The 114,901-nt window shown below is 42.5% G+C and overlaps 5 protein-coding genes and 2 long non-coding RNA genes across 11 annotated transcripts; 5 read left to right on the plus strand and 2 right to left on the minus strand.

Annotated features, from left to right (window-relative positions):
* Window positions 1-13,130: 13,130 nt before the first annotated feature.
* NRIP3 (nuclear receptor interacting protein 3) lies at window positions 13,131-36,623 on the plus strand. Its single transcript, XM_036121392.2, has 7 exons — window positions 13,131-13,380; window positions 29,420-29,581; window positions 30,071-30,153; window positions 32,352-32,491; window positions 33,136-33,188; window positions 33,304-33,398; window positions 33,698-36,623. Exons 1-7 carry the CDS (start codon window positions 13,207-13,209, stop codon window positions 33,711-33,713), a joined length of 723 nt encoding a protein of 240 aa, XP_035977285.1. The 5' UTR covers window positions 13,131-13,206; the 3' UTR covers window positions 33,714-36,623.
* A 10,521-nt stretch (window positions 36,624-47,144) lies between these two features.
* LOC118554105 (uncharacterized) lies at window positions 47,145-48,915 on the minus strand. The gene is made up of 3 exons (XR_004926368.2): window positions 48,445-48,915; window positions 48,080-48,286; window positions 47,145-47,971 (listed from the first exon to the last, which is right to left on the minus strand). It is a non-coding gene; the product is annotated as an uncharacterized LOC118554105 (long non-coding RNA).
* Window positions 48,916-48,927: 12 nt separating this feature from the next.
* On the plus strand, window positions 48,928-63,639 carry TMEM9B (TMEM9 domain family member B). Of its 4 annotated transcripts, XM_078058420.1 has the most exons (6): window positions 49,041-49,179; window positions 50,827-50,913; window positions 51,301-51,392; window positions 55,137-55,245; window positions 57,110-57,244; window positions 62,443-63,639. In XM_078058420.1, the coding sequence occupies exons 4-6, from the start codon at window positions 55,162-55,164 to the stop codon at window positions 62,596-62,598; spliced, it is 375 nt and encodes a 124-aa protein (XP_077914546.1). In that variant the 5' UTR covers window positions 49,041-49,179; window positions 50,827-50,913; window positions 51,301-51,392; window positions 55,137-55,161; the 3' UTR covers window positions 62,599-63,639. The 4 variants fall into 4 exon arrangements, with proteins under 4 accessions (XP_035977305.1, XP_035977304.1, XP_035977306.1 ...); XM_036121412.2 differs by lacking the exons at window positions 50,827-50,913; window positions 51,301-51,392 and having other exon boundaries at window positions 48,928-49,179; window positions 62,443-62,616; window positions 63,170-63,639; XM_036121413.2 differs by lacking the exon at window positions 50,827-50,913 and having other exon boundaries at window positions 48,946-49,179.
* Window positions 63,640-71,273: 7,634 nt separating this feature from the next.
* ASCL3 (achaete-scute family bHLH transcription factor 3) lies at window positions 71,274-71,860 on the plus strand. Its single transcript, XM_078059169.1, has one exon. The coding sequence runs from the start codon at window positions 71,315-71,317 to the stop codon at window positions 71,858-71,860; it is 546 nt and encodes a 181-aa protein (XP_077915295.1). The 5' UTR covers window positions 71,274-71,314.
* A 3,100-nt stretch (window positions 71,861-74,960) lies between these two features.
* Window positions 74,961-83,802, plus strand: C11H11orf16 (chromosome 11 C11orf16 homolog). Its single transcript, XM_036121420.2, is given in 8 exon segments — window positions 74,961-75,061; window positions 75,695-75,864; window positions 77,340-77,496; window positions 79,128-79,362; window positions 79,985-80,155; window positions 80,158-80,208; window positions 80,211-80,615; window positions 83,516-83,802. Coding segments are annotated over 7 exon segments (1,473 nt in total). The 5' UTR covers window positions 74,961-75,061; window positions 75,695-75,697.
* On the minus strand, window positions 83,364-91,847 carry AKIP1 (A-kinase interacting protein 1). Of its 2 annotated transcripts, XM_036121415.2 has the most exons (6): window positions 91,745-91,847; window positions 91,300-91,527; window positions 90,776-90,856; window positions 88,503-88,607; window positions 84,494-85,221; window positions 83,364-84,388 (listed from the first exon to the last, which is right to left on the minus strand). In XM_036121415.2, the coding sequence occupies exons 2-5, from the start codon at window positions 91,519-91,521 to the stop codon at window positions 85,081-85,083; spliced, it is 549 nt and encodes a 182-aa protein (XP_035977308.1). In that variant the 5' UTR covers window positions 91,522-91,527; window positions 91,745-91,847; the 3' UTR covers window positions 83,364-84,388; window positions 84,494-85,080. The 2 variants fall into 2 exon arrangements, with proteins under 2 accessions (XP_035977308.1, XP_077914547.1); XM_078058421.1 differs by lacking the exons at window positions 83,364-84,388; window positions 91,745-91,847 and having other exon boundaries at window positions 85,005-85,221; window positions 88,503-88,647; window positions 91,300-91,738.
* A 124-nt stretch (window positions 91,848-91,971) lies between these two features.
* Window positions 91,972-110,598, plus strand: LOC144379523 (uncharacterized). Its single transcript, XR_013442685.1, has 4 exons — window positions 91,972-92,161; window positions 95,161-95,231; window positions 109,667-109,733; window positions 110,402-110,598. It is a non-coding gene; the product is annotated as an uncharacterized LOC144379523 (long non-coding RNA).
* Window positions 110,599-114,901: the final 4,303 nt, after the last annotated feature.

Here is a 114,901-nt window from a genome sequence, read left to right on the forward strand (position 1 = left end):
CCACACCAAGCCCAGCCTGATCCTCTCCTCGGTCCAGAAGGGATGCCCCTTACTAGGGCTTTCAGCATCTCTGCTTCCTTTCTCACAGCAGGATGGGTCCTGAGAGCCGTACCCAAGTCTTCATCACTCTTAGCCAGTATCTGGGAGGCAAATGGATTAGATGAAGAGTAAAGCAGTTCCTCACCAAGTTCAGGGAGGTTTGTTATCTATGGCCTTCTTGCTAGGCAAGCCATCCTTTGAATCCAGGTCTTAGACGTAGCCACGAGGGGCCCATCCATAGGAAATTAGAAGTTTTGGTGAAGCTTCCTTCTACTCCAGGGGACTGTGAACCCAGCTTGAGTTTCCTGAGTATTTGTGGTTCCCTTCTTCCTTCTCCCTTCAGGCAGTCCTGATCAGCCTGCAGGAGACCATCCTCAAGGCTCTGAGGCCCAGCAAGGCTGCTCCTGTGATAGACAGCCATAAAAACCTAACTACTCAACAGGGATCACTTTCCAGAGAACACAGTAGAATCGAAATAGCTTTAGAAAATGAAACCACTCTAATTCTCAGGCAGGTTGTGTTAGCTGAGTGAAAGGGACACACATTCACAATAACTTAGCACTGTTTGGTTTTCAGAGTATCTCATTAGGGGAATGCAACCACAGACCTTGGTTACTATTAGTTCCCTATATGTGTTCGCTCACTTAGTCATTTATCCAACATATTTCTTGAGGGCTTACTAAGTGCCAGGGACCGTAGGAGCAGGTGGTGCTGTAGTGAGCAAAATAAAGTCTTTGCTCTCGTACAGTTTAGATTCTTAGGAAGGGAGACAGAAAATAAGCAAGTAAACAGAAATTGTAAAGTCAAGCGTGATAACTGTTTAAAGAAAGTAAAGGGCAAAATGATAGAGGATGAGTAGGTGGTGAGAGGGAGTTGCTATTTTAGGTAGGGTGAGCTCACCGTTACAGTCATGAATCCAGGCCTCTCCCGGGGCACGGACTCCTCAAACCTACCCTGTAGCATTGGCCCTGGCAAGCTCCTCTACCCACCCAGCAAGCTCTTGACATTTCGTCTCCCGCCAGGCTGACCAGAGCTCCCAAGTTGTGAACAAGCCATTTTGCAATTCCTGGGACAGGCGCCACCTCGTGGTTGTAAGATGGAATAGACGCGTGTCTCCGTCATCCCCCTGCTTTGGAGCTTAAATGGCCACAATTCAAGGCGAAATGTTACCAGTGAGATTTGTGGACCAGGGCTGTGGTTTGACAACTGATTGATTGCATGTTGTTGAGTACAGCCCTCAGAATGTATCTGTTTAGATCTTTTCCTTCTCTCTGCCTGGCCTAATGACTAATGTCTAGGTGGGAAGTCCTTGATTTGGGTCTTTTCAAACTATTAACAGTGCTCTGAATCATGTCCAAACACCCCCCCCCACACACACACCCTGTACATTCATTCATTCATTGTAATGGTCTAGACACCATGCTAGGTTGGATCTATATTGCTGAGACAGGAGGGAAAAGGAGTTGTAAGAATGAGGGGGGCAGGGAGTCCCCAAACTGTAATCTTGTGAAATGTTTCAGCACATGTAGTTCCAAGAGCTACCACACATCCTGACTTGGACCATCCTCTGATCCTATAGTTTATCCTACAATTAAGGGATAATTTTGAGGCACAGTTTGGAGTTTTCTGTCTTTTCCCTACACAGTGCAAAGAGAAATACAAACCTACCTCAGATCTGAGCTTTGGGGGTGCCTGGGTGGCTCAGTCGGTTAAGCATCTGCCTTCAGCTCAGGTCATGATCCCAGGGTCCTGGGATCGAGCCCCACATCAGGATCCTTGCTCAGTGGGGGGTCTGCTTCTCCCTCTCCCTCTGCTGCTCCCCCCTGCTTGTGTGCTCTCTCTCTCTCTGTCAAATAAATAAATAAAGTCTTTTTTTTTAATTTTTAAAGGATTTATTTATTTGTCAGGGAGAGAGAGAGAGAGCACAAGAAGGGGAGTGGCAGGCAGAGAGAGAAGGAGGCTCCTCACTGAGCAAGGAGCCCGACTCGGGACTCGATCCCAGGACCCTGGGATCATGACCTGAGCTGAAGGCAGACGCTTAACCGACTGAGCCACCCAGGCGCCCCAATAAATAAAATCTTTTAAAAAAATCTGAGCTTTGGTGCTGGCTTTGCCTTATTATGCAAACTTTGTGGTTGAAGAACAATTAACAGCTGCTGAGCAGGAAACGGAACTGATGCCACAGGCAGGACGGAGCCCAGCGTGTGTAACTGATGTGACCGTGGCCGGCAGGACAGTGTGGCAGTTGGAATGTGAGCTTGTGGTGAACCCTGGCCGGGCCTACTGTGCTCAGCCCTCTGCAGCCTTGTGGCCAGCTCGCTGTGTGACCACAAACTGGTCATTGGCGCACACCTGCCAGTGCGTGTGCCTGGCACCTGTCCATCATACACAACTGTGGATGATACGGCAAGATGGTAACGGAAGCAAGAACGTGTGCTCGGAACCCTGATGTTAGGTCTAGGTGACTTGGCTTGAGGAAGCCAGGCTTCAGCAGCCACACAGGTACTGAAGCTGGAGTTTGAGGGGATGTGGGTGCAAGTACCAGAGGCTTGGTAAACCCTCACTCAGGGCTTCCAAAGAGGAGCTGAGGCGACTCGAGCAGCATCAGTCATCCAGTATCCGCCTCCCAGAATTCCTAATGTACTTTTCTAAGAATGCATTCTCTCTGTTTATCTCAGTGAAAGATTTCTCTACGAGCATGTTTCATAATGCTCATCTTCTCCAAGATTCCCCTTATGTCCTCTGTGGTACCTGGATTTATATCCCAGCTCTGCCACATCATAGTGTGTGACCTTGCACAAGTCACTTTACCTCTCTGTGCTTCAGTTTCCTCATATGGTACATAAACTGACTGGATAGGGTTGTTGTGAGGATTAAATGAGTTCCTCATGGAAAACTCTTGGAACACTGCCTGGAATGTAGTAAGGGCTCAATAAATGTTAAAACTATATCACCATTGTTCTCTTCCACTTCTTCAGACTTGAGAAGTTAAATCCAAGATACATTTTTTTTTTTTTTTACATCTCTTGGGTTTATTTTCATATTCAGAAGATAAGGCAAGAAACACTGACAGGAAAGAGGATGGGATGCGACAGTCGGAGCTCAGGATGCCTCCCAGAGCCAGGAGACACTTAGCTCAGTGGGTGGGCTGAGGGAGCCGTGGCCCTGGAGCTCCAGCCATGCCGGTGCCAGGAGAAAGAGCACTTAGGTCGAGTCCGCAAGCAAATCTCTGGCTAAGGGCCGCACCCACCTCAGGAGACATGACGGGTGGGGATGTCTGCTGTTGGTCACGGGGCTGAGGTTGTCCTGGGCCTTGCAGCCACCCCAAGGGTCAGCCTAAATCCAAGATATATTTTTAAATGGGTTCACACTCTGCTGGTCTCTCCCATTTCACTGACACAGAAAGTCCTTTAGTCACAGGCTTTTTGGTGGGATGTATTCTAGGAACAGAAGAATTAGAGCTTGAAGCAGGAAAGAAAGGCCACAATGCCTGATTTGGGTTCTCACACAAGACCGCTGAAAACGCTTATCTCCCTGAGCAGGGAAAGTGAAATGCACTTTTCCAATCTCATAAGACTGTTTCAGGTCAGGAAAAGCACATACACACATACACATACATACACACACACACACACACACAGGCCCGTCAATCCATCTTTCCTTATACAGCCCCTGATGTGCGAGGACATCAGCACATCTTGCTGAGCCCAGAATAACACACTCTCCGGAAATGTTTATCTCAATTTTGATGTTTCCAACATGGCGAAGTCCAACTTCTGACTCCAGAGGAGCAGTACTCAAGGTTGTGGGAAAATAAAGCCTACAAAGAGACTCACTCAGCCAGGATGTGAACTTGGGGCCCAAAAGGAAACAGTGAGGAATCTGCGTAAGCCCTCATGGTCAGTGGGACAAAGTCCCTGATGAGACATGAGGACACAGGGTCTGACCGCCATGTAGCACATGCCTCGAGAGCACTGAACTCGAATGTGCTGATAGAGTGTAGATAGCCTAGAAAAGAGAGAATTTCATCTTTTGAAAAATCATGGATGGGGGAGAAAAAATCTAGTAATTATACAGAAGAGAAATCAGGCAATACCTTGATCAGATTATCAGAATTATCATCGCTAGTAAAGGACATAAGGACATGGCTCCACATACCCTGAAAAAACATAACATCTTCTATATAGTACTCAGGCCAAGAATGCAAAGCCTCAATCTCAATATAAGGAAACTTCAGATACAAACAAAGTGAGGAATATTTTACTTTTTAAAAGGGAGGGAAGTTGAAAAATAACTGGTAAACCAATGAAATTTAAAACTTTTGTATTTCAAAGAACACCATCAGGAAAGTGAAAAGGCAACCCATAGAATGGGAAAAAGTTTTTGCAAATCATATCTCTTATAAGGGACTTGTAGCTAGACTATTTAAAGAACTCTTATAGCTCAATAAGAAAAAGACAAATAACTTAAAAATGAGCAAAGGATATGAACAGATATTTTTCTGAAGAAGATAAACAAATGTCCAAGAAGCATATGAAAAGATGCTCACCATCCTCAGCCATCAGGGAAATTCAAATCAAAACCACAATGAGACACCATTTCACACCCACTAAGAGAGCTCTAGTTAGAGTCAGATAATAACCAGTGTTGGCCAGGATGTGGAGACAATGGAACCCTCACACACTGCTGGTAGGGATGGAAAATGGTGCAGCCACTTGGGAATAGTCTGTTCATTCTTCAAAAGGTTAAACATAGAGTTACCATATGACCCAGCAGTTCCACTCCGAGAGAAATGAAAACATATATCCTCACAAAAACTTGTTACACGAAAGCTCATAGCAGCAGTAATCATGATAGCCAAAAGTTAGAATGATTCCAAAGTCTATCGACTGATGAATGGGTAAACAAATTATGATAATATTGGAAATATTATTATTCCAAATAATGGAATATGATTTGGCCATGAATAGAAATGAAGTTCTACAACACAGATGAACCTTGAAAACATTATGCTAAGTGAAAGAAGCCAGTGGTGTACGATCCTGGTTATCTGAAATGGACAGAATAGGCCAATCCATAAAGACAGAACCTATGGATTACAGGCTGCCTGGGGTTGGAAAGTTTGGGAGGAAATGGGCAATGACTACTAAAGGGTACACAGTGTTTTTTGGGGGACGAAAATGTTCTAAAATTTGACATAGTGATGTTTTCACAGTTCTGTGAATATATTAAAAATCATTTAATTGTGCACTTTCAAGTAGGTGAATTGTATGGTATGTGAAATATGTCTCAATAAAACAGTTTTTTCTAAAATATGGAAGACTATATTCTTCAAAAAGTTTACGTCATATCAGATAAAGGGCTAGTATCCAAAATCTGTAAAGAACCCTCAAACTCAACACCCAAAGAACAAATAATCCAATCAAGAAATGGGCAGAAGACATGAACAGGCATTTCTCCAAAGAAGACATACAAATGGCCAACAGACACATGAAAAAATGCTCAACATCACTCGGCATCAGGGAAATACAAATCAAAACCTCAATGAGATACCACCTCACACCTGTCAGAATGGCTAAAATTTTTTTTTTTAAGATTTTATTTATTTATTTGACAGAGAGAGACATAGCGAGAGAGAGAGCACAAGCAGGGGGAGTGGGAGAGGGAGAAGCAGGCTTCCTGCAGAGCAGGGAGCCCAATGCGGGGCTCGATCCCAGGACCCTGGGATCATGATCTGAGCCGAAGGCAGACGCTTACCGGGCGCCCCAGAATGGCTAAAATTAACAAGTCAGGAAACGACAGATGTTAGCGAGGATGCGGAGAAAGGGGAACCCTCCTACACTGTTGGTGGGAATGCAAGCTGGTGCAGCCACTCTGGAAAACAGTATGGAGGTTCTTCAAAAAGTTGAAAATAGAGCTACCCTACGACCCAGCAATTGCACTACTGGGTATTTACCCCAAAAATACAAGTGTAGTGATTCGAAGGGGCATCTGCACCCCGATGTTTATAGCAGCAATGTCCACAATAGCCAAACTATGGAAAGGCCCAGATGTCCATCGACAGAGAAATGGATAAAGAAGATGTGGTATATATATATATATATATATATATATATATATATATATATATATATACATACAATGGAATACTACTTAGCTATCAGAAAAAAATGAAATCTTGCCATTTGCAATGATGTGGATGGAAATAGCGGGTATTATGCTAGTGAAATAAGTCAGTCAGAGAAAGACAATTATCATCTCACTCATATGTGGAATTTAAGAAACAAAACAGAGGATCATAGGGAAAGGGAAGGAAAAATAAAACAAGACAAAACCAGAGAGGGAGACAAACCATAAGAGACTCTTAATCATAGGAAACAAACAGAGGATTGCTGGAGGGAACGGGGGTCAGGGGAATGGGGTAAATAGGTGCTGGGCATTAAGGAAGGCACGTAATGTAATGAGCACTGGGTATTATATAAGACTGATGAATCACTGAACTCTACCTCTGACACTAATAATACACTATATGTTAATTAATTGAATTTAAATTAAAAAAATAAATAAACCAAGAACTAGAAAAAAAATGTCGATGTCATAAAAGACAAAGCTGGGGAAATGTTCCAGATGAAAGGAGGCTAAAGAAACACAACAACCAAATACAATACCTGACGCTAGCCTGAGTCCTACATTGGAGGAATACGTCACAAAGGACATTACTGGGTCAACTGACAAAACTGAAACGTAAACAGTAGTTAGATAAAAGTTTTGTATCAATGTAAATTTATGAAGTTTATACACTGGTTGTGTAAGAGAAAACTCCCTAGTTTTAGAACATACACAATGAAGTGTTAGTGGTAAAGTGTCGTAACATAGGTAACTCATCCTCAGATGGTTCAGAAAAAAATGTGTGTGTATGTGTTTGTGTTGGGGAAAAGCAAATGACACAGCAGATGGAATAAAATGTTAATAATCTGGTTAAAGGATCTGGATTGTTTTTGTCTTTGCAACTTTTTGTAAGTTTGAAATTGTTTCCAAATAAAAAGTTTGCAAATAATCACAAATGACTTTTCTCTCTGGGCGGTGCAAAGCTGTGTGAAAATAGGTCAGAGAGAATGTTGTGTGAGTGTGTGTGGTGTGTAGATGACTGCACACCCAAGTACCTACACACGTTCACCAGGGCGCTTCGCCTCTCCGCTGCTATTTGCCCCATTTGGCCTAAGGCTTGCCCAGCACGGGCCACTGACGTCCCATGGTCACCCCCAAGCAACATGCTTAGTTACCTTGGGGGAAGGCAGTGGAGCCCTCCATGTGCCTGAGGCAGACTAAGGTAACCAGTGTGAGCTGCCCTGCAGGCTTTCTCGCCTTTGGCTGGGAGCAGGAAGTTCGGGCCTGGTGCATTCTGAGAGGCTTGCCATCTTCAGAGGTCTGTTTCCAGACTGAAGAGCTCTCCACTGGCCTCTAGAGGGCTGGTCTTCCTCCAAGTTCTCTACTATCTTGGAGAGGAGGATGAGAGGGGGAGAGGACTCACATTTATTGAGGGCTCACTTTGTGCCCGGCCCTGTGCTTTACATTTTATTTTATTTAAACCACATAGAGCCCTGCCAGATGGGTAAACTGAGGCTCCGAGAACTGCAGTAATTTGGCCAAGGTCCCACAGCGAACAGGCGGCAGAGCCAGATTCAAAGCCAAGCCTGGACTCCCCGCTTTCCCCCAGGTACTCTTGCTTCAGGTACTGTGATTTTTTCCCTCTTTCTCTCCTCTTTGCTATCTGATTTGAGGTCACAGCCTGTCCTTATCCCAAGAAATGAAACAAAATCATTGCTAACAGGAATGAATCCAAAAGACCCAGCCAACTTTGGAAAACACCAGCAGGGCTGCCATCAGCCCTGTTTTATGAGGCTTCGGTGATGCTGGGAATCACTCCGAAGGAAGAAGACAGAAATACCTCGTCTTTGCTTTAACCTGCCAAAATAGACACAGTCTTCAGGGCTGGGTGCCAAGTCATGGGCTCTGTGTAGCCCGAGATCCCAGCGCACATATGGTACCTTCAGGGGACAGCTGTTTGAACAATCTTCCTGACAGAGGGAGATGAGGTGGTGGGGAGGGCACCAGAGAAGAAAGCAGACTCTGCAGCTATAAGGATGGGGGTGGTGAGCAAAGGGGGATCTGGGCAGGGCCATTACTTCCAAGGGTGCCCAAGGGCAAAGTCAGAGCAAAATGTGTGTGGGTGGAAAGGAGAAGAGGGGGATAAGAACTCCTTGGCAAGCTCTCTTCCCTTCTGCTCTTCTCATCTATTCTCCTGGCCTCCTGGCCCCAGCACTCATCCTGTATCCCATTCTCAAAGGTCTCCCTGTTAGCTAAAGACCCAAAGGAGGGGTGCTGGGAGAAGAGATTGTAAGCTGGGAGCTGCTGACTGCCGAGAGAGGAAGAGCCTGCCTACGGTGGCATCACCTCAGTGCCTTCAGTGATATTGTCATTTGAGCCCTTGGATCCAGCCATGCCTGAAGTACCTGCACTTTTAGATAGGAGGACCAAAAAGTTGACACTTCTGCTTAAGAAATTTTCAACAGGGCTCCTGTCACTTATCATACGAACAACACAAATAAAATCCTGATTGAAACAGCATCAGTTTGTCTAGAACAATTTTCAAGGACTGATCCTCTACAACAGACAAGGCAGGATGTAGAGAAGTTTAGTACAGAAACCACATGACATGGTAAATTCAGAATCCAGAGGCACCAGGGACAGGAAGAGAGCTGGCCAACCCCTGTCTTGGGAGGCCTTGGCTCCAGAGATGGCGTAAGATGCTCAGGTCTGACTCGCATTGCCTGGAATTTTGTAGAAAGGCTTGGAGCAGGGATAGGCCAGGGCCCACTCTGAGGCTCAGCAAACCACAGGTTCTCCCGAGTCTGTCTCAAGGGCTGATGACGGTAGCTACCTTCTGCTGAGCCCTTACTATGTGCCACCATGTGTTATGTGTATCATTTTATTTAATCCTCACAGCAGCCCTAAGAGGTAGATACGTTACTGGCATCATTTTCTAGATGAGGAACGAAAACACAGTGGTGAAGTAAACTTACTAGTCCCATAGCTGGTAAGTGGCAGAGCAGGGACTCAGGCCTAGTGTGTCCAACTCCAAAACCTGTACTTTTAACAACTATGTTATACTTCTTCCAAGATAGGTCAACAGGGCAGGGAAGGTTGGCTATGTGGAGAATTAATGATCTTTTCTGATGGTAAAGCCCTCCAGAGTTCACAAAGCCCAATTTTATATGCAACCTCACGGCATCCATTTTACAGATATGAAAGCTGAGGCTTAGAGGCAGGACTTTCTCATGTTATTTGGGCAAACTGGATAAACTGAGCAGAGGTGATGCTCCTCGAATGGAGCAGCCAGGCTGGGGTTTGCAGGAACTCATAGTGTAGGTGCGGGCTAGCCTCACCACATGGACCCATGCTTAAGAGCAGTGCTGTCAGTCTGGCTGACAAAGATCTCTAGGAGATAAGGGGACCAATTGTGATTTGGCCACAGATCCAATTGCAGAACACAAATCCCACGATAGCAAAGAGCTCTGCATTCACAAAAAGATCCCTAGCTCCAGTCAAAGCCCTGTTTACTTTTCAGCAACACTTGATATGGACAAATTCAGTTCCATCAGAGACATTCAGCTTTCTGGTGTTCCCAGAGGGAGGGGGGGACCTTGCTATAAAAAGAGCCCCTTTCTTCCATTGGGTCATCCTCAGGAAAAAGGCTGCAAGACTTAGCTGAATTGCCTTCCGAGTGGGGAGCTGGAATCTGCCTGCCTGGCTTCCTCCCAGAGGAAAGTAGCTGTTCCAGCGTAAGCCCCAGGGGCTCTGCTGTTGGGCCCGCCTTGATGTGTTGCCGAGCTCAGAGGTACCTGTCCTAGAGAGACAAGGCAAGGCTGTCTTTCACTGTTCCCTGGGCGACTCATGCCTGGAGGAGGGACCAGGCAGGAAGCCAGGCAACAGGACAGAAGGGGCCAGGGCAGCCACTGTTGTTCACTGCTGGAAGCGTGCCAAGGGACTGGAAGGTGAACTGCAATCCCACCTCCTTCTTGCCCCTCTCTCCAAGAGATCCTGCCCTCCATGAATGGGGCTGGGGGATGGGGGCTTCCTTGAAGCCAGGCGAGCAGCCTTCTGGCCTTCTGGATTTATTTTCCCACAAGCAGTCTGTGAGCTGTGAATCTAGGGCAAGCGTTGAAGACAGGAATGGAGGGCAAGGAGCAGGTTCATGAGGTGAAACCCAGTCCTTCCAGGTTTGGAAAGTCCAGCACAGGTTCTAGGGGCAGATAGTCTGGGTTTAAAATTCCAGCTGTACCACTTGCCTTCCTTGGGCAAGGCCTTAACTTCTTGCCATGCTTACACTAGTATTTACTGACCACCTTATATGTGCTGTGCTAAAGATTTAATGGTAAGCCAAAAATAAGACTCAGTTGCCTTCTTAGAGCTTACAATTAGTGAAGGAGATAAATATTAATCAAACAACCCATAACACCCCCACCATTACCACCAAAAAAAAGTGGAAAGTCCAGGAGAGTTGTAGAGCATATATTTAGGGAAAATTCACCCACTCTGGGAGGTCAGAGAAGGCTTTCCTAAGTAAATGATAATGGCACTGAGGTCTGTTTACTGAACAGGTTAGAAGGGACATTCCATGCGGAGAGAACAGGATATTCAGAGTAGGCCATTTGGCAAGAATGGCTCCCCTAAGGAACTGGAAGAAGGCTCATGAGGCTGAAGTACAGATTGGAGAGCCAAGCAGGGAGAGACCATGCAAGAATGTGGGTCTTAAGGGCAATACAAAGTTTTTTGTGGCACTCTAAACTGAGAGATGAGATGATCACACTTGTAGTTTGAAAAGGTTACTCTGGCCACAAAGAACAATGGATTGGAAAGGAACCAAGGAACATTCAGGAGACCAGCTAGGAGGTCTCAGGTATTCGCGGGTAAAATGGGGATATTGGATAATACTATCTCATGAGCTATTGCCAGGATTCAATGAAATACGGCATTTTAAGTGTTTATGCCAGTATGCGACACATAGTAAAGGCTCAGTAAATGTCGTTATTGCTAGTTTTGTTGGTTCTCTTCAGAGAGTGGATCTTTCTGCTTCCTATCTCCTCCTGTGAGACAGGGTGGGAGAGGGCAGTGGTGGTGGAAATGTGGTTTGTATTAAGTCACAACATAGAGGCCAGAAGCCAGGAAGCCTGAAGGACCCATTAGAATGGCTTAAATGCAAACTGGTACAGTCACTCTGGAAAACAGTATGGAGGTTCCTCAAAATGTTAAAAATAGAACTACCATGGACCCAGCAATTGCACTACTAGGTATTTATCCAAAGAATACAAAAATAGTAATTCAAAGGGGTACATGCACCCCAATATTTATAACAGCAATGTCCACAATAGTCAAAATATGGAAAGAGCCCAGCTGTCCATCCACAGATTAATGGATAAAGAGGATATGGCGTATATATACAATGAAATATTACTCAGCCGTTGAAAAGAATGAAATCTTGCCATTTGCAACCATGTTGATGGAACTAGAGAGTATTGTGCTAAGCAAAATTAGTCAGAGAAAGACAAATACCATATGATTTTACTCATGTGGAGCTTAAGAAATAAAAACAGATGAACACAGAGGAAGGAAGGAAAAATAAGATGATAACAGAGAGGGAGGCAAACCATAAGAGACTCTGAACTACAGGAAACAAACAGGGTTGCTGGAGGGGAAGTGGGTGGAGGAATGGGGTAATTGGGCGATCGGCATTAAGGAGGGCCCTTGATGTAATGAGCACTGGGTGTTATATACAACTGATGAATCACTAAATTCTACCCCTGAAACTAATACTATACCATATGTGAACTAAATTGAATTTAAATAGGGCGGCTGGGTGGCCCAGTGGGTTAAGTGGCTGCCTTCGGCTCAGACCATGATCTCAGGGTCCTGGCATCAAGTCCCACATCTGGCTCCCTGCTCAGTGGGGAGTGTGCTTCTCCCTCTCACTCTCCCTCTCTGCTCTCCCTCTCTCTCTCTAATAAATAAATAAAATCTTTAAAATTTTTTTAAAATTGAATTTAAATAAAAAATTAAAATAAAGTCTATTATTATTATTATTATTTTTTAAAGAATGGCTTGAGAGTGAGTAGGAAGGACTCAAAAGAAAACTGGATTCCCGTTGCTCCTGGAAACATGCCGGAGAGGAGAGTGAAAGACCCTCCCCAACGGTAACCCCGAATTTTTGGCTTTCAAAAAGGTGCTTTTCTGCCCGGTGTTCCGAAGAGCAGGTGTGGGGCACGCACCCCTGTGTAGTCACACGGAGGCGGGGACCATCGCCACTCCTCAGCCCTAGGCTGACCCGCAGGTTTCCAGCCGCCCCTGCGGCCCCGGTCGAAGGGCGGATGCAGGGCCTCCCGGACAGAGGGTGCCAAGAGCCAGGGCAGTGGTGGTGGTAGTGGTGGTGGGGTCCCCGGAAAGCCGGCTCCAGCCCGCCCTCAGGGGCTGCCCCCTCCCCAGTCACGTGGTCTGGTGGGTGGGGACCGACATGAAGTTGCAGAAATCCTGAGCCTTCCCAACTCTGAAGTGCGCTGTGGACGCTGGGGCTCCCGGAGGGGCGCGGAGGTGGAAGTTTGCGCAGCCGAGCAACTGCGCGGAGGGACGGATTTGGAGCATGGCGCAGCTGGCGGTGATCCCGGGGTCGGCCACGGCGTGGCCAGGTGAGCGTGAGTCGGGGGCGGCGGCTGGGGTGGGAGAGGCTGCTGCACCGTGGGGCCACCCACACCCTATCCCGGCTCAGGGGATGCAGGGCACCCACAACGGGAGAGGGCGGTTGGGTAAAGCGGTCCTGGTAGACTCTCGGCGCTCTGAGTCAGTCCAGCTAGCGTCACCCCTCCTCGCGGGTCCTTCTCTTCACGGAGGCGGCGCGGAGACCCACAGCGGCCGCGAACGCTGGGGAGCCGCGCGCTGGGTGGGGGCGCTGTGCTGGCCCCGCCCCTCCGCGCGCGCACTGGCTGCTCCCCGTGACGTCACGCTCGGCTATAAAATGCTCGGCGCGCGGCTCTCGCGGAGCTGGAGGAGCTCGAGGCTGAGGGCTGCCGGCGAGCGGGGAGCGGCCGGGGACGCTGGGCCGCGGGCGCTTCAGCGATGTTTTACTCAGGGCTCCTCAGCGAGGGCGGCCGCAAGGAGACGGACATGCGGGAGGCGGCGTCGCTGCGGCAGCAGCGCCGGATGAAACAGGCCGTGCAGTTCATTCATAAGGACTCCGCCGACCTGCTGCCCTTGGACGGCCTCAAGAAGCTGGGCTCGTCCAAGGACACGGTGAGCCCCCGCGGCCGCGCCCGCCTCGGGATGCCCGCGCGCGGCGGCCGGTCACCTTCGCGCCGTGCGGCTCCCGGGGCCGGCCCTTGGCCGCTTTCACTGAGTCACCGGCCAGGCCCCTGCTCCCGCCCCCTCCTGCCGCTGTCCGCTGTCTCGCTAGTGCTGTTTTGAATTCCTCTCCATCCAGCATCTCCCTGCTTCGCTTTCCCTGGGATTCCGTCGTAGCATTACCAGCTCGCGCTGTCTTCCGCTCTGCCTCTTCCCTCTGTGCCTCTGTCCTCTCAAGTAGGAGACCCTGCCCTGCCGTCTGGCCCTCTGATCGCCTTTCCTTCCCGTTATTCTTACTCGTAGTACCGAATTTGATTGCATGATTGAGCCTCGCCTGGCCAGGCTGCTTGGCCGGTCCAGTGACCCAGACAGAGGTGACTCCTAATGGGTGTGGGAAGGAGAGGAAGAAGTGGGAAGGGGAGGGGGGTGTTTCTGGCAGTCACCATACCCAGATGATTTTGTTAAATCCATTTACCCCTATGCAAAATCTACTTCTCCGTTTGATTTTGGGCTTGTCTGCCTTAACCTTCCCTCCTGAGGGGGGAGAGAGAGAAAGGGTCGAATGTGAAGGTTTCTTGAACCCCACACATCTGTTCATCAATCTCATCTCTCCCCCTACTCTACCCCCACTCGCAAAGAGTGGCTAGAGAGAGGGAGCCAGGCTGCTCCATCTCACTGACCAGCTAACGTCTGGAGCTGGAGCTGGCGCAGGCTTTTTTCTGGCAGGGTCGTTCTTCACCTTAAGAAGGAGAAACTCCAAGACTGGAGGTCTGGGTTCAAAGACCATGCTGTCCTCTACAGGAGGGGGATGGGTGGCTCAGGGTCACTAGTTTAAAGAACTGTATTTGACTAGTTTAAAGAACTGTCATCCTTCAGTCACTGTAGTGGTACTGGGTCAAATATATGTTTAGCTTTGTGGTTTTATCTGAAGTTTTTTTTTCTTTTTCTTTTTTTTTTTAAGATGTATTTATTTGAGAGAGAGAGAGAGACAGAGCACAAGAGCGGGGGGGGGGGGGAGGGACAGAGGGAGAGAGAGAGGATCCTCAAGCGAAGTCCCTGCTGAGCATGGAGCCCAACACAGGCTCCATTCTAGGACCTTGAGATCATGACCTGAGCTGAAATTAAGAGGCAGCTGCTTAACCACCTGAGCCACCCAGGTGCCCCTATCTGGAGTCTTCTTGTAGTTTTCTTGAATTTCACAATCACTTTATTCATCTGGGCAATGACTTGTGAAGCATTAGTTAAATGTCTTTTAAATGAGGTAGGTGCTCTGTACAATTTTTTCAGTATTTTTTTTGAGATTTTAGAATATTTAATTTGGCAGGGAAGGAAAGGTGTCACTTGGTTCACTGAAATTGCCATTCCAAGCCCCGGATGACTATGAAGAACTTCTGAATCCACTTCCTTTTTTTTAAACATCTCTAATGACACACAGATACTAATATCAGGTTTGTCCTCCTCCATTGTGATAAAAAATAATTTTAGTTATTTTTGAGCAGGGGATGGCTACCCAGTTATTTTGCTGTTTTGTTTTGTTTTGTTTTCCAAAGGTAGTCTTCCTGCAAAAGCCACAGGATAGTCAATCTAATTTATGCTCACTCAGAGTGGTGAGTGACTGAAGTACATTCCTAGAAAAGAGAACTCTCTTTCTTCCCTTCTTTCAATTTAAAGCAGTCTAGATTCATTTAGCAAACCAGGTCTAAGTTTTCTTACCTTCAGCCCAAAATAATCATAATTCCTAGAAGCCTCAGGAATGAATAAAGAGGGAGTATTTAGGAAAAGAAGTAAAATGTGGAATGTTTTTCTTCCCCATATGCTGGATTTAAAAAATGATTGATATTTGGTTGTCCTGGGCTGTCAGAGTGCCCTGGCCCTGAGAAACTACCACTCCGTCCTTCTGCTTAGCACTCCTTAGATTACTTTATCCTGTGTAAGAAGAATTCCATCTGCTTTTCTGACTCCGGTCTGTGGCAGTTGAGCCACACAGGAGCTTATAACATAAAACATAGCCAGTAAGCTGGAATGAGGAAGCATCCTTAAGAAGCAAGTTACTGCCATAGATATGATGCACAGCAGTTTACTGTGAGACCCTGAATTAGGGTTCACACTTTCTCTCCCCCCCCACCTCCATCCACACCATTGCCATGGACTTGATATCCCTTTCTCACTGTTCTCACACCCTTAATGTGCAAATGATTGCACAGAAGAGCTAGAACGGGTCACAGAAACCAAGGCAGATTGAGGTAGGGAAAGGAAAGTTGTGAGTACTGGGGTGAGGTGGCATGATTAAGCTCTCTTAGGACTGATGTTGCTGCATCAGTACAATCTCAGAAATAACTTTTTAAGTACCCTACTGCTTCATTTCATGGATACATCTGGTGGTATAGACCAGTGTTGACTCAGTTTCCTCTCACCAAATTGAAATTCTGAGGATGCCAAAACTGATTGAATAGGTCTGTAGTACAAACTAAATAGAAGAGGGAAAATGGAGTGGATGGCACCAGAGGGAGATAGGGGGAAAGGACAAATTAGGTATTTGTTGTTGCTGATGGTACAGAAATAGTGGACAAATTAGTTTTAATTGAGTCTGGGGTTTGTGCCAGTGGAGGAGACTGCGGGTTGTTTTCTTTACATTAGTGACCTATATTAGAATTATACTCCTGGGTTTGTGAATTATCTACTTTTACCATGCTGTTTCTGTAACATTCACTATTTGATACCAGTCTGCCAACTTTTTTTTTTGGATTAGCAAAGAGCACCCATAGGCAATCAGATGTGGTCTTCTTCTGTTTACCCTAGGGGGGTGCATTTGTCCTATTCCTGTTTGTGTGTAGTTGGCTGCTACAAAGTCTAGTGAGGATAGTAATCTTATTTCTTATTTTATATTCTATATTATCTTATTTTGTTTATCTTTTCATTTTGTGATGGCTTTTTTTCTGTGTTAGATTAAGAACCAAAATTAGAGATATGAGTAATATTCTATGTGATTTATTATTTTTTTAAAAGTTGATGAAGCTGGAGGAAAAAAATCTCCACTCTTGGAGTTTTGCCTCTTGTAATTTCTTTTGTCTTAGCTACCAGTTTCATAAATGTTCTTTTCATTGAGGTAGGGACTTTTGATTTTTAAAAACAGCCCCATCACTTTGGAAACATTGCCAAACTACTTTCCTATAGAATTGGGTCAATTTATATCCCACCAGCAACATGAGAGCCTCACTTCCTGGTTTTACTTTACCTCGTAAATACTGAACAGTATTATTGAAAAAGTTTTGCAGAAGTGAAAAGTGGTATTTTTGCTATTAAAAAAAACAAAACAAAAACAAACCAGTCCTGTCCCCAAAAAACAAAAAACAAACCAGTCCTGTCATGGGGTAATATATGCTGTCTTTCCTGTATGATAATATTACTGACCATCAGGCCATATCCTTAGTTGTCCAGCAATAGAGAGAGTGTTTTTCTTTCCTGTCTATGATTGATTCTGCTTATAGCCAAATGCTTTAGAAAAACTCACTAGAGGGGTGCCTGGGTGGCTCAGTCGTTGAGTGTCTGCCTTCGGCTCAGGTCGTGATCCCGGGGTCCTGGGATCGAGCCCCGCATCGGGCTCCCTGCTCCATGGGAAGCCTGCTTCTCCCTCTCCCAATCCCCCTGCTTGTGTTCCCTCTCTCGCTGTGTCTTTCTCTGTCAATTAAATAAATAAATAAATAAATAAATAAATAAATAAATAAATCTTACAAAAAAATCTATAAAAAAAAAAAAGAAAAGAAAAACTCACTAGAATTAGAAACGGAGGCCAGAGCAAGGATGATGGAACACAGCAAAACAAACTGACCATGAGATGACTAGCTCTGTACTCTGAGTATCTGATCTACCTGATCAGAATGCCATAAGACATCCATAATGCTACAGGTTTTGAATCAGAGAACTTTGGAGCTTTAGAAGAGGAGCATGAAATACCATTATAATACCAGGATCTGGTGCAAACTGAAGATTTCCAGAGCCGTGATTGTGTCCTAATTATAGGAAACATTATTTGAACACTTGCTGTGTTCAGGACACAGTGCTAGGTGCTCAGACCACAAAGAAGATAGCAAAGTTTCTTTCTATAAGAAGTTTATATAGATTAGGGGGAAGGACAGGATAGATTAATTAATTTATTCCACAAATATTTATTGAATGCTTATTACATGTCAGTCAGTACTCTAGGCATTAAAGATATGATAGTGAACCAAAATGGAGTTTCTGTCCTAATGGAACTTGTATTGTTGCAAGGGGAGAAGGCAGAAAATAAAAACAAGTAAATATATAATATATCAAGTAGCAATAAGTGCTATGGAGAAGATGAACTAGGGTAAGGGGAATAGAGAGTACAATGCCAGGGTAGGGTGGAGTGGGAACTTGTACTTTATAAAAAGGTGGTCAGGGAAGGCCTCTCTGATAAGATTACATTTTAGGAGATACTGAAGGAAGTGAGAGAGCAAAATATCTTGGGAAAGAATGTTGAGACAGAAGGAACAGAAAGTGCAGAGGCCTGAAGTGTCAGTGTACTTGATGTGATTGAAAAACTGTAAAGTCATCGTGGCCAGAGCAAAATGAGCAAGGTGGTGATAGGAGATAACATCAGAGGAGTAGTGGGAGGCCAGACAACTCAGGACCTTACAGGTCATTGTACAGATATTTGGTCTTTAATCTGTTATGGGAAACCAGTAGAAGACTTTGTGCAGAGGGGTAACATGACATGACTTATTTTATAAAAAGCTTACTCAGACTACTGTGTGGATTAGGCTGAAGAGGGGCAAGAGTAGAAGCAGGGAGACTGATTAGGAGCCTGTTATATGGTAATCCAGGTGAAAGATGAAGGTGGTTCAGAGCAGTGTGATAGCAGTAAAAGGGACAAAGAAAGATCAGGCCCTGGATATATTTTGAAGGTAGAGCTGACAAGTTTAGTTGATAGATTGGATTAAGGATCTGAAAGAAAGAGTAGTCAGAAATGACCTTAAGGTTTTTGATCTAGCAATTGGAAGAATAAAGTTGCCATTTACTGAAATGGGTAAGACTACAGGAAGAGCAGATTGGGGATAAGGAATAAGAATCAGGAATTTGATTTTTGAATGAGTTAAGTTTGGAATATCTCTTAGTTAATCGAGTGTAGCTGTTGAGTAGACAGTTCCACAAGAAGATAAATAACACCACCAGGAAGTCTATGTTAGTTGTTGCCAAGGTGTTACAGTCAATAAGCACTAGAGGAGTTCAGTGGAAGAAGTGATTACTCTGGCCTGATGTGACAATAGTGATGGAGATCAACATTTGATTACAGTTTCATCATTTTATGGTGAGTCAACGACTATGAGATGTTATGGAGAGGAGGCTGCTGCCAGAGTGTGCCCTATAGAACCTCAGAGTAAGAATTTTACAGTTTATCTGGTCCAATCCCTGACTGTGTGTGAATCCTTCCTATCAAAAATGCAGTCCACCATGGGCACCTGAGAAACCACTGTCTCAGACCAATCCACAAAGCAGATAACAATCAGGAATAAGACTCTTCTCTTTTGAAATAACATGTCAGGGGGTCACACAGAAGGTCCAGGGCAATATGACAGCCTGCCTTAGATAGATCCTCATGTGTTTTTGAGCAACTGTAAACCCAGAGACAACTTGTCTATGTTTCCATGGGGTAGAATGGGTCACATGTTGTATATTCAACTAGTACACAAAGAAGAGAAGGCACAGATAATGGTGCTCTTTTAGATTTCCAAGACCTGATAGACATATATATTAGACTTGAAATGAGAGTCAATCAGGAGTCCATGTTTATCTACAAACTTTAAATAAGGACTAAAATGGAGTAGGATGATTTCATGCCCTTTTAGGAAAAAAAGGTGAATGGTAATCAGCTTCAATTTTAGGCTGAGCGTGAGAATTTTAAATAAATATATACACAAACATATACTTAGCAACATTTGAGTGCTTACTGTATACCTGACACAGTGTTAAATGCTCCATATGGACATCTCATTTAATCCTCACAGATGCCCTACAAAGTTCTTACTAACTTGAACTCAACTTTGACTCTAAAGCATATATTTTATTTTTTTGTTTTTACCTTATTTTAATTTAATTTAATTTAATTTATTGGTAGGTGGCAGGTTTAATAAGCAAAGGGAATTTACATATGGCTTGTCTTGGGCATCACTAAGATCAGTAGATCCCTGCACCTGCCCACCAAATTTTAAAAGTTTATTGGGAGGCCTTGACTAGGTTCACTTACGCATATCATGCAGGTGTTCTCAACACAATAGCACTATCTCAAGGCTGTGTTCTTGGAGCAGCCTCTGAGAGTGGGAAAGCCAAATAGAATTCACATTCCAAGGACAGGGGTGGGGGTAAGAGTCTTGGATGGTACGGTCCCAACTCATGGATCAACCAGTGGTCATGTCTTTTCCATGACCTTCCTCAACATTTTATAATAACAAAATAATCCTAATTCCTTTCTCCTAACCCTTGTGTCATTGCTGTTATTAATTTCATTTCACCTATACATAAGAATATATTAGCATATACTGTATAAAAGCATTATATAAAAGCATATGTAATCAAATATATTATTGCTGTATTAATAATAATTTTGAAAAAACTGATTAAGAATAAGAAGAAGAGAAAAAAAGAATAAGAAGGAAAGGTTTTATTTTAGTTTCACTTATTGATTTTACAGAAGTCTTCCTGTCTTTATAGAGATCCTGGTTTCTGACTTATATCATTTTCCTTCTTTCTACAAAAACTTCTCTAATATTTCTTGCAAAGCACATCACTAGCAACAAATTTCCTCAATTTTTGTTTTTCTGAGACAGTCTTTATTTCTTCACTTTTGAAGGGTAATTTGGCAGGTACAGATTTTGAGGTTGGTGGGGTTTTTCTCTCAACAGTTTATTTTTATTTTTATTTATTTAATTTTAATTTTTTATTTGAATATAGTTGACACTATTGTTACATTGGTATCAGGTGTACAACATAGTGATTTAATTTCTCTATACGTTATGCTGTGCTCACCACAAGTGTAGCTACCGTTTGTCACCATACAGTGCTATTACAGTATCATTTTTTGCCTTTTCTTCCCAGGACATATTCATTCCATAACTGGAAGCCTGTATCTTCCACTTCCCTTCACCCATTTTGTTCACCCCTCCCACCCCCTTCCCTCTGGCAACCATCAGTTTGTTCTGTGTATTTATAGGTCTAATTCTGTAAAGCATATATTTTAAACACTACTCGAAGCAAGGGTTGGCAAACTTTTTCTGTAAAGGACCAGAGAGTAACTATTTTCAGCTCTTCAGTCCAAACCGTCTCTATTTCAACTACTCAGCTCTGCTATCATAGTGCAAAAGCAGCCACAGACAGTAAATGAGTGGGGTTGGTTGTGTTTCAATAAACCTTTATTTGTAAAAATAGGCATCAGGCTGGATTTGGCTTGTGGACTGTATTTGCTAACCCCTATTCCTAAGTGGTTCTGGCTGTGGTTCTATTGCTAGCTAGAAACCTTGGGTTTCTCCTCTGGGAGTAAATGCTACAAAGAAGGTAGACTTATGTCATTTCCCCTATTTCCCAGTCTGGTCTATTCTGTGGACCACAAAATCCCATTAGTTTGATTCGGTCTGGGTAAAGGGATTGAGAAAGTGGCCTTAGAAGTTCTTGCTCAAATCATGATTTTGTGGCATTCTCACAGTACAATCTACTTCCTCTCACCTCACTTTTCTTCCCACGCCACAGCCTGATTAGAAGAGTTATTTAAGCATATTGGGTGCCAGATTGAGGAACCTCAGCTATTTCTACCCAGAATACAGCACTGCCCACAGAGCCCATTTCCTTCAGAAACTCCTGATGATAATGAAGGCAGCGCATTTGAATTTGCTGCTAAGGTTTAGATGCGTAAACCCTGGTTAGGGTTTAGCAGCCACATTTCAGGAACAGTAGAGAACCAGGGACTGCTTAGGTTAGTAGTTACCTTGTTGAGGTAAAGCATAAAGCAAGATCCATGTCAGGAGGATGACTTGAGAATTATGTCCCGAAGGTTACCAGAGTGCCTGTTGCACCTTTCTAGCTAATTACTAATGTGTATTTTGAAGGACATCAGGAAAATAGAAGACAGTTCATAGCCAGTATTTCAATGAACATAAAGATAAACCACTTAAGTAAATTTACAAAGCAATAGTCAAGGAGTGGGAAAGTAAGTAGTACAGATTACATAATGTGTAAGTATTGAAGGGATTCTGAAAGAATGAACTAGATGATGTTAATCAAGAAAGGCTTTTTGAAGAAGTAAAGAGTAGAGATTTGTTTGATCGGTACTATATCAAGAGCTAAGGATATAGCTGTGATCAAAGACAATTAAGGTCCCTGCCCTTGTGGAATTAATCTAGTGGGGGAGTGATATAGTAAACAAGTAAATAAGGAAAATAATTTATAATTACTATGAAAGAAATAGTGGGACATGTTAATAACTAAAGTGGTGGGGTACCCACTTTAAATAGTATAGGCAGGGAGGATATCTTTGATAAAGTGACATTTGAGCTGAGACTTGAAAGATGAGAGCAAGCTAACTATTTGAAGTGTTAGTGGGAGAACATTTCAGACAGAGGGAATAGCAAGTGCAAAGGCATTGGAATGGGAAAGTTTTTGAGCAAGGAGGTGTGGATGAATAAAGGGAGTGTGGCATGTATATGGTATATAGATAGAGGTTGGAGAAATGGACAGGGATCAGATGATGCAGAACCATATAGACCATGGTAAGAAGTTTGAATTTTGTTCAAAGAACAACAGGAAGCCATTGAAGGGCTTTGAGTAAGGGAATGTATTAGCTAACTTATATTTTTAAAAACTCACCCTGGTTGCTATGTAGAGAATGAATTGGAAGAAGGGTGAAAAGAGGCAGAAAACAAGTTAGGAGTTTTTTGTAGTTCAGATAAGAAATGATGAGCCAGGAAATATACATATATGGAGGCAACCTAGGTGTCCATCTGTGGATGAATGGACAAAGAAAAATATATATATATATGTTCAGCCGTATACATATATATTCAGCCATAAAAAGAATTAAATCTTGCCATTTGTGACAACATGGATGACCATGAGGGTATTATGCTAAGTGAAATAAGTCAGAGAAAGACAAATACCATATGATCTCATTTATATGTGGAATCTAAAAAACAAAACAAAACAAACAAAACAAAAAACAAACAAAACAAAAACAAAACAACCAAGCTCATAGATACAGAGAACAGATTGGTGGTTGCTGGAGGGTAGGGGGGTGAAATGGATGAAGGTGGTCAAATTGTACAAACTTCTAGTTATAAAAAATAAGTCATAGGGCTATCATGCACAGCATGATGACTATAGTTAATTATAGTGTACTGCACATTTGAAAGTTGCTAAGAGGGTAGATCTTTAAAGTCCTCATTAAAAGAAAAAAAATTTGTAACTATGTATGGTTATGGATGTTAACTAGACTTATTGTAGTGAACATTTTGCAGTGTGTATAAATATGAAATCATTATGTCATATACCTGTAACTAATATAATGTATGTATAATGTAATTGTACCTCAATCTTTAAAAATTTTTAAAATAATTATACCTCAAAATTTTTAAATTTTTTTTAAAAATTGCATTATTTAAAATAAAACTTAGAGGAAAAGTTACATTGCATTTTTTTAAAGATTTTATTTATTTATTTGAGAGAGAGCACGAGCAGGGGGTGGGGAGAGGGAGAAGCAGGCTCCCCGACCAGCAGGGAGCCCGACGCTGTGGGACTCGATCCCAGAACCCTGGGTTCATGACCTGAGCCGAAGACAGACGCTTAACCAACTGAGCCACCCAGGTGTCCCTACATTGTATTTTTAAGGTCTAACAAACTTGAAACTTTTCTGTAAGTATACAAGAATAAAAGTGATGGTGTCTTCGATCAGACTGGAGGTAAAGATGAGGAGAAGTAGATCAATTCTAGATATGTTTTAGAGGAAGCAACAGCGGTACTTTGGGAGGGAGGGTTAGGGAAGGAAAAGAATCAAGAATGGATGGGTGTTGGGACGCGTGGGTGGCTCAGTTGGTTAAACATCTGCCTTCAGCTCCGGTCATGAACCCGGGGTCCTGGGATTGAGTACCGCATTGGGCTTCCTGCTCAGCAGGGAGCCTGCTCCCTCTGCCTGCCGCTCCCCCTGCTTGTGCTTGCTCTCTCTCTGACAAATAAATAAAATCTTATTAAAAAAAAAAAAGAATGGATGGGTGTATGGTGGTGCCATTTTACAAGTTGGTGGAAGGGGAATGATCCAGAATGTTAAAAAGTGAACAGGGCTTTGGAGCTCAAACTTACTTTATTACTAATGAAGAAAGCGAGGCTTGAGAGAAGTAATGCCTAGCCAGATTAGCAATTTGCCCAAGGTAGTATGTGACAACCGGTCATTTTGCTGCACATAGATAGACTTCAGGCTCCCTGCTCAGTGGGGAACTTGCTTCTCCCTCTGCCTCTCCCACTGCTTGTGCGCATGCTCTCTCTCTGTCAAATAAATAAATAAAATCCTAAAAAAAAAAAAAAAAGAAAGAAAATAGAAAGACTTCATGGAGGAATAAAGATAAGATTGGGAAGGAAGATGAGAGGTAGTTAAATTGAAGATTTTGTGTTCAATATAGCTGGCAAGAGAACCACTGTAGGGTAAGGAGACCATGAAAGTAATCTTTTAGGAGATTGCTTGAATTTAGCAATAACGGTAGAAATGGAGAGAGAAATATAAGGTGTTAAAGAGGCAGAGTTTCTTTCACCAAGATAGGGAATAAGGGAGAAAGTGCAGGTTTTGTGGGCAAGATCAGTGGGACAAGTTAAGTATGGAAGTACCTGTGGAATGTCTAAGTAGAAAGTTCAAAGTGGCAGTTGGATCTATGTGTCTGAAACTCAAAAGTGAGTTCTGGGCATGAGATAGAGTCATCATCATAAAGGTAGTAATTTATGCAATGGAAGTAGATAAGCTTGCCTTGAAAGGATATGTACAATGAGAAAAGGACCAAAGACCGAGTGATGATTTAAGACATGAGCAGAGGCAAAGGAACCAGTAAAAGAGGTGGCAATTAGACAGAAAGGTGGTTTTAGAAGCCAGTGGAGGAGAGTGTCAAGAAAAATGGAATGTTGAGTTTTACTGTAGCATTGTTTCTAATCACAGACATGTGGAAACAATCTAAATGTCCATTAGTAGTTAAATTGAGGTACATTTGTACCACAAACTCAAATGTCTGCAGAGGATGTGCTGTTTTAAAATGCAGAAAGTAGTGGGTTAAATGGGTGATAGATATTAAGGAGGGTACCTGTTGTGATGAACACTGGGTGTTATATATAAGTGATAAATCACTAAATTCTACACCTGAAACCAATTTTACCATATATGTTCAGTAACTAGAATTTAAATAAAAACTTGAAAATAAAATGCAGAAAGTAGGGCAGATGTAAGAAAATAGGTGCCAAGAAAGAGGTAAGAAATAGGGTGAACTGGCATTATACCTGCCTAAGTTACATTGTATGTACACACACACACACACACATTTTGGTCTTTGCATGATTTGGCCAACACTGTTGGATAGCTAAATCATCACCCATTCTCAGCCCTTTTCTACCTGCCTGACTCCTCTATAGACATTAGAAAAGCTGGATTCTCACCCAACCCCCTTTTTAGTTAAGACTGGCCATGAGAATTCTGACCAAGAAAGATACAGGAAAAATACTGAGGGAATTTCTGGGAAAGCTTTTGCTTTCCTGATAAAAGGGATAGATGGCACATAGTCCCTTCCTCCTTCCTCCTACATGTAGATGTAATACCTGGAACTGGGGCACCCATCATATGACCATGAGGGGATATCCGAGAGTACAGAGACAGTAGCCCTGAAATTGTTAAACTGCTGAATTATTGCCAGCATCTGCCTACCTCCGACTTCTTGTTATATGAGAAAAAAATACACCTCCATTTAAGCCATTGTAAGTTGGTTTTTCTTGTGGCTGAACACTTTCCTAATATATGGGGTATATTTTTTCATTTAGTATTTTTATAAAAAATACATGTATATTGCTCTCAAGGCCTGCTACACATCCTATATCCTAGACTTTTCCTTCAGGGCCATTCTCAGAATGTCCTTTGCCTCTCTTCTCTATTGGATCCTTTATTCTTGAACCCTATGATTTTTTCTTTGTTCATTGGTTTCCCTCATTTCAGTGGAGCATATCCTTCAGTAGCTTCTTGGGGATGATTGGGAATTAACTTTCCTGAGTCTTGATTTATAGTTTGGCTAGGTTAAGGAATTATGCACTGTCAGATTTTTAAAAAGTATTATTTCATTGTCTTTTAGCTTCCATTATTACCATTGAATTGTCCTATGCCATTCCGGTTCCTAATCCTTTGTATTTGGATCATATTTTTCTCCTTGGAAGCTTTTGGAATCTCTGTCACTCATAATATTCCAGAAATTCATAGTGATGTGAAATCTTGTTGTGGATCTTTTTTCCTTTCATTATATGAGGATCTATGTGGGTTTTTTGAATTCTTAAACCCATATCCTTCAGCTCTGGCTTAGTATGGCACTCTATCCTCATCCTTAGCTGTTCTAGAAATCTGACAGTACATAATTTCTAAGCTTAGACAAACTATTAACCAACCAGAGTCTTTTGAGTTACTATTTCAAAAAGAATAAACTTTTGGCATACTTCCCAGTTGTCTGGGTCAAGTGAGAGTTTTATGCAGGCTTTATACTAATCTATTTCCCACCCTCTAGCCATAGAAGTTCTAATACCTCTAACTCCTCAGCCTTTTCAGAGTTTTAGTTTGAATAGGAAAATTGCTTTTACAGCTAGACCACAAAATATGTAATAGCTCAAACATGATAGTTTATTTTTCTTAAGTAACAGTACTAGTAGAAAGGTCAGCAAGACAGCCCTCTTCCATGTGGTCACTTAGGGACCCAGGCTGACAGTGACTCTTCTGTCTTCAACACGTGACCTCTGAGAAGGTTACCCCAAGGGTCATCTCCATTCTAACCAGTTAGAAGAGGAAAAGAATGGAAGAGTGTGCACAGGACATTTTTATGGGTCAGGTCTAAGAGTGATATATGCCACTTCTCACATTCTGTTTGCTAGAACTCGGTCCTCTGGCCATGCCTAACTGCAAAGAAGGCTGGGAAACATAATCTGGGTATTTATACAGTAAGAATAGGAGAACATGGATTTTGGTAAACAACTGACAGTCTCTGCCACTCTAGCATTGTGTGAAGTGGAATGGTGTGAAGCACTTAGCTTTTTTTACTCTTAGGTCAGTTACCGCTTTTCTGTTTGCTTCTCAGATTCCAAAATTTTGTCTCTCCTTTTTTGCTATCATTGTTTCCTTTATTGTTCTTTTTGCTCTTTTATGTTTAGGCCTTATTCCATGATTATGATTTTAGTGAAATTTTGGTTGGGAGCAGAGGTAAATGTGCAGTTACACTGTCATTTAAAACCCGTAGGCATAATAAAATGACCACAGAAAAATATTCCTGAGGTTCATATGGGTTTATCAGCTGTGAATTTTCAACTCCTGAACTATACTATCAATACTTTTAGTTGTAAAAATGGACAAAGAGAATTATAGGTACTGACGTAGAAAAATGTCTTTCGTATATAAACAAAAATAGAAAATTTTAGAACAGTGTTATAGTATATGATTGTATTTTTGTATATGTTTGTACTAAAAGTTTTGGAAGGATATACTTCTAAATTTAAGGGCAGTTATTTGAAGGGAGTGGGACTGAGAAAAGGTTGAGAGGTTGGGAGACTTTCCCTTTTGATTTTATATACTTCAGTGATACCTGAATTTTTTCACTGAGCATGTATTGTGTTTGAAACTTTTTTGTTTACTAAAGAAAAGAACAAATACAGGAATTGTCAGCAGGGTCAAATGCCCTAGAGGAGTCAAGGAAAATGAAGGCTGAAAAATATCTACCAGATTTGGAAATTAGGAGATTTTATTGACGTTGTGGGATCAGAAGTAATCTCAGTGAAGGATATCAGGAAATTTTTGGCTTCTTTAAAAACAGACCATTTAAGACAAGGGTGTAATTAGAGGAGGATATAGAGCTGAGGAGGCAGGGTCTGAGGTTTTGTGTTTTTTCCCCAATATATGAGAACTTTAAGTATGTTTTATAACCTGAGGAGGAGGGGTTCACTAGGGAAGGAGGAAAATTCAGAAGAGCGATGACTTCAAGGAAAATAATTTTGGATTTTTCCTCATTTGCCTCATCTGTCCAGTGATGATTAGACTCCTTTGAAAGATTAGGAGCATGTTCAGCAAGACTGATATAGAAAGAAAGCCCCAAATTTTCAGTGAGGAGGGCTTTCATTTATTAGCCTTTGAAGTTCTTTCTAATCTACAGTTCTACAAATTCAGCCTACAGTTGTACAAATTCAGTTGGTTCTGCGGAGCATGGACTTGACAGAAGGAAACACCCTGCTTTAATATGATTTGAGCTAGGAATCCAGGCTTATTAGTGAGAGAGATAAGAATGAAGAATTTGTTTCTTTTGAGGGGCAAATCATTCTCCAAGGAAATCTGACAGAGTTAGCACTTCCTCTAGCTCCTTATCAAGTTAAGAAGCTCTCATTTTCTTTTAAGTGCCTCTCTCTCTCTCCTTTTCCCAAGGATACTAATTTAGAATCTGCTTTGCCAAGAATCTGTGTATTTTGGGAATCCATTTCTTCACCTCACCAGGGTTACAGTGAGTCATGGCTCTGACTCCATTCTTCCTCAGAAATTGTAAGGTGGTAGATAATGAAGACCTTACCCAGTTCTGCCCCCTTTCCTGGGAAAATTCTAGGCTCTGAGCTTCTAAGAGTGATTTTCTTCCCCCTAAAATTGAGAGGCATCTGGTTATGTGTTACATAGAAACTTGGAGTCTTTCCTTTGAGAGATTTTAAATATTATTATAAACTGAGAATAAGATGCTTGTGTATAGAAATTCCTTAGGTCAAATAAGTCCTTATCATGAGGTAACATTTTCTAGAGGCCACTTTGGGTAAAAAGAGCAGAGCATGGATATGGCTGCCCTATGAACTCTCTAAGTTCTGTCAAAGAGCAGACTTGAATTCACATTCCTCATTCTGCCTCCCAACATTAGGTATCCTGACATAGATATAAGGTCTAATTAAGTCTCCTGTTTCTTGGTAAGTCTCTGCCCCTTTTATACTCTCACTTTTTGGCCCATCAGAGAGAGGGAGAATGGATAACAAGAATATGGCAAGAGTTGCATTATGCTTCTTGAGGTCCAGAGGATGTTAGTAAGGATTATTCCTGTGGGTTCTGCCAGGTTCCAAAGAATGTCTCCTGAGAGGATTGCTCAGCAGGTATGAATTCCTCTCTTCCCACCCCAACCACCCCATGGGTTACTCAGCCCACAGGAGAGTCAGGCCACCAAGGTATATGCAGACTAGGTCCAAAAGATGAGACTGTAAGGGAGTAAAACTTGAAATAGAAGTAGGCAGAGCTTCTGACAGCCAGTACTGGGTAGGTTTCTTTGGCCTGTGAGAACGAACTGCCTCTTCTATAAGTTACCTGGGAGGAGACATTTATTCCACATAGACTAGGGTCACTTTTCTCCTGAAATGCCCTTGTAAGGGGAGGAAAGACAGCAGGCCTAGGTAATCCAAATCCTAGGGGTTCCTCAGTTCTCTTTAGCCATAGAATATTCACTGGCCCTAGCCACATTTTCCAGTGTCTCACCTTGATTTTTCATTCATTCAAGGTGGCCTATTACAAATTGATTTATATAGTACCTGCTCTCATAATACCAATGAAGTCTCTGCTTGAAGGAAAAATAAATAAGAAGCAAAGGTAGAGCTCAGTTATGTGAAGCTTCTTTATTATTTCTGTGGTACCTCAGGGACAATGGGAGAAGGGGGAAATGACCTGTCACTAAGAATCTTCTGCTTTCTATTCCTCAAGCAACCTCATAACATTCTGCAGAGGCGCCTCATGGAAACCAACCTGTCTAAACTTCGAAGTAGTCGTGTCCCTTGGGCCTCCAAGACCAACAAACTGAATCAGGCTAAGTCTGAGGGACTAAAGAAGTCTGACGATGATGACATGATTTTGGTTTCTTGCCAGGTAATGTTCTGAGAATAGTTTTTCCAGGGTTTTCTGGAGAGTAGGATGTGGGCCCATTGTGATTCCCATAGTGGGGCCCTCTCCTACAAAGTGTATAGAGCATGGGTCTTATCATAGAATTCATAAGTGAGTTTTACAGGAAGTATATGTAATATTTTTATGCATGTGCATCTTCATGGGAGAAAGGACAAAAGCTTTTATCAGATTTGCAAAAGGGTGTGTGATACACACACACACACACGTGCACAATTAAGAGCTACTTAGTATATAAAATTAAATACTGAAAATCCTTAGGGATCCTCTGTCAGCCCTAGATTAAGCAGGAAAAAAGGCTCCTAAAAGGAGACTCAGCAGTGGTTAAAGATGAGACATTACCAACCCATAATTGTGAGATGCTCTCCAGCCCTGCCTTTCATATGACATCTGCTGCTTGCTCCCTTCCCTTTTGCTTCTCTGGCTCCTGCTGAACAGTATGTTTCCTTTCCACAGTGTGCTGGAAAGGATTTGAAAGCCTTGGTTGACACAGGCTGTCAATACAATCTCATCTCTTCAGCCTGTGTGGATAGACTGGGGTAAGTAGCCACTTGTGCTGGGTGGGAGTCAGGTGCTTATGGTGCACTCTTTGCCCGAATCTATTTTGGGGTTAGAGATGGTGAGGGTCTCTACCAAGGTTCCAAGAGAAGTATGCAGAGTTCAAATATCAGCTGAATTCTCAGGCACCTGGGAGAAATCAGCAAGCCAGGAAAGCATCAGGTTTTCCATTAACTCCCACCTATTAAGTTCTGAGCGAAGACCTTTGGGCTCTGGAATGAGAGAGCGTGAGATCCTTGGCTCATAGTTAGCCATGCCCTGATCCTGATATATGCCCTGCAAAGACAACAAATTAGAAGGAGCAGTAGTCCTGTTGGTATATCCCAGATGAGTAAAAGCAGGGATGTGGTTGGTCTTAGCTTACTCAGGGTCCTTCTGGAGGCCACACTGCCTGTCCCAAGATGCATCAGTCAGAACTTAGAATAGGACTGCTATTGGGGCGCCTGGGTGGCTCAGTCGTTAAGCGTCTGCCTTCGGCTCAGGTCATGATCCTAGGGTCCTGGGATCGAGCCCCGCATCGGGCTCCCTGCTCCGCGGGAAGGCTGCTTCTCCCTCTCCCACTTACCCTGCTTGTGTTCTCTCTCTCACTGTATCTCTATCTGTCAAATAAATAAATAAAATCTTAAAAAAAAAAAGAATAGGACTTTTATTGCTGCTGGGCCTAAACCATTATAGGTTTGATTGACCAATAGTTTCTTAGTGCCTTTCCTCTCTGTAAAGAACGTGTAAAATCAAATCTTGCTGCTGCCCCTGCTGGGGATTGGGTGTGAGGCAGATGCCTCATATATTGAATGTCTTTGGTTCTTTAATAGCTAGAATTGAGTTCTTCCTCTTTTAGTCAGAGAAAGCCATTTTGTATCTCTCCTCCTTTTCAGTCAATTGGTACTTTCATGTCTTCTTCCTTCTCTTCCCTCCTAAGTACTAGATGAGCCCTAAGGTCTAGCCCAGAATTGGAAGGATCCACCCAATCTCCTTTTCCACTTTTCTAGCCCTAAGAACAACAAATCGTTCCCTAGCTTAATCTCTGTATTGAAACAATCACTATGGTAGATATAACAGTTCATTCTAAGCTGCTTTCAAGATGTTCATACTCTTAGGTAGGACTTGAACAAGGCTTGATTGTATAATTGGTGACCTCTGCTACCTGATCTGTTCCTTCTTGTTTCTACCCTGTCCTCACCCCTCACCGCCGCTGTGACTCTTTGAGGCTGGCTCTGCAGGTTTTGTACATTGCTATTTAGGCTTGTGGGAGGAGTCCGGGACACAAGTGCTCTTGTGGGAAGAATCCTGAGCTTTTTTATGTGGTGAAGAGATGAGATAAAGTGCAACATGATGGTTCCAGAAAGACTAATAATGTCCTGGTGCATAATTAGGCAGCAGTCTGCCATGGTTCCAGAGGAATTAATAACCATCTGTAAAACTGCACTTATTTTTCTTTTGGATGAGCTGTAACACCAAAAGAGAGGAAATGGAGTAAAGCAGAAATATTGGCACAGAAAGTCCATAATTAAGTTTTTATCCACCAACCCATGATAGCTTGGGTGCTGGCTGTTCCAATCTGCTTATATAACTGTGTGAAACCTGGGCGCTGTTCCTTTCCTTCCTCCCCTGCAGAGACAAGTTAAATTAATAAAGACTTTCCCCATGATATTCCTTGCTGATATCAATATCAATATCAATGCACTTACCAAATTAGTACCAGCCTCCATTAATGTTATAGCTGAAGACTAACTGATAAGGATAAACTGAAATAGAAAAGGCAAAGAGAAAATTAGACACTGAACAAAAAGCATCTTATAAAATTAGGACAAACTCCTGCCCTTTTTGACATCTTTTACCCACAGAGGGGTAAAAAGACATGTTAACTAAATTGCCTTGCATATAGATGGGGATGTTAGGATGCAGAATAGGATTTTCTGAGTGTATCAACTTTCATTTTTCACCAGTACAGATAGTGACATAGCTTTTTGAGAATAGGAGCTGAATCTTTCGTTTTTTATATCCCCTGGCATATGTAGGACAAAGTTCTGAAACAAGTATAGGCTGGCTAGCACATTTTTTGGTAAATTAATCCCAGGAAATCCCTAGAAAAGACCAATGGGGGTCATAAGGTAGACATTATCAGATTCCATCAGAAACCTCTGCCAAGGGGATTCTGATATCTCCCTCTCTGGTGCAGACTCAAGGAGCATGTCAGATCTCACAAGCATGAAGGAGAGAAGCTTTCTCTACCCCGGCATCTGAAAGTAGTGGGCCAGATTGAGCACCTGGTGATCACACTGGGCTCCCTCCGCCTGGACTGTCCAGCAGCTGTGGTTGGTGAGTAGAATTGAGAACTGGACCTATGGACCCCTATTGTAAACCCCCTCCCTATCCACCAAACCCTCATAAGATCTCATGCCTGTAAATATTGACTTCTTCAAAATCCCAGGTTTCCATTTTTCTGTACTATAGACTTGTCCCAATTTTTACTCTCCAAAGGACCAGATTCAAGACATGTTGAGAATCACTAAGAGAAAGGAGTGTGTAATTCAGGATAAAAAAAATGTAAGGGGTAAGAAACATTTTTGTGTGCCAGTGGAAGTGGCTCCTGAGAGCTTTCCCTGAGCTAGTTGGAGGTAGAGGGCAAGATCCCTTTACTCCTTCACCATAAATCGCTTGATAACTTCCCCCCACTCCTATATTTCCCCTTTTGTACTCTACTCTAGACTACTCAAGGTTCCTGGGTTTTATCTAAAGGCCTTTGTCCTTTCGAGTTTAAAAGACCTACCTAGGTTTGAATCTTGGCTCTATTACCTTTTAACTATAATGATCTGGGAAAATTACTTAATATCATAGATGCTCAACAGATGTTTATTGGATGGATGGATGGATGGATGGAAGATTAGATGGAGCCCAATGGTGATAAGGCTGACTTCTAAACCAGTATAGCAATAATCGGATCTTAATTTTTTTTTTTTTAGAGGACAATGAGAAAAACTTGTCCCTTGGTCTCCAGACTCTCCGATCCCTTAAGGTAGGATTGATTCTACTTTCCCTTTGATTCTTACTCTCTGAGGCAGGGGTTCTCTTACATGGACCATTGACAGTGGGATCACGGACAGTGACCAGTGATTCTCCTTTGTTTTTAGTGCATCATAAATTTGGATAAGCACCGGCTGATCATGGGGAAGACAGACAAGGAAGAAATCCCTTTTGTGGAGACAATTTCCTTGAATGAAGACAAGTAAGTGCCCAAATAGGTCAGGTCAAGTAAAATCTATTTGTCATTAAGTGGAGGGGTTCTCACACAGGATATTGGGTTGTATCCTGCCTTTGTCCTTCAGTCTTACCACAAGTACACCCATCCCCAACCCCTAGAGTTCACCATCCTAAAAAACTCTCTAGCCCACATTCCAGAATAAGTAGTGATGATACCGCAGAGTGGTGGGGGAAAGTAAGAAGCTTTTAAACTAAAATTGTACTTGCCTTCAACCTAACTTCTTTGGATTTGGTATCATTTCTTCTATTTCTTTCTCATTTCAGCACTTCAGAAGCATAACTACAGACTGCAGCATGTCTGCACGTATGCACACATACCAGGTTGACAGATTGAGAAAACTGGGTTTGAACCAAATGCAGTAGCAACTTGCTGTGGACCAAGTCCTTCCCTCTAATAGAAGCTCCAGGGGCTCCTTCCCACCCAGTCCTCTCTAGACTTTAGTCCGTGCTTAGAGATCTTATCTGGTTATAGCCATTGTTTTTTACTCCTCTGATCACTTAATTTATAGACCTTTTGACACTGCCAGGTCTCACTTGTGGCCTACTTCTCTGCTTCTTTCAGGAATTTGCTTTTATTAGTCAAGTATAGGGGCTGCCAGGTTCTGTTTCTCCATAGATACACTTGCTTCTTTTCCTATAGCTAAAATGTATGATAAACAGGAACCTGACCTTTACCTCCTTTCAGTTGTTCCAAAGAGGTGCAAGATACCTATGTCTCAGAATTAGAATTTCTTCTAATTCATTCATTGATTTCTCAAAAATAAGTTTATCTGAAAGAGCCCAGAGAGATCATCTAGTCCAACTTTTTCATTTATAGGTCCAGAGAGGCAAATGAATTGTCTAAGCTGTTATACTAAGTCAGTGGCCAAGGAACCTAGAACTCAGACTTGACAAGCCAAGGCTATGTTCATTCTCCCATGCTGCCTCTTTTGTCTTCAGGGCTTGAGAGGAGGATGAAGAGGTAGGGACTTTAAAAAGGCAAGGTAGGGGAAAAATCTGCTTTGGGGATGGATGCCAGGAGGATCTGGGTAGCCCTTTCTCCCATGTGCTAAGTCCACTAAAAGTCTCTGCCCCAAATTGTCACATTTAGGACCTTATTTTGGTGCCTAAAAGCTGAGGGCACAAAAATGAGTGAGATGACCTCTCACCTTGAAATTCTTGGAGAGGAGGAGAGGGAAGGAACCACAGATAGAAGAACATTAATCACTTTCTGAGATGGAATTGAAGGCTTTGGTAAATAATCTGGGGATCATTATTAGACATTGATACCCTCAAGATCTAGTCAGTATTTCTGGCCAGACTGTTACTTGTCTGCCACGGACTCAAGGAGCTGGGGTCAGAAATAGGGAAAGGAGATGAAAAAATCCAAGCACATCCAGAATAGAAGGAAGTACTGGGTAGAATCAGTTGGTGGGAAGTCCTACCTGTGGAAACCTTTCTGGGGTGGAGGTCAGGAATGAAATTTCCAGACAGGGAACTGAAGGTTGGGAAACTCTTCAGCCTTGTTCTGCTTCAAGGAAAGAGGCAGGGCAAGAGCTGACAATGTTAAGGACAACTTTTTCTGGCTGCCCAATGTCTGCCGACCCTTCTCAAAATGTTGGAGATCACAGGGGTGTCTCAAAGCTTTTTTGTTGGGGTGTCAGTTTAGGCACACAGATACCTGTACTGAAATCTCCCTTTCAATTTGGTCATAGAAGTACATGGAGAAGTCAGAAAAATAATCAGCTGTGAATATCTTTTAAAGAGATTTCCAAGTCTACCCTTGGTTCATAGCAGTAGTTTCCAGAGCATTTAATGGATCCCACTTTGAATTTTGCCAGGTCCCACCAACAGTCTCGTCAAGTGTTCAGCTACTGCTATCAAATAACTCTTTGGAACTCTGAATGTTTTTAGACTTACAGAAGTTCCCTAAAGACCAGGAACTTAGTGACCCTCATTTGAACAGCTAGGCAGCTGGGTCTGGGTCACCCCCAGACCTCCTTATCAGCCTTCAGTGCCCCCTCCAGATTCACCCCATTTTTGCCTGGGCAGGCAGGGGGGGATCTGTGCCTTTCCATTGAGGCCTCTCCACTCTCCTCCTCTACCTATCATGGCACCACTTTGGCCTGCTCCTTATCCTAAGACTGAGTTGAAATACTTCACCCCTTCCTCCCCAGGTTGAAAATTCCACTCCAAGCCTTGACTCTTGGCCACAGGTGAGGCATGTTGGAAGTTCCTTGGCCTGGCTTATCCTTATTTGGATTCCCTGTGGACCAGGTGAGGCCAGGAATTCTTAGGTGTTGGAAGGATGTGACTAATTCTGGCCCTTTGAGTTCAGGATTCTGTGGCATCAGAGGGATGATCAGATGGCCTTTAGTGATCTTTCTGGGTTCTGAGAATCAGTCACTGACTTGCCAGTTTTGGAATAGAAATAGTTGGGGTGATCTGAGCTTAGGGTATCATAATCTCAGTGCAGTCAGATCATTTGAATTCCCTAGCCAAATAATTGTACTTTAAACCTCAGGCTTGATAGAGGTACCTAAAAATGTCTAAAGACAACTATGGGAAGTCTTGAGCTTCATTAATCTTTAAATGCTACCAAGTTGATTATTCTGATAGCCCATATCTCCTTGATATTCATGAGGGAGTACCTGATTTACTTTTCAGGGGCTGGCAAGATGAAAAGGTAAAGTTAGTTCTTCCCAGAATCCTAGAAAATTCTCTCTGGCACCTCTGATTCAGGATGTGGGAAGAAAGTGTCTACCCACACTGTGTTCTGAAGGCAGGCAGTAGCAGGAAGTAACCCTGTAGAATTAGTACCCCTCTCATTCCTTATTAGATGTCCATCTCAAATACAGGAAGTTTGAAAAATACTGTTTTTGTTATTTGGTATATTTATGCCTGAGTTATATGAGGAAAAATGTTTTCTGACTTTTCTATTTCCTTGCCCTGCACAGACCCCACCTGGTAAGATTTTCTATTCCTTAGCTCAAAGTGTCTGTAGAATGGATCACTTATTGTATCAGCTGCCCTGACTTTTGTGTAATAGAAATACCTTTCCAGGCTGGAAACATGGAGGAGATGGACCTGGATTCTTTCCTCCTTCTGTTGCCAGGCCTCTACATTGGCACTTTTACCTGCTCAGTGTTTCTGGCTGTGTCGGGTTTATTTGTGAGATTGATATAACAATAAAGTGAAATCTTCCCCTCTGTGTGCTTGTCTGACAGTCTCTGTGTCAGGGCCCCTGGAAGGTGAGGGAACCCAGGCACAGCCTAATTACATCAGTGTTTCTCTCATAGGGTCCTCTGAACACAAGGCTTTGAGGTCCTCATTTCTTCCATTGCTACTAGTCCTTCAGCAGTCTCTTACTGGCTGTATGTCCTTGGGCATATCAGTGAACCTCTCTGAGCTTGGTTTTGTAGTCTATAAAACAGATGTGATGATAGTACTTGCTACATAGTATCAAATGCAAAGTGGTTGGCTATGGTAGTCCCTTAAAGATTTAACAGTATATGAGAACAATCTTTTATGGTGGGTCAGCAGTGTGTAAGAGAATATTTTTCTAGAAAGGGACATATTTATTTAGTTCAAACAAATAGCACAAGTTTCGGAAGGGGGAGTATTATTGAATGAGCCCTAATACATAGTTAAGGCCATTGTCTAAATGACATTTCAAATAAATGCATTTTACAGATGATAGAAACTTACTTTTTAAGTATTAATATTTTAATATTGAAACAGTAAGATTGAAGAGTCAACAGGAAACATTCTTTAGCTATGACAGTGGTTAGTTATCACAGTCTAGAATTACAGTTCCACTGCTACTTAGATGATACTACCATTCTACCTCAAAAGATTTTCTGTCTTAGTTTTGTCCATTTATTCTAAATATAAAAAATTAGGGGTGCCTGGGTGGCTCAGTTAAGCATCTGACTTCAGCTCAGGTCATGATCTCAGCGTCCAGAGATCCAGCCCGGCATCGGGCTCCACGCTCAGTGAGGAGTCTGCTTCTCCCTCTGCCCCTCCCCCCACTCGAGTGCACTGTCTTTCTCTCTCTCTCTCTCAAACTCTTTTTAAAAATATTTAAAATTTAAAAAAAAAATTTTTTTTTTAGATTTTATTTATTTATTTGACAGAGAGAGAGAGGGAAGAGAAGCAGGGGAGTGAGAGAGGGAGAAGCAGGCTTCCTGCTGAGCAGGGAGCCTGATGCAGGGCTCGATCCCAGGATCCTGGGATCATGACCTGAGCTGAAGGCAGATGCTCAACAACTGAGCCACCCAGGCACCCCTAAAATAAAATATTTAAAATTAAAAAAAATATATTAAAATTTAAAAAGACTTACCCAACCTGACTCTTAAACAATGAGTGACTGAATCAAGATTCATGATCATCTTCATAGAATGAAATAAAGAAAATTAAGTTTTAAAAGAGTTAAAAAATAATCCTGACTTTCATTTTTTAAAAATCTATTGCTCTTGCGCAGTGAGGGGAGAGCTTGGATTAACAAAAGTTTATGTGAAGATGATGTTGGTGTTTTAGTTAAGGGGTATAAAAGTATTAAGGATTCTGACAGATCTAGAAATCTTACAGATTGTACAAATAAAGCTCATGTGGTGTTAAAAAAAAGTATTAAGCACTCTGTAGGTAGTTGTCATTCATAAGATAGAGACATGTATACAATTTGTGGAGCATCTAGAAAAGGGCAATGATAACATGATTATTGTCTTCAGAGCTGTCATGGAAAGTGTTCTTTCCGGCATCAGAAGGCAAGCATTTGCAGTAGGTGGAGGTTGCAGAAAGGCATACATATCCTGGCTCAATTGGAGGGAAGCATCTCCTGTAAACCAGGGACTATGCTAACTCCTACAAAGAAGGTAGTATTGTTCATAGTTTTGCAGAAGGAAAAGCTAAGGCTCAGAGTGGTATCAAGGTACAACTACTTAGCACAATTAAATGAATTGTCTCTAAATTTTCTTTCACTGGAAGTGAAAGGTGGGATGATCATTTCCTAGCAATATTGTGAAAGATTTTGGCATTGAGTAGAAGGTAGAACTAGGAGACCTCCAAAGTAATTTCTAATGCCAAAATTCTTTGATTCTAGGACATCTTTATTAAATGGCATTGTGAATCAAATGTAGTCTCTTGTTGACTCACTGCCATCACTACAAACAAACTCATTAATTTGGACTTGAATTATGTTTTTTTTTTTTTACCCAGATTTGAAGGGTTGAAAGTTACTGTTCTCATGGAATCAGAAAGCAGAGATAAACTAGTTTGTATTATAGCTTGGACTCCTCTGTCAGCTGCCACTTCTTCCTTGCATTATTAGTGCATCCTGAGTTATACTATGCTACTGTCTTATTTGTCTGGCCAATGACCTGCTGGCAGCTGTTTCTCACATGGTGTCAAGCATATGGGCATTGTGACAACTGTTTTCTTAAAGACACTTTTATTCATGGGTCGTGGTATATTCTGGAAGACTGGAGCTGCCAGATATCTGACCAAAATGGAGAAAAATGTGTCTCTTTTTGATTTTTAGTAGTGATTGGTCCAAAGGTTCAAGCAGCCTGATGACTACAAGCTTTGTTCTTTCTTTCCAGCACCTTTATCACACTCTTTCCTAGACCTGTGCCTCTAACCAGCAAATCACAGCCACCAAAATCAGAGAGGGTAATTCAATCTTAGCATTGCTTTTACTAGAGCCAGAGTAGCCTCCAAATTTGTAATTAATACAGAAAACTTAACTCTCTAGGGAAATCACATACTTTGAGTTTGACTTACTCAAACCATGCCAGTTGCCTGGAACAGGAGAAATAGGTTGGGAAAAGGGAGTATGGTTGACCTAGTGGAGATACTTGTGTTTGCCAGACTTGGAGGGTAAAGGGAGGGTAAAATGAAATCTGTACTATAAGCCTAGGTAGCAGGAATTTAACTTTGCTTTCATCATGTGATAAACTAAGGTGGAATGTCTTGGGATTCTGTTATGAACTGCTGGATTCCTTGGATACACTGGATTACCTTGTACTTGGGGAGCTGCTATAGTGGCTCCCATCTTACTTATTTTGAAAATGTGTAAGGACATGAGAATTTGATCAGTGCTGGGGCTGATCATATGAAGAAGCAATTACTCTGTTTTGAAAGTTCTACAGAAACTGTTCCCCACATGTCTGAGTTCATAATAGTTTCTCTATGATAGATACAAACCAGTGGGGAATAGAAAGTATATTAAAGTGAACAGGTCTCATAAAGACCCATTAGACCACAGGGGTGTGTGAGGGGGACCAGTTCTAAGCTCTGAGGAAGGGTAGCTAGAGAGTAAGAACAGCTGGGCCTGCCCCATGGAGAGTAGAATTTCAGAAATAGTAAGGCTCAGTATCAGGAGGTAGGAGTGAGGGGAAGGGCAGGAACTGAAAAGAGTGATGATTAAAGGGAAGCAAAAACAAAGTGGGAATCCCAGCATCAGCCTGAGTTGATTCCACCACTGTGATTCAGGTCTGTCTGTGTATACCAGAAGCCTGGAGGGTGGGCCAGTTGGAGCCTGTGTGTTAGAGGGACAGAAGCATCCTGGGAAGAGTGAGCCAGTCAGACATGTCTGACCCCTTAACAAAAGTCTTGTTGGCAACATCTTATTAAAAATGTGGACTGAAAATACAGCTTCCTCCTGAAACTCCACTAAAATGACAGTAAAGGAATATTAAATGACATAAATCAACGAGGACAAAGAACTTGGGAGGAAAGATAATAGCACTCAAACAATGTCAACAAAATCTTTGAATCTGGAAAGTAAAAGACAAGCAATGGGGGCGCCTGGGTGGCTCAGTCGTTAAGCGTCTGCCTTCGGCTCAGGTCATGATCCCGGGGTCCTGGGATCGAGCCCCACATCGGGCTCCCTGCTCGGCGGGAAGCCTGCTTCTCCCTCTCCCACTCCCCCTGCTTATGTTCCCTCTCTCGCTGGGTCTCTCTCTGTCAAATAAATAAAATCTTTAAAAAAAAAAAAAAAAAAAAGACAAGCAATGACTGTTGGAGCAGTCCAGAGAAAGCAGTCCAGAGAAAACCTAATGGGGGTGGGGGTTGGGGGCGGGGGTGGGGAACAATAATAATAATCAAGCAAATGTATACCACAGAACCCCAGAGAAGACTGAGTGAGGAATTGGAGACATCAGTTATCTGAATAGCAAGGGGTAGAGGACTAAAAACACGATGATTACTCGAAAGGCTATGAAGTAAGTTAGACCTGAAATCCTCACTCCTTATTCATTTGTTTGTTCATTCCTTCATCCTCTGGAGAAACTGAATTAGTTGGAGCCACCAAGAACAGCTGGGAGCTGGGAGGAGGCATCTCACTGAAAATGGGGATTTAAAGTGGAGCATTCTGAAGCGTCAGACACTTCTGTCCCTGGCTCTTCTCTTAGGATAATGCTTTCACTACAACCCTCTCCAGGTGGTTTTTCCCTCCACAGTCCTATTACTGGTCAAGAGTTGGAAGTAGATGCCCTTCTTGTTCCGTATCACTGCTTCCAGACATTACTCCCTTTGTCTTCCTTTAAAACACCCCAGCTTTGAGTCTCATGCCATCAAATTGTATCACTTATTTCCCTTCATTATTGCTGTCATCTATAAAATCTCTGGGTCATTCACTCTCATTTCTGAAAAAGTTTAGCTCTTGGCTCATTTCATTCCCCACAACACTACTCCTGATTTAATTCTTGATGATTAAATTACATACGTGGATGATCCTTTCAACATCCTGACATATTCCTTGAATAACAGTGTTCCACTGATAGTATCCTCTCCTATTCCCTGCATTCATTCCCATGGTCATACCTTTGATTTTCTTATTTCCAAAAACTAATCCCTCCATAATGTCAGGCTGATGTATCTCACTGTCTGACCACCACCTTGTATTTTCCAGCCATCTCCTAGTAACTTGATTTCAACCCCCCTCTGACTACCACCTTTCATTGTCCCTACCCTCCCTGAGTTCCTCTCCTCACTTCATAACCAGTTTAGATCCCACGGTCAGTCATTATAACGATTCACTTGCATATACTTTTAACTCCACTTACCCTCACTTTTTGTCATTTCACAAAACCACAATGTTAGTTAAAGCCAGCTCTTTGCCTGCTCTCTTCCTAAATCTGTGCAGTAACCATGCTGATTGGTCTCACTTTATTTTTTTTAAATGTATTTTATCTTTTGTTATTTTAATTCCAGTGTAATTAACATACAGTGTTATATTAGTTTCAGGTGTACAATATAGTGATTTAACAGTTCCATATATTACTTGGTGCTCATCACAGTAAGTGTACTCTTAATCCCCTTCACCTATTTCACCCATCCCCCTACCCACCTCCCCTCTGGTAACCATCTTTTCTCTACAGTTAAAAGTCTGTTTTTTGTTTGTCTTTCTTTTTTTTTCCCTTTGTTCATTTGTTTTGTTTCATAAATTCCACATGAGTAAAATCACATGGTATTTGTCTTTCTCTGAGTGTCTTATTTTACTTAGCATTTATACGCTCTAGATTCATCTATATTGTTGCAAATGGCAAGACGTTCTTTTTTATGGCTGTGTAATATTCCTGTGTGTGTGTGTGTGTGTGTGTGTGTGTGTGTGTGTGTGTGTACACATACATAGGGCATCTTTATCCATTCATCAGTCAATGGGATACTTGGGCTGCTTCCATAGTTCGGCTATTGTAAATAATGCTGCAGTAAACAGAGGAATGCATATATCCTTCATATTTGTTTTTGTATTCTTTGGGCAAATACCCAGTAGTACAATTACTGGATCATAGGATAGTTCTATTTTGAATTTTTTGAGGAACCTGCATACTTTTTTCCACATTGGCTGTACCAGTTTGCATTCCCACCAACAGAGCACAAGTGTTCCTTTTTCTCCACATCCTTGCCAACTCAACCTGTTTCTTGAGTTATTTTAGCCATTCTGACAGGTATGAGGTGATACCTCATTGTAGTTTTGATTTGCATTTCATCGATAATGAGTGATACTGAGCATCTTTTCATGTGTCTGTTGCCCATCTGTATGTCTTCTTTGGAGAAATGTCTGTTCAGGTCTTCTGCCCATTTTTAATTGGATTGTTCTACTGGTGTTGAGTTGTATAAGTTCTTTATAATATTTTGGATACTAACCCTTTATTGCATATGTCATTTGCAAGTATCTTCTCCCATTCAATAGGTTGTCTTTTAGTTTCGTCAGTTGTTTCCTTCGCTGTGCAGAAGCTTTTTATTTTGATGTAGTCCCAATAGTTTATTTTTGTTTTGTTTCCCTTCCTTCAGGAGATGTATCTAGAAAAATTATGTTATGGCTGATGTCAGAGAAATTACTGCCTGTGCTCTCTTCTAGGATTTGTATAGTTTCAGGTCTCACATTTATTTATTTATTTATTTATTTTTTTAAAGATTTTATTTATTTATTTTGAGAGAGAGAGAATGAGAGCGAGCGAGTACATGAGAGGGGGGAGGGTCAGAGGGAGAAGCAGACTCCCTGCCGAGCAGGGAGCCCGATGCGGGACTCGATCCAGGGACTCCAGGATCATGACCTGAGCCGAAGGCAGTCGCTTAACCAACTGAGCCACCCAGGTGCCCCGTTCAGGTCTCACATTTAGATCCTTAATCCATTTTGAGTTTATGTTTGTGTATGGTGTAAGAAAGTAGTCTAGTTTCATTCTTTTGCATGTAGCTGTCCAGTTTTCCAGCACCATTTGTTGAAGAGATTGTCTTTTTCCCATTGCATATTCCTGCCTCCTTTGTCGAAGATTAATTGTGACTGGTCTTACCTTAAATTCATGTCCATAACTCTTAGGCCCTTACCGCTGCCCAACATTATATTTTCCTAGTCATTCCCCTTCCCAGTCTCCTAGATCAGAGCTCCACTAACTTTTTCTGTAAAGAGCCAGATAATAAGTATTTTAGGCTTTGCATGTCATGCAGTCTTTTTCACAACTAATCTACTCTGCCATTGTAGCAGAAAGTACATAGGCAATATGTAAATGAGTTCAATTTGAATTTTATGTAATCTTTGTGTCACAATATAGTATTCATCTTTATATTTTTTCCCCAACCATTTAAAAGTATAAAAATTATCCTTAGCTTGTAGGATTTGGCCCCCGGCTGTAGTTTGCTGGGCTATGTCCTAGGTTATTTCATACCTTCTCTACTTCTCAAGTTTCTAACACTTCTTTCCCCATTCTCACTCTTAGATGATGACTTTGCTTTCATTTTCATTCATGAAATAATCTAACACTCACCACCCCTACCCCTACCATGTCTACCCCTTTATTGGAATCTGTATGCATATATGCAGCTTTCCCTTCGTTACTTTGTTACCATAGTACAATACCTAACTGCTATATAACTTACCATGTTTGTTTATTGTCTGTCTCCCCCTCTAGAATCTTAGTTCCAAGAAGGTAGGGAGTTTTGTCTGTTTTATACACTGATGTATACACAGTACTGAGAACACTGTTTAGCATGTAAGTATTCAGCAAATACTTGAATGAATGAACACTGGCTACCAGACCAGCAAGCAGAAGGTTAGAGAATTTTTCTCCAGAGAAACTTACCTCTCCGTCCAAGAGAAAAGACTCACCTATTTTGATACTTGGAGATCTCCTTGAGCACACTAAGTGGTAATTTTACAAACTTCTTTGAAAAAACACCCACAATAAGAAATCCCCATTTTATGGATCGACTCAGTACTTAATATGTATATATGATGTGTACATATATAAAACCAAAGTTTCACAAAATAATTTTCTTTTTATATGTGACATATTCTGATATAATATTTTCCATTCTATTCCGTCATTTGGGGCGGGTGGGAGGAAGGTTGGTTGCAATTGACTACATTTATTTCACAGACCACTAATGGATTTGCAACCAGAATTTTGAAATATACTGCAGGGTGTCCTAGTTACAAGCCCTGTTATGTAAACAGAGGTTCCAATCAGCTCTCCTTCTTAAGCCACACTCTTACATATGAGTGGATAGCCAAGGATCTCCAGACGTTTAAGAAAAGTTTCTAACACAAAAGACAGAAACAAAGACTGAAAAACTCAATGCAGACAATTCAAGAAATACAACATTAGAAATATTCACAGAGAAATAAGATATTGCATCCCCAGATGGAACAGAATGCTATTTAAAGGGTGGGTGGAAGGGTGGACAAGAAAATACTCTAGGAAACGTAAGACAGGATAATTAAAATGTAAAAATTCCGAAGAAGATTTGGAATATGGAAATCTTTCAGAAAAAAAGAAGTAGAAAAGAGAATAAATGATAAATTATCCTAGGACAAAAACTGTGCAGCAGGCTTAGAGGACAACTAGTCCAGAATGAAGGACGATGACAGACTCCTGGAGGGTTGTCTTCAGTTTAAAAAATAAACTAATAGGCTACCTGATGTGTTTGAATGTATTGAGAGGAGAGTTTTGTATAAATTAATTATAGATAGTTGAGTGCTAGCCACTTAAGAAAGCATGGGAAAAGAGGCAATGGCTAATTTCAGTCAAAAAACCAATATGTAATACTATGCTAGTGGAACCAACTATGAATAATATATACAGACATAATAATATAATGAGGTTATTTACCTAAGATGATATAGATACATTGAAGGATAGAGAAATAATATATGTGTTTATGAGAGGGCGTTAGAGTATATATGCAGTCTATTTCCTATAGGAAGAAGTAAAATAATAGACCAAACTGAAAAATCAAGAACTAGTTAGAAGCATGTTATTAATAAAATTAAAATATATTAGTAAAAATAAATACAAATAATATATTTCATGTATTTGAAAATCTTAATGATTAGAGAGGAGGGACTGTTTTCCTTAAGTGTTCCCTTAGGACACTGGGAAACCAACAATACTGATTTAGCACTACTCTGAAAGAAACTTAAAATTCTCCCTGCTTTGGTACCAAACCTTGTGTTGCTTTGTTATTTTAGGGACTCCAGTAACTTATCAGCAATAGGGGCATCAGCATCTCTAGGAACAGACAATATTCTGGCCCTATACATTGTTGTTATCCAGGTGGGGACCAGCAAGTGATGTGGCATGCACATGTACATGACTTTATAGGAAGTGGAGGACAGAAAATCTCACTAAAGGAGGTCAGGTAGGAGGAAGCATCCTGGCCAGGCACATGGTAAAGGAGAAGGCTCATATAAGACATTCCTGGGTATGTTCAGAAATAGCTGAAAGAAACTGTGTGTGTGTGTGTGTGTGTGTGTGTCCTCCCATAACCACTAGAGGCACAATCCAAGGAAACCATCTGATGCTGTGTGTGCCTCCATTTGTTCTGGACTGGCATGGCCTGGGAAAGTGCTGAGTAGATCAGGTAGGGTGAAAAAATAAGAAGGGGACATCCAAAAAGCTGTTTGATCACTGGAGGGGAAAGGGGATGAGGGGGCTGCAGACAGAGCTGCTAAAACCATGGTCCCACATACATGGAACTGTTGTCCCTTCTGCTTCCTAACCTTCTGACTTCCACACTTAAATCCCCCACCAGGGAATTTTTCAGGCCTCACAAAGAAGTGAGAGGGCCCAGTCCAGGTGGGAGGGTGCCCCTGGACCTGTGTCACTCCTTAAAAAAGAATGAAGTAGGAAAACAGTCACAGGGAAGCAAGGAAAAGGGAGGGGAAGAGTGGGTACTAAGGGAAAAGACTGGGTGCTAAGTCCACTTTGCCTGTAAAAAGAACACTGATGTGGCCTGTAGGTCTAGGAAGACCCTAGGTCAGAAATCTCTCCTCTCCTGCTTACTATGGTGCCTCAGATCCCATCCATAGTTCTTTGGGCTCAGCATCACCTTCTCATGGTCAGAAAGGAACCATGTAGGGACTGGTTCTTTGACAAGACCCTATGAGCCCCTCCCATTCACCTTTTCCCTTCTCTGGGTCCCCACAAACATTGGTTTTTACAATATCCCAGTTTCGGGGTGCCTGGGTGGCTCAGTCGTTAAGCATCTGCCTTTGGCTCAGGTCGTGGTCCCAGGGTCCTGGGATCGAGCCCTGCATCGGGCTCCCCGCTCAGCAAGAAGCCTGCTTCTCCCTCTCCCCCTCCCCCTGCTTGTGTTCCCTCTCTTGCTGTGTCTCTCTCTGTCAAATAACTAAAATCTAAAAAAAAAAAAACAACAACAAAAAAACCCAAATCCAATATCCCAGTTTCCAGGTACAAAGATAATAGGCAAGGCCCCTGCCCTCAAAAAGTTCACCATATCTGAGTGGAGGCTGGGAATATAGAGGCAGATATGAAAACATAATTTCACTATAGTAGGGTTAAGTTATGAAATATTTGCACAAATACAGAAGGGAGTACACTTAAATAAGGTAAGTCTTTCTAGCTTGGAAGACCCCTGACCTAAGGGGAAAGTGTTATTTAGGTGTGAGCAGGGCAGAACAAGAGGAACTAACCTCTTTACTTCCCTTTTTTTTTTTTAAACCTCTTTATTTCGATTGCATCACCTAAAATTACTTTCATCTTTTTGGTGGACATATACCTCCCCCAAACCCTTGGCTCTGGCTGTGCGGCAGGCGTAGACAGCTTTCTCCTTACCCAAGCCTGAGTCTTCATTCAGTCTCCAGCCAGGCAACCAGCTTACAGTCGCACTCCGCTCATGGTAGCCATATTCTATATTCTAGGACAGTGGTGCCTAACATAAATACTACATCTAGTAGCCACATTTAAGAAGTAAAAAGAAACAAATGAAATTATTATTTTAATAATATATTTTATTTAATCCAATGTATCTGAAATATTTCAACCTTAAAATAAAAATATTGAGTTTTTTAGGGGTATTTTTTGTACTAAGTCTTTGAAATCCAGTGTATATTTTACACTTACTCAATTCTGACTAGCCACATTTCAAGTGCTCAATTACCACATGTGGCTAGTGGCTACTGTACTGGACAGTGTAACTCTAAATTCTGCTTCCATGATTATACTTGGTAATTCTCCATTAAACAGATAAGGCCCATCAGACAGAGGCATTACTATATATTTACTTTAAGCCTCTGTACTCCCAGTCAAGGCCCTGAGAACAATTTTGAAGAAGAAAAGGCCTATGAGGTTTTAGCCAGAGCGAGCACTCCCTTTAAATGTCAGACCTGGACAATTAACCCTAAATTGATCCCAAACTTGCTTTTAGCAATCACAGATCCACAGTGCCTCACAGACACTAACTCCAAGGGTCTCCAGGTTGTTCTCTGGCCAGCAGAACACCCACAACAAAGACTGGATATCTCACTCATCTGACGGTACCTTCACAGGGCAGCCTGGAGGGCCTTTGATGAAAGGGCATCCGCCCTACCCCTCTGGTTCTGGTTGGGACTAGGCACCACTTGCCACTTGGGATTGAAAGGGGCTAAATACATTTGGCACAATATCAGACACCCTGTGTTAGATTCTGGCATCAACAATAATCACGTGGGAGGGGCACCTGACTGGCTCAGTCGTAGAGCACGCGACTCTAGATCTCAGGATCCTGAGTTCCATAGTTCTTTGGGCTCAGCATCACCTTCTCTGCTGGATACGGAGCCTACATAAAATAAAAAATTTTTAAAAAGGCAAAGGAAAAAGTCACACGGGAGAAAAATATTTTAAAAAATCTAATTAAAACATTGCTGCAAACTAGGAAAAGAACTACCTTTAAGTTTTCTTTAAAGAAAGAAACATGGGTATTTCATGGGAGAATTTGAAGTCCACAGATAGGAGTTCAATCTCTTCATAGTGAACCAAGAACCAGAGGCCCATAAAAGGTAAGTGTTTTGCCCAAGGTCATCCAGCAAATCTGTAGTGGTGGTGATGAGCTCTGTATCCTTTCCACTATCCCGCTCCACACTATCTTCACTCACTGAAAAATATTTTAATTGGAGACACTGTGCCATCTCCAGGGTTTTCCTAAATTACCTGCAGAGGATGACCCGCACCAGGAAGACCGGTCAGCGGTCCCCCAACTCTGACTTAGAGGCCAGCCGCCCTGAATAGGATTGTAGCGCCGCAATTCCCCACCTTCTGGAGTCCAGGCGGAGGAGGCTACTAGGGCGGTTCTGGGGCCAACTCCACACCTTCCGGGGCCTGGCCCGGCCCAGCCCAGCCGCGCCGCTGTGGCCCAGGTCCTGCGCCTGTAGGATGTGCCGCCCTCTCAAGCGATCCCTGGGGCGTCGGCTCCCTCTAGCCTCAGGGGTCTGGCAACGAACGGCTCCGGCCTCGCAGGGTCGCTGGAGGCTCCCGTCTGAGATCCCGGGTTTGCTGGGGGTCTCTCTGGGCGAGAGGGCTTCCCAGGGCACTGGCGGTCCACAGCCCCCGCTGCTTCTGCGCCCAAGAAAGAGCCTCGCGCCTCAAAGCTCTGCGGGGCCGAAGTTGCCGGCCAGTGGCGCCCCCTTCGTTTTCCCCGCCGGAGTGTCGCCGGGCAGGCGCAGGCACAGCGCACCCTCCCCGCCCTGCGCACCGGGAACCGTTTCCGGGGCGGATGCTTTTTGTAGCTGACCCGGCGCGGCCGGTGACGCCAAGGCCCAGACGGAAGTGCGGGCGGAGGGGCCCGAGCCGCAGCCGGAGCCGGAGCCGGATCCCGGGCCTGAGCCCCAGCCGGGAGCAGGTCTCGGGGGCTCCGGGCTGTGGGAACCGCTGGGCCTGGCAGCGATGGCGACCCTGTGGGGAGGCTTCCTTCGGCTTGGCTCCTTGCTCAGCCTGTCCTGCCTGGCGCTCTCAGTGCTGCTGCTGGTGCAGCTGTCAGACGCCGCCAAGGTGAGTCCGCCCAGCCTTCGCTCCAGACAGGAGCTCCTCCCCTGCTCCGGCCTTGCGGAAACTGAGTCGGCCAACCTGCTCCCCACCCATTCCTCTTCCAGCCCTGCCGGCCGGACCCCTAGCTTCACAGCTCTTGCAGCACCCCACCCAACACCCTACTGCCTGACAGCACTCTCGCCCTCCAGCCCGGACAGTCTGACAGTCACTGCCCCCACTGCCACCCGTAGCCCTGACACTACTCCCCTCTTTCCCGCCTGATACCCCGCCCCCGTCCCCAGCTCCACCCATCACAGTGCCCACAGCCTGGACAGCAACTCCTCCACCTCCTAGACATTTCCCTTCCCAGACCCGACAGCACCCACCTCAAACTTTACAACCTTTCCAACTCTGAGAGCCTTTAACTTTCCACCCTTAAGCTCCTTAAGTCTACCGCCGCCCTCCACCTGTCTCACAGATAGCCTTCTTCCTGCCCCGCCCCCATTCCCTAAACCAAAGTTACGAGAAGCCTCCAGCCGACGGAAATCTTCCCGGTTAGGAACTAACTCATTTTAACTCATCCCTGAACTAGTTCCCTTCCCAGTGTAGGAACTTGCCTCTCCTGGCTGCCTTCCTTCCCAGTGGGACCTACACAGAGTCTCACCAGCCTAATATCCTGACCTAACTCCCTCCAGGATCTCTTGGCTCCTTTTTTGCCTTCTTTCTTCCTGACATTTTAGTGGGGAAGGAAGGGTCCAAACTACAAGGGAGGTAAAGTTGTAGCCTTCTCCCCTGCACCACTTCTTGGCCCATATAGCCTCCTCATGCTACTCTTTAGTCCCCTTCATGCTCCTACCCTCCACACCTGTTCTGCCCCCGTACACACCTGTGCTTCCTCTTTGATGAGCTAGTTCCTTACTGGGGAAAACAGAAGGAATTCACATTAATATGATGGGAAAACAGAATGAAATTGCATCTTTTAAAAGTAGGAGCTTTAATCTAGAATATCTTTAAATACAGGGGCTGGGAAAGACAGATTAAATGCAGACAGATCAGGGAGTTTTGATCGGGAGTTCTTTTTGAAATCTTTCCTACCTCCCACCAGAAATAGGGACAAAATCAAGTCTCCTGTCTTTCAAAACATTGCTGACATCCTCTGCCTATCTCCTGTCATCACTTGAAGAGTGTATTGTAATGATGTGTTTATCTGTCAGTCTCCATTACTAGGGTGTGTCCTCATTACTGGCAGGAACCATGTCTTACACTTATCTGAATCCACTTCATTGAGCACAAGGTCCAGCACTGAGCAAATGCTCACTAAGTGGTTGCCAGATGAATACATTGTCAACAGCTCTGCCAGACATAGCACTATATATAGGAGCAGTGGGCCTTGTCCTCTGGGGACTAATGAGCCACTTGCCTTCTCAGATAAATTCCCCTTTGCTGATGAAGCTTCTCCTATTCCCTGTACTCATATATTTAGTCACCTCTTTCTCCATCTCTTGAAACTTGCTTTATCAGTAGTTATCCTCTCTGTCTACCAGGGATTAGAAGCAAAGTTTCCTGGGAAGCGTAGACCAAACTGATCTCAGCTAGACTCCAGCTACTTCCCTTGTATACTTCCTTTCTAAATATAGCTGAGTGTCTCTAAAATTTTCACCCCTTCTGTAGAGCGCTGGTCCGACCCCCTTTATCCATATTAGCACCATTCTACCAAAGGGTCGAAGGATGGTGTTTAGAAGAATTGTGACTTGATTCGTGAGTAATTTTTAGTTTGATTCTTCTCCATCCTTTTGTAATTGGATTCTTATTTGCAGGCACAGTTATCTGTCTACTGTGTCTTTTTACTGGCAGGTAGATGGTGGTAATATTAGCACAGTTGGACTGTCATGTGACCTATAAATGTGATTAATAAATCACAGATCACCTACAGGTATTATTTCAAAATAATTTTATGTAATATATAATGATTCATTAGCATTACCAAAAAAGAAACTATGACCTTTAAAAACTTTTATCTCTCAAAACGAATAGTTTTAGAATATTTGGCAGGGGATGCTTAGCAAAATGTATATGGTGCAGTTTTTTAAAAATATTGGTGCTAAACTGTTAACAAGCTATACTAAGTTTCCATTTTGGTTACAGAATTTCGAGGATGTCCGATGTAAATGTATCTGTCCTCCCTATAAAGATAATTCTGGGCATATTTATAATAAGAACATATCCCAAAAAGATTGGTAAGTATTTTAGATTACTGAATTACCTGTCAGAGTTCTTTTTGTGGTTGTCACTGTTAGCCCAGAATGTTCATCCAATGTATTGTTTCCTTTTTAAATACAGTTGACTCCTGAACAATGTAGGGCTTAGGTGTGCTGATCCTGGCCCAGTCAAAAATCTGCATATAACTTTTGACTCCCCCAAAACTTAACTGCTAATAGCCTACTGTTGACCAGAAGCCTTACCAATAAAACAGTTGATTCACACACATTTTATATGTTAAATGTATTATATACTGTATTCTTAGAATAAAGTAAACTAGAGAAAAGAAAATGTTATTAAGACAATCATAGGAAAGAGAAAATACATCTGACGTACTGTACTGTATCTATTGAAAAAAATTTGCATACAAGTGGACCCATGCAGTTCAACCCGTTGTTCAAGGGTCACCTGTATTTCTTTTTAAGTGTGTCAAACTCCACTTCTATTTGAAAAAGTGAGAGTAAGGCCCTGAGTGCGTGATGTAAATGTAAAGGAATATAGCCAAAACACTAAGCCCCAAGTAGGGAGGGTTTTATAAGGGACAGAGCTGAGTTTGTGGCACCTACACTGCCCATAGCTACCTTCCTGTGCCCTCTTAAATTTTGTCTCTCTTGCTTTTCAGTGGAAGGTAAGCAAGCCTCATTTATCTGGGTTATAATTTTCACAACTTGTAGGTTTTGATGATATATTGCCAAATACAGGAGACTATGTTTTAAAGTGTCAAAAAGCTCAGGAAGGAATGGGAATGGGCCACCTATATCCTAGTTTTCCCTGTTGGTGTGCCGTGGATATAGGTATATCAAGAAGTTGCTCCCTCAGCTCTTGGAGTATCAGGCAGGCCTGTGATGACTGGGATCTTGACTCAGTAGTCACCAGCAGTCTTCTCTATTTATGGATCTTACAAATGATAGCTTTTCTACATATAGCATAAAAGATTGGGAAGCAGTTGTTTTGTAGCAGGATGGATGGGCTCCTTCTCATGAATTGTGATGTTTTATGGTTTGTAAACATGGTAGAATATTGCTGGGATAGGCATATAAGAAGAATAGCTCCAAATGCTAGGAACTTTCACATGTACCTGATTTCACAGCTAAATAGCCAGCAAAACTTTGAAAGCAAAATTAAATTCATTTGGTTACAATATTTCAAGTTGACTTTGAAAAAGAAAAGGCAGCCTTTGAGCATTTCTTTTTTCTTTTCTTTTCTTTTTTTTTTTTTTTTTGAGCATGTTTCTTTTTTCTGATGCCATCGTCTGTTCTTCCCATGGTATACATTTAGATTCAATCTGATATTTGGTAAGTGTATTCTTGAAAACTTCTTCTGAACTTCTGTGCTCCACTTTAAATTGTCTCATACTACAAAGTGATTTAGCTATATTATAGATTTTATACCATCAAGTTACTTTTATGATACAAGAAAGCTCAAATAAGTTTTTAAGTTATTCCTATACATTTTCCAAATACACTAAGCGCTTAAAATTAGTTTAATTTATTATCAGTAATAGAATGTGATACCTATTATTTGAGTGGCAGGTGAACTCACTGTTCAAGTGTTTAGCACTAATCTTTTCACTGACTTTTTATAATTCCAGGTTCAGACAGAACCATATGCCATTCACTCTGGTTTTTGGTCAAAATAGGGAGCTTTGAAAAGAAATAGTTGAAAACAAGGCTTGTTTGCGATTTTTCTTCCCCCTCTCCCTTGCTTCCTTCCTGCAGCTCAGCCTTTTACTGGAGATAGATTCTCAGCTGTTAACTGGTTTTAGAAGGGTAAGCAGGTTATGATTAATTAGGATGTTATGACTTTACAAAGCCTCCAATATCTATTTGGTCCTAGATATAGTTTTACCTTCTGGCTTCCATTTTGTCCCATTGTTAGCTTTAATTCTTTATTGACTTACGCTGTCTGACAGTAGAAAAGTTTGAGTTCTCTAGTTTGTGTTTGAGGTGTGATGTTAGCTGATAATATCCTTGTTTTGGCACTAGGGGGAGGTGTTGCCTAGTTCCCAGAGTGGTTGAGTTCTGTATCTAGGTTCTGTGTTTTTGACTAGCTGGCCAGACCAACCTTCCTCTCCCACCCTGCACAACTTTTGCACAGCACTCAATATCTCCTTGTTATTAAACTGTATCTGTACTTAAACAGAAACACTCAATACTCAACACTTAGCTCCCCAAGTAATTCCTAGGTATTGTTATGAAGGTTTCTGGAGCTGAATTGGGAAACAAGGAGATAAGTCTTATTTTGCTGAGGTTCAGAGAGCTACAGGGGAGCCAACCTAGGCGGTAGGAACCCTGGGTTCTGGTCCTTTTACCTTCTAATCTACTCTGTGACCTTGTACAGGTGACCTCTCTGAAAGTATATTGGCCTGGTTGACCTCTGTGATTGAATGGGATTTAATTTCCTCTGCCTATTTTATGCCTGCATCCAGCTGGATACATTACTGGTTTTCTTATATGTTTGCAACAAATAACACAAACTTGTATGGTGTGAGTTGTGGGACCTTACCATACCACCACTTGAGGCTTATTTTTTTGTTAGTATCGTTGTTAAAATTAAATTACCTGTTAGGGATAACTGATTGAATTTTTATCATTTATGCCATTTTGGGTTTTCTCTCTTATGCCACGGCTCAGAAGGAATGGAACACAAAAAAGTAGATTTTGCCGGGCAGAGGGAAAGATGTAGCCTAGAGCATTGGGTGCCCCCAAGAAAGATGGGTGGAATGAGACAGGATGCTATCAGTTCTTCAGACAGCCAGAAGTGCCTGAGGAAGAGATGACAAAAGAAAATTGCCCAGCAGTTGATAGGATAGGAGAGTTTTGCCTACATTTGCTGAAGGAGAACATAGTAGGCTCTTAATAGTTGGGGAGAGTCATAATTTAATTATTTCCTAGAATTGACAGATTTCTGGGAAAAATTCATTTTTTTGAATTGAAATTACACATCAAAAATTGAATTACAAAAATTGAATTGAAAAAAAAAATTTTTTTTGTTGGAGTATCTTTTTTCATAAGCCATAAATAAGTGGCCTAGAAAATGGGGAAAAAATAAAGAACATCCAACAACAAAAACATTTAGCCTTTTATTATTTTTTATATACTTCTTCTGGATAATCAGTTTTCATTTTTAAATATTTCTGTTGTCATAATCCTATTTCTTCATGTTTTCAATAGACTTTTACTCATTTAGAAAGGTAGTTTTTTTTTTTTTTTGAAAAGTAATTGTTTCTTACTGCACCTTTGAGTGCTCAGTTTCCAGAGTTTCAGAATTTAGCAGCTGTTCAGTGTGATTAGCCATTCATATACCACTCTGTGGCAGTTAAGATTGATGTTAATTCATAAAAGAGATAATCTCATATTTGAACAATGCCCCAAGATACTTTAAATCATTTAAAGCAATTTTTTTCTTGGTAAATGAACAAGTCTAAATATAACTTGATGTGCTAAGTAGTTTTTGATCCCACCTGAGACTTTTCAGGTGCATTTTTAACTGTTAACAGCAGCAGTTTTGAGAATAGCTACTGCATATGTGTCTTTATGGTTCTTAGACTGTTAAATCTCACCCAATTGCTAATACTGAGAGAGCAAAAGATTTCATTTCCCTTATTATTTGTTCCTTGAATTCTTAAGTTCAGCGATTATTCTGGATCTCAGGAAAGTTTTGATCAGTATAAGTAGAAAATCCAGGTAGGCTGAAGCAATATTTTATCCTTGTTTTTTCAGCGATTGCCTTCATGTTGTGGATCCCATGCCTGTGCGTGGGCCTGATGTAGAAGCATACTGTCTACGCTGTGAATGCAAATACGAGGAAAGAAGCTCTGTTACGATCAAGGTAAAAAAAAAAAAAATTCATCTCTTCTGCTTCTGGAATAGTTTTTGATGGTATCTAGACAAGAAAGAAAATTTTGGACATCTGAATTCTATTTCATTCACTCAACCACTGTTCTTCCCTCCCCTCCCCATCATCCACTACCCCCTTCCTTCCTCATCCCCAGTACCAGCCCCAGAGGAACAGTGGGTCTGTTTCTGCCTGCCTCATTGAGATGCTTTGTGGATTACTTAGGACATGTTACATAGGTGTGATATGTGAAATGGCACAAAAATGCCCTGTGTGAAATTAGCATATCCTGAAATATATCCCAGCTTTTCTGTGGGCCATGTATGTCAGAAGCTAGTGAGAGTACAGCATGACTAGGCGCTTTTCTTCCTGCCCTCTCAACCCTTAGGGAAAAAAAAGACTATTCTAGAAATATCACTTCTGGATTCTAAGATTTCCTTTATTTTTTATAGGAAATAGAATGTAGATCACTCTCATCACCATTTGGACCTCTAATGAGTTCAGTTACTTAATTATGGTGGCTAACAGTTCTTCTCCCCAGTTTTTTTATATGGAGCTTCCCATTCATTCCCCCCTCCCCCAAGAAAAGCCCTCATGGAGAATCTGGGGTGGTCAGCTGTAACAGTTACAAAGATTTCTGTGGGAGAGTTCCTACTCCAGCAGGGTGCTGTCCTGTAGAAAAATCCTCACTGTACTTCTTTATTTTTCAGCTAAGTTTTTGATGTGTAATTTCAGACCCTAAAAGTCACTCATTGTAAGTGTACAATTGAATAAATTTTAGGAAATTTAAAACAATTTTTAAAAATTTAGTGTTAAAAACATTCCCATCACCCCAAAAAGATCCCTCATGCCCATTTACAGTGAATCTCGTTCCCTCCCCTAGCCTTAGACAATCACTATTCTGCTTTGTGTCTCTACAGATCTGAATATTTCATATAAATAGAATCATACAACATGTGGTCTTCTGTGACTGGTTCCTTTCGGTTAGCATAATGTTTTTGAGGTTTATCCATGTTGTAACAAGTTAGCAGTATTTAATTCCTTTCTATTACTGAATATCATTTTATTATATGAATATAACATATTTTCATTATCCATTCATCAGTTGATAGACATTTGGGTTATTTCCAGATTTTTACTATTATGAATAATGCTGTCATAAATATCTGGGCACATGTCTTTGTGTGGATATATGTTTTCCTGTCAGGTAGATTCCCTAGACAGGTAAGTTTAACTTTTTAAGAGACTGCCGATTGTTTTCCAAAATGGTTGTCCCATTTTACATTCCCACCAGCGATGTGTGAGAGTTCAGTTTTGCCACATCCTTGCTATCATTTGGTACTAATTATAGCCATCCTAGAGGTGGTGGGAGAAGGGTGTCACACTGTACTTTTTGACAGCATACGGATTAAGATCTCAGGAAAATCACTGGCCTGAAATGTATTTTTATATATCTAAATTAATCTAAAAGAGTATTCTGTGGAAATTCATCTGAATTAAATTTTTTGTTAGGGTTCCTTTAAATTGTCTAAGCACGTGCTGCTGAATCTAGGACACTGTATTCAGGTAAAAAAAGAAAACTGGTGTGTGAGCAGTGGTGACAAATGATTTGCAGTAGGTGAAGTTGGAGTTTTGAAGACTCATAATAAGATCCCAAAGACAAAATGCTTTCTTTTCTCTTTTTCTTTAAATAAGATTTTGGTGAAGAGTTGAGTTTGTTTATGTTGGAATCTGGTTTGTATAGGAATCCTATATGCTTAGCAGAAAAATCAGTCTTCACTGTGGCTTCACTATTATTACACAAAATTCTGATTTCTTGGCTTGAATAGAGATGTAACTTACTTTCAACTTCCTTTAGGTTACCATTATAATTTATCTCTCCATTTTGGGCCTTCTACTTCTATACATGGTTTACCTTACTCTGGTTGAGCCCATACTGAAGAGACGCCTGTTTGGACACTCACAATTGATACAGAGCGATGACGATGTTGGGGTAAGTACTTGGCATGCCCCAGCTGCTGTATGGCCACTCTCTGTCATCACCTGATATAAAGAGCAAGTGAAAAATAGTTGCAGATAGATGCTCATGTGCTGGAGCAGATCCTCAACTAGAGAAGCTAAGGACTGTTTTAATTTAGTGTATGTCTCTTCATGAAGAAATTGCTCTGGATAGCCATCAATATGGTGGTCTAAATTGATGATCGTTGGTGACTATGCTGTACAAGGCTTTGCCCTTTAGTATCAAGGACACAATGTTCATTGCCTTTCCCTGTTTAAACTCAGAAAAGCTTCTGAGATAGATTTCTCCCCAAGCTCCTGCCTGAATACCATTCCTGTCAACATGACCAAATATATAGAAGGCAAAGAGGCCTTCTATAGTGAAGGGAAGCATGAAGACAGTGTTCTTTTCTTAATGAAGTGCAGCTTGATAACCTGCTGATGTTTTATATTTCTTTTCTCCTCCTTCTTAAAAAATCTATGATTTTTAGAGAAAAACAAAACCATCATTCCCGCTTCTCTTCCTGTCTTAAAAACACATTTCTATTTATACATATAGTTGGTATAATCAGTGTATAAATTGTTTTGTGGTCTCCTTTTTGTATTAACATTACTTCTTTAAAAAATGTCTGGTAATTAAAAAAAAAGATGTCTGGTAATTGACATAGTCCACAAACTTGTTATTCAGTATAGCTTAGAATTATATTGTTTTGTCATTAACCTGTTCGGGCCTATTTTCAAGTTTTCCACTATTTTAGTATTCTATATATAATTATTTTTAGAATTACTTTTTATTTTGGATTACCTTATTGGCCTACATTCCTTAAAATGGATAAAATTCAATAGAGTTTCAAGAACCGATTCCGAAAGCTAAAGCCAGGGTGAACCATTGCTAACTATAGTCAGAAGTCCTTTTACCCTGGAATGGCTTGTGGACCTGGTGATAAAAGATGGGAAGAGGGAATCCTGACTGGATGGCTGGAGTTATTACTACAAACAGAGCCTGCTTTTTGATCAATACATTGTTATTGTATGACTGTCAATTATGAATACTCAACTTATTTGGGCAAGATTTCATTTATGTTTTGTCAAGAACTTTCATAGAAACACCTGTTTGCCTCTTTTTTCCTTCCTTATTAGTTCAACCAACACATAATGAGTAACTTTTCTGTATCAGGTCCTCTGCTAGGTACTAGGAATAGAGAGATGAATAAAACAGACATGTAAAAGAAATGACTAATTGGGGCGCCTGGGTGGCTCAGTTGGTTAAGCGACTGCCTTCAGCTCAGGTCATGATCCTGGAGTCCCAGGATCGAGTCCCGCATGGGGCTTCCTGCTCAGCAGGGAGTCTGCTTCTCCCTCTGACCCTCCTCCCTCTCATATGCTCTCTCTCTCTCTCATTCTCACTCTCTCAAATAAATAAATAAAATCTTTAAAAAAAAAAAAAAAAAGAAATGACTAATTATAGTATGTTTCCACCTTTTATTTTTAATCATGTAGGAAATACCTATTCATTTTTGAAAAGTATCAGGAGGGGATTATTGATAGGCTGGGAGAAAGATCAAGACTAGAGATCTGATGTGGTCAAAAACCAGGCATATGGGGCTAATGAGGAAAGAGAGCTAGAAGGACAGGAGGTTGTGTACCAGAAGCATTAGAGTCTCTAGTACTGTTCCCATGTTACTTTTCATTCACATATGACAGATTTTTCTCAGCCTCAACAGCACTGACATTTTAGGTTGGATAATTCTTTTTTGTTTTTTTTTAAGATCTTATTTATTTATTTGAGAGAGAGAGAGAGAGAGAAAACATGAGCAGGGAGAGGGAGAGGGACAAGTGACTCCCTGCTGGGCAGGGAGCCCGATGTGGAGCTCCATCCCAGGGCCCTGGGATCAGGACCTGAGCCAAAGGCAGACACTTAACCCACTGAGCCACCCAGGCGCCCCTAGGTTGGATAATTCTTTGTGGTGGGGGGTTTCCTGTTCATTGTAAGATATGTAGCAGCATCCCTGACCTCTGCCCACCAGCTGCCGGCAGGGCCTGTCATCCTCTCGGTGATAATCAGAAGTGTTCCCAGATATTGCCAAATGTCCCTGGGGGACAGAATCACCCCCAGTTGAGAACTAACATATCAAAATGTTATGTATCAAAGGCCACATAAACTATTTCTTTTTTTTTTTTTTTAAGATTTTATTTATTTATTTGACAGAGAGAGAGCGAGAGAGGGAACACAAACCGGGGGAGTGGGAGAGGGAGAAGCAGGCTTCCCCGTGGAGCAGGGAGCCCGACGCGGGGCTCGATCCCAGGTCCCTGGGATCACGACCTGAGCCGAAGGCAGATGCTTAACGACTGAGACACCCAGGTGCCCCTGTAAAGGATATAGTTTAAGTCAGACTTTCTATCTATCCATGTGCCTATTAAGAAATAGTTTATGGGGGGGCGCCTGGGTGGCTCAGTCGTTAAGCGTCTGCCTTCGGCTCAGGTCGTGATCCCAGAGTCCTAGGACCGAGCCCCGCATCTGGCTCCCCGCTGCGCGGGAAACCTGCTTCTCCCTCTCCCACTCCCCCTGCTTGTGTTCCCTCTCTCGCTCTCTCTCTCTCTGTCAAATAAATAAATAAAAAATCTTAAAAAAAAAAAAACAAAACTATATCCTTTACAGTATTAAATATTTGGTTCCTGATTTTAGAAATAAACAATATTAATGTAATGCACATAGAACATAAAAGAAATGGATGCACAAATATGTAGATGAAAACATGTAGGAAAGGCATTTGATTGGTGGGGTCATGTGCTTAATAACCATTTTGTTCACCAGTGATAGATTCTATGCATATATTAACTGAAAACATTATCTCTGAGAGTCCTGGCTGACTCTTGGATATCTATTGAATTAATTCTGGGCAGAGAGAGGTTTTCTAACCTCTGGCTGTGAATTTATGGTAACAACTCTGTACAAAAAAAAGTTAAATTTAAATTCCTACAATTGTTGCTTATCTTAACATGAGAATTCTTTACTATTTATCTGCTTTTAAAAATGTTTCTGTTTAATTCTCCGTTACATCCTTTCATCTTGTTTCATTTTTGTTCATTGTAGAGCATTTTAAATCAAGTGAGAGTTAGTACAAATAGTTAAGAAGCTCACTGCAAGTAGTCACAATATTTATCGTATCATATATCCATGACACATCATTACTATTATCAAAGCATTACATTAAAACATGTTTTGTGTTTATTGTAATTTTATCAGGTGTAAAAAGAACAAACATATAAAAAGGGTAAATCTCTATTTGCATTCTTCTAGCATCCATGACCACGAGCAGCTGGTTCATTCTTGTTCTGATAGGTGGAAAATGGATAAAAGGATTAACTGGTTTGTTTAGTCCTTTAAATTTGTTCCTTAGGGAAGTTTTGCTCCCCCTACCTTGAAGGATAGATAACAGGACTATGAAATTGAGAGCTGCTCTGCTGAGAAAGTACATCCTTCTTCCCAGTCTTGTTTATGTCAAAACAAACTAATGGTAATACTATTTTATATACAAGTTCACCGAAGCATTGTATTCCCAAAGAGTCATTTTAATCCACTTGAACAAAATCAGTGTGTTGAGATGATATGACACCAAGTCAAGGTGAGTTGAGCTAAGTCCTGTGTTCATTTGTTAGATGACCTCGGATCAGTTTATTTCCTTATGGGAAATCAAGTAATCCAACAACTTTAGCCTTCCTCGTTCCTGACTTTTTTTTTTTCTTAAATCTTTGAAACATTTTGAACTTTATGGAATTGTTTTAATTATTTTCATTTGTAAGGTTAAAAATAAAAAAAATGGGTCTTGCTGTTTGCCTGTCTTGTAACAAGTTGTTACCTAAATTAAGCAAAAATTTGAGAAAATTTCATTAAAGAAGGCAGGGAAAGATTCCTTATAGAAAACTTTTTGATGTCTTTGAAATGTAGACATTGTATAAGTGCCTTACTGTAAAAAGAAGACCAGGTGTTGTAACTCCACATAGTTAAAGTTGTATATATAGTTATGTGGTTGTGTATCGCTTTCCATAGACATGCTGACTCCTGCCTTGGATGTATAATAGAACTTCTGTAAACATGCACAGCAAAACAATATTTCTCTCTTTGAGGCAAGGTTTAATGTAAGAGGTACAACTTGTGACTTGGATCCTATGTTGGAACATTTAGAAGCTTTGTTAACACAGGGTTCAGGAAAAAGAGATCAAGGAAAGGGCAAACAAAAGCAATAAATTAGTATTGAATCCTTTTTGTCATTTAGGCAGCTGTGTTTATATCTCATTCATAGATAGATTAGCATGGTGGTTTCCTGTGTCATGACTACAAACATCAGTGGCATTGGTTTACTTCGACCAGGATAGGTTGGTTTTCTACACAGATACCTGGGTAACCCCTCAATAGCCTCTTTCTTAAGGCAGCAACTAACATGGAGGCCCCTGAGTGCTCAGCAGTGAAAGATTCAGGTGTTTATCTAATAAAAATGCTGAAGTAATAAATCCTTACTGTCCTTGGTAATAGAGAGTGATTGTAGCACTTGAGTTGTGTGTCTTCATTACAGACTGGGGGAGGGGGAAATGAAAAGGATTTTGGAAACCAGTCCACTTGGTGTATGTGTTAAAGGTGCAGGGAAATATTAAAACCAGTCAAGATAAGATCCTGTCAACTCCTCTCCCAAGGGTGAATGTGGCCTCAAGCTGGCAAGTAACAATTCTAAACAGGAGTCAGGAAAGTAAAAGACAAGTCTTTCCTCTGCCAGATTAGCTATATAGTATTGAATACAGCAGGGAAAAGCTCTACTTCCCATATCTGTAACATGTGAATATTAACATGAAAAAAGATTTTCTTCCCCTACCTGTCAGGGAAGGCTGGTCTTTAACCTAAATGACCACTGTCTTTGTCTTGGTGCTTGCTTCTTATGGGAAATGTCTTTGGAAATGATGACTCATGCAAACATTTCACAAATACCTCCTCATCACTCAAGCTACTTGAAACACTTATTTCTGTAGTTGAGTTCATCCTACTTCTGGCACTTGAGTGCCTAGGAGTGCTTGGCCCAAGAGATGGTCTGTTTGTAAAGTCCAGCCACTCCTATCTCTCTGGCTGGATAATTGCTCTTTTGTGCGTGTGTTGTACACTGATCATGCTATCTCTGATGATCTCCATTACTGGGCTTTCAGGATCACCAGCCTTTTGCAAATGCCCACGATGTGCTGGCCCGCTCCCGCAGCCGAGCCAATGTGCTGAATAAGGTAGAGTATGCCCAGCAACGCTGGAAGCTTCAAGTTCAAGAGCAGCGAAAATCCGTCTTTGACCGTCATGTTGTCCTCAGCTAATTGGAAATCAAATTGAAGGTGATTAGAAAGAAATGAGGCAGACAACTGAAAAAAATTGACTGAGTTTTCCTGGGTTTTGTTTTAATACCCTGTTGATTTCACCAACTCTTGCTGGGAAATTCAGAATTGGAAACAGAAATGTGCTTGGTATTTTGTTTTCTTGTTAACGTATTAATACAGGCATTTTTAAGAGCACACACCTCAAAGTCAGCCAATTAACCTTTTTCCTATTTGTGACTTTTACTAATAAAAATAATTCTGCCTGTAAATTATCTTGAAGTCCTTTACCTGGAACAAGCACTCTCTTTTTCACCATACAGTTTTAACTTGGTTTTCAAGATAATTTTCAGGTGTTTTTTTTTTTTTTTTTTTCTTTCTTTCTTTCTTTCTGGCCGGGGAGGGATGTGCGGGAAGTGGTTAACATAACTTTTCTCAAGTCACTTTACTAAACCAACTTTTGTAAATAGACTTAACATTCTATTTTCAAGTTTCATTTATATTTTGCAGTGTAGCCAGCCTCATCAAAGCCCTGACTTACCCATTTGAATTTTGCACTGACTATATTATCTAGGTATCTGGCTGGCCTGTGGCTGCACTTCACGGTAAAGTGGATCTGAACTACCTGGTGGCTCTTCATAAAATGCAGATTTTCCTCATGTACTGTGATGTCTGATGCAATGCATCCTAGAACAAACTAGCAATTTGCTAGTTTACTCTAATGACTAAACATAGTCTGGTGTGTGTGGTCTTTCTCATCTTCTTCTAGTATCTTTAAGGATGAATCCTAAGAACTTGGACACTTGCAATAAAGGAATTTTCTTTTAACCCCAAGCGTCTCTGGATTGGTGACATACACACATTTGTCCACATTTCTGGTCAGGTGGAGAGGCAGCTGTTGAGCTGTAGTGTGTGCAGCTTTGAACTAAGACTAGAGTTCCTTGCTGGGTGCCTCCCTCTGAAAGGTATAACAGTTATTGGATAACTGGCTTTTTTCCTCCTATGTCCTCTTCGAATGTAACAATAAAAATAATTTTTAAAACACCAGTGTTTCTCTCCTCCTTCTTCTGCTGTATAATAAACTCGAAGATACAAAGACATTTGGTCCCCTGTTATGAGACTACTCTTTTATAACAGTGGCTCATCATAAAATATTGGTACTAAATTATCTGTGTGTGCATGTGTGTGTGGAGGAGAAGGGAGAAAGAAGAAATGTATGGTACTTAGATGGGGCTCTGAAAGTATACAAATATTATTTTGACAAATTGAGAGATTAAAATTCATGAAGAGAAAAATAAAATGCATGAAGGAGGGCTTGTTCAAAGAAATTCTTGGCAAAAATTATATTTAAATTACATTAAGTTAATAAGTTTGAGGTTTTAGGAGTTCTTAATGGTTTTTTGGTTAGTAAAAAACATATTTTTTAAACCTACAAACCTAACCTAAAATTATTGATTTTATTGTTAGTATTAAAAGATGTAAGTAAGTTCAACTACAACCAAGTGGAATTTATCTCAGGTATGCAAGGCTGATTGAACATTCAAAAATCAATAAAATCTATCACAGCAACAGGATAAAGAAGATAAATGACATGATCCTATTAATAGATGCAGAAAAAGCATTTGACACAATCCAACACCCATTTATGTTAAAAAAAAAAAAAGTAAACTAGGAATAGAGGAGAAATCCTTCAACTTTATAAAGAACATCTACAGAAACCTACAGCTAACATCATACTTAATGGAAACAGAAGCTTTCCTGTTAAGATGAGGAACAAGGCAAGGATACCCTCTCTCATCACTTCCTTTTCAACATCATACTGCAAATTTTAGCTAATGCAATAATAAAAGGAAATAAAAGGTATACAGATTGGGAAGGAAGAAATAAAACTCTTTGTTTACAGATGACATGATTGTCTACGTAGAAAATCCAAAATAATTGACAAAACCCTAAAACTCCTGGAACTAATTAAAGTAGTTACACAAACGTTGCAAGATGCAAGGTTAATATACATAGGTCAATTGCTTTCCCATATACTATCAATGAACAAGTGAAATTAAAAACACAATACCTTTAATGTTAGCAGTCCCCAGAATGAAATAGGTATAAATCTAACAAAATACACATGAGGAAAACTACAAAACTGATGAAAGAAATCAACTAAATAAATGGAGAGATATTCCATATCCATGGATAGGACGGCTCAATATTAACAAGATATCAGTTCTTCCTAATGATCTATAGATTCAACACAATCCCTGCCAAAAATCTCAGCAAGTTATCTTGTGGATATCAACAAACTGATGCTGAAGCTTATATGATGAGGCAAAAGACCCAGAAAAGCCGACACAATATTAATGGAAAAGAACAAAGTTGGAGGACTGACACTATTTGACTCTAAGACTTACTATAAAACTACAGTAATCAAGTCAGTGTCAGTGTGGTATTGACCAAAGAATAGACAGATAAACAGAAGGGAGAGCCCAGAAATAGACCCACACAAATGTAGCCAATTGATCTTTGACAAAGGAACAAAGGCAATACAATGGAGAAAAGCGTTTTGTTTTTTTTTTTTAGATTTTATTTTATTTATTTGAGAGAGAGAGAGAGAACAAGCAGGGGGGAGAGGCAAAGGCAGAGGGAGAAGCAGACTCCCCGCTGAACAGGGAGCCCAATGTGGGACTCTATCCCAGCACACTGGGATCATGACCTGAGCCGAAGGCAGACACTTAACTGACTGAGCCATCCAGGTGTCCCTAGAAAAGCATTTTCAACAAATGGTGCTGGAACAACTATACATCCACATGCAAAAAAAAAAAAAAAAAAAGCAAGACACAGACCTTACACCCTTCAAAAAATTAACTCAAAATGGATCATAGACCTAAATGTAAAACATAAAATTAAAAATTCTAGAGATAACATAGGAGAAAATCTAGATATCTAGATGATCTTCGGTTTGGTGATAACTTTTTAGATAAAAGACAACACGAGTCATGAAAGAAAGGAATAATGGTAAGTTGGAGTTCATTACAATTAAAAACTTGTGCTCTGTGAAAGACAATGTCAAAAAAATGAGAAGACAAGCCACAGACTGGGAGAAAATATTTGCAAAAGACATACCTGATAAAGTTCTATTATCCAAAATATACCAAGAACTCTTAAAACTCAACAATAAGACAACCTGATTATAAATGGGCCAAACACCTGAACAGACACCTCACCAAAGAAGATATACAGATGGAAAATAAGCATATGAAAAGATGTTCCACCACATGTCCTTAGGGACATACAAATTAAAACAACAATGAGATACTACCACACACCTATTAGAAGAGCCAAAATCCAGAGCACTGATAACACCAAATGCTGGTGTGGATGTGGAGCGACAGGAACTCTCATTCATTGCTGGTGGGAATGCAAAATGGTACAGCCACTTTGGAAAAAAATCTGGCAGTTTCTCAACAAAACTAACATGAATTTATATGATCCAGTAGTCACACTCCTCGGTATTTACCCAAATAAGTTGAAATCTTATGTCCACACATGGATGGTTATAGCAGCTTTATCCATAATTGCCAAAACTTGGAAGCAACCAAGATGTCTTTCAGGAGGTGAATGGGTAAATAAACTGTGATACATCCAGACAATGGAATATTATTCATCACTAAAAATAAATGAGTTATCAAGCCATAAAAATATGTGGAGGAACTTTAAATGCATATTACTGAGTGCAAGAAGCCGATCTGAAAAGGCCACATACTGTGTGATTCCAACTGTATGACATTCTGGGAAAGGCAAAACTATGGAGGCGGTAAAAAAAACAAACAAACCAGTGGTTGTCATGTATTGGGGGCAGGGAGGGATGAAAAGGTGGAGCACAGAGGCTTTTTAGAGTAGTAAAACTGTTCTGTATGATACTATGATGCTGGATACATGTCGTTATACATTTGTTTTTTTTTATTGTTATGTTAATCCCCATACATTACATCATTAGTTTTAGATATAGTGTTCCATGATTCATTGTTTGTGCATAACACCCAGTGCTCCATGCAGAACGTGCCCTCCTCAATACCCATCACCAGGCTAACCCATCCTCCCAACCCCCTCCCCTCTATAACCCTCAGTTTGTTTTTCAGAGTCCGTTGTCTCTCATGGTTCTTCTCGTTATACATTTGTTAAAGCCCACAGAATGTATAACACCAAGAGTGAACCCTAAGGTAAACTATGGACTTTGAGTGATGATGTGTCAATATTGGTTCATCAATTGTAAAAATATATTACTGGGGGGAGATGTTGGTAGTGGGGGAGGACATGCATGTGTAGGGAAAGGGGTGTATGGGATCTCTTTGTACTTTCTGCTTCATTTTGCTGTGCATCTAAAATTACTCTAAAAAGTCAAGTCTAAATAGAGGAAAATAAATTTAAAAGGTATTGTAATAAAATTTAGGTTCATATTGACCTTCCTGGTTATGGCCTTAATCTCTATTTAAAAGAATATTGATCAACATTATGAGACTATTACAGATATTTTCCATAAATAATTTTGATAGAAAATCATATAAACCAGATGAATGGGGAGGCATTCTTTTTACAAAAGAATTTGTTACAAGAGTCTAGTTTTGTAAGCAAACCTTTCTACTTAGTATTGTTATGTGTTGTCATATGTACATAAAATAGCTAAACCAGAACTAAGCAGTTCTGTTTAACTGTAAGCTGCTTTGCATATAGTTACTAAATGATCACCTATAAATCACGTTAAGTCTGACACAGCCCAAAATACAGCATCTTAGCGACAAAACAGGTAAGAGACTCTTCTTCAGAGTAGCCCACTGGGGGAGAATAGGAACATGGCCTTTAAGAAAATTCCTGGGCACAGTTGATAAATGATGAATTTTATCAGCTGATTATTCCATTGTCGTTAACTATCAACCACGCCCACATGTTAAACGTCCAGATTTTGCTGGTGATTAAATCATCTGGAAGAGTGGGAGGCATTTGGTTTGGAAACCAGGAGTCCTAGGTTCTGACCCCTGCTCTGTTACCAGCTCTGCAAGCTTAGCCAACTCACAACGTATGAGGGATTGGAAAGAAGATTTCTAAGATTCCTGCCATCCCTAACATTCCATAAAGTAATTATATGTGCAGTTGTAGCTTTGTGTTTTTTACATGCTAGGTATTTTTAATATCTTTGAAAAGTTGAAGTTCTTATGCTCAGCAGTGGTACCGGAATCTTAGCATTTTATCATTAAGACCTCATCATTTATTTCCCAGAAGACAGAAATCTGAGATTTTTTCAAGATAGGTGCATTTGTTAGCTGTGCATGTATCTGGAGCTGTAAAGCCCCCGCACCGATAGTCTGTGTTGGTTTCTTTTAAAAACTTGTATTCAATTTCTACAAACACTTCCATCCTCCACTAGGCTTCCTATCTTGATCCTCTTCTTTACTGCATTTTTCATTCTATCACTCTGTTGTGCTGTGATTAAATTTTCTTCTTTGAATAAAAGATGATCATATTTAAATGCTACCACACTGATTGGTGAACTTTTGGGAAATGCTCAATAAAAAAAAGCTTCTCATCAGTGTGTCTACAGAGACACTAAGCTTTTTTCCCCAAGAAATATGCGCAGTCTACTTAAAGCCCAGAAACTGTTGAGTGGCATATATGAATGACTCAGATTTCATCTGGGTCAAAGTTTAAGACATTAAAATGATCTGTCAGGATAGAACCCTACCTGAAGAATTCTTGTGTGTGACTGGCTTCGCTGGCATCTGCTTTGCCTTTTTTTTTTTTTTAAAGATTTTATTTATTTATTTGACAGAGAGAGAGAGACAGCGAGTGAGAGGGAACACAAGCAGGGGGAGTGGGAGAGGGAGAAGCAGGCTCTCCGCCGAGCAGGGAGCCCGATGTGGGGCTCCATCCCAGGACCCTGGGATCATGACCTGAGCCGAAGGCAGATGCTTAACGACTGAGCCACCCAGGCGCCCCTGCTTTGCCTTTTGCTACTCTGTTGTGCCAGGTCTGGCTGGTTAGCCATAGGCAGAAATAAGGCTCTGCTGTTCTCAGTAATGTAGAAATACAGACTCCATGCCCATTGTGCCATCATTTTGTAGCTTCTGCCATACATATTCTTGATCTCTTACCCTCTGGAATTCCTGCCTTGGGAATTTCCTAACTCTTCTCTCAGCAACTTTTTATTTTTGACAGAATCTTGGCTAGTTTTTAATCTTTCAGAGATTTTTGTTTTAAGTTAATTGTTTTAGGCCATTTGGTCAGTAATTTGGAATCTTTCTTTCTTTTTCCTTTGTTTTGATCTTTGTTTTTTGTTTTTATAAGATTTTATTTATTTATTTGACAGAGAGAGACACAGCGAGAGGGAACACAAGCAGGGGGAGTGGGAGAGGGAGAAGGAGGCTCCCTGCTGAACAGGGAGCCCACCACGGGCTCGATCCCGGGACCCTGGGACCATAACCTGAGCGGAAGGCCAATGCTTAACTGACTGAGCCACCCAGGCGCCCCTGTTTTGATTTTTGATTGCACCTTTCACATTTATCTCATCCTCCTCCCCCAACCCCCTATTAGGAAGAGCTTTCCCTGGTATTTATTTACTCCCTTCCAGGGTGTTCACCGTGACTTCTTACAGCACTCTCCACCTCCCACCATCCCCACCCCTCATCCCCTACCCCCCTTTGCATACTGCCATTTCTGATTCCATAGTCATTTTTGTCTTTCAGCAGCCATATTAGATAGGATAGGCTTTTCCACACTTTCCTTTAAAGTAATACCCTTTACGCACTTGAATCCTGGTGCTTAGAGGTTGCTCCACCCATTACCCGGTGCGGCTGCAGGTTGTTGCTATGCTCAGGTAGAGAAGCGAGGGACAATGTTACCTGATCTTGCTCATAAACAGGGTTGTGGGGAGGAGGGTGGCCTCTTTTTCTCTGCACATGCCAAGCATAGAGGTCAAGCCCTCAGTCTTAAAAATGTTGAAAAATCACACCCTGAAGAATGAACAGAAAGTCATATTTCCTCTTTTCTGGAGGCCCACGGGCAGATTTCATGTTGCTTTTCCATTTTAGGTATGGTCCACTCTCAACAAATAGGTTTCGGATACATTGATGTTTGATTTTCCAATGTGAGGGAAAATATAAGCCAGGTTTTTCTGGAAGGTGCAGCTTAGAAAGGGACACTGCACAAGTATTCATCTGTAAAGAAAGGAAAGAGGAAAAGAACTCACGCCTGTACATTAGGTATTTTTTTTTTCATTTGATCCTCACAACGACCCTGCAGAATAGTTAATACCTCAGTTGATCATAGGAAAAAGATGAAGCTCAGAAAGGCTAAGTAACTTGCCTAAGGACACACAGCTAGGAAGGGGCAAAGCCAAGATCGAAACTCAAGGGTGTTACAACTGAAAGAAAAATGCTCTTTTCCTACAGCACTACTCTGCCTCCTAGTTAACTGGTTAAACTGCAATATCCCTGTAAGATCTGTTGTAGTTTTATTATTATAGTCAAAGGCAAAAAGTAATTGTGGTTTAATCAATGAGGTTCATGAAGTCCTATTCAGAAAAAAGGACTGTCTGGGTGTGAGACCTCTTGGGGTGTCATGCTTTATCCTTATGTTCCATGAAAAAAAAAAAACCTAAATACAGATGCACTTCATTCAATATATTTAAAGTTCTGAGTAAGTAAAAATATATAAATTGACTATGTTTTAAATTTATTTGGGGAGTTTCTTATTTAAAGGATCTTAAAGTGAATTTTTAAGAGCAAAAGATTCCTTTCTTATTTTTATTTTTGGTTTTGCCCCTGGCATATCAGGTATTATTTAAGAAGGCTATGCCCGTGAGGTTGCATGATCATTAACTCCTTTATAAGGTCTCCAACATGTATTTGAATATTGTGGTATTTCAGTGTTTCCCAGACTTTAATTATTTGCATGCACCTTCATGGTCTTCATTATCTGTGTTCCACTTGTACTATTATTCACTTACTATTTTTCTTTAAGGGACATGTTTTACTCAAGTAGATGTATTTTTATTTTTATTTTTAGATTTTATTTATTTATTTGACAGAGAGAGATAGCGAGAGAGGGAACACAAGCAGGGGGAGTGGGAGAGGGAGAAGCAGGCTTCCAGCTGAGCAGGGAGCCCAATGCGGGGCTCGATCCCAGGACCCGGGGATCATGACCTGAGCTGAAGGCAGACGCTTAATGACTGAGCCACCCAGGCGCCCCTCAAGTAGATGTATTTTTAAAAGAAATTTTGTACCACTGCCCTAAGTGTGAAATCAGTATAATTCACAGTTAATAGAAATCAACAGCAAACCATTATTAAATTCTAGCTAGACAGTATCGTTTGTTGGAGACTTCCATCTGAGGAGGATCAGAGCATTCTAGGAGTGTGGAAGACACATTCTTCCATGACTAAAGCTGTATCTTTGTAATCACCAGGATTCAAAGTGTTGAAAGGGGATAACTCTCTCACAAAGTGAATTAATGTTATTTAATGCTCTTCCTCTGTACCACCAAAAAGATCCTCTCTCTTACTCCCCACAGAGTATTGTAACCCCATATCATTTTCAGAATGAGCTCAGAAACTACCCATCAAAGCAGAGAAAGCTTTAAAACATTGATCTCTGAGAAAGTGAATGGTATGTGCTCTCTTTTGATCTGGCTAAATTGATAAACTTGGTTATGTTTCCAGGCTAAAGAGGAAATGATGGATAATCGAAGCTACTCTAATTTGCCAGAGAAGCTGCCTGCCTTCTCTGATTCTGCCCACTTGCCACTGACCAGGTCCTTCTATCTGGACCCCATGGTCACTTTCCACCTGTACCCTGATGCCCCGGTGTCGTCCCCTTACTCTGAAGACCTGCCATTGCTGCCCTTTCCCAGCGATTCCCTGATCATGGAAAATTATGGTGAACCCTGCCCCTTCTCCTTCCCAATGCCTTATCCAAATTACAGAAGGTGTGAATACTCCTATGGGCCAGCCTTTATCCGCAAAAGGAATGAGCGGGAAAGGCAGCGGGTGAAGTGTGTCAATGAAGGCTATGCCCAGCTCCGACATCATCTGCCAGAGGAGTACTTGGAGAAACGACTCAGCAAAGTGGAAACCCTCAGAGCTGCCATCAAGTATATTAATTATCTGCAGTCTCTTCTGTACCCTGATAAGGCGGAGGCCAAGAATAACCCTGGGAAAGTTTCCTCCATAATGGCAGCCACCAGCCGCCACGCTGACCCCATTTTTAGAATCATTTGAGTCAGTGTTTCTGAAAGAAACAAACAATTTCACAAAACGGAGTCTCTTACAGCAGCATTCAATAGTTTTTCCTAAACATAATTTCTGCATAGGGTGATAACAGCTCAAATGTCCACCTGTGCTGGCTATTTCCCACCAGGGTTTCAGATGTACTAAACATGATCCTACGGGGACTGATATTTCCTCACAGATCCTATGCTACTATCTTTACATACTGTAAGCTTTGGTGATTTCTTTCAAGAACTTTAGAGGAACAGGCATCCCCAGGATTCTCTATACCCCTCACCTTGCCCTTCTCCCACCCTTGGCCAGAGTCTCAGCTGTGAGAAACACTCCTCCGAAAGTATTGTAAAGTCTGACCAATGAGTAATCAATGCTTGTTAAGCTCTTTGCAAACACTTCATGCTAAGCGATCACAATGAAACTCCCCTGTTTGTCAAAGTCTGGTAGTTGTTATTATTATAATTTGGTGTTGACAGGAAATCTCTACATCTATACCTTACCCACGTCATGATGGGAAAGTGTCCCAGGGTTGAAGCAAAGGTATCTAACAAAATCTTGTTGTCATCTGAAATTATTTTGGAGTCATCTTTTTCCTGCATGCAGCAGACTTCCTCAGGCAGCTTAGTCTAGGGGTTAAGAAGGCTGTGCAGTCTCTGGAATCCAACTGCCTCAGTTTAAACTATGACTCGGCTCCCTCCTCTTCGTGTCTAAGTTCGTCATCCACAGAATGAGAATAATACCAACAGCAACTATTCCCCCATATGTTTATTAGGAGAATTAACAATGCCTGACACATAAGTATTCCTAACTATTATTATTATTATTAATAATAATATTGTATCGTCCATAGCATCACCATTCTACAGGTTCTCCTGGCCAGAAAATGGACAGGGGCCACACCTGTCCTTCCCCACCGGGAAAGACAGTCACTGCCCCATATCTTGGAGTCTGCCTTCAAAATGTCCCTATTTCCATTCCCATGACTAGTTTCAGCTCTTCCTTCTCCCTTAACTCCCAGGTCCCATCTGTCGCCAAGCCCAGTCAGGACGTGCCATACACTGGCACATTCATCTCCACCGTCATCTCTGTGAAGTCTTCCCATTCCCGCCATTACTTTTTCCTTTATTTTGTACACATATTTCCTCACAGATCCTATGCTACTATCTTTACATACTGTATCACCCACTTATCTCTTCAGTAGATAGGGACCAATCTTATTCCTCCTATATTCCTTGCACCCAGCAGAGAGCTTCAAATCAGGCAGATGTTGTGGGTAAATATTTGGTGTTACTATTTTCCTATTCCAATCCTGTCCCGTTTTATCTGGGTCACTGTTAAGAGTCTCCTCCTGGCCTCCTGGGCTCTAGTCTTAACTAGCTACATTCTCATTCTGAGTTTTTTCTTCAAGCATTTCATGAGCATTTCATTACTCAAACCCCATGATGTCTTCCTTTTGACTACCATGTTGTTTACATTTATCTGCTTAGTTTTCAAAGCTCCCATCGATCTGGCCCCTTTCCAAACAGTCACACCTTGATTTTCTCATGACACCCCATTTCCTCCAAAAGAGAAAAGCAATCTTGCAATTGCATCCTTCTCTCTTAGCATTTATCTTCTAAACTGGAATGTTCTCCTTTTTCCCTCCATCACTGAAATCCCACCTGTCTTTTTTTTTTTTTTTTTATCAGAGAGAGACACAGCAAGAGAGGGAACACAAGCAGGGGGAGTGGGAGAGGGAAAAGCAGGCTTCCCGCCGAGCAGAGAGCCCAATGTGGGGCTCCATCCCAGGACCCTGGCCGAAGGCAGACGCTTAATGACTGAGCCACCCAGGCGCCCCGAAATCCCACCTGTCTTATTCAAAAATCCTCCTCCCGCTGCCAGAGACTCCATTGGTCTTTCTTGGACTCTAACTTTCTGCACCAAATAACTCAGCCTTTTCATGTGTGATCCTTAGTGACATTCTCCTGACATAACTACAAAGTTATGCTCTGGGAGGGCAGTCATCACTTAAGATGCTTTTGGTTGCAAGTAAGAGAAAAATCCAATCCAAATTTGTATAATCAGTAAAGGTTCACATAACTGAAGCATCTAGCTCCAGGCCTGCCTTCAGGAAGGGCTCAGCAACGTCACCGAGAACCTGTTTTGTTTCGGTCTATCATCCCTTTCTCTGGGAATAGCTTCAGTGTCCCCAAAAGGCAGTCAGAGGCTCCTAGAACCGTGTACTTTCTTATTTATGTAGAGGAGGAAAGAGAAGTCTATAACCCAGGATTCTCACCACAAGTCCTGAGATTCAGTCTGACCGGAGAGCCCGGGGAACATGCCCATGCCTAACCAATCCCCAGAGCGGGGCCGGGGGGGGGGGGGGGGGGGGGACTGTGCTGACGGACACACGCTCTACCTGTGGAGCTGGAGGTACAGTCAGCCTCTTCAACCACGTGCACCTGCCAACGGAAACAGGGAGTGTTGGAAGCGGGGAACGGATGTGGGAGAGACACCCACAAATGTCCCTGCATACTTTTTTGGTATTCTCCCCTGAACGCGGTGCCAGGCACGCAGGCACACAATGGCTGTCAGATGCCTCCAAATACCAGCCTGTCCCAGGGACGTTCAAATGAGAGCAGAATCCAGACTTCTGTCCCCTTGGTCACCATCACCCCCAAGTGGTCGCCACATTTCTGCTCCTCAGCAGGGTCCTGTCTGTTACAGACAAACATGCCCACACTTCTGGTTATTTTGCTTTAAACTACCGACAAATTCTATCTTAGAGTCCGTCAGCCAGCCAGGGGCTCACCTGACCCAGCCTCTGGGCTGCAGGGGATGGAGGCAGATCAATAGCCCTTAGTCGCTGTAGAGGCGGCGCCCTCCCTCACAGGACTCCGCTGGGATTCATGAGGGCTTCCCACCATGACTGCCTCTTCCAGCAGTGGCGAAGCCCGAGCCTCGGGGAATTGAGGCTGCGGTGACCTTTCTCTCCAAAGGCCCCTCTCCCGGTTTCCCCGGAGAAACCCTCCGCGCGCTTGCCCGGCCCACGCCTCCCAAGGCGCCCGCCCCCTCTCTGCACATGCTCAGTACACTCAGTCCACAGCGCTCCTGCGGGCTCGCAGCCGTTGCAACCTGCGCGGCAAGCAGGAGTCAGCTGGGCTCAGGCCCTGAGCCCCAGCCGCCAGAAGGCTGAGGCGGAGGAGTTGGGGGCTGTGGGTAGGTCCCCTTGGGGTCAGACCTGTGGCCTTGGGCAGGAGCCCTGGTGGGCTGGGGCAGCGGAGTGTGATCTTGGGCGCTGGGTGGCACGTCTGAACAGGTGTGTGGAGGACACGACCCTGGGATCTCAGCTGGGGCTGGAGTTAGTCCTGGAGGTGACTGGACTAGGAAGGGAGTCTGTGGCCTAGATTAGGGGTCAGTTTGTTATCAGGGTTAGGCCAGCCGTATTTGTGAAGGGAAGTACTGTTTTACCCCCGGGAGTCCCTACAACCGGGGAGCAGGGAAACACTAACGTATGTGGAGCCCCTGATCAGCCAGGTGCTGTCAGTATGTTATCTCCGGCAGCACGACTGAAGGGCGTGGGGACCTGAGCACGCAGCCAGCAGGCTGTGAAGGATTTAAAGCTGCGTTTCTCTAAAGTCACAACACTTGCTTTTCCAACCCCTCCTCTACCTCCTGAGCTGAGGTTCCCGAGGCAGGTGATTCAGAGAACAGCCTGAGCCGCGGTGGGAGCAGGTGGGGTCTGCTAACCGCACAACTGAGCCCTGCACCAGCCAGGTGCCCTCTGCTGGGCTGGGGGCTGCAACGCGGGTAACGGTTGGTGCTTGTTCTCACCTCGTTTCTCCTCCCAAGGCCATGGAATCCTCTGCAGGGCCTGGGACGCCTTTGCCCAAATACTGCAGTGTGGCCACGACCCTGAAGTCCCCTTCCAGGACTGGCGCTGCTCCTCCCTGGGGACTCTCCTTCACCTGCCCCTTTGCCATCCAAGCACCCTGGCTCACCCGGCACAACCCGCTCTCCAGGTACTAGTCTCAGCTCTTCTGGCAGAAGTGAGGAGCACCCCTCTTGTTCCTCTCCGTTCTTGGCTCTCGACAGTGAACCATGAGGGAGACAACTTGCTTCCTGCGGAGGCTGGAAGGGTTCTTCACGGCGTGGGCTATGATTTGCTCGTGGTATTCTATCCCTCCTGTCTAAACTGTGCTCCTTGTAGCGCCTTGTAGAAAGGTGGCTGATGTCAGAGTTGGCATGTGAAGAGAAGGCAGTCAGGCATCACCAGTTAAAGAGCTTCCAGCTCAGTTTACCACCAACTACGAGACTAGCCCTCGCACCACGTGAGAAATTAGGGTTTCTGCAACCAACAGCTAAGGCGAGGTCTCTGGGTACCTCCTCAGGTTTCCTCAGTATCCCTCAGTGATCCTGGCCTTTCCCAAATTGAATCCTTGGTGGGCTGTCTAAAGTGTGATTGCAGAAGGGAAAGGAAGCTCAGCCCTCAAGCATACACACGTGGTGTCAGTTCCAGGGACTCGCTTATGTCCATGCCACTCAATTCCATCTGCCCAGGTTAGGGACATACCAGCTTGAACCCTTAAGAACCTGCTTTCTAGATTCATCTATGTGGACCATCTTTTTTTTTTTTAAGATTATTTATTTATTTGTCAGAGAGAGACACAGTGAGAGAGGGAACACAAGCAGGAGGAGTGGGAGAGGGAGGAGCAGGCTTCCCGCTGAGCAGGGAGCCCGAAGTGGGGTTCGATCCCAGGACCGTGGGATCATGACCTGAGCTGAAGGCAGACACTTAATGACTGAGCCACCCAGGTGCCCCGTGGACCATCTTGTTTAAAGCCAGAGTTCAGCGTCCCTGCCTCTAGGCTTGCCCACAAAGTAAACAGCTTCTTCAGAAAACCCAAACCCTGACTCAATAATCCCTCCCCACCACTGCACCCCCACTTTGGTCCTGTCCACAAACCTCTCCAGGAGTAGCTTCTCCTTTTTCCTGTCTCTCAGCCCCTTAGCCACCTCCTCTGTGCTTCCCCTGCTCAAACACGTCCTCCTCCCTTCTGACCCCTTAGCACCAAGCACCTTTCCCATGTTACTCCTTTGGTACTACCATCCAAATGTGCATGCCTCATCCTGGATTCCCACACGCTGCCTCTGGATTTACCACCCCAGTGCTCTTTCCTGGTCTGCTGTTCAGTCTCAGGACCAGCATTAATTCACTTGACTATATCCAGGCTAATCACATTTTGATGACCTGAAGCAATTCTCAATCCCCAAATGAGAGTTCCCTTCACTGTCCTCTCCTTCTGCCCCTTCCAGCAGTTTACCTTGTCTTACTGGAAGTCACAGATGGCCAGCCACTTGCTGCATGGATTTCTGTCCCACACAGCCCTCTATGTCATATGCACACTGCGGTCCTGCTCAGATCTGTGAAATGCGTTTCTTGATGTTTTTAGGGCTTGGTCTTCTCCACTCTCTAATTCCATTTGCTTTTTCGCAGATATGCATCTTACCACCCGTGTCTCCACATTGCTGACTCAGCATGGCAGGGGCCTGGCTGGTTGGGAAGAGTTGGAGATGCTGCTGACACATGGGTCCTGGCAAGAAGGGGACCAGATGGCTTTTATTACCGGTCTCAGATAAAGGCTGCTCCAGAGGCAAGTTCCTCACATCTCCCAGCACACTCCTCGGGGTGGCCTGTCCATACTGCTATGCCTCAGCTGTGTGTGCCCAGCAGGACAGTTTCTTGGATAAGCGCACATCGTTCAGGACCAGGTTCTAGAAGGGAAATGTAATGGCGGTGAGTGTATTAGTTTGCTAGGGCTGGGTAGCAGGGTAGCACAAACGGAGTGACTTAAAGAACAGAAATGTATTGTCTCTCAGTTCTGGGGACTGAAGTCCGGGTGTTGGCATGTTGGTTCTTCTGAGGGCCGTGAGGGAGAATCTGTTCTGCATGGCTTTCCTAACTTCCGTTCGCTTGCTGACCATCCTTGGTGTTCCTTGACTTAGAGAAACATCACCCCAATCTTTGCCCCACCTTCACACAGTATCTTCCCTCTGTGCATGTCTGTGTCTACATTTCCCCTTTTTATAGGAACATCAGTCTTTGGATTAGGCCCCCACCCTACTCAGCCTAGCATGACCTTGTCTTAACTACTTATATCTGCAATAATCCTATTTCCAAATAAGGTCACAACCTGAGGTACTAAGGGTTAGGATTCTAACAGATGCATTTTGGGGGGGATACAACTGAACCTGTGACAGTGAAGAAAATTGAGAGTGAAAAGTGCTCTGTTCAGGAAAATTCAGTGTGTTGAATGATGGGCACCAGCCTAAGGGAAAGAGGAACAAAACATGCCCACATGCACGTCTCTGCCCGTACACACACAAGCTGGTCCCGCACACGTTGGGAGCCAGGCCTGTGCTTTACTTCCGTGGCTGCTTCCTTCTTTGGGGTTTTTCTCTTCTTCTCAGAGTCAGACTTCGTGACTGTGGATTCATGGAGGGAAGACTAGTGTGAATTCCAAAAAAATGAATTATAGAATTTCCATTCAAAAGTCATTTTGTCGTTTTCAAGTAACTAATAATATGTGAATCCAAATGAAATATTAGCAGAGTTTTGCTCAAATAATAGGCTGTCTAGTGATTAAGGTAATTTGCAACCAGACTTCATTTCTCTTCCAAATCATACTGAGTTCTCAAAACAGCTTGTACTTTCAATTAGCTTCAAGACTTCTCCTGCCCTCTCTTTTACGATGTCCATTTGCTTCGCCGAACCTCTGCTCATTGCTGTAATGGCAGGTGCTGAGGGCTGCCCTCACGTTAGGCCACAGCTCCTCCTTGCCTGTGTGGGCCTGTGGATGAATACACTATCTATCCCCGGTTGGTCTTGGATGCAGGGACAACACTTTTCAGAAGTGCTGGGTGGGGGGGGGGGAGTATACTGGAGAAAGATCCAAAGGACCCAGGTTATCCCTGGGAATTGCAGGCCAAATACATAGAGGAGCACAGAAAAACAGGAAGAGGAAGAGAACAGGAAAGGAATGGCAGGAAGTGATACACAAGAGTTGCCGAGGGCAAAAAGAGGTAGAGGGAAGAGCATCCATGCTACAGCTTGCCTGTCTCTGCCACAATCAGCTCTAACAGCATCTGTCCCTGTCCCTTCTCTTGATGGCCCTCATTGTTTGTAAGGAAGGCCCTGGGCCTGGTTCTAGGGCATTGCGGGGAACCATGGTGCTCCCTGTCATACTTCCGCACGCCAGATTTTATTGTGTTTTCTTATCCACAGCTGGAGAGACGGGGGGCCCTGCTTGTGGAATTTGAGGTTCCCCTTGTCACAGACCCGAAGCTGCCAGCCCAGCGGCAGAACGTGGTCTTAGAAGATGATGTCATTCAGTTCTTGCCATCCATGGAATGCTCGCTGCGACCTGGGGACACGGTGCTTGCCCCCTGGGAGCCAGACCGACAGCGGTATGGCCCTGGCACCGTTCTCTTGGCCTCGGAGGCAAGAGACCCCCAGAGAGGTAAGGGAAACAGCTCCGACCTAGCGGTCCCCAGGTGGAGCCAGGCTGGTAGGAGAGAGCAAAAAGTGTCTTAGAGGCAAGCTGAGGGTCTTAGAGGTGTCAAAAAAAAATCCTTACCCCCTCACTTGCAGCTTAATCCTGGATGTGGCAACAGACAGATGAATCATATCTTTCGGATTATATAATACCTTTCATCAGAGCAAAAATAGCCTAAAACTATTATGTCTATGTGGGTTAGCTAACCTATGGGGTGATGAGGTTAAACTGGGACCACACCAGTATTCATGACTGGTCCCCCATCAAGTTATCCACGGACTGGGCGAGTCCCCTTCTGCAGGGCCAGCAGTCAGCATCATTGCAATTTCAAGAATGACAGGAGGAGGCTTCTCTTCTTTCCCATGAAAATCGAGCCCGGGAGGTGCATGCCAGTGCCCCAGGAGGTGGCAGTAAATAGGGAGCCAGTGAGGGAATGTTCCTGGCAGGCTCTCCACGGAGAGGTGCCCTGGAGGAGGCCGGCGGAGCAGGGGGCTGCTCTGAGGTTTGCTTTGGGGGCTAGGAGAACCCTTGTCCCATGATCTAGAAGAGGTAATTGTAACAAAATGTTGCTCTTTCTGTTACATAGCGTCAAAAGAAGGAGAAATTACTGTTCACTTCTGGAATGGCAAGACAGCTAGCGTGCCTCGAGGCGGGGTCAGGTGGGTGCCCCCCGCTGTCTGGAAGAAGGCTGGGGGGAGGCTGCACAAGCCTTCAATCAAGGAGCACGCCGGCGCCCTCCTCTGGGCCCCTTGCTGCTCTCCGCGGCTGCTGGATGGGTCACCAACGGGCTTTCTCCGGGCACTCGGTTCCTGTTCCTCCCTGCGTCCCCCAGGCCTGCTGCTAACTGCTGGGCCAGGGCTGCCTCTGCCCTTGCCCCTTGGCTGGACCTACCTGGTGGCCTCTAACCAGGGCCAAAGAACATCCAGAGGTAGAACTGAAGCCCACAGCACCACGTTTGCCCCTAGAGGGTCCTAAAGAAGAGGAAGGAGCAGTGCAAGCTCCCCTGGGGGTTTCTTCTTCTTCCTCTTCCTCTTCTTCCGAAGAGGATTTGGAGAATGATCTGCAGATTGGCCTCCCCCAGAGGCTGATGGTGGACAGCACAGTCAACACAGACCCCATCCTCCTTGAGAAGTCTCCGAGGAGGCAGGGTGGCCTCTGCCAGCCCGAGTGGAGGTATTGGAGGAGAAACGGGTCCGAGCCACAACCTGGGAAGTCAGGTATACCTTCTTGTAAGGCAGGGCTGGGGGCCCTGCTCTCTTCCCTCCCATGTGTCTTGTAGGGATCTCATGCACGCATCCCCCGTGCTGCGATTGGAAGTAACACTTAGGAGTGTGGCCATGTTGAAGGGGAGGCTGTGATAAAAGGGAAATAGTAGGTTTCCATTTGAGCAATAAAACCCCATAAGAGAGGATGGGCTGATCTTCGTGTGAAGGTTTGCATCCCTGTTTAACAACTGTCTTTTCCTTCTTCACTAGTCTCTACTGACAGGGCGCTGCCTTTGTCTGTATTTGCCTGCCCCCCCCACCCCTCCTTTTTTTCTTGGGGCCCTTGATTTTTCTCTAGATGAATAGTCAAAATGCCTTCAGGTGTCGATTAAGAGTCTTCAATGGCCCGAGAGGCACAGAAACTGGTCTTTAAACATTCATTGGTCATCAGGCCCTACTCTCCCCTGGTCCCCTTAGTGAATCGGAGTGGGAAGAAGCAGGGCACTGCATCATGCTGCTCATTCCTTGCGAGAAGGGGAGGCAGGGCTGTTGATCCACAGCCATTCCCATTTTCACCTCGAGCTAAGAACCCCGTGATGCCCTCATAGGTTTAGAAGCCGTGTTATCACTGACATGCCTCATGCCTGTCCTATCTAAATTCCCAGTGGGGCCCGGACAGAGCAGAAGCCCAAGTCAGCGAGCAGAGGCGGCTGGGATAAGCCCAGCCCTAGACTAGATTCCTGGGGCCCTGGGGTCACTAACCGAACATAGAGTGAACTAAATGAACATTCAGTCTGGGGCAGGGAGGCTGTGTGGTTTAAGAGTACCACTGCTAAGGGCTTAAAGATCTCCAGACACCACCCACATTGGGACCCGCTGGGTCCCTGTTTGAAGCCACTGGCCTCTTTCCAGGACAGCTGCTCAGCTGAGGGACCTCTTAGCCACGAGGATTTCACACTTGCCCCAGGGGTAAGAACTTTGTTGGTCTTCAGTTCCAGAAAGTTGAAAAATTGTTTCTACACCGAGAGACCATTTTGGTGACTCCTGGACCCCTGGGCTTTGGCGGGGCATGGGGGTGGACGGGTGGGAATGGTGTAAGTTGGCTGCTCTTGTACTTTATAGGTGGGTTCTAGACCTTCCTTGGCTTTCCAGGTGTGGGATTCTCCCCCTGCCCCAGGGAAAGAACTGGAGGAACAAGAAGTCAGCTGCGTGCAGCTGAGCTCCTCCTCCCCTCTCGGAGAGGAGCCTTTGTATTGAAAATACCAAGCTGGGCAGGCTCTTGGGCTTCTGGGAGACGGTCACGGATCTCACAGCGAGAGGCTGTGGGAGGTGCTGGCAGAAGCTACTAGGAAACAACTGTTCCTCTCAGATACAGCCACCCTACAGGTGATACTATCAAGGAAATGGTGCCCAAGCCTAGAGATTTCATGCTAAATTCGCCATAGCTTCCACTGCCTCCTGCTTCAGCAGACTGGAGAAAGAAAAGCGGTACCTACCCCACAGACAGGACTCTGTAGGGAGCAACAGAGAAGCACCAGGCCCGGCCTCAGGGGGGGGACGCCAGAGGGGTAACCAGAGGGGCCATGGTGCTCACACAGGTTTCGGGCACCAGCTCTGCATTCCCAGTACTGTAGCTTGGCTCCCCAGCATTCCATCTGGACCAGTTCCAAACCTGGTTAAGTCTACACCTCTTTTCCCTAAGCACACACTGCTCGTCTCCCTCCACTGCCCAGCCACCCACATTCAGTCTCTCTTCCCACCACCACATTTAAACAGATCCACTCTAAAGTTTTGTTCCCCGCCCCCACCAAAAATTCTAGTAATTGTCCATAAAGAAGATAAATATGGTGCCTTCAGCTACTTGGTCTGGTTTTCCCTTAGGTACTACTAAGGTCATTTGTCATGCTCCAGGCAAAGGTTAATTCTTAGAGCTGAACCATGAGGATCCCTGGACCTGCCCTCTGCCAGGTCCCAAGCCTGTGCGCAAAGCTATGGAGACTATTCTTGAGTCAGAGTGTGAAGAAAGGGGCCATCCCTGGCCCTTGTCGCGGGGTGGGGGGTGGGGGTGGGGCATTGTGTGCCACAAGGGACTAGTGAGGATGAAGTGCAGAAAACCGGGTGTGCACCAGCGCCGGAAACAATGGCAAACACCAGAGCTTTCCTTTTCTCCCCCTCCAGATTTTGTTGCTTTTAGGGAAATGTGCTGCTTTGCTTCTCCTAATTGTGCTTGACGGCCTTCAGTCAAGTACTGATGCCTGATGGTCAGCCTTAGGCTCTGCCTCACGACAATCCTCTTGTGTGGGTCCCTCTGCCCTCCATGCTTGTTACTTCCCGAGTTCCCGTCTGATCCCAACCTAACAATTCTAGGAAGGCCAGGTTGCTGGCTGCCCGCAGTTACTTTGCTCTCCTCCCGAGCTTATGACTGAAACAGGATTTAATCTGTAGTTTTAAAAGCCTGCAAGAGGATGGATTCCTGTAAAGTAGTCCTTCCTTTTCAGATTCTTTTCCTACTCCCCAGGGAGTCACATCTCCCATTATTTTGTTTTTGCCTCACACCCAACCTCTTAAAACCTCCCCCCCCACCCCAGCTCACTACCTCTTCTTTGTGATCAGTGTGATTTATAAGCTCCTTTGACAGGTGGCAGTTGGCCACCTTTGCTTCCCCTACTGGCTGCTCTGAAAATCGTGTCTGATACCTTCTCCCATCTAATTCCAAATGTGGTTATCAGATAAAACCTATCCAAAAAGTGTAATGGCCAGTAATGACTAACAAACTTTATTTCTCTTTAAAAAGCTGAGAGCAGTGGTAGGAACTTAGTTAGATTCTGGGATCCTGACATAGTTCCACTTCAGTCATCAGGACCAATCCCATGGTGGCACATGCAACATAACTCACTGAATTTGGGCTTTAGGAACAAGACATGGAACCATCTGGAGAGAAAAGAGGGGCAACAAACAACAAAGGGTACAGAGTGTAGTGCTGGGGAATACGAAGGAGCTGGTCCTGGAAGCAAGTGGCATGAAGCCACCACAGACCCTGCCAGAGGACGGTGAACACAGAGAATGGAGTCCGGGAATAGCGACCCACCAGAGGGACCAAAATGCCCTCAGACTGAAAGCCCCGAGGAGCCAGGTAAAGCAGGATGGCTGGGAAGGGGCTCCTAAGGACTCCTCACGTGGTTCTTCGTGCCCCTTTTGAGAATGAGAACTCCCATGCTGTCTTTTCCCAGGAAAATGCACATACCCACGATTTTGCATTCCATTTCAGAAGGCTTACAGAACCCACAAAACTGATCACAGGCTTCTTATGGAGGCAAGGATCCCATTTAAGTGACACTCTTGACCCTATGGTGATGGGCATGGGTCTGCCTGACTAGGCCCTCTGTCCATGGGAGTCCGTTCCTCACTAGGAACGCTAACGCAGCCCTACTTAAAACTTGGCTCTCATCATATAAAACATTGGCGTTTGTCCTGAGGAAAGACTGGTCACGTTCGGAATGAGATGAACTACCAGGCAACCAAACTGGCCAACGGCAGCACCGCTGCTGGCCCCGTAGCTTCAAGGAGTTCAGGGCACATCACGACTTTTTAAGATCAGTGACTTTTGATCCTTAAAATCACAGTCAGGGGGCGCCTGGGTGGCTCAGTCGGTTGGGCGGCTGCCTTCGGCTCAGGTCATGATCCCAGGGTCCTGGGATCGAGCCCCGCATCAGTCTCCCTGCTCAGCAGAGAGCCTGCTTCTCCCTTTCCCTCTGCCTGCCGCTCTGCCTACTTGTGCTAACTCTCTGTCAAATAAATAAATTAAAAAAAAAAAATCACAGTCAGCATCAGACTCTCGGGATTTTTTTTTTTTTCTTATAGGAAGCTAAAAGAGCAGTGGTGGTAACTACCTGAGGAGGCGCTACCAAGTGGCTGCCAAGTCGTCCCGTGATGGCCGGGCGCACAAGCAGCGGCATCCTCACGCGCTAGACTTGCCTGCAGATGAGCGGCGTGAAGGCACCTGCCCTGAGGGGCACAGGAGCCCGGTGGTCCTGGCCAGGACTCCCTGCTGGGGGCCAGGGGTCGGGGGGGCTCCAGGCAAACGCATCCACAGCCTGTCGCCTTCTCATAAACCTACAGCTGTCCATGAGCAACATTGTTTCACCTCTTCGTGCCAATAAAAAGGTACTCTTCATTTCCAAAATCGCTCCCTTTATTATCATAAGTAACCTTCACCTGGAAAGTAAGCAGTTAAAAACTATTGAGACAGCATCATTACAGTAGGACTTTCAACAGAAAGTGGGGGTGGGGGGGGGCTTCTAGACGTTTAAGTTAAAATAGGCACTGAAAGAGACAAACTCCAATTCCCAGGAAGGCTGACCCTCTACAGTCAGCCCTGAAAGCAGGATCACTGGGTAAATATGAAAAGAATCATACAGTGACTTTATTCTTCTTGCTACTTAAAAAAAAGGTGATGGGATAGCCATGATGGTCCACATCATACGGGGAAGACCAAGTCCACACTTTGTCCTGAGTCGACTGCTACCACCTGAGTCTTGGTTAAGTCATTTGTACCCACAGTGACAGAATAGGTCCCTGGATATACTTCTATGTAGAGGTCCTTAGAGGTGTTCTCAGCCTGCAAGGAAAAACAGGTATTAGCCATTGAAAGACTGTAGGTCACGACGCCAGCAGGCCGCCATTGGGTACCAGGGGCGCAGTGGGATGAAGCACTGGGCTGGAGACGGAGGTCCTGCTTTCAAGGCTCAGCCTGGCCAGACAATAGGAATGTCATTTAGGTAAGTCTCAGCCCCTCCTTGTGCCTGTTTCCTTATTTCTAAAGCTGTGGTAATACCTACTTCACAAATAAGCACGTATGTGAAAACACTTGGCAAGTGCTAGAATGCTATACGAACATGAAGGGTCATAAAAGGGACACTCCTAATCGTGGTAGAAAGAGAGGAACTTGGTAGAGGGAAAGGCGAACGATCATTGTTTTGGGGCTCACAAGTAGACAGTGGCACTTGTTAGCACAGATCAGCAGTAACGACAAGGCACCAAGGAATAATGAGAATCTTTTTAACTGTGCTTTGTTTGCTACATTCATGATGAGGAAGATGAAATATTCTTTTCTCCAAAAGCTGAGCACACTATGAATGGATTCCATTTCGTCATGCAGCAAGTCCGCAGGCTGGCCAAAGCCTCCCTTGGACGATTGGTTCTCCTATAACACAAAACACTGGAAGCTGGACTTAACGGAAAGATCTGTTTAGAGCTGTGCTGAGCACAGACTGTCTTCCAAGGACAGACTTGACATATGGCTGGGAAGTGGGCGGAAGTGCAGGCAGAGGAGGGGTCTCCGTTCAAATGGCAGACAGCAAAGTTGCAAACCAGAAAAGAGCCTGTAATTAAGAGCCAAAGCTGCTACCCCACAGCTGGGGACCCCTGCCCCTCCCACGTGCTTCCTCCATGCTCAGAAGCCACAGGCAGCAGGTGTCGTCTCTGCCACTACACCCAGGGGGACAACAACAAATTACTGGCCAGCAAACTCCACCAGGAGGAATAAATGGTAATATTTACACTTTTATGAAACTTCCTTCCCGCCCTCCACCTTGCACAGATTTAAAGCCAACTTTTTCCAAAGCTGCTTTATGTTCTATCCTTTCATGCCCAGTTATTGCAAATTTGGTCTTCTTATCATTTAACTGACATGAATGTAAATGACTATGCCAAAACTATTTATTGGTCTTCAACTACGTAAGTACACAAAAGTAGATTTCAGAAAATACAGCCATATCAGAATTGCAGAAAGCCAAGGATACTTCATTTGTCTGCATAAGAGGAAACACGGGGGATAAGATCGGCATCCGTGATTCCAATACCACGAATATCAGGAAGATTAGCATCACCAAAATCCAGCAAGTATGGGAGGCATCTTGACATAACTTATATTTGTACCAGAAGCAGAACATTCTTAGTTGTTATTAACTCCAGTATATTCTGGGTCCTGGCTAGTAGTGCACTGTATACAAACAAAGATTAAGCCAACTATTGCAGAAACATGCTGGAGTTCCTTTCCTCCAAATTCCAGCCCTTCTGAGTTCCCCAAAATTCCCTGGGTTCATGAACTAATGAGTACTTCTTTATCCTAAAAATGAAAAAAAACCTCATCACTGTGTTTTTAACAGAGAAACATTTGTGGAAAATGAGGACAAATCCCTTCAAATGTTCTGGAACTCGATCTAACCAAATTTACATGTTTCTGAATTTCAGTAATGGTTTTCACTTTGTAAGCAGGAGGGTCAGGCCCCTCCTGCTGCTTGAACAGATGGTGGAATTCCAGCAGAACCCAGTGTCAGCCCAGCTGAGCTGTAGGAACTGTGATGTGAATACTTCACATTCTTTCCAACCACAACTATGAGTTCAGGCACAAAAAGTATCCCTTAAACTTCAAGTGAAGGAAGGATATGAGAAAACATAATTTTACACTGAATCCAAATGCTGTACTCTCTCAAGAGTGAAACATCTCAACTTAAAAATACCGTGGATCTGGGACAAAGGACCCTAAAACTGGCTCAACTGGTTCATGGACTGGCACTGGGGGTGAAGCCCAGACGAGGAGATCTGTACTCACAGGCTGGGGCGCTGCTAGAGCACACCCTGACACGTGAGAGAGCCCTCCCAGGCAGAGGGAGGTGTCTCTTCTCTGAAGAGACAAGAAGAAACATTGATTAGCGCCCAGACTTTGACTTCTGGATTGTAAAGAAAAACTTTCCCTTAGTTTATTAGGAACTAATAATTGTCCTGTCGGTTTCTTCTAAGTTGTCTCCTAAGTTGTTAAGGCTTTTAGTGAATTCTGTGAGGTATTTGTAGTCAGATGTTTACCGTGATGACTTTCTATATTTCCATGGGCTTTGGAGTCAGACAGGCCTGAATTTGAATCCTCTCTCTTGCTTTACTGAAAAGGGCAAATTAAGTTTTCTAGGCCTTAGTTTCCCAGTCTACAACATGGTGATACGAGATTGGAGATTTAAAGTGCAAGAGTGACTGACACTCAACAGGCTCTCAGAAAACAGAATTCTCTTCTGTGCTTCTCCCAGGAGTCCAGGTACTAGCGGGCAAAAGCAGAATTCCCTTTAGGGGCACCAACTTACATTTTATAGGAACGAATGGGAGGGACAGGAATGACTCTTGCCCTCATGTAACCCCTTTGGGGTCAGGCCAGAAAAGGGAACCCAGGCTTTGGGCTCTGGCGTTGCTCTACACATCCCAGGCCAGGGAAACAGGAGGGACCTGCCAGTGTGCACCCAGCCCTCACTCACATCCCTGGGGCCACTCTCCCATCCTTTCCCTAGACCCACAGGCCGGAGAAGTCAGGAATCCAACTTGTGGATTAGACTCTGAACCTAAGTTTGCTATCTTTGAGTATAACTAGGGGGCATTTAAAAAGGGAAAAACAGGGGCACCTGGGTGGCTCAGTCATTAAGCATCTGCCTTTGGCTCAGGTCATGATCTCAGGGTCCTGGGATTGAGCCCCGCATCAGGCTCCCTGCTCGGCAGGAGGCCTGCTTCTCCCTCTCCCACTCCCCCATGCTTGTGTTCCCTCTCTCGCTGTGTCTCTCTCTGTCAAATAAATAAATAAAATCTTAAAAATAAATAAATAAAAAGGGAAAAACAAAACAAAATAACACGCCTACTCTCTTCAAAAACAACAATGACTTCCTAGTGCATCAGTTCAACAAGTAGAATCTTGGGCTTCCCCAGAACAGGTGGTAAAAGACAGATAAGTTTGTAGGGAGAGGCCTGTAATTGCCCGTTACTAATACTAATAGTTTATTTCCTAATGCTCTAGGAAAAGAATTCTGTTAAAAGAGAGGGAGGGGAGCTGAGGGCACAGCGCGGACAGCTGAGGATACATACCTGGCCGTCCCCACTGTCCCAGCACCGGTGCAGCTCCGACTTCCCTCTGTGATACCGAGAGACGTGGACCGCCCCTCCTTCCTCCAGCACAGATGAATAGTATCTCTACAGAAGGAACGGGAATGATGCTGGGCAAGCAAATAGTCTGGTCAAATTTTCAAAAAAAAACACAACTCCATGACTTGGGGAAAGTATGGTTAAGGAGGGAGGCAACAGAGCAAAGGTGAATTACCTGCTCTCTTGATAGGCCTCTAAAGTCATCCAACAAATCTGAGCCCATGTGAAGTGGCTGCAGAGGGAACCGCATTTGGCATGACTTTGCTGCCATCTGCGGCCTTTGTAGGGCAAGAAGTCTGGCCAACCACAGCTGGGCAGGACCAGGCTCTCTGCCAGGTTAAAGAATTTTCACAACGTCTTCGTCCCAATGTCAAATACATATGCCCTTCCATCTCCTCTCATCACAAGTTCTGATGAACTGTTCCATGGTTACTGTCCAAGTTTCAGACAAGGACAAGGGAAGAGGGGTGCGTCTCCTTGAGATTTAGAAATACAACAGGAAATGTAACAAAAACTCAAGAGCTAGGCAACTGATCTCCCCATGCGGAGGGGAGGAAGAGGTCTCTAATTTAAGGAGAATAATCCAAAGGATCAGAAAGCAAATTACATTTTTTCTTGTCTACTTCCTTCCTCCCCCTCGAAGTTAACCTTAGACTTGCCCCTGATTATGACTAATGATGAGGACATCACAAGTCTGCTTGTTTTGAACATAGTGTACGGACAGTGTTTAAGGCATGAGACCAAAAGAATAGGAAGCTGGGGAAAGCACTTTAGGACATAGGTTTAATAATGTATTTTGGGGGCTGCTTCAAAATTGTAAAGGCAGACTCAGAACACTGTTCTTAATTCTATCTCCAGAAAGCCCAAGGGTTCTGAGACTCCATTCCAGAGTGGAAACTTGAACTGAAGTATGGACTAAATAGCAAAATGAAGAACACACCAATTTGCTAAACCTCAGACCAAAGACTATTGTTATTCCTTTTAGTGAACCATGAACCAAAATGTTTCAGTTGATCTCTTCGCAGAAGAGCTGAAGTTATGGATTTTTCTAAAACCATTTAACAGAATAACATAAAAATATTCTCTGGACCATATCTCATTGACTGGAATCCTGTTCTTGGAGTCAGGTATTTTACAAAAGATGGAGAGATTAGAGATTTTTTGAAATCTTAATATATGAAATTGAAAAGCAGGACAGAAACAAGGTATTCTCTTCTTCTCCCTTGTAGACCAGCATCCTTATAACCACAAAAGAATCACATCAGGTTAAGGCTCAAAGAGACCACAGAGTCTGCTATAACTCCTAGACAACAGAGTACCTTCCATGCAGGGGATTTCCCTGGATGCAGGCTGGCCTGCCTTCACCATTCCCTCAAAGTACTTAAAGATGACCTTAGCATGTGGTTTTGAGAAGGGCTTTAAAACCTTTGTACACCCATTTCAATGAACGGTACCCAAAATTTCACGTAAGTCCCTCATGCTATAGTTTATGACAATTTTCTGGTGTTCATCTCTCAGTAGAAACCAAAGAAACAGACTCTAAAGGCTGGAAAGCACGTTAGAGATCTTCATTTTATGACAGGGAAGCTAGGCTGAGTGGGACTAATTGGCCCAGGGCATTATAGCCAGTAAGTGGCAGAACATGGGTCTGGTTCCTGGGAGGCTGCTCCTGCCATTAAGTCACACCACCACTGGGGGGGCACTGCATCTGTTCCACATAACCACCTTGGTGGCCAACAAGTGATACGGACTCATAGAGACATACTTAAAAACTGCATTACCGGGGACTTGAAACAGAGGTTAAGTTCTAGTGTAGGGATATTGTTTCAGTACATTTTGAAACCCAGAAAGGCTCAGTTCCAGTTTAGAACGAGCTTACTGATGTTTAACTTCAGTTCAGTTCAAAGTTTAAAAAATCCCTAATATCTGGACTTGATTGTTTTGGAATTCAGCAAATAACCTCCTCCCCCCCCCCCCCACTAATCTGAAAACAATAGGGAGGACAGAAACCTTTTGTGGCTTGTTCACTGCTACATCCTCAATAATACCTACAGAGTTAGACGTTCAATAAGTATCTGTTGAATAAATTCTAACTTGGATTTATCACGTGGTTTAAATCCCTGTTTACAATCTAACCATGAAGGTGGGGCAGGGTAAATGGGTTTGTGGTCCATCTGCAGGTGGATGGGGGCATGCTTTGGCTTACACCAACTTACCCCGCACTGACTTGAAGTATAGTCCATGAATTCTGCCATTGTTCTGAAGGAAGCACTTAGGGTTGGTTGTCTTTCTTCTCTCTATTTGAATAAATGGCAAATCACAGGTGAGATCTGGTAGTCCCTACTGGAGAATGAGGTCATTTTGGAAATAGCATCTTTTTTACTTTTTGAAAGGCCTCTACAAGTTTAAGTAAACAAGAAGGATCTTACTGAGGAAGAATTCCACTCTAAAAGGAATAAACAGACACGCAATTTATCCAGGACAAAGAAAGATGGTAGCATGTAAGAACTTTTTTAAAAAAGTAACCAACCAGGGCCGAGCACTAGCGGTACCGTAAACTACCCAATAAGAATCTGTCAAATGTCAAGAATTTTCAAAGGACTTTTCTGTTCACTGTCCCGTTACTTTACAGCTTCCGCCAAGGGCTGGATCAGGGGTGTGGGCTCGGTGTGCCCCGGTTTGCCAGCAGGCCACCGCGGAGCGAATGAATGGGCTGGTCCCCCAGCACTGGAGCCCTCACCTCTCCCGGGAGAAGGCGCTGGGGGCCAGCTGCGGGCCGTCTTTCTCGGTAGGGCCGCTCCCGGGAAGTGACCCCCACGCCGCTTTTGGGAAGCTCCCGCGAATGCCAGTCCACCGCCCTCCTCTTGGCCCGCTCCAGCACTTCTTGACCCAGCCTAGCCGTGCGCTGCAGGGCACGTCGGTCCACCCCGTTCAGCGCCGCGGCCGCCAAACAGTTCTCCATGTCTCCCTGCGCGGGCACATACACACAAATACCGGCCGGTCAGCGGGCCGCCGCGACCCTGCTCCAGCTGCGGGTCGGAGCCCTAGCTTCGACCTCCCCGGAGACCACCGCCCCGGGCTCTGCCCTTAACGCGCTCTCCAGCCGGCGCCCGGCCGGGGGCGAGCGGGTGCGCGGAGATCCCCTCCATTTCCGTCTCCCCCTTCCCTAGGCGGGGGGCCCTCACCAGCCCGCTTCTCTAAGCGCATGCGCTCAGCGCTGTGTGGGAGAGAGAGAGGGCTGGGCCTGGAGCACCCGGCGCCGGCGCAGCAGGCCATTGGCGGGGGGCGGGGCCTGTGGCCTGCGTCGGTCACGCCCTCTTTCTGCGCCGGGCCTCGGCCCCTACGCGCCGGTTGCCGGGCTAACTGCCGGGCGCAGGGGCGGAGCCTGGCGGCGTGCGGGGCGTGGGGGTCAGAGTCCAGCCGGCGGCGGGGGCGGCGGCTTGTCTGCTCCAGCCGAAGAGCCCCTGGGCTGTGGGCTTCGCCCTTCGCGGTGGTCTCCAACGTCAAACACGGTGGAGCCGGTGTAAAGTCAGGTGGTCTCCTGTTGGCCTAAGAAATTGTGGGGGATTAGACACCTGCCTCCAGGCGACTCTTGCTGCCTGGTTTGTATCTTGGAATATCGCTATTGTAAAAAACCCTTTTGTTTGAGGAGAAGAGTCAGAGAGGTCAAACAGTGCAGCTGCCAAGGTGGGGCTTGGAGAAGAGTTTGGCCAGGCGGCTGTGGGCAGTGGGACGCCCTCCGCCAGATGGCAGCTGTTCAGGGCCTGAGGGGTGCCTGAGTTGTATGTAGAGCCCCATAATCCTCTCATGGCAGTTTCCTCACTCCGGTGGGAAGGACGGACTCACACATTTATGGAAGCCTCTTCTAGGGGGGTGGAGTTGAACCTACCTTTCAAGAATAGTTGCGCCACATTTAAATAAGAAGCTGTGCCTGGTTACCCTGCACTCCACTCCACCACACCTCTGGGTTATTTGATAGACCGTATAGCTCAAGGTCTCGCTGCTAATTAATGACTCTGCTACCCCACACTGCGCACAGCAAAGCGTTGATGTTCAGGAAGAACCCATTTAAGGGATACTGCTCAGTGGGGGTCACTTTAAGGGACACTAGGAAATCTTCAATGCTGAGCGAGTCTCCTCAGCAGATGGCTTGATCAGCAGTTCCGGGCTACCCCAGGATACTACTGCAACCTCCCACCGCATTGTTGCTCATTTCCTGCTCTCCTTTCACCGAAAGAAATTGAGGAAAAGTCTTCATTATCATGGGGATATTTTTTTTTTTTTAGATTTTATTTATTTATTTGACAGAGAGATAGCGAGAGCAGAAACACAAGCAGCGGAAGTGGGAGAGGGAGAGCAGGCTTCCGCGGCGCAGGGAGCCCGATGTGGGGCTCGATCCCAGGACCGTGGGATCATGACCTGAGCCGAAGGCAGACGCTTAACTGACTGAGCCACCCAGGTGCCCCAGTGGACTTGTGTTTTTTTTTTGTTTTTTGTTTTTAAAGATTTTATTTACTTATTTGATAGAGAGGGAACACAAGCAGCGGAAGTGGGAGAGGGAGAGCAGGCTTCCGCGGAGTAGGGAGCCCGATGTGGGGCTCAATCCCAGGACCCTGGGATCATGACCTGAGCCGAAGGCAGACGCTTAACGACTGAGCCACCCAGGCGCCCCATGGGGATATTTTTCATAAAACGTTTCCTTCAATAATGTTTATCAAACGCCTCCTTCAGAACATAGTGGTTAGGCGCACAGGGTCCCGAATATCCAGTCTGGAGAGCTGGGTTTGAATTCAGATTCTGCCACTTTTTTGCTGTGTGATTCTGGGCGAACAAGTTACTTAACTTCGAACTTCACTTTTCCTCTTCTTGATGCTCAGGGATACCAAGAGTACCAATCTCCTGGACTGTGAGCTTCTTGAGAGTGAGGGCCATATCTGTTTTGTTTACTGAGTTTAAGGTGCAGCTATTATTTCATCTGTCACAGAAGGGGCTAAAAATAGCTATTGAATGCAGTGAATTAGGAATTGGGTTGCTGTAAGCATTTTGTGAGAATTCCTCGAAAATGCTTAACACAATGCTTTGCAAAGAGTAAGTGCTCCACAGATTTAGCTGGCATTATAATGCTCCAAGCACCGTCCTAGGACTTGTGGAGAATAGAAAGTGAATTTAGGCTAAAGCAGAATAAGAAAGAGAGAATGATGCACATAAAATCTGTAATGCTAGGAACCAAATATTAAGATTTTGTTCATAAGCTGTTGCTATAAGATTGATACAAAGTGTTATGAAGCTTAGAGGAGAAAGAGATATCTTTCAGTTGGGGAGATCAAGAAAGCCTTTTTAGAGAAGGAGGCATTTGAGCAAAGTCTGGAAGTATGGCCCAGGAATTAATAAGAGAAGAGATATTTTAAATACCTGTTAACTGCTTTTATAATGAATGTGGTTGGGGGTGAGACAGAGTTTGTTTTTCTTATTTATGTATTTCAAAATCCTGGCTCCATAACTTAGCTGAATCTGTGTAACTCTGAACAGATTATATAACCATTCTCTACCTCAGTTTTGTCATCTTTAAAATGGAATAGTAATAGTATATCCTAAGGTTGTGAGGATCAAATTAATACAAATAAAGTGCTTTGAATAGTACTTGGCACATAGTAAATGCTCAATAAATATTAGCTAATATTATTATTTTAATCAGACTTCAGCCTTGTCTCCCAATATGTCCTCCCTTACCTGATACTATATCATTACCTCATGTCACTTGGCTCTCTTCCCCAGGATTCTATTACGACCTCCCAATCCCCAATTCCATTCCAGCTGAAGCATTACTTTCTTTTTGTCAAGTCAACTTTTTGAAATCTTCTGCTATTTCCAGGTGCAACCTCTGTTTCCATGACTTTTTTTTTTTTTAATGTTGAGGTACTTATCTCAATCTGATTTAAATTATATGTAGTTATGGTTCATTTTCCCCCAACAGTTTATGAACTCCTTGAAGGTGGAAATTGTTCCTATATGTCCCTAAATATCCAGGGCTTGTTAAACAGTATGTGTTCAATAGGCATTTGTTGAATTTACTGACTTAATTTTTTATTTAAATAGATCCCTGTTAGGCCAGATAAGAGTTGGCTTCTTAAAAAAAGATCTACCTACATACTTTAATGAATATAATGAATATTCAGTTATAACTAATTTTCCCAGAATTTCACATTTAGAAATATATGGGAAAGAAGATGCTTAGAATGAAACTAAAGGGGGCGCCTGGGTGGCTCAGTCGTTAAGCGTCTGCCTTCGGCTCAGGTCATGATCCCAGGGTCCTGGGATCGAGCCCCACATCGGGCTCCCTGCTCAGCAGGAGGCCTGCTTCTCCCTCTCCCACTCCCCCTGCTTGTGTTCCCTCTCTCAGTGTGTTTCTCTCTGTCAAATAAATAAATAAAATCTTAAAAAAAAAAAAAAAGAATGAAACTAAAGCCTAAAGACTGACATGAAATTAAGTCTTTGCATTTATTTTTGTATTTATAAATATATTTATACATATCTTTTTTTATAATTTCAAGATTTGAACCTTAAACCACAGAGTGAGAGAATCCTTTTTCTCTTTTTTAAGATTTGATGGGAATGATGATGAAACATGACCTACCATCAGGCCCTTTGTGGATCAAACACAGCCCAAGCCAGGTACTTCTTTAAATGATTTTTGTTTTGTTTTTTAGAGTGAGAGAGAGAGAGAGTAAGACTGGGGAGGGGCAGAGGGAGAAGGAGAGAGAATCTTAAGCAGGCTCTGCACTAAGCGTGCAACCAGACATGGGGCTCCATCTCGCAACCCTGAGATCATGACCTGATCTCAGAGTCCAGTGCTTAACCGACTGAACTACCCAGGCATCCCAAGCCAGGTACTTCTTAAAGCTACCAGTGAGACTTGGAAATGGAACAGCAAATAGAGGGAGGGCATAGGATCAGGAATGAATTTGATCATCAGTGGAAAAACAAACTGTTGGTGTAAGTCTTCCATGATTTCTCTCTTCACGAGGGTAGATACATTACAGAGAACACACAGACATTGTCTAGGTTATATTTTGGGGAATAGATGGCTTGGAGGACATCTTTATTCCTGAAATCTGAGGAAAGAGATTGGTGCTGTGTTTGGAACTTCTTGAGGAGAAAAAAAGTTAAGTGAAGAGCAAATGTAAATTATGTTTCTCCACATGAAGAGGGCACAAAAGGGTTAAAAACTTATGATGTAAAAGTGGGTATCATGCCAGAGTTAGACAATGATTTATACTGTACATACCAGAGAATGTATAAATCATTTTATTTGACAGGTGGTATTTTTATTTCTTCAGCAGACTTAGGAAGCTTTAGAATCATTACAGCTTTGTAAAGTAGTATTATAGACTGAGTCATTAGATCATTCATTTTGCCTGATTACATCAACTCATTGGGTTTTTGGGGAATGAAAGAAACTCATTATCAAAATTGTCATCTTGATTATATAGATTAAAGAAAATGGATCAAAGTTCTGAGAATTAGGTTTCACAACCTGTTAAAAAATTGGAAGTTAAAAAATTGATTGCAGAGCAGGAATGATTAGGGAAAAGTTTTGTCATTTAAAAAACTATCAGAGATTAAAGGAATGGTAATTTTGGTAGATATAAATAGTTGGAATCCAGGTGGAGTTTTAAAAAATGACTTTATTGAACTGAAGTATAACTTACTGTTACATTATATTCACCTGTTTTAAAGTGTACAATTCAATAAATTTTGATAAGTTTATAGAATTTTGCAAACATCACCACAACCCAGTTTTGGAACATTTTCATTAACTGAAAAAGATCCCTGTGCTTACCATATGCAGTTAGTCTTATCTCCTACCTCTAGACCCAGGCAACCACTATTCTGCTTGCTGTTTCTATAAATTTGCCTTTTCTAGGCAGTGTGGATAAATGAATCATACAATATGTGACCTTTTTTGTCTGGCTTTCACTTAGCATAATGTTTTTCAGGCTCATCCATGTTGTAGCAGGTATCAGTAATTCACTCCTGTGTAGGATTGAATAATATTCCATTATATGAATATGTTAAATTTTGTTTATCCATTCACTAGTTAATAGCCATTTTAATTGTTTCCACTCGGGGACTATTATGAGTAATGCGATAAAAGATTGGGTACAAGGGTTTGTTTGGATACAGGTTTTAATTTCTCTCGGGGAGATACTTAGGAGTGGCATTGCTGAGTGGAATGGTAAATTTATGTCTAATATTTTAAGAAACTGGCAAACTCTTTTCTCTCTCTCTTTTTTTAAGATTTTATTTATTTATTTGACAGAGACAGAGATAGCGAGAGCAGGAACACAAGCAGCGGGAGTGGGAGAGGGAGAAGCCGGCTTCCCGCTGAGCAGGGAGCCTGATGTGGGACTCGATCCCAGGACCCTGGGATCATAACCTGAGCCAAAGGCAGATGCTTAATGACTGAGCCACTCAGGTGCCCTGCCAAACTCTTTTCCAAAGTGGCTGTACCATTTTACATTTCCATAAGTGAGGTACAAAAGTTCCAGTTTTTCCACATCCTCCTCAATACTTGTTATTGTTTATTGTTTATCATTTGATTATAGTCATTCTAGTGGGTATAAAGTACTATCTCATTGTGATTTTAATTTGCATTTCCTTAATGACTACTAATATTGAGCACGTTTTCTTATAGTTATTAGCCATTCCTATTTCTTCTTTTGTGAAATGTCTATTCATATCTTTTGCCCATTTTTAAATTGGCTTTTTGTAAGTTATTATTCTTGTTCTGATCAAGAATTCTTTATCAGCTGTGTGATGTTTAAGTATTTTCTCCCAGTCTGTGTCATGTCTTTCATTTTCTTAATGGTGTTTATCGAAACACAAACATCTTAAATGTTGATGAAGTCCATTTTCTTAATTTTTTTCTTTTATGGATTGCACTTTTGGTAGCTAGGAAATCTTTGCCTAACTCAAGGTTATGTAAGAGGTTTGCCAGATGATCTGTGTACAGGTTGGGGAACACAACATCAAGTCTGCTACAGCTTTTATTTTCTGTTGTGTGCAAGGCCTCGCATTCCGGCAGAGCATACTTAGGACCCGTGCATACCTTCCAGACCACCCAGGATACATGCATGAGAGTTTATCAAGGTCCACTATGAATAGCTTGTTCCCTGGATCAAATTGTTAAATTTCTGGCTGGTCTATTGCTTGCCCCAGCCAATACTGCAGTCTCAGCCAGCTGTGATGTTGAGTTTTCCCGATTGTTTACCATTTGTTTTCTAAGGTCACTTGTTTCTGACAATACCCTGGGCACCAAATCGAGTCATTGCCTCCAACAGCAGAACTGCTGGTCCTCATGGCTTGTCCTGTCTTAACAGAACTATTGTGTTGGCGCTGGGGTCAGGGATAGGGAATGGGAACGGTCTCTGATGTCCCAGATGCCCACTTTCCTCACAGAGGTTCAGCAGTTTGATTATTTATTTATTTATAAAATAAATGCTTTTCAATCTGTTGTGTACCTCTGGTCAATTTCCACCCACAGATGATTTGCCAACCTCCTTACTCCATCATTCTGGAATTGTCCCTATGTAGAGTTTTAATGTCCTAAAAACTGACACAATATATCCTGACAGATGCAGCAGCTTTTTTAAAAATTAATATTTAGATCTTACCTTTCCCTTCCAATGTTATATCCTTCCTAGCCTTTTAAAATGCAATTCTTGACTCTCTTAAGTTTACTTTTATATATTCTTTTAGGATGAAATTTATTATTACTGTTATTCCTTTATTTGTTCAGTGGTCAAGTATTAAGTCTTTGTTCTATATATATATTTTTAAAGATTTTATTTATTTATTTGACAGAGAGAGAGCCACAGCGAGAGAGGGAACACAAGCAGGGGGAGTGGGAGAGGGAGAAGCAGGCCTCCAGCAGAGCAGGGAGCCTGATGCGGGGCTGGACCCCAGGACCCTGGGATCATGACCTGAAGGCAGATGCCTAACGACTGACCAAGCCACCCAGGTGCCCATCTGTGTTCTATATTGCTGTTGGAATGTATTTCCATTTCAGGAAGCTCTCACAAGTTAAGTCGGAAGCCAAATTTCCAGGGTTAGAATTATAACAGTTTTAGAGTAAACTTTAGTTATATGCCCTGGCCTGTAGTAAGTTTACCTAATTATAATTATAGGTGTATCCCATTTTTTTTTTTTTAAAGATTTTATTTATTTATTTGAGAGAGAGAATGAGACAGAGAGAACATGAGAGGGGGGAGGATCAGAGGGAGAAGCAGACTCCCTGCTGAGCAGGGAGTCCGATGCCAGACTCGATCCCGAGACTCCAGGATCACGACCTGAGCCGAAGGCAGTCGCTTAACCAACTGAGCCACCCAGGCGCCCCATAGGTGTATCCCATTTTAAGAAATAATAGAAATACATTTAAAAATTTAAGAGATAATAGGGTGATTATATTATTTAAAATATGCTGTTTACACTCAAATATTTGTATCCTTCAGTTTTGTGACCTTTTTTCTAGTCATACACCATCCTCTTCACATTGTGGAAAGAACATAAAATGGTCTACACACAAAGTTTCTGTATTTTTTTTTCCCTATGAGGCCCAGTAGTAACTAAGGCAATATTGTCCTATTTGGGAGGGAAGGAGCAGGTTTGGGGGATATTGGAAGTTATGCCTGGTGGCTGTAGAATGTGAAGAAGGACCCCAAAGTTGAGGTGGCTCACATTATTATCTGAAGTTACTTGATTATAGGAGAAGGTATGGCATGTAGAGAGGTTATGTTTCATTTTACTTTCATATTACTTTGTTCCTTGGGCCAGGGAAATTTTACCCTCTATTGTGGACTGGGCAAGATTGGGCGTAAGGTGAGTGGGGCAGAAGATGCTTTCAGTATGAGAAAGGAGGAAAAGAAGATGGGTGGTTGAGATTGTAGCCAAACAGAGCAAGCAGGCTTGTGGAGGGAGGAGGCACAAAAGGGCTGACTAGGTTTGACACAAGGCAGAAGATCTCTCCAGCTAATAGTAGGTGTTCTGAGTCAACAGCTAGATCCTCATCATCCTTTTTGCAGTTTAAGAAAGTAAAAGTCAGGTGAGGTCAAGGGATGATTTTAGTAAATACAGTAGTTGGATTTGAGGGTCCATTAGGGAAATGTACTAGAAAATGTTTCAGACTAATTGGTTTTAGATGTGGTCCTCTGACTAATGTAATCTTTGACTTAATTTTTATGCTAACATCTCATTTTATAAGTCCTAGCTTGGTCTCAATGCTAGCACTTAGAAAATGAGATGTTAAAATTAAAATTTAGATAATGGATGTGAAATAATTTTGAAAAACACTTTGCTATGTAAATGCAATAAAATATCATTGTATAATGCTAAAATATTAAAAGCTACTGCTTTCATTTATTTTATTTTATTTTTTAAGATTTTATTTATTTATTCATGAGAGACACAGAGAGAGGGAGGTAGAGGCAAAGGGAGAAGCAAGTCTCCCGAAGAGCTGGGAGCCCGATGCGGGACTCAATCCTAGGACCCCGGGAAGAGCTACTGCTAAATGAAAATTTCTCGTAAGATAAAGCTTCACCAAAATCATAATGAAAATTATGGAAAGATAAGGTTTAACACAATTTCAATAAGCATGTATTGAGTCTATGCTTTCTGAACAGTGAGGTTCATGTATGTTAAAAATGAAGGCCAGATCACTTAATTGACATAGATCCTATAGGTAGCACAATTTAAAAATCCTTTTCTGCTTATTGTGTTTATGAAGCTAGTTTAAACTCAGTACATTTGCTCTGTAAGAATCTAAAGGAGAAGATTAAAAAAAAAAAAAAAATGATCGTGTGTTTATCTAGGCCCTCCAAAAGCATTTCCTGCCAGGCAGTTGACATGTAGCCTTGGCACAATTTCAGAAAACTATTTGCTTCTGTTTACCCTTACAGATACAGCATCTCCTAGGAATTGAGATGAGGAATCTCCTTTAACTCTTTTAAATTTTAGAAGCATACTTTATATGACACTTTAGAGTCTACTCTTTATATCAGCACAATGAAAATTCTTGTGTCTTTAAATTCTTAAAAAAAATGCATCTGTTTTAGTAATCCACTAGCAGAGACATCAAAGCCTTAAAGTGAGTTAAGCCAATGTAATTAGAATATTCCTTTCCCATAAGATTAATCATGGGATAATTGTTAATATTTTCAAAATCCTTCTTTGTTAAGAAACAGAACCCACTATTGAGTCTCTTCTGAAGAGTACGCTCTACTTAATTTACTTATAACATTTTTCTTTTTCTTTTCATATAACATTTCAGAAATATTTTGGGAAGTGGGGTAGGTATTATATTTTAAAAATATAGTTGGGGCACCTGGGTGGCTCAGTTGGTTAAGCGTCTGCCTTCAGTTCAGGTCATGATCCCAGGGTCCTGGGATGGAACCCCACGGTCAGGCTCCCTGCTCAGTGGGGAGCCTGATTCTCCCTCTCCCTCTGGCCCTCCCCCTGCTTATAGTCTCTCTCTCTCTCTCTCTCTCTGTCAAATAGATAGAGCACAAGAGAGGGGAGGGTCAGAAGGAGAAGCAGACTCCCCACTGAGCAGGGAGCCTGACACGGGACTCGATCCTGGGACTCCAGGATCATGACCTGAGCCGAAGGCAGTTGCTTAACCAACTGAGCCACCCAGGTGCCCCAATAAATAAAATCTTTTAAAAAATAAATTACTCAAAATTTTAATTCCTTTTAGGGAGTCCATTTTTTAAAATATTTTTAAATGTTTTTAATACTTATTATATAGTTAGGAATACAGGAGCATATTATAGCTTTATTGTGATCCCAGAATGCATATTATTTCAATTGAGTATAAATGTATCTTTGAGGGAATATGATGGCAAATGTATTAAGTTAAAGATGAGAAATTTGGACTTTGAGGGAATATGATGGCAAATGTATTAATTTAAAGATAAGAAATTTGAGATAGAGAAAGATATAATAACTTGAGGTACCTACTACAGTTAAGTGTGAGCAAATTTAGGTCCTCTTCTTCTGATCCAAAATCAGAACAAGGCCATGGATCAGAACAAGATGACTTCTGAATGGCAAGGATTAGAGAAAGCAACATATCAGAGACAAAGAGAACAGGAGACTGGCATGCAAACACCAATGGGATGGGTAGATAGGGAACGATAAGCACATGGCCAAAGTTTGGAGTCTCAGATTCAAGGTCTCCCATTAGAATTTGTCCCCCTGATACTCTGGACAACATAGGTCTCTCATTTCCCACCTTTCCTTTCTCTCTGTAATTTACAAGGTTTCAGACATAGTCGGAAGACATGGCCCTGCTTTTACACAACTGATACTGAAGGCTTATGGGCTGAGATGAATGGCTCCCTACATTAAGGGAATCAAAAGTCAACATAGTCCAGAGTCCAGAGAGTTCTGTCTTAGAGGCTGGGTTATAAGGGCAAAATGATTCAGCAAAGCTAGGGTCACCACTGGTACCATGCACACAGAGTTATCTTGGTCTTGTGAATCGGTGACGTTGGTCCCTTCTATGACTTCTTACCTCTGTCTTGAAACCATGTTGACTCCCAGACTGCCTCGCCCAGGAGCAATCTGATTACTGACTGATGGCCTCAGTCCAATCCTGTGAGTCTACACCACCGTAATTTTTAGGACTTCCAGCTATGTATTCCAGAGGAAGTAAAGAATAGGAAATCCAGAGTTGGGTGAAACAAGCAGAATGACTGAGACAGTCCTCTCTGTTAGTCAGGAAACTAGTGTTACTGTCCTCTCAGAGACTGAGCTCATCCTCACCTCCGCCGCACTGCCTGTCCCAGAGTAGGTCCTTAACAAATATTGGTCGAGTATTGAATTATTGCAGGGGCCTGCAAGTGATGAAAGTAACTTAATGGGAGAAGGAGTAACTCCTGACATAGGCACGGAGCCTGAATTCTGCTTTCAGATGTGAGAAAGATGAAAATGTTTTGCCAGATAGGGATGTCCTAGAAATAAACTAAGGCACAAATAAGTTATTGACATTATCCAAGGTGATAGAGCCATCTAGGGCAGCATTAGAAATTAACCGAGTGTCTTCGTTCTTAGATTTATGCTGTGCACACTAAACAAATGGTTTGTAAAGATTCAAAACAGTGCTTAGGCCAGCAAAAAAAAATTTTTTTGATTAATATAAAGTTTGAGTAAGTGAAATTTTGAAGATGATGGAATCTAATTGATAACTTCCTTACTCTTTAACCTGTAGATAATCTCCCTTTTAAAAGTGTTCATTATAGTAGTGATTATGCAGAGAAGAAGCCTGTGATGAAAATGTGGTATAAAATTGTGTTCTTTGTTCAGCAAGTTAAAACAAGCTGGTCTGTAAGCAATTATTATCTTCATCAAAATTCCTAGCTCTAATGTTTTGGCTTCATTGGTCTAGCACGTATGCCTTCTCAAACAATTGGATGGATTTAAAACACTTATGAGATGTTTGTGCTTATATCTTAACATAGCATCAGTTCAACAGGAAAAAGAAAAAAAATGTAAGATTTGGCATTAGGGCATAGTTTTAAAAAGAAAATCAAACCAAAACTAAAGTAAACAAAAAGCCCATAACAGCGCTTAAATCCCTGTATACGAATGAACATTCTTTATTCAGCCTTGTAATGCCCTCAAGTAGCTGTGTAGTAGTTAGTGTTCAGGAGTGTCTTTCTGTCCCTTACTCTTTAATCACTTAACATTTCTGGAAAAAATTACTAGAGAGTTGGTTACCCATTACTAACACTTTTATATGGGTGATATATTTTAAAGAAATTTCTTTTTTGCCTTTTTTGTTTTATTTTTGGTTATTCTAAGCAACAACAACAACAACAACAAATATATTCTGTATTCTTTTTTTTTTTTTAAAAGATTTTATTTATTTATTTGACAGAGAGAGAGACAGCGAGAGAGGGAACACAAGCAGGGGGAGTGGGAGAGGGAGAAGCAGACCTCCTGCTGAGCAGGGAGCCCGATGCGGGGCTTGATGCGGGGCTCCATCCCAGGACCCTGGGACCATGACCTGAGCTGACGGCAGACACCCAACGACTGAGCCACCCACGTGCCCCTATATTCTGTATTCTAAGGAGACTGTTCAGGTGCCTGCTTGAGTAAACAGATGATTTAAAAGTGAATTAGCTTTTTAAATTCTGAATTTGCATATGTGTAAGTAACTATGAAGAATGTGCCTTTGGATAAGATTGGGAATGTTTGGTTTAAAAATGATCATCTTGGGGCGCCTGGGTGGCTCAGTTGGTTAAGCAACTGCCTTTGGCTCAGGTCATGATCCTGGAGTCCCAGGATCGAGCCCCGCATCAAGCCCCTCATCGAGCCCCGCATCGGGCTCCCTGCTCAGCAGGGAGTCTGCTTCTCCTTCTGACCTCCCTCCTCTCATGCTCTCTCTCTCTATCTCATTCTCTCTCTCAAATAAATAAATAAATAAAATATTAAAAAAAAATAAAAATGATCATCTTTTAAGATTAAAAATACCCACAGGTGCATTTTTAAGCTTATGTACTTTTTTCTAGTGGGTTAGGTTTCTGGTTACATTCTTTACTTAGCTAATGATTACATAGTCAAATATTTATACTATATATTCTTTTGAAATTACTGTAGGGGCGCCTGGGTGGCTCAGTCAGCTCAGCGTCCAACTCTTGGTTTCAGCTGAAGTCAGAATCTCAGGAATGAGCCCTGAGTAGAGCTCTGTGCTCAGTGGGGAGTTTACTTGTCCTTCTCCCTTCCCCTCTGCTTCTTCACCCCACCCCCTCTATTCCTCTGCACTCGTGCACTCATTTTCCCTCTCTAAAATAAATAAAATCTTTTTAAAAACCCAGAAATTACTGTAATGCAACAGATATTTATTGGATAACTGCCATTTACTAGATGCTGAAGATGGATACACCTTCAAGAGGTGCACTTTCTAGCAGAATCAACAGATTGGGTTATGGTGAACAATACTTGTGAACAGGTGTTATGGGCTATGAACTGTGCCTTGGGTGTAAAGAGAGGGAGTAATTCATTCTGCCTAGGGGTAGGAGAAGGCTTTACTGAAGAATTGGGCCTATCAAAAGTGTTAACTTTCTTGACATTTTCGGGGAATGACAAGTTATTTATGAGTTTGAGCATAAACTGCCTGAAGCCAGTGATAAGATGTAGAGTTTGACAGAAGAGTTAGAAGGAAAAATATGCAAAATTCCCCATCAGGTAAAAGAAAAAGATAATGAGATGGACAATTAAGAGATCAGTCTAGGAGGTCCAACATATAACTAGGAGTCCTAGAAAGAGAAATTAGAGAAAATTAGGGGAGGAAATTTATAAAAATAAATAAGAAATTTATTGGGACTAAATAAAGGATATGAGCCTCCAGATTAAAGGGGCCTACTATGTGCCTTAGAACAGTGTTTGAAAAAGTACCTATACCCAGGCACATCACCATGAAATTTCAGGTAAAAAAGATCCTACAAGCTTCCGGAGACAAAAAAAACCCCCCAAAACCAAAAAACAACATTATATTCCCGAGCTGCAATATTAGAAAGCATGTGTCTAATGGAGCAACGCCTTCTAAAATCTGCCTGAGTGGCTCAGTTGGTTGAGTGTCTGGCTCTTGGTTTCAGCTCAGATCATGATCTCAGGGTCATGTGGTCAAGCCCCACGAGGGGCTCTGTGCTTAGTGCAGAGTCTGCTTGAGATTCTCTCCCTCTCCCTCTCCTTTTCCCCTCCCCCTGCTAGCACACTTATGTGCTCTCTCTCTCAAATAAGTATCTTTTAAAAAAACATAAAAAAGGTAAAATCTGAATCAAAAATATTTTTTACCTAGAATTCTTTACCCAGCTAAACTGTCAGTCCAATGGGAGAATAGTTTGAAATCACTTTCAGCCTTGGAAAGTATCAAAAAATTTTTTTACCTCTTATACATCCTTTTTCAGAAAACTATTGGAGTAGGTACTTACAAAAGGGATAGAAAAAGGGGCACCTGGGTGGCTTAGTCAGTGAAGTGTCCCCCTCTTGATCTCAGCTCAGGTCTTGATCTCAGGGTTGTGAGTTCAAGCCCCACATTGAGCTCCATGCTGGGTGTGGAGCCTACTTGAAAGAAAGGGATAGAAAAAGAAAGAGGAAGACATGAGATACAGGAAACAGAAGATCCAACATAGCAGAGGTCATTCTTTGAAAGTAGGGGGCGGGGGAGAACATAGGAGAGGACATAGAGGAATATTGAGGGAGTCACACCTTTGCTTTTTCAGCAGTGAAGGCAAGCTGCCTGCTGACAGAAGTTTTGAAAATATACCGACTTGGAACAGTTGCTGTGGAAAGCAAGAAAAGAATCTAAATCACTAAGAATAAGTAAAAAGGATAGTTGAGCAGTAGTCAGTATTGGGAGGAGGTTTTTAGTGAAGCCTGTCCATTTCTTCTGCATCTTTCAGTTGGGTTTCAGAAATGGTAAAGGTACTTTTTGTCATTCAACTTCAATGCTGTTTATCAGAGATCATTTCTTCCTGAGATGCTCTGAAGATTTGTTTTTGCAAAACTGAATTTTGGTTGGCAAAAGATCTATTTCTTCACAATATCAGAATCTGCATACTAGGGGCACCTGGGTGGCTCAGTTGGTTAAGTGTCTGCCTTCAGCTGGGATTGAGCTGTCCTGGGATTGAGCCCCATGTCAGGCTCCCTGCTCCACGGGGAGTCTGTTTCTCCCTCTTCTGCTGTCTCTCCCCCTGCCTCATGCTCTCTCTCTCTCTCAAATTTTACTTATGTAAAATCTTCAAAAAAAAAAAAAAAAGAATCTGTATGCTGGAAAGCTGAGGCTCTTAATAAATCACATTTGGTAGTAAATCACACACACACACACACACACACACACACACACACACACACACGAAGTTTAGAGTGACAGCTTCCAATTAACCCAGACTTTTTGAGCCCTTAAATCTTGGCTCTTTAAGTCTTGATGACTTGAAAGTTGGCTGATGAGTTAGATACTCAGTGAGGAGGAAGGAACTAAAGACAGAATGGAATGCTAGTTTATCCTGCAAGAAAAGAAAAGAGGAAAGGAAGGAGAACAAGATAGATGTGATGCTGGGAAGAGCTTGGCTTTCCAGTCCTTTGACTCTAGCGTGTCAGCCATGTTTCCCAGCCTATGAAAGATGCTGGGGTAAGCTGCCACTTAGCAATAGAATAGACGCATACAAACTGTCCCCCCCCCACTGATGTTTAAATTTTCAAAGTCATAACTATGACTATACAAATGTTAATGTGAGTAACCTTTTCATAACTGATTATTTTAACAGAAACTCCCTAAGCATTTATCATTCCATTTGTCAAGAAAATAGTTATTCTATTATTCTGTTTATTTGAATCCACTAAGCATGTAACATTGGTCATCTCTGAACTAGTAGACATCTTCTCCTTGACTCTAACCTGTAGTCTAGAATCTCCCATGGAACTTTTTTCAGTTATAAGTGTCTAGACCCTACCTCTGGAGATTCTGAATCAGAATCTCTATAGAGATATCCTGGACTACAGCATTGCATTTTTACAAACTCCTCAGATGATTTTCCCCTCTGAGAACACATATTTTATTCTTTATAGAAATATAAAGCAATTGGATGTTGACTACGGTTCTCAGGCGATTTCTGATGAGCACCAAAGGCTGAAGACTGTCTTTGTTTCTAACTTACGCTGCACACTGCCTCTAGAATTATTTTCCTCAAATGCATATCATGTTACTTTTTTCCTCAAAAACATTGCCCTTCAGAATAAGATTCAAATTTCTTAATATTGCTTTCCTGGCCTTCCTAGATCTGATCCTCTCAGAGTAGGTTTAGCTTATGCTGCAGTAACAACCCCCTGGCTTAAGACAATAAAAGTCTATTTCTTGCTCCTACAACATGTCCAGCATGGGTCAATAGGGAGGCATTTGTTTATTCAGTGATCCATTCTGCCCCATTGTCTTACATGGCTTTGGAGTTTTGTGGTTAGAGGAGAGAGGCATGCACTCTTTTTTTTTTTTTTTTTTTTTTAAGGTAGGCTCCACATCCAACATGGGGCTTGAACTCACGACCCCAAGTGTAGGAGTTGCATGCTGTATTGACTGAACCAGCCAGGTGCCCCTCTCACTCATTCTTAAATACTTTGACCTGGAAGGGACATGTGTCATTTCTGCTCACAGCCTATGGCCCTGCCTAACTGCAGGGTGAGTGGAACATATAAACTTCTGGGGACTGGGAAGAATATTAGTAAGCGTTTGTTTTATCTACCACAGACCCATATCTACATATTTTTTTAAAAGTTGAGGAGGCCCTCATATAACTTCATAAAAATTAGCCATTTAAAGATGTACAGTTCAGTGGCATTAATTACATTCACGATGTTGTGCAACCATCACTTCTATCTAGTTCTGAAACATTTTCATCACCCCCAAAGGAGACCCCATACCCATTTTCCCTCCCTCCATCCCCTGGCAACCACTAATCTTCTTTTTGTCTCTATGGATTTACCTATTTTGGATAGTACATATAAATGGTATCATACAGTGTGACCTTTTGTGTCTGGCTTCTTTCACATATACAGTGTTTTCCAAGTTCATCCATATTGTAGGATGTATCAGTACTTCATTCCTTTTTGTGGCCAAATAATATTTCGTTATATGAATATACTACATTTTGTCTATCAGTTTGTCTATTGATGGACACTTGGGTTGTTTCTACCTTTTGGTTATTCTGAATAGTGCTATGAAAATTCATGTACAAAATTATTTATTTGGATACCTGTTTTCAATCCTTGCAGTGTATGCCTAGGACTGGAATTGTGGGGTCATACAGTAATTCTATGTTTAACTTTTTGAGGAACTGCCAAACTGTTTTCCACCTAATTTGCCTTCTTAGCCTCTGTTACTCTAGTTAAATGAGGAGCAGTCATTGTTCTTAAAGTTAGTATTTCACAGTTGAGGCAATTCCTTTCGTTTTGAATTATCTCCCCTTATTTTCTATTTATTGAAATAGAAATTCTAACAATTATTTAAGGTTTAGTTCCAACCTTCCTTCCTTCAGTTCTTGGTAAGAAACTACTACTTCTGCAAATTCCTGTATTTCCTCCTCTTTATCTATTTTATACCACATATTTTATTCTGATTTGTTGTTTATACATACCTTCCTCACTAGATTTTAGATATGCTTATATGACCTACTCTCTTTTATTCCACATGATGTCAAAAACAGTTTTTTGCAGATGTTTAATAAATGTTGAGTGAATAAAGAAATTAATAGCTATACGCTTTTTTTTTCTCATTTGCTACGGGTTCATTTTTTTTGGGAAGTAATATGGAAAATGACTGGAAGGTATCACATTCTCACAATTCTTATTTCAGGGATGCTTTTGCCCAAAATTAGTGACAAAGGTAAATAATTCTTTTTTTTTTTAAGATTTTATTTATTTATTTGAGAAAGAGAGAGAGAACACAAGCAGGGGGAGCGGGAGAGGGAGAAGCAAGCTCCCCACTGAGCAGGGAGCCCGATGCGGGGCTCAATCCCAGGACCCTGGGATCATGACCTGAGCTGAAGGCAGATGCTTAACTGACTGAGCCACCGACGTGCCCCAAAGGTAAATCATTCTTTAATCTAGGGATATTTGTTTAGATCTAAAACTGATACCATTGGAACAAAGATCAAGAACTAGTGTTTCAAATCAGTAAATTTTTAGACTTTAATTTCTCCCAATCAAAAATTATCTTCAAGCTCCTGAGAGAAGGAAAAAGGACCATTCAGCAAGCGATCCAAGTGAGGAGAACTTTTAGCCTTCTGAGCCTTTTCTTGTTTCCTGTCTATCTGAAGAATAGCCGGCATCTGATCTTATTCTTTATTCTCTCCCCGGTCCAGCCTGCCCAGTATCATCAATCATGCTATCCTCATATTTGCTTTAAATAAATAATAAATAGCCTGGTATTTGGAATAAAACCCCAAATGGCATTACAGAGCAAAAAATAAAAGGACCTAGGTCAGATGAACCTTTTTGCAAGCTGATTATAGGAAAAAAAACCTTGATTTTATCTATTATATCTCTCATGCACTTAGGAAGGGAGGAGTGAAAGGCATTGCATGGTATTCAGGCAAGGACACAGATTCTACTCTGAACAAGGGGGTAAGTAAAACAGTTCAGTTAATACATTCACTTTTTTTTTTTTGGTAAGATTTTATTTATTTATTTGACAGAGAGATAGTGAGAGCAGGAACACAAGCAGGGGGAGTGGGAGAGGGAGAAGCAGGCCCCCCGCGGAGCAGGGAGCCGGACGTGGGGCTCGATCCCAGGACCCTGGGATCATGACCTGAGCCGAAGGCAGACGCTTAACGACTGAGCCATCCAGGTGCCCCTAACTTTTTTTTTTTTTAATTGAGAGGGAGAGGGAGGGAGAGAGAATCATAAGCAGGCTCCATGCCCAGCGCAGAGCCTGACGTGAGGCTTGATTTCACAGCCCCGAGATCATGACCTGAGCTGAAATCAAGAGTTGAATGCTTAATGGACTGAGCCATCCTGGTGCCCCCCTTTTTATTAATTTTTTTTTTTGAGAGGGAGAGAGAAAAAGAGAATAACAAACTAATAATTTATTTGTAGCTTTATGTTAAAATCCCAATTATAACACTTAAGAAAATAATAATCACTGAAATCCAAATGAGATTTACGATCTTGACAAAAATAACATTTATCTTAAAACATATGGTTCTTAAGATCTTTATTAATAATCTTGTAATTTATGTTAATTATTCTTATCAGAAGTACTAAGTTACTTTTCCCCTTTAAATTCTATGTAGGTGGGCGCCTGGGTGGCTCAACTGGTTGCGCGACTGCCTTCAGCTCAGGTCGTGGTCCCGGAATCCTGGAATCGAGTCCCACATTGGGCTCCCGGCTTGGCGGGGAGCCTGCTTCTCCCTCTGACCCTCTCCCCTCTCATGCTGTTTCTCTCTCTCTCTCTCAAATAAATAAATAAAATCTTTAAAAAAAAGTTCTATGTAGATATAGATAAAATCTTTCTTATATTCCAAAAGAAAATTTTCAGGTTGCAAGAGAAAAGTGTCTACAGTCTTTGGAGATTTTCACTGTCAGCCTGTTAACACAGTAACAGAAGGAACTATTCATTGGAGGGTTTGTTTAAGAAAAACATAAAAATGAGGAAGTTATTTACAAACAGATGTGGCATTTTATAACCACATCTGCATGTTAACCAACATTGCTTGCTGAAGCTATTTTATAGTCTGGAATTGTGCATAGTAATACTCATAAGCAAACTGAAGGTTGCAATTCTGCTAATCCTACCAGTGAACTGGAGTAGAGCATGAACCCTTAACCTTGCTCTAGAATGGTGATTCTTCTCTTTTTTGATATTGCTAACCTCTTTGATTATCTGTTACAGGCTATGGACCTCTTCTCCCAAAAATGCATTATGCACATATAAATAATTTTGCATTCCCTTTGAATATCACTAGAAGAATATACAAGAAACTACGGTGATTGCCTGAAGAGAGGGCAATTGGAGGATAAGAGTGGGAAGGAAGACTTCTCTTTCTCTATATATTCTTTTTTTTTTTTTTTTAAGATTTTATTTATTTATTTGAAAGAGAGAGAGAGCACAAGCAGGGGGAGTGGCAGGCAGAGGGAGAGAGAGAAGCAGGCTCCCCACCGAGCAGGGGACCTGATGCGGGGGCTCCAACCCAGGACCCTGGGATCGTGACCTGAGCCAAAAAGGCAGACGCTTAACCGACTGAGCCACCCAGGCACACTCTATATATTCTTTTATACTGTTTTTCAAGTTTTTAGCCTGGTATATATCTTACATATATATGTATATATTTTAATTTGTGTTTTTTTTTTTAAAGTCACAATGTCAAAAAATTTAGCACACAATTTTGGGTTCTGTGCTTCTTATCTCTTACAATTTTAAAAATTAAGTAGCTTTTAATAGAGTATACATTTAGTCAATTGTAATGGATTATTTTACTTGATTACAAAAGACAGAAATGTAATCAATAGTTTCAGTAGCCTATAAGTGTCACTATATTTGTATAACAAAACATGCTGATTCCTCAATGATCTGTTTTAAAATCTTGTTAAACTTTGGTTAGTAGGAATTGTTTTTTGGGTTTTTTTTGAACATTCAGTTTAAGAAATTTTATCTTTCTGAGGTAGGCTGTAAAGGCAGTTGTGCCTAAGGAAATTGCTTATTGTAAAGGAAAGAGCTATATTATGTTTCAATTCATGTAATATCTTGCTTGATTCCTTTTGGGAAGCCTGTGTGAGTGTGTGGTGATAGAGGGGCTTTCCTCTAAAGGAAAATTGGCCTATGTAAAACTGACAAAGATCTTACAATTAATTTAGTGTAGTGTTTCTTAACCTTGGAGATTCTAATTCAGTAGGTCTGGGACTAGGACCAGAATCTGTATTTCTGACAAGCTGCTTAGATGGTTCCAAAGGGCTCTCAACTTTAGGAACTAGTGGTCTAGTACATGCTATTACGCTTTACTGATTGCAAAAACTAGTCACAAGGATTCATACTACTGATGTTGCATCTATGTGGATGTAAGCCATATTCACCTTTTGACAGTCTTGGAAAGTAAAAAGCCAGAGGGAATGACAAGGTCATCCCTTTGCAGTCATGGTAGCTACTTCTGCATCATGCTGGGCTTCTGGAGATTACAGATCAGAGTTGTTTTCTGTTGAAACTGGCCCTAAGTCTTAAAGCTTATGGAAAAAGTTCAAGGGTAAATATGGGGTGCTTTAGAAATGAGGTTCTACTCAAATGTAGGGAGAATGGAAAGCAGGGTTGGATTAAACAGTACTTGTTGAAGTTATGGATTAATAATTAGCAATTAGTTTCTCTAAAAAACATTTTAGGATGATTTCAATCTTTAGCATTCTTAAATGCTTAGCTATTTAAACAAAACATACTATTTTTATTAAAAATTTTAAAAAAGGAAATGATATGTGGAAACGCATGCCCTAGAAAAAAAGGTCATCTGGGACAACCTTCTTGCCCAGTTGCCTGCTTTAGAGAAACCTGGTTATTTGGATCATGAAACATAGATAAGCCCCCCATTGCCCTTTTAATTAAGACCACTTATACTATTATAGGCAGACTACATAGGAGGAAATAACTGCTTCATGAGTACTAGATCTGCAAACCCGAAAGATTTCCTCAAAAATCTTAACCCTTTGTCCCTCAAAGAAAAAAGAAATGCCCAAGCAAAATCTATGAACCAGAAAACACAAACTACTCACTATGTTTAAGTGCAGGATTTAAAATAGCAAAAGGAAGTAAAGCCCATCTCTGTGATGTCAAGTGCTATTTTGGTATATAACAAAATAGTTGAATCATAAGTCCCTCAAAGTTAAAATATTAAACAGACTCTTAGCTATAAGATGTGTTGCCAGGCATCTGTATGGAATATAACCATGTAATCAGAGTATATTGTATTTCTCCAGACAAAGAGAAGCAAAGCTACTGCTTCTAAAGATTAGGAAACTTTCATGAGACTGACAGAAGACAGTACAGAGGAAATGGCTTGGGGGTGGAGGAGATGTATGAAAGAGGATGAAAGGAACAGTATTCATACTATCCAAATTAGAGCCAGGATGTTTATGCTCAAATCTTGTCTTGGCTCTGTGTTGAAGGGACTGAATAATGGGGACATGGGAAAGTATATCTGTGAGATCCCAAAATTAGGCACTAAATATACCAAATTCCTCCTATAAACGCTTTTTATTTGTAGCAGTCTCTGAACATTTCTGAATATATATTGTGAGTAAAGCCCAAAGCCAGCTAATGCTAATTACCTCTTCCTCTTTTCTGTTGCTAGTATCCTTCCTAAAGCTGTTATTTCATTCTGTTGTTTACAAGTCACATGCCTCCACAGGATTGTAACCCTATGGGGAGTGGTTTTATTTACTTTTCATTTACTCAAACAGCCTTTATGTATTATTGTGTACCTATTTCATGCTGGACACTGTGCTAAGCACATATGGTGTAATTATTAGCAAGACAGACCTGGTCCCAGGCCTCACAGAGCTTACGTCTCCCTTAGCTTGGTCAAGTGATGTGGACATTAGATGAATGCAAATTACTTAATTAGCACCATTTAAAACAGCATTAAAAACATTTCAGATGTCAGTGTTTCTAATAAAATTTTGGCCAGTATTAACTGACTTATACTGACATCAGTGGAGTTAGACTTAAGACAATATTTAGGCTGTATTTAGAAAACTTTTTTGTTTTTTATTTTATTATTTTTTAAAGATTTTAGGGGTGCCTGGGTGGCTCAGCCAGTTAAGCGGCTGCCTTCGGCTTGGGTCGTGATCTCAGGGTCCTGGGATTGAGCCCCATGTCGGGCTCCCTGCTCGGCGGACGGAGAGCCTGCTTCTCCCTTTCTCTCTGCCTGCCGTTCTGCCTGCCGCTCTGCCTGCCATTCTGCCTGCCGCTCTGCCTACTTGTGCTCTCTCTTTCTCTGTCAAATAAATAAGTAGAATCTTAAAAAAAAAGATTTTATTTATTTATTTGAGAGAGAGTGAGAGAGCGCACAAGCAGGGTGAAGGGCAGAGGGAGAAGCAGATTCCCCACTGAGCAGGGAGCCCGATGCGGGGCTCGATTCCAGGACGCTGGGATCGTGACCTGAGCTGAAGGCAGACGCTTAACGACTGAGCCACCCAGGCGCCCTGTGTTTAGAAAATTTAAGGGATGTTAATTTGCTTTCTGAAAGAGCAAATCTACTTAAGGTTTTTCTTAAGGAGTAAAAAAGTTCTATGCATAATTTGCAATAGCACTGGCCAAGAAAAGGGGTGACTGTTTGCATCTTGTTATTGCCCTCCTACATTGCGTTAGGGCGCATAAGAGGCAGTGGCTGCTAGAGGTGAATGAAAACTTGTTACTGTCCTGGCTCTGCCTGAAGAAAACCTCCATGCTTTCTTTTGAGTTGGCTTTCTTTACAGATGTCACTAGAAAAACAGGATTTTGATAGAAATTTTAATAGTTTTGCGAGTGGGAAACTTAAGAACCTCCTTCCAGAGCTTAGGGAGCTGCAGGTGGAATTTGCCTGGAACATTATTAAATTCTGTGGCTTGTGTTCCCTAAGGATTCTTCTGCATGAGTTCTCTTGTTGCTTGTGGAGGACAGAACCACCCTAACTGGAGACTGAAGATTGGAGAAGGCTAAGTCCATCCATATATGTTGGTCTCCTGAAGGGCTCAAGTGTTTCACTGAATTAGAGGAGAAACTTGCTGCTAGATTTTGAATTTGGAGTAGACCTTGTTCTGATTTACCCTGT

This window comes from Halichoerus grypus, chromosome 11, assembly GCF_964656455.1.
Source record: "Halichoerus grypus chromosome 11, mHalGry1.hap1.1, whole genome shotgun sequence".
In the NCBI taxonomy this organism is placed as follows: Eukaryota; Metazoa; Chordata; class Mammalia; order Carnivora; family Phocidae; genus Halichoerus; species Halichoerus grypus.

Bases quoted from the DNA above. Each gene is read 5' to 3' on its own strand.
- AKIP1 (XM_036121415.2), bottom strand. From the start codon at position 91,521: ATGGAGAACTGTTTGGCGGCCGCGGCGCTGAACGGGGTGGACCGACGT. The intron at 90,857-91,299 runs GTGAGGGCTCCA...TTATTCAAATAG, and splicing joins AGCGCCTTCTCCCGGGAGAG to AGAGAAGAAAGACAACCAAC. The intron at 85,222-88,502 runs GTATGTATCCTC...TTTTCCTTGCAG, and splicing joins GGGACAGTGGGGACGGCCAG to GCTGAGAACACCTCTAAGGA.
- ASCL3 (XM_078059169.1), top strand. From the start codon at position 71,315: ATGATGGATAATCGAAGCTACTCTAATTTGCCAGAGAAGCTGCCTGCC.
- TMEM9B (XM_036121413.2), top strand. From the start codon at position 49,075: ATGGCGACCCTGTGGGGAGGCTTCCTTCGGCTTGGCTCCTTGCTCAGC. The intron at 51,393-55,136 runs GTAAGTATTTTA...TTGTTTTTTCAG, and splicing joins AACATATCCCAAAAAGATTG to CGATTGCCTTCATGTTGTGG. The intron at 55,246-57,109 runs GTAAAAAAAAAA...AACTTCCTTTAG, and splicing joins GAAGCTCTGTTACGATCAAG to GTTACCATTATAATTTATCT.
- NRIP3 (XM_036121392.2), top strand. From the start codon at position 13,207: ATGTTTTACTCAGGGCTCCTCAGCGAGGGCGGCCGCAAGGAGACGGAC. The intron at 30,154-32,351 runs GTAAGTAGCCAC...TCTCTGGTGCAG, and splicing joins GCCTGTGTGGATAGACTGGG to ACTCAAGGAGCATGTCAGAT. The intron at 33,189-33,303 runs GTAGGATTGATT...CTTTGTTTTTAG, and splicing joins AGACTCTCCGATCCCTTAAG to TGCATCATAAATTTGGATAA.